General features: G+C 45.1%; 1 protein-coding gene across 5 annotated transcripts; it reads left to right on the top strand.

Moving 5' to 3' along the window:
- The first annotated feature begins 36,340 nt into the window (after window positions 1–36,340).
- Window positions 36,341–113,314, top strand: VRK1 (VRK serine/threonine kinase 1). 5 transcript variants are annotated; one of them, XM_086708848.1, is made up of 14 exons: window positions 36,341–36,475; window positions 70,758–70,922; window positions 76,023–76,078; window positions 83,602–83,671; window positions 84,787–84,874; window positions 88,707–88,815; window positions 88,932–89,024; window positions 91,052–91,184; window positions 91,990–92,110; window positions 92,399–92,457; window positions 96,444–96,622; window positions 107,971–108,055; window positions 109,501–109,569; window positions 112,860–113,314. In XM_086708848.1, the coding sequence occupies exons 2-14, from the start codon at window positions 70,763–70,765 to the stop codon at window positions 112,889–112,891; spliced, it is 1,254 nt and encodes a 417-aa protein (XP_086564974.1). In that variant the 5' UTR covers window positions 36,341–36,475; window positions 70,758–70,762; the 3' UTR covers window positions 112,892–113,314. The 5 variants fall into 5 exon arrangements, with proteins under 5 accessions (XP_086564974.1, XP_086564973.1, XP_086564975.1 ...); XM_086708847.1 differs by having other exon boundaries at window positions 107,968–108,055; XM_086708849.1 differs by lacking the exon at window positions 109,501–109,569.
- The last annotated feature ends 30,361 nt before the right edge of the window (window positions 113,315–143,675 follow it).

Genomic DNA, 143,675 nt, shown 5'->3' with positions numbered 1-143,675 from the left:
GCCACCCAGGTGCCTCTACAGAAACACCACCTTAAAACAATGCCTGTGCTTATCATTTCTTCATTCATCTATTTAACAATTATTTCCTGAGTCCCTCGTATGTGCCAGGTTCTATGCTACGCATTGGCGGTGTTGAGTTCTGTCTTCCACGTTCCAGATCTGGGCTGTCCAATATGGTAGCCATAAGCCACATGTGGCTACTGAGCACTTGAAACGTGGCTAGTCTGAACTGCGATTTGCTGGCCATGTCAAACTTCGAAGACTTAGCATGAGAGAGAACACAAAATGTTTTTAAAGCAATACATATTTTACATAGTATTTATTATGTATAGAATATTTAATACTACGATTTAAATAATTAATATTGGTCCCATGTTGAAATGATAGTATTTTGGATCTATCAGGTTAAAAAACATTCACTGTTAGAATTAATTTCACCTGCCTTTTTTTTTTTTTTTTTTGTACTTTTTCAATGCAGCTACTGGAAACATTTTAGATTACAAATGTGCTCACATTCTATTTCTATCTGACAGCACTGGTCTACAAGGTGTGTAGACATGTGATCAGTTAATTATAAAACAACAAAGGGAGTGCTATAGTTTTCTGCAGCTGACATGGGGAGGCCACCCCAGAGGCAGGAAGGGGAGGTCAGCAGAGTCTCCAGCTGCGTGTGGGGGCTTGAGGTGCTAACTGGGGTTGGGGTGAGGAGGTTAGAGTTGGAACCCAGGGCACCGAGAGTGAGCACGACCATACTGGGATCCAATGGTGGTTTGAGGGTGTACAAGTCAGCTTTTGCCGTGTAACAAACAGTCACAAAACCCCACAAAGATGTACGAGAATGTGCACTTGTTTCTGCAGATTGGCTGGGGTTCTGCTGATCTACGCTGGGCTTGGCTTTTCTCTGAGGATTGGATTCAGGTCTACTCCAGGAGTGTTCGTGTCAGGGCCCAGGCTGAAGGGGCAGCAACTAGCCAGGGGGAGCAGTCATGTGATGCACGGGGTGCAAGAGGCAATCCCAGTTGTGCAAGGGCTGTTCGACCCTCAGCTCAGTCACATCGGCTAACATCCCAGCAGCCACAGCAAGTCACATGGCTCGGGCCAGATTCCGCAGCAGGGAAGTGTTCTCTGCCCTTGTGCACCGTGAGGCCAGAGCAAGTCATAATGGCCAAGCCCTACATCTGTTGGACAGAGGGAAATACTCCTTCCTCAGAGGTGGGGGGGGCAGGGGAGGTGGGGAGGGAGTGCATTGGGTGGAACAATAATCGAATCTATCGATGTGGGGGCACGATTAGAGGTGGGGTGGGGCTCCCGATCCCAGCACAGATGGGCTTTGTTTTGCTGACATAGCGCTTCGTTTCGTTTTCTTTTCAAGGAGAAATTCGAATGGTCTTCAGAGAAGCACGTGTTCTCACGCTGAGCACGGGCCAGGCACTCACGTTGGTCTCCCGTGTCATCAGATCACCTGCCTGGCACGCAGGTGGCAGCTGTTGGGGAAGCAGCTGCAGCTTGCTTTCAGCGGCCACGCGGCGTGGGTGCCGCGCTGGGTCCCTGCGGCTGCTGGACCAATTACTGCACATTCGGTGGCTAGAACAACAGAAACTTCTTTTCTCACCGTTCTGGAGGCCAGAGGTTTGGAATCAAGGATGCCAGCAGGGCTGGTTTCTTTAAGGGCCCTGAGTGAGACTGTGTTCCCTGCCTGGCTCCCAGCTTCCGCGGGTGGCCAGTCATCCTTCGTGTGCCTTGGCTCATGGCTGCGTCCTCCCATCTCTGCCTACATCTTCATACGGCCTTCTCCCTGTGTCTTCCGGGATCCCTGTGTCAAGTTCGCCTCTCCGTTCTGTTCTAAGGACGCCAGTCCTAAATCCAGGAGGACCTCATCTTGACGTCGGGAATGTAATTGCATCTGCAAAGACCCTGTTCCCAAATACGGTCACACTCCCAGGTCCCAGGGGTTAGGAGTTGAACGTACCTTCTCGAGGGAGCACAATCCAACCCAGTACAGGTGGATTGCCAGGTGGGCCAAGGAGAGCAAAGCAGGGCGGTGGTGGAGATACTGTCCGCTCTCCTGGGGGTGGGGGCTGGGGCGAGCTCTGCGGGGAGAAGCCCTTGAGGTGGGGCTTGAAGACCGGATGGAGTTTGGGGGAGGGGAGAGAGGCCATGGCAGGAGAGGAATAACCAAACCACAGAAGTGCGAAAGAGCCTTGGGGGGCCCCCGGGGGGGGGGGTGTCCTGACTGGCTTGCTATGGCTGGAGCACAGGATGTGGAAGGGGGGCCAGGGAAAGGGCAGGTGACTAGGCAGGGCTTCAGATGTCGGATGACGGTGTTTCCCTTTTATCAGGAGCATGCAGAGGAAATGAATGCCTAACTATACGTTTTCGTGGCTTTATATGCAAGACCCTTGGTGGAAGGGGCAGAGCCTGGCTGGTTGCTCACCAGCTGAATCTCGTGTCCTCCTGGGCACACAGCGAACCACATGTCCCAGGCTCCCCTGCGGTTAGGTGACCGTGTGAATTCTGGCCGGGGGGGAAAGGGAAGCAACCTGTGCCACTTCTGGACCTGGCCACGGAAATCGGCCACGCCACCCTGCCTGCTCGCTCCTTTCCCTGACGTGCCCGCCAGCCGCAGATGGGATGGTGGGGGGCTCTGAGCCCACACAGAAGGGCCTGGGAGTGTCAATGAATGCACAGAGCCAAGTTCCCCGTGAACCTGTGTGGGGCTGCATCGTGTGGGAAGCCACGGAGATCTGGGAGTTTATAACTTCTAACGGTTGCCAGGGCAGGGTCCCCTACAGACAACCGAGGCCCGCGAGGCCAAGTCTGTGGGACTGAAGAACAGGGACCAGAGGGAGGGCTGGCCTGGTTAGTAGTGCAGCTTGGGTTAGGTGCACAGCGGGACCGTGAGAAGGTGTCGGGACTCAGTATGGGAGCCAACCCCATGGCCGCTTGCTGCTAGGTGAGGGCGGCTGTGTGGCGGGAAGTTGTGCGGGGAGTCCTAACGCAGGATTGAACTAGCGACAAGCCCTTCCGGAGGCAGCAGTTGTCTTCCATTCATTCATTCATTCACTCATTCATTCATTCATTCATTCAGCCAGGGGGAGCCTCTAACACTCCCGGCCCCGGCCTCCGAGCCATCGCCAGTGTGCGGACAGAGGGCGGCGATGGGAGTGGAGGAGTCTCTAGGCGACGTCTGTCCAGAACCCCGAGGCAAGGTGGTTCTGATCACAGCCCTGACGTGGACCCCTCCCTCGCCTCCAGAATGACTCAGAGGGCGCTCTCCAGCTGCAAAACTGTGCTCCACTGATTTACCGGTGACGGCCGCCTCTGTCCCTCTTCCTTGGGTAGGACCGTGTTGTGCTCTGGTCCCTTTGTGCTCAGGGGCCAGCAGGCTCTCGGTGGATGTGAAATGCAATAATACCCGATTATTTTAGCGGCGTCTGTGTTGGTGCCCACTGGTAGCTCGAGGACACACATATGCACGCACGCACACACACACACACGCACACACACACACACACAGCCCATGGGGTCTGGCAGATGCAATTAGCCTCTGGGTCCTTCAGAATTAGATGCAGGTGGCTAATTGTCCATGCCAGGAGGCAACTGTGGGCACATTAGTCACGTCTCTCCCCCCACTCGGGGCTAATAATGGGTGGGGAATCTGAGGTGGGGGAGGGAGAAAATCCGATGGGGCTCCGTCTCTCCCTTAGCCCTGGGCTCTGATGGGCAGCTTTGGTGGGAGTGCCTGTCCTCTGGGCCCGGGGAGGGTTTCCGGGGCAGGGGAGGGGGAGGGGGGCAGCTCTTCTGAGGATGCTCGGGCTCCTCTCCTCCCCTTCCCCGCCCCACCCCGCCCCGGGCACACTGGAGTCCCCGCGTCCCAGTCTACTAATGATGCCAACCCCCTGCTTTTGCGTAAGCAAAACCTTGTTAAGGTTCTCAAAGCCCCTTTGCTGACATCATTGCCTCCAATAGCCCCGCTGGGAGGGGCTGTGGTTCTCACACCTCACTTTCCAGATGAGGAAGTGAAGGTCCACCTGGCCATGAGCCCAGGCCTGAGTCCTTCGTCTCCTTTTTCCCCTTGCCATGGGAAGAGTGGCAGCCCTCCCCCCACCCCTCCCCGGCAGGGGCCAGAGAGAGCCGCTTAGAGCCAAGCAGGTTGGGGAAATTCCTGATGCAAAGTTTACCTCTGCAACTTTTCAACACTTATTTAATGAAGCATCAAAGGTCTTCCCTGTCCAAGACCTGTTCAAGGAGCCCTGGGAGTCCGGAGATGGAGTGGGTGCCATCCCGCCTTCTAAGGAGTTTACGGTCCGGTAGAGAGAATAAGACACGAACATAATATCCATCCTCCCAGCCAGAATGCCTCCCTCACGAGCCTCCTAAACTATGGGGTGACTTTGGTCATTTCTCCTTGTCTCTCTGGGCCTCAGTTTCCCGAGCTGCGAAAGTAGGGTGTTGAGCCTCACCACGTCTCCGGCTCTGACCAGTTCTTCCAACGGATTTCCAACAGTGCAACAGAACCAAGAAACATATAATTCCTATGACTGGGGAGGAGGAACCGAGGAAGGGGGTGTACCAGGAAGCTTTTCTGATTTGGTTTTGGCAGGTAGGATTTCAGCAGAGGAGAGGGCAGAGCAGGCCTGTATTCTCTAGGCTCTGCTCAAACTTGCTTTTGGTTGCAAACAGTGGAAACCTAACTCTGAGGGCGTCAAAAGGAATATACTGGCTAGCATATCGTGGTAGCCTATCTCTGAAAATGCGCTTCTTAGCGAATCAAGCCTCTCGGTACACATGCCTTGTATAGGCGCCTCCCCCTTGAATCTGAGTTGACCCAGAAGCTTGCTTGTAACCTGAAGTGGCAGAAATGATGCTTCCAGGCTTCTGAGACAGAAGTGTTGTAGACTCCACCTTCTCTTGGAACGACTCATCCCAAGGGAAGCCAGACATCGTATGAAGTTCAACTCTGCTGAGACCTCCAGGCTGTGAGGAAGTCCAAACGAGCCATGTGGAGAGGCAGCATAGAGAGAGATGCCTGGCCAGCCCCCAGGTGGTCCACCTACACTAACCTAGTCAACCAGACGCGTTAGGGAAGATGCCACTTTGCACATTGTTTGACATCTGAATACCACAACGTGAACAACCCCAAGTCGGAACCACCTAGCTGACTCCATGAACCCACGGAACCATGACAACAGTGATACGTTACTGTCTGAAGCCACTCAATTTTGAGATGGTTTGCTATATACAGCAATAGATGACCAGAACACGTATATGATGCAAAAGTCCAAGGAGGTCTAGAGGTGTGGCTGGATCCAGAAGCTCAAATAATATTGCCGGATCTTGTTTTTCTCTCTTTTTCATGTTTTGTTGTCTTCTGTACTGGCTTCTTCCTAAACCACCTCTCTCCACTGATATTCCCCAGAACTTCCAGACTTGTATCACCCCTGCTACCAGCAAGACAAGGAACACACCTGCTCCGTCTCAGTAGGTACACAAAATTCTCGAAATACGTTCCATTAGCCTAGTCACGTGATCTTCCTTCACGTTAAGGGTGCAGAAGGAGCGTTCTCCACCCCTAGAAGCAGGGCTAGGTATCAGTCCGAGCCAAACAATGGCTTCAGCGTGGGGTCTTTAAGGGGTCTATTACCAAAGGGGTTGGGGAAACGGACCCCGGAGAGGCACAAAATAGACGCTCATTCCGGTCACCTTGTGTGAGATAACATAACTTCCCTCAATCTTTGTTTCCTTCTGGTTTTAGCAAAATTCAGGAAATAACCGCTGTCCTGCCCAACCCATCGTGAGGCTCAGGGTTGAGAACCACAAGGTGGGGAGACTGTGGGAGCTGTCCGCGGAAGCCATCTGGAAGAGGCGATCATCAGCGCTCGTGGCAACGTAAGGATACCTTAAAGGCTGAATAAAGCAGGACAAGACGTGGCTCTCCCAAACCCAAATCCTATTTCCAGATCAGTAGGCAGAAGGTTGTGTCCCCAGACAAGCTGCTCTGTAGGAGTCCTTTCCCCCGCATTAATTGGGTCCTGCATTTCCATGCCCTAGCCGAGCCTGGGTGATCTAAGGATTTCCTGAAATTGAGATCCCAGCTGGAAGTAGGGGTGAGGTGAAGCACCATTTACTGGAAGGAGGAGTTCAGGTTTTCCCTGAATCTGCAGAGGCACCAGGGACACGGCACCGGAGGCCCCAATCCTGGATGATCCATTTTACTTGAGGGCATATATGTAATTTTCTCTTTGGCCATCGCTATCAAGAGGCCCCGAACGTATCTAAAGAAAAGGGACTTTTCCATTAGTCAAAGGCACAGGGCAAAAACACAAAGCAATATAAAAAATAAAAAAGACTCAATGCTGCAAGTAAGAAAACCAACACTTTTTCTATTGCGAAAGCAATTCAGTTCTTAAAATCTAGTGTGGCACTGACATAGTATCATTCATTCATCCGTTCACTTATTCATTCGCCTAGCCATCCACCCACCGACCTTTTCAGGTAGCTAACTGTGTACCTGGTCATACCCATCCATACCAGCCTGAGTCAGAGAAAAGGTCCAATGCCTGATAGAGACCTAGAGAGAAATTCTTAGAGCAGAGAAACAGTTAAAATAAATCAAAATAAAATCGGAGTTGGCTGTGATGCTTATTCTTAATGACACACAAGAAACTATAAACCAGCCAGGCTACATAATTGACCACTGAGGATTTTTTCGCTCTCAGTCAGTTTGAGATGTACCGAATCCAATATCATATCAGTGATTTGATTTGTTAATAATCAAATTGCAAATACCTTTTCATTTGGCTTCAAAAAGCAAACAGCCATTCGGAATAATTTTTATGGGTCTTGGAAAGCAATATAAACTTAAAATATTGTGTTTGCAAGTCCTATCGGCATGACCATATTATAATTTATATTGGCCTATTTTGATGTACAGTGGCATAATGAAACTTTAAAAAATATATTCTGCAAAGCTGCATCTAAGCCCACGCCGGCAGCACAGATTAATGTAAGAACATCATGGGGATTCTTTGCATATTTTCTGAAGGAGATTTCTAGAGCATGATTGTTCCACTCACCAAAACTTTAACTGAAGCAGGGCTTGCCAAGTCTTGCAGAGTTTTGCCTCCTGTCACCTTTGCAGACCCCCGGCCTGCCACCCCTCCTCCTGCTCCCACACACCCCCACCCCTGCCCTACTGCTTACGGTGTTCCAGACACCTTGCGTATGTTCGTTTCTGTATTCAGCGTCCTATTGCTTCTATGTGGAATGTCCATCTTCTCTTCCCTGCTTGGGGACTATCTCATAGACATTCTGCAGCTCCTGGCTAAAATGTCACCCCTGCTGGGAACTCTCTCTTGCACTCCCCGCACTTATTACTTCCCTTCTCCCACAGCAATTTGAAGGGGACTCTCTTACAGCACTTGTCACAGTGTGTTATTGTTATATGTTTACACACAGGAGTGTCTCGACCAAGATATGTTCAATTTGAAAGCCCCAATGCCTACCACTGTGGCACATAATACATGCTCAATGAGTGTTTGTGGAATGGACGGATGGGGGTGTGGATGGATGAATGGGTGGGTGGATGGATTGAAGGCACAGATCCTCCTAGAAGATAATATTTTCTTTGGTTTTGAGACCATTCAGGCACAGGCTGTAGAGAGCCTTCAGGAACTAGATAGGTTGTCAGACAAACTAATCTGTTGGATTTTTTCCAACCGGAGAGCCCCTGATTTCATTATACTCCTGTAGGGTTTTGTCTCAGCACAGAAATGCAGTGGAGACTGATTTTACTTTCAGAACTTTAGAAAAGAAATCTTTTGTCTCTTGTAATAGATAGACGTGTGAGGTTCCCAATTACAGATGAATGAGAAAGAAGGGAAGGAATAGTATTTACTGAATGCCTACTATATACCAAGCATGGAGTTAGGCATTTTCCAATCATTTTCTCATTTAATCTTCATGACAATCCTATGAAGAAGTGTTATTTTCATTTTGTAAACAAGGCTGCAGGTCCTCACCACTCCAGGGACTATCCAAAATGACCAAACGGAAGAATTCCCCTCAGAAGAATCTCCAGGAAATAACAACAGCTAACGAACTGATCATTTTGTAAACAAGGAACTGAGTCTCCAAATCTTTTGTATTTTAGCCACTTTATTGAAATCTCATACCATTTCTAGTAATTTTTAGCAGGAAAGCAGGTAATATTGCCTACACATGATGGAAATTTTAATTTTCCTTTCTAATATTTATTTTTACTTTATTTTTGAGAGAGCACGCACGCACAAGTTGGGGGGGAGGGGCAGGAGGAGAGAGAGGATCTTAAGCAGGTTCCACACTGTGCATAGACCCTGTTGGAGGGCCCAATCCCAAGACCCTGGGATCCATGACCGGAGCCAAAATCGAGAGTCAGATGCTCAACCAATTGGGCCACCCAGGCGGCCCTCTAATATTTATTATTTTATTTTCACCTAATTGCTAGGACATCCAGCAAAATGTTGAACAATAAAGAAGACTGCAGGTATCCTTTCCTTGTTTCTGATTTTGATGGGGAATGCTTTTATGATTCATGATTGGAAGTTATGTTTGTCACGATTTATGCATTCACATACTAGGTAGGGCATTGGATAAATGGTACAACAAAGAGAGTCTAGAATTCTGTGGCTTAAGTGAGATAGAAGCTAATTTCTCTCTCACATAAGAGTTCACAGCGATAGTCCAGGGCTGGTTTTGCCAGTCTCCTTAGGTTACTTCCACACTTCCGCCAGTCACTGCCATTTTCCATCCAGCTGGAAGGGGAAAGGAAAGTCAAAGGAAAACTGTTCTCTTTTTAGCAATTGTAGGTATCATTTCCACTCACATCCCATTGGCTCAAACTTTATCACCTGATCACACCCAACTGCAAGGAATGCTGGGAAATATAGTCTCTGGCTCAGGGGCCATATTGCCCTGCCAAAACTGGGGGTTGGGTACAACTGGGGGGGGGGGAGGGGAGAGAGAATGGATGATGGGGGACTAGCACAATCTTTGCCACCATACTCTTTTATCTACTTAAATAAATCCCCTTCTATTTCTAGCTAACAAGGGGTTTGTTTTATTTTTATTATTATTTTTAAATGTTTTATTTTATTTTTGAGACAGAGAGAGACAGAGCATGAACAGGGGAGGGTCGGAGAGAGAGGGAGACACAGAAGCCCAAGCAGGCTCCAGGCTCTGAGCCATCAGCACAGAGCCCGACGCAGGGCTCAAACTCACAGACCCTGCATGAGATCATGACCTGAGCCAAAGTTGGAAGCTCAACCGACTGAGCCACCCAGGCGCCCCTGTTTTATTTTTAAATCTAGGCTTAGATACTTGGTTTCACCAGATTATTTTTCAGTAACTTTTGAGGTGACCATATGATTTTCTCCTTTAATCTGTTAGTGTGGTAAACTTCCTAATGTTGAACCACATTTATATTTCTGGCATTTGAATCTACTCAATCGAGTTGCATCATTCTCTTAACAGACCATTGGGCATGTTTTATTAGGATTTGCTCCCATATTTATAAATGATATTGACCTATAGCGTTTATGTGTGCACTATTCTTGTTTTTAGTATCGGGACCATTCCAACTGGAAAGGATGAACAAGGAAATTTTCTGTCCTTTCCCATGCTCAATAACAGAGGATGTAATCTGAAACTCTCTATTTCTTGAAGATTTGGGATAATTTGTTCTTAAAACCACCCGGCATGGTGGGTTTTTTGTTTTTGTTTTCGTTTTTAGAGGTAGATCTACAGCTACTTAACACAGACTGCTGGCTGTCCACAATATCTGTTCTCTCATTTTTCAGTTTTTAGCTGGGTATAAATGCCTGGAATGAGACACCTTTCCCTAGCTTTTCTTGTGCCTGGATGTGACCAGGTACCAAAGTTCAGGTTATGCAAGATTTCAGAGTTCAGGTTGTAAAGGAAGTGATGCTTGTGTGTAACCCCTGGCACATGCCTTTATATGTGGGAGAGCTCCCCTTCCTCCTTCAATGTGATGTCTGGAAGAGACGCCTAGAGGTGAGTCCAGTGACAACAGGCTGACATCAATAAAGCAGAAGGAGCTTGAGTCGATACCTTCATGCTATGAGAAAGTTGACTTCTCTTTTTAAGCTACTTATTTTGAGGATTATTATTATTATTATTATTTTGCTACAACCACTGATCCCACATCTAATTAATATAAGCTACATTTTCAATAACTTATTTTTTTAAAACAACTCATCTATCTATACTTACGCCTCTTTATTGTGTATTTGTTCTCTTCCCTCCACTCTCCACCAGCACCTTTCTTGCCTCCTTTGCAAACCTACCAGGCATGCTCCTGCCTCAGGGTAATTGCACTCACCCTTCCCTCTGCCACAATACTCTTCTCCAGGTATCTGCATCCCCTTGATCTTCTCCCAAACATGCCTTCTCAGTGAGGTCCGACCATCGTCTTTATAACAGCAAACCTACCCAATCTCAGGCTCTGTATCTCTCTTCCATTCTTTTTTCCTCTCTAGAACACTCCTCCTCATCAGACGTTTTTAGATTCACTTGTTTATTAATTTATTGTCTCCTCACATCAACCAGAGTGCAGCTCCACAATGGCAGGGACCTTTGCTCTGTCCACTCCCTTTTCTAGGGTCTAGAACAGCACCTGGCCTGTCATACCTGCTCTGAAAATTTTCAGTGAGTCGCTGATGAAACCTACATGCCAAAAGAATGTCTGTTTCATCCGTCTCTCCAAGAGCATGTTTTTGTTTTTACGGGCTGTTTTTTTTTTTTCCCACCGGTTTCCTTTTTAATTTATTTCTGCTTTTGTGTTTATGAATTTCTTCCTTCTATCATCTTTAGGTTGATTTTCTTGTTCTTCTTACCTCTTCCATTTCCTGAGTTAAATGTTTAGTTCATTTATTTTCAATCTTTCTGCTTTTCAGATAGAAATTTGGGGCTATAAGTTTTCCTCTGAGCATTAAGTTGGCTGCAATCCATGGGTTTTCACATGGATTGCTCTCATTATTGCTCATGTTTGAACAGTTGTTAATTTTGGTTTGCTTTTCTCTTTCACTCAAGAGTTATTAAAAATGGCATTTTAACATTTTGACACAGGTTGACTCTATTTAGCTGCCTTTGTTGCTGTCATTAATTTCTAATATTATTGAATTGTGGTCAGAAATGTGTTTGAGTCATTTCTCCTCTTTTTTAAAAAAAAAGACTTTCTATATGGCCTACTGTATGATCAGGTTTTATGAGCATTCCTTGAAGAGAATATGGATTCTCTGCCTGTTGGATTCAAAATTCTGTTTCTCTTATATCAAGCTTGTTAATTGTGTTATTTAATTCTTCTACATGTTTCTTTCTTTGTTTGATCCCTTCATTTTTGAGAAATGTATGTTAAAGACAATACGATTTTATAGGAGTAAATTTCCTGCTCTGTTTCAGTCTCTTCTTTTATGCTTATTTATTTTTGAGAGACAGAGAGACAGAGCATGAGTGGGGGCAGAAAGAGAGGGAGACAGAGAATCCCAAGCAGGCTCCAGGCTCTGAGCTGTCAGCACAGAGACCGACATGGGGCTTGAACTCACAAACTGCAAGATCATGACCTGAGCTGAAGTCGGATGCTTAACCGACTGAGCCACCCAGGCACCCCTGTTTCTGATTTTTAAACTAAGATTTTAAAATAATGTTGTCAGGAACTAAAATGTCATAACTATTATATTTTCTTGTAAATTATACTTTTTATTAATATGAAATATTATTTCTGGCTTGTATTCAGTGCAGTCTTACATTAATGTTACCGCATGGCCTTCTTTTTTTGACTTGCTACTTAGCTCATGTCTTTATTTTATGTCTTTGTGTGTCATTTTTTAGTTGTGCCTCCTATTTTTTTAAAGAGAGAATCTTAATTTTTTTTAATGTTTATTTATTTTTGACAGAGAGAGAGAGAGACAGAACATGAGCAGGGGAGAGGCAGAGAGAGAGGGAGACACAGAATCCGAAACAGGCTCCAGGCTCTGAGCTGTCAGCACAGAGCCTGACGTGGGGCTCGAACTCATAGACTGCAAGATCATGACCTGAGCTGAAGTCGGGTGCTCAACGGACTGAGCCACCCAGGCGACCCAGTTGTGCCTCCTATTACTGATAGGTATTTGCATCAAAGCAACTCACTCTGATGGTGTGCCTGGGTGGCTCAGTGGGTTGGGCATCCGACTTTAGCTCAGGTCATGATCTCACTGCTCATGAGTTCGAACCCTGCATCGGGCTCTGTGCTAACAGCCCGGAGCCTGGAGTCTGCTTCAGATTCTGTCTCCATCTCTCCGCCCCTCCCCTGCTCGTGCCCTCTCTCTCTCTCTCTCTCAAATATAAAGAAAAAAAACCTTGAAAAAAGGAACTCACCCTGAGCTTCTGACTTTTAATGTAAGAATTTAATGCATTTACATTTTTTTCCACTGATAGGATTTTATGTTTTCGAATTACCATGCTCCCCTCCCCCTCTTTTCAGACTTTTACTGAAAAAAAATTGAGTTTTCTTTGCTCCATTGCTTTCTCTTTTCTAAGGATTTGGAAGTTACATGTCTCATTCATATTCATTAGCTGTTACCCTTTAATTATCAGCACGTATATTTTAGCATATAGTCCTAGAATCAACTAGAATGGATATTCCCCTGCATAAGATAAGAACTGCTATGGATTTGAGGTGTATCCCTGCAGAGTCTCTTCTGGGCATTTATACGCATGTGGATGTTCTACAAGGTAGAAGTCTAATTATGACAACTGAAGACCCATGCCCTGCATGCTCCCTCTGGAATGTGGATTAAACCCAATATGGTAAGCTATCACTCCCATGACTATGTTATCTTATATGACAAAGGGAGGTTATCAGGGTGGGGTCTAACTCCAGGCAAGGACCAGAGAGCAGCAGAAATGAGTTGGTGTTACCCCCAGTCCATAGACAATAAGGAAAGGGGGCCTTGGACTTATGATCACAAGGAACTGAATTCTGCCAATAACGGGAACAGCTTGGAAGAGGACCTGAGCTCCAGAGAAGCCAGCAGGCCAACACCTTCATTTCAGACACGTGAGACCCTGAGCAGAGAGCCCAGCCACACCATGTATGACATCTGACCTACAAAGCTAACTTCTTCCTTCCTTCCTTATTCCTTCCTTTCTTCCCTTCCTTCCTTCCTTCCTTCTCCTTCCCATCCCTCCTTCCCACCCTCCTTTTTCCCAGGTCACATTACATTGAGACACCATGCTAGACCCCAGGTTGCTATTAAAATGATCAGAGCTCAGGGAGGGAGGCCGCAGAAGGCACACTTAGGTGCCTGCATTGAATGGTACAAGACAACATCCTCCAACTTCAAAGCAGGCCGGCCTTGACCAACCAGGAATGGAGGGACAGTGGGGAATGAAGGTCCTGGTCAATTCAGTGACGGGCCTTCCTGGGTGTACCCATCTGGTATGGCTACCATAACAAAGTACCCCACGCTGGCGGCTTAAGCCACAGAAACGATGGCTTCCCAGCTCTGCAGGGCAGGAGTCCGAGATTAAGGTGTCATCACCAGGGAGGTCTGGGCTGCCCTGGCCTTGCTGACAGGGGGCTTTCCAGGGTGGGCATTCAATGCTGTGCAAAGCTGTCGCCTCAGTCACACTGCTGACCCATTTGAGCCTCTGTCCTGGACCCCCGGGGATTTACTTTGGAGCGACTTTTTGCCCCCTTCTGTTGATCAAACGCACCGAATGTTATGTTTTTGATAAAGATGCTTCTAGAGAAAAGGTTTGAGTAAGGACACATTCTCTTCAGATCTGAGCTTCCTCCTTTCCTCGTTAACCTCAGCTCTTCAAGTAGCTGGATAAAGGGGGTTCTTCTGCAAGAACAGAACTCTGCGTGGAAAAACAAGGTCACTCTTGGAACCATTGTTTGAGGATTTGCCTGGAGCTTCTAATACTCACCGTTGGGGACAAAGACAAAGCCCTGTCTTGACGTGAACAGCTAGGTGTGGGTGAGGGAGAGGGCGGTCACAGCCAGCCCACCTGGAAAAGTCAGAAGTCAAAATGTCACAGTTTTCTCAGACATGTGTTGTACTTTTGTGTTATACACGCACAAACTGATATACAGCAAGGGACTAATAAGGAAAATGAGGCAGATTAACATAAAAGCGCGATTCATAATAGGCCTCCATTTCACAATAATGTCTACGCACAAAGGCCCCAGGTTAGAGCATTCATTTTGAATTTGTTACTCAATAAGAATAACACGGACGAGGCTTGAATAATTGAAAATTCCCAATTACAGTTGCGACGAGTGGGGTTTTCCAGCCTCGCGTGAGTGATGTGTGAGACAGTCTCGCTAAACCCAGTCATAACGTGAGAGGGAGATGCTATCCGCCCTACCTTTCTTCCCCCGAACAAAAGCCGTGACGGCTTTGTCAGGCCCCATTTGGAAACACAATATCAATCTTGCCTTATCCATGTTATTGATGGGTTGTGGGTATTCTACTGTAATTATGTCAAAAATGAAATATTTCAAAATGTGATTGGCAGGCTGATTACAATAATGCGTGTGATTAAAGTCAGGGCTTGCTTGTGTAACCAAAGGGAGAATGTCAGTGACAATTAACTGTATTTTCTTTAAAGTTTGCCAAGATTTCTCTTGTTTTCCATTCCATAACCCACCGAGGCACCTGGCAGTAGGCGTCCTCGGTATTCTTCCTCAGAAGGGCCGATGGGATTGGAGGCAGGGAGAAAAGGACCCCTTAGCTCTTGTCTCTATCAGGCAAGCTTTGACAGCCTCAGGAAGGGGCTAGAACCAGGGACAAAGACCATTCACATTCTCTTTCCATCTCTCTCTCTCTCTCTCTTTCTCTAGGTCTTCATTTCTGTCTCAGGCTCTCTTGGTGTCCATCTGTCTCTTTTGTTGTCTCTTTTTCCCATCTCTTCAATTCAAAATCCTTGGAAAAGGTGCTTATTGGGTGGGTCAGATGCCCAAATGGCTGCCATTCCGTATGATGCCCCCCCCCACCTCTGACCCATTGCATCGGTCACAGATGGGTAAACTCGTTGAGTGGGTCCATTGCCAGATGGAAGGAGCAGGTGGTCACAGTGGTCTACATGAGCTGTGCAAACACTCCAAGGCCCCTTGAAGCCTGATGACCCCAGGAATAGGTTGGGCTGGAGTTCAGTTCTGCTCTCATTTCAGTTCAATGAACACCTTCAGAGAACCTACCAGGAGCTGGGCTCTGATCTGGATCCTGTCGGGTTTAGAGTCCATGCAATACAAATCTTCCCTGTTCCATGGAGCTCATAGGGAATTGTGAAGTCACTCACTGCCCTTCCCCATGTCTCCAGCTGCCTCTCTGCTAACAAGAACCCCTACATGGAGAAAGGATGCTTGTCTTGGCCACACCCGGCCGTTGGGGGTTTTATCTTTAGATAGAAAAGCCTGAGAGAAGGGCCAGAATCCTCCAGGTGAACCATGACAGCGGCACTCATCAAAAGGGTACCTGTTCCCCCAGCCTGAAATCTTAGATGTCCCTTCCTCTCAGAGCCTTCCCCAACTCTCTGGGCCGGGGTAGGTACATCTTCTCTGCACTTTTGCACCGCCATTGTTTTGAACTTAGCACATGGCTCTGGGGTGAGTTTTTCTCTTCGGAAGGCCCTTGAGTGCAGGGAAGGGTCGTGTCTTGGCCATCTCGGTCATGAGGCCATAGAAAAAGCTGGATGAACGCAACTTTGTTAAACAAATGATCCCTCGTATTCGTTTCCTATGGCTGCCATAACCAAGTACCATGCACTGAGCGGCAGACAACAGAAACTTGTTTTCACACTTCTGGAGGCTGGGAATCCGAGGTCAGGGTGCCTTCAGGGTCATGTTCCCTCTGAAGGCACTACAGAAAGGTGTGCTCCACGCCTCTCTCCTGGCTTCTAGTAGCTTCTTGGCTTCTGGCAGCTTAACTCCACTCTTTACACGGCACTCTCCGTATGTGTCTGTGTGTCCACATTTCCCCCTTCTGTAAGGACGCCAGTCACAATGGATCAGGGGCCCACCCTGCTCCAGTATGACCTGATCTTAACATAACCAATTACCTCTACAACAACCCTGTTTCCGAAAAAGATCACCTTTCTAGGTACTGGGAGTTAGGACTTTAATATACAAATTTTGGGAAGATGCATTCAACCCGTAACAACCCTTTAGAAAGCTGGTCTCAAGGCTCCTTCTCCGGGACGTAACAGACAGGTTACAAGTTTGCCTCCTCACTGTGTCCCCACAATACTCCCCAAAACAGATAAACAGCTGTTACATGACAGAGACTCCTGGATGCAGAACCAGAATCAGAGCACAGGTCTCTTAACGGCAGAGCAGGGCCAGGGCCTCCCTAGGAATGGTCTGGTGAGGATGCTCTCTGCAGGGTCCTCCCGGACCATGTTTCTCCCTCCTGCAGAGCGGCCTCCCCTCCCCAAGGTCTCCCTCAGCGCTTCCAGCCCAGAAAGCAAAGGGGAAGCTGAGTTTTGCCTTTGGCTATGCTAGGCAGACTTTGAGCCTTGGGAGGAGATGAATGGCCTGAAATTCCCCCAAATGCCTTCCTTGAAGGGAGGTTTTTGCTGGCTTTGCACTGAGGTCTTGGATTCGACCCAGAGACATAACAAATTGCTGCAGAGGTGATCTTGCCGTGGGAATGAAATGCCGACTGACACGGTGTTCTTGCTTCACTCCCGGAATTGCACTCAATTCTTAGCAACAAAACCCACCTGCTGATAATGCCCGCCATATTTACGTCGTGCTCTTTGTCAAATGGGCCACTGTCCTTCCACCTTCAGAATTGTGGCCACGAAGTGACTCAGGCTGGAGTAGAGGTCAGAGTGGGAATGCATTATGAAACAGGTGTGTCTGAGAAGCGTGAGAGTGTAGGCGTGCGTGTGTGCGTGCACGCACACGCTACTTCCTGTCTGTCCCCAGGATGTTTTGTACTAGATTTGATGCTTTGAGCTTGTCCAGGGTTCTGTTTATCTGTGGCTGCGCTCAAAGCACCCCAAAATGTAGGGGCATAAGACAAGAGCCATTTAATCCTATGCACAAATGTGTTAGGAATTGGGGCACAGAGGCCCGCAGGACAGCCAGGCTCTGCTCCTCCAGAGGCTTGGCCACAGCTCAGGCGGCTTGAGAAACTGGAGGCTGCTGGGCCGCTGGACTGGGGCTGCGGTGCTCAGCCTTGGTCCTGGCTGCTGGCTGGGTTCCTTTGATTCTTCACGTTGTGTTTGCTTGGGCTGGATTATCCAAGGGGGCATCTGTACCCGCGTGTCTGATGACTGGGCTGGGGCGACTGGAACAGCTGGGGTGGCCGGGCATCGTGCTCTCAATACCCAGCTCTCCATGTGGCTACCTTGGGCCTCCTTACGGCGTGGTGGTCCCAGGGGAACTGGACAGCCCATCTCTCGCCAGTGTGCGTGTTCCAACACGGCTGAGTGGAAATACCAAGGCTTCTAACGACCTGGACTTAGAATTCACACACTGGCCCTTCTTCCATATTCTGTTGGCCAGCAAGTCACTACGGGCAGTGGACAGTTCCCCCCCCCCCCCCCCCCCGCCGTCTTTAAGCTTCAAAGCACACCCTGCCTGCCGGCCGTCATCCGATGCTGCAGGTGTCTCTCCAAGCGCTTCTCCACCGGGTCTCAGAACTATCGTTCCTAACTGCAGAGCTAACCACGTTGTTCCCCTGCCCTCAGCCCTCACGTAGGCGCATGCGCGCACGCGCACGCTTGCGCACGCATGCGCGCACGCGCACACACGCTCAGAAACCTGCCGCTCTTTGGTTCCTCGGAAGGGTTCCGTGGCTCCCTGGCCCGCACAGCTCAGTAAATTCTCCCTGGCCTGCCCCCTCCTTACTTTTCTATTCCTCTCCCCTCGCCCCCTATTCTCCATCCTAATTTTATTACTTGTAATTCCTGAAATCTCTTTATCTTCCTTCTGGGCCTTTGCACGCGCTGCCTTTGCAGCATTTCTGCCTCCTTCGACTGTTTCCTCGGGCGGCAACTCATCTTTCAAACAAGCCTTTGCTGACACCCGCCCCACCCCCTCCCACCCCACAAGGTGCACATTTATCTTACGGGCCTTGTCGCTTTGCATGTAATTATCTGTTCAGGTGTCTGTCTTCCATTTTAGACAATGAGATCCTTGCAGCCAGGAGCTGTATTTTTTGAGGGGGGTGGCTTTGCCTAGGAGAGGGCTTGGGAAGCAGAGCACACACCCCGAGAATAGGGGACACACGCACGAATGAATGCCCTGGGAATAGGCAGATGGCGTGGCCCAAGGGATGGCTTCTTACTGGAATACCTGAATGAAAGCATATGAAGTGTTGGAGGGAAGATCACAGCTACGAAATAGCTGGAAAATTCCATTTCAGCTCCTGGAATCTCGGAGCCTGGCTCCTCAAGCGTACTCTGCCCTCTGTGAACGCTGTGGACCAGTGAGAGATGTTCTGTGGTGGAATTTGGAGAGCCCCAAGTTAAACAAAAGCATCCCCCCCCTTGACCTTAGAAGTTCAATATGCTTATGGGCGTGCAAACCTCACAGGAAGTATAGAATGCCATGTTTCCCAGGTTTCCGTCACCCTGGAGGTCTGGTGGGGCCACTGGACTGTGCTGCATTCTCTGGGAAATGTTCCATTGCTGCTCTGCCCTCAACCCCTTTCGGGGGATACTCCTGCCTTTAGCTGCTGACGGCCAGGGAGTGAACCACACACGTCCCTGGTGCTCAGCTATTGGCAAAAGGGTGGATCAATGACCAAGAGGTGCCGATTGTAATCCTCTTTTCCGTGGTAGGTGCCCGAGATGACGGGTCTCACAAAATCGGGGTTGGAAGTAACCACATGAGTCCATGCACAACATGAGTGATCATAACAGTTCTGTGACATATTCATTTTTTTGTATTAAATATAATTTATTGTCAAATTGGTTTCCATACAACACCCGGTGCTCTTCCCAACAAGTGCTCTCCTCCATGCCCGTCACCCACTTTCCCCTCCCTCCCACCCCCCATCCACCCTCAGTTTATTCTCAGTTTTTGAGAGTCTCTTATGGTTTGCCTCCCTCCCTCTCTGTAACTTTTTTTCTCGTTTCCCTCCCCCATGATCTTCTGTTAAGTTTCTCAAGGTCCACATTTGAGTGAAAACATATGGTATCTGTCTTTCTCTGCCTGACTTATTTCACTCAGCATAATACCCTCCAGTTCCATCTACGTTGCTGCAAATGGTGGGATTTCATGCTTGCTCATTGCCAAGTAGTATTCCACTGTATATATAAACCACATCTTCTTTATCCATTCGTCAGTTGATGGACGTTTAGGCTCTTTCCGTCATTTGGCTATTGTTGAAAGTGCCGCTATAAACACTGGGGTACAAGTGCCCCTCTGCATCAGCACTCCTCGATCCTTTGGGTAGATTCCTAGCAGTGCTATTCCTGGGTCATAGGGTAGATCTATTTTTAATTTTTTGAGGCACCTCCACACTGTGACATATTCAAATGCCCCTTTACAACGAGGCAGTGGAAGATTAGAGAAATGAGTCAGTCGGAGAAAGACAAATATCATATGATTTCACTCATATGTGGAATTTAAGAAACAAAACAGATGAATGTAGGGGAAGGGAAGGAAAAATAAGGTAAAAACAGAGAGGGAGACAAACCATAAGAGACTCTTAAATACAGAGAACAAACTGAGGGTTGCTGGAGGTGGTGGTGGGGGGTGGGCCAGATGGGGGATGGGCATTAAGAAGGACGCTTGCTGGACGAGCACTGGGTGTTGTATGTGAGTGATGACGCACTGAATTCTACTCCTGAAATCACTATTACACGATATGTTACCTAACTTGAATTTAAATAAAATTAAAAAAAAATTGATTAACTCAAAAAATAAATTATTAGTTCTAACAATGAAAACAAAGAAGGCAGTAGAGGCTTAGAGAAGTGAATGGCCTCTCCAGGGTAAAGCCAAGAGATCGGTGGGCTCTGGGCTCTGAGTGGGGGGTTCTTTCCACTACACCAGTGCTCTCAGTAGGACCCCAATTCCCCAGTTACTGCAGAATTGCATCCACCAGGGACAGGGACCCCGCATTCACAGATCACCTATATGTGATCACCTATAGTAACTCGTCACAAGAACACTGGGAGCTGGTATTCCTGAGCTTCTTTTGTAGATGAAGTGACCCAACGGACACACTGGGGGTTAAGGGGACGGGGACTTAAGCTCCATGGGCATTCTGCGTGGCCGGATGTTTTCGCCTGAGGAGGTGGTGCAGAATGCCTTCAGCGTCCGCAAATGGGTGCACGGCAAGCGGGTCTCACTCGTTAGCTGGTGTCCGGCCTCGCCATGGGATTTGCTTCCAGAGCAGTCTTCTGGGGGCAAAGGGATCAATGGCAAAATGGGTGGATCCAGCAAGGCTTTTGCAGTAAAAGCTCTTTATGCCTCTTGTTCAAAGCGTTTAAGTGCCTTTTAGATCACAGATTGAACCATCGGCATTATAAAGTGGAGCCTTTTAATACCAAAATACACTTCCAGAGTGAAATTCCATTATGGGAAAAAGCATTTCACGGCACCGGGCTAGATAATAATTCTCTCACGTGTAATAGGATGTATGAAATGTTTGATGATAAACAGAGTTTCTCAGCATTGTAATAAGACGACTCACACAGCCGTGTGTGTGTGTGTGCGTGCGCGTGTGTGCGCGCGCGTGTGTGTGTGTGTGTGTTGTATACACATAATAAGACACATCTCAGTCCGCATACCAGTTTCTTGGTCTGTAAACAGTGGGAATTGGGCTTGATGGGCTCTGAGGTGCTTCCTCCTGTCTGATCACATGGAAAAGCCACTTTTTCACTCTCAGTTTCCATTTCCTTGTCCTTAAAAGGAAGGCTTTTGTAACAAGAAGTGTAGTTGCAGTGGTGACTTAAAGTGGCTTAGGACAAACAGTGGGGCCTAGGTATTCTTTTAACTACAAACTTCGGAAGTGTTTCCGGTTCAGGCAAGCGTGCGAGGGTTATCTGGACTTGCTTTCCCTGTCTCAGCTCCTCAGACTGACCTTGTGTGCTGTCCCCCCACCCCGCCCTCCCCGGTCACCCCAGGGTCACATCCTCCCAGCAGGCAACACCAGCAGAGGGAGAACTTCTCTCTCCCAATATTTTCTTTCTTTCGTTCTTTCTTTCTTTCTTTCTTTCTTTCTTTCTTTCTTTCTTTCTCTTTCTTCCTTCCTTCTTCCTTCCTTTCTTTCTTTCTCTTTCTTCTTTCTTTCTTTCTTTCCTTCTTTCTCCTTTTCTTTCTTTCTCTTTCTTTCTTTCTTTCTCTTCTTTCTTTCTTTCTTTCTTTCTTTCTTTCTCCTTTTCTTTCTTTCTTTCTCTTTCTTTCTTTTCTCTTTCTTTCTTTCTTCTTTTCTTTCTTTCTTTCTCTTTCTTCTTTCTTTTTTTCTTTCTTCTTTCCTTTCTTCTTTTCTTTCTTTCTTTCTCTTTCTTTCTTCTTTCTTTCTTTTTCTTCCTTCCTTCCTTCCTTCCTTCCTTCCTTCCTTCCTTCTTTCTTTCCCTTCCTTCCTTCCCTCCTTTCTTCTTTCTTTCTTTCTTTCTTTCTCTCTTTCTTTCTTAACGCTTATTTATTTTTGAGACAGAGACTGTGGGGAGGGAAGGGCAGAGAGAGAGGGAGACAGAGGATCCAAAGTGGGCTCCGTGCTGACAGCAGAGAGCCCGATGAACTGTGAGAGATCCTGACCTGAGCCGAAGCTGGACGCTTAACCGACCGAACCACCCAGGTGCCCCTCTCCCAATATCTCCAATAAAAGCCCCAGGATTGGTTCTCGCTGGCTCAGATGGAACCATGCGTCTATCCCCGAACTAGTCACCATTTTCAGGGTGCTCACTGCCCTGACTGGCACTGCCCTGACTGGGTCACAGGCCCATTCCAGGGCAGAAGTGGGAATGGGGTCAGCCCCTCCCAACTATGAAGTAAACGTTCCAGAGGGTGGTTCCCCCTTGGAACAGAGAGAGGCCGCTCTCAGTGGGAGGGGGAAAGGACACCAGAGAAAGCAGACACCGGACACGCATTGGGGGGTGTGAATTGGATCCGGTTACCCCGGAGGCTTGTACAAGCTCTAGAAGCTGGTGCACAAGTACGTAGCACTAGAGGCAACGAGGAGATGATCCAATTCAATCTTTTTGCTTTAAGTTGAGGAGACTGGGGCTTGAGGGGAAGAAGTGACTTGCCCAAGGTCACTTGAGTTTTTAGCAGCAGGCCTACCACCAGAACTCGGGTCTCTAACCCTCAGCTCCCTGCTTGTTACTTCTCCTGTCTGAACTATGCAGGGAGGGGGGCCTCGTGGGAAGGGTTCACCCAACGGAGCCTCTTGGCAGAGTCCATCGAGGCCTTCGCTATTTCGATTCCATTCTGCCGACAGCAACCCTTTGGCATAGGCAGCAAAGGATATTTCGAAGTAGCTGACGCCTTCTGCGTCTCCTTGTGCAGAACCAGCACTCCCGGCTGTGATTTCTGGTTGTGCTGCTTCTTTGCTGTGTACTCTGGGTCAAGTCACCTGACGTCTCTGGGCCTCAGTTTCTCAATTTGCGAACTTACCCTCCTCCTTACTGCCTCTCTCCCCACATGTGTACCCATGGGATCTCTTGTGTTCTAGAAGAGGGTGGTCTAATACAGTCCGCTACAACCTGGGTTTCCATGAAGACTTGGGTAACCTCTCTCAGGAAGTGTTCGCATTTTAACAAAGGTGTTTAAAGAATACGGCGACTCTCTAACAATGGGAGTGTTTCTGGGAGAGTGGGATGGCCACATCGCTGGCTTTGGAGAAGACGCAGCTAAGATCAAACCTTGACGCCTCCATGTGTGTGAGCTTGAGCCGCTGATTTAACCCTTTTTTTGGCCTCTGTTCCTCTCTGGAGAGCAGGGACCTTGTAGAGTGGTGAAACTTGGGCCAGAGCAGCTCCAACCTGGGGAGGATACGTAGGAGCAGGAGACATGCCCAGCAGCACCTGGGGTCAGTGGGAAATTGTCAGCACAGTCTCTTCTCTTGATTTCCTGAAAGGGCACGATGGCAGTTACATTGGCCATAGCTGTCACGGTGGGTTCAGTAGCATCCTCCCCAAAGATATGTCCACGTCTCAAGCCCTGTACCTGTGAGTATGACCTTATTTGAAAATGGGGTCTTTGCGGGGCGCCTGGGTGGCGCAGTCGGTTAAGCGTCCGACTTCAGCCAGGTCACGATCTCGCGGTCCATGAGTTCGAGCCCCGCGTCAGGCTCTGGGCTGATGGCTCAGAGCCTGGAGCCTGCTTCCGATTCTGTGTCTCCCTCTCTCTCTGCCCCTCCCCCCTTCATGCTCTGTCTCTCTCTGTCCCAAAAATAAATAAACGTTGAAAAAAAAAAAAAAAAGAAAATGGGGTCTTTGCAAACGTAATCAAGTTAGAGATTTCGAGATCATCCTGGATTTAGGGTGGCCCTTGGTCCAATGACTGGTGTCCTCAAAACAGAAGGGAGAGCGAGATTTTATACACACAGAGAAGGTGGTCGTGAAGACAGAGGCAGAGACTGGGGTTATGCAGCCCACAAGCCAAGACATGTCTGGGGCACCAGGAGCTTGTAGAGAGAGGCAGGGAAGGATTCTCCTCTGAAGCCTCTGGAGGGAGCATGACCCTGCTGACACTTTGACTTTGGACTTCTGGCTATTAAGGCTGTGTGAGAATAAATGTCTCTTAAGTCGCCAAGTTTGTGGTCACTGTCGCAGCCACAGGAAACTAAAACAGCTCCCAATCTGTTCATGATAAAACAGGAACTTTATATAAGTTCTGTAGCGTTGGCTCAAACTGCTTTTCTGACTACAAAAAAATTTTCTTATCTCTGTCTTCCTCTTTCCCCCACCCCCCTCCCCCCAATCTCAGTCTCCCTCCAATCTCAGTCTCCCCCCCAGTCTCAGCATGCCCAATCTTTATGTTCAGTCTGATTACCCATGGAGATTTTCCCTACTGAGCTGATTAATCAAAATACTGAGTCATTCATATTAAGCTTAGAAATTCCTGATCATGCTTGAAAACAGTCAGCAACAGATATGTACAAATAAACCTGGCTACCAACCAGAGTGATTATTGGTGATTTAGTTCACTCCAGGATCATAAGGGGGTGTGTGAAATTATATGACAGGAAGGCATTTTTAATCATATGTCTTCACTAATAAAAAATATATTAAGACATTACACACACACAAGCTTTGGTGACTCGGCCATCCCCAACTACTCATTTATTCATTTAATAGATATTTATTGGACTGTTGTCAGTCATCGTGCAAGCCCTCTGCCCTTATGGACCTTCAGTCTAGTGCCAGAGACGAATAGCTCCGTGTGCAATGCCATCGGGTGTTGAATTTGGTGATGAGTGCTTTAGAGGAAGGATGTGGGGTGCCTGGGTTGAGGGTTGAGCATGTGGTTGAGGTTGAGGGCTTGAGTGCTACGGCTGGGCCCTCGGGTTTGAATCCCAGCCCTGCCTACACAAGCTACTGACATGGTGGGGCCTCCGATTCTTAGCTCCCAGGTCCTTGGACCTAGTTTTTCCTCTTAAGTCAGGGTCTTTGGTGGGTTTCGGCAGACATAGCCTGATACGTTCGTCAAGCTCCTCCAACTTGGTAGGGCTCGAGCTCCTGACTCAGCCTCCCTTGAGGTGGGCAGCAGCTGAAATTTCTGTCTGCTCTTTCAGCCTTCCAAACATTCCTCCCTTGGGCTTCTTGGAGTCTTGCTCATGGGGGCGCAGTTCATTAAAGAGCCAAAGATTTCACCGGGGGGGGGGGGGGTGGTAAACATTGATCTTCCTCTTCTTTCAAGGATCGAATCCCCTTCGGTTTCCACCCCCTTTCGGCTGCCATCCCACGGGAGGTTAGCGCGCTATAAACAATTCCACCATTACCAGCGGAACGGTCGGATTCCTTTTTTCAGTCTACACTCGCTCCTTCGGTTAGTTCCTCCATTCTCATATATAGCCCCTCCTCATTTCTAACAAGCCAACTATGTGCTGATGACCCCCCCCAAGGGATTATCTGCACCCTCTGAAATCTGTGTGGATTTGGACAGAGACAGAGAGAAAAAGGCGTTGAAGATTCAGAAGTTGGAGCCAGAGAAGTGCTAACAAAAGCACAGGGGAAAAAAAAGTTTTCAGAAAAGGAAACAGAAACTACGGCAGAGGTGTGTTGCAAGGTCCAAGAGGAGAAAGTGCCTTAAGAAGATGAGAAATGATGGCAGGGGGTGGGGGGGGCACCTGGATGGCTCAGTTGGTTAAGTGTCCCACTTTGGCTTGGGTCGTGATCTCCTGGTTTGTGAGATCAAAGCCCTGCGTGGGGCTCTGCACTGAAAAGGTGGAGCCTGCTTGGGATTCTCTCTCTCTCTCTCTCTCTCTCTCTCTCTGCCCCTTCCCACTCTCAAAATAAATAAATTAAAAAAAAAAGATGAGAGTGGTGAGAGTGTGTATTACTGTAAGGAGGCCCTGGGCAATGGCCATTGTAATTATTAACGTGTTCATTGGTGACCATCGTGACAATGCTTTTGGTAGCATGAAGGAGGCTGGAGGGGATCCGAGAGAGGGCCAGGCAGGAGCTGAAGGAACAAAGACATAGATGCAGAGAGAGGGCCACGGCCAAGGAAGGTGTAGTCCATGGAGTGTCACAAGACAAGTACCTTTTTGCAGTTTCTAAAAGCACCAAGCCTCTTTCATTCTTCCGGGCCTTTGCCTACACCTTTCCCTCTGCCAGGAATGCCCTTCCCATCCCTGTCTGTTTAATTCACATCCACGCTTCCTTCGGAACTTCACTCGAGGGCCCAGCCTCACCTACCGGTCCACTCCCCCTGCTAGAGTAGATATCGCTCCTCATTTATTCATTCATTCATTCCTTCGCTCATTCATTCATTCATTCATTTTTATTCTCCTTTATCTCCTCTTGCTTACCTCTGGTCACAGCTATTGGAGTTCAGGACTCCAATGAACTAACCCCCATCTCCTTTCCTCTGAAATAAATTGAAATGTAGACATAGAATCCGACGAGTATCAGAATGCCATCTCTACAAGTGGTAAAGCTTCACCGGAGAATGTGGCTTCACCTGTGGACTTGTGGACCTCCTTGAGACTCTGGCCCCTAATCTAAACCTTAGAGCACCCCTCCCCCCGCCCCAAGTCGAGCCATAAGCAGCCAGATGCAATGATATTCTCTGCCCCACGCCTGTGAGCCTCCACAGAGAGGCGTGTGCTTCCAGACCCAAGTCAGGAAGACAGAACCCGTAGGGACTCGAGCTTTCTTACCTCTTGGAGGCAGGAGCAGGCAGATCGGAGAGGAAGGCCCTCCGTGCCGTGCCTTAGTTCCCTCTCACAGGCTACCCATCTGACAAGTCACTTCTTATTTGGGGGGAGTGGAGAGGGATGAAATTCCTTTCTAATGCTGCTTTCCCTGGGTCGCAGGATGGAATTTTCCTCGCGAGAACTTGAGGGGGGGAACAGCAATCCCCTCTCATAATGTAGCCATCACTGTCCTGTGACTGTCGCTTTGTGTCCATCTGCCCCAGCAGAGCGTGGCCTCTTAGAGACAGCAATGTTGTCTCGTCTCCCCACCCACCCCCATCCTGAGAACAAGCACTGCGCCTGGGGCATCGTAGGTGCTCAGTAAACCTTTGTACAACCGTACACGTATAACGTGCGGGTTAAAGAGGTAGGTTTCTCAAAACATCCATTGCAAGTGGATGCAATGTGTCTCAAATCCTCTTAAAGCTGCTTGACAAAGTTTTAAAACACCTGAGGCCTGTTGCTCTGCCCACCTAAGACCAATGACTGTCGGGGGAAAGAAGGATCAAGTTCGCAAATTATCCTTTGGCGCGTATTTTAATTCCCAAAGCTAAATGCTGCCTGAGTTAAATCATGCCTTCTGCCTCTATTGCAGGTGTTAGCCTGTGAAAATCCTGGCTGAGCTCAGCTCCCCGGTGTGAAATGCAAATCCTGGGGACATTCAAACATACTGGTGAATTGCAGCCCGAGTTCCTTTTACCGACAGTCACGAATGGCGTGCGCTCAAGCCACATCCACAGAGGCAACACAGCAATTGGCTCGTTTGCTTGAAGGGAGTGTAATCCATCAGCTTGCTGGTTATTCATTCTGTCTCACGGCATTAGCCGGAGCCATTTATGCAGAAACAGAGAAGGAAGGACGTCCACTTATCTAGTTTTAGTGGGCAGTGTGGGGCTATCATAGCTCTGGGGTCAGACCGTCCTGAGCAGGAAGCCCCATTCTGTTACTAACTAGCCACAACCGCTGTCCAAGGTTCTGTTTCTCACGGGCTGGGGAATGTAATCGGACCTGCCCTTCCGGTTGGTTAAAAGGATTAAATAGGTCAATACCCTCTCGAAGCCTCCCCTAACACACGTGCAGCGTATGTCCGTTCGCATCCCCTTCTGCTGTGTTCCTGGCATCGTGGCAATCTAGCATCTAGCTTGCCTCAAAAGCGCACATCTGGCAGCTTCTCTCCATCAGTCCACACTTTTGGCCTCGCAGAAGTTTCCCTCCAAACAGGGTGACGGACAAAGAAAGGGCACCTGGCCTGGCGCACAGCCGGGTGGCCGCACCTGTGGGTGCCCGGTGGAGATGGCCCTCGGGAGCGGGCAGGGGGAGCGGACCAGCGGGGTGGGATGGCCCCACGTGCACAGCCGCGCAGGTCTGAAGCTCCAGGCTTTGGTCACATATGCCTGAGGGGCCCTAACAGAACACCGCAGACCGGCTGCAACAGAAGATGTGTATTTTCTCGCAAAGCCCAAAGGCAAAGTGGTGGCAAGACTGCTTTCTTCTGAGGCCTGTCTCCTGGGCTTGGAGGTGACCCGTTCTCCCCATGACCTCACGTGGTTGTCCCTCTGTGCTTGTCTGCCTCCTGATCTCCTCTTCTTATAAGGACACCAGTCATATTGGGTCAGGGCCCACCCATATGACCTCATTTTAACTTAATCACCTCTTTAAAGACCTATCTTTAATGTTTGTGATACAGAGGCATATTCTAAAATACAGAGACATATTCTGAGACACAGGGGTTAAGACTTGCACATATGAACTTTGGGGAGACACCAGTCTGCCCGTAGCACCGTGGAAGCAGTGGCCAAGGCCCAGGTAGCAGCCCAGAGTCTGGGAGACAAGGCAAGACCCTCTGCCCTGGGGCACAGCAGATGTGTCCCCCATGGGGTTCTAGCCCGCGTGGGGTTCTGTCTGGGATTGGTCTTGGAAGAGACAGGACACACACAGTGCGCTTCTCAGGGACACCTTGGCACCTCAGCCTTTCGCCTCCCTCTTCCTTCTCCCCTTCCTCCGCCCTTAGTGCTGCTCTGCTGAAACTTCCCTGTGCTCCGGCCTTACCTCCAAGGCCTTGACCTTGGACACTTAAGCCCAACCTTTTGAAACTCACAAATCTTCTCTGAATTATATCGCTTCTGCCAGGAATTTCAAAAGTATATTTTAAAATTATAAAGCTGAGAAGGCGCCTGGGTGGCTCAGTCAGTTAAGTGTCCAACTTCAGCTCAGGTCACGATCTCACGGTTCGTGTGTTCGAGCCCCGCATCGGGCTCTGTGCTGGCAGCTCAGAGCCTGGAGCCTGCTTCAGATTCTGTGTCTCCCTCTCTCTCTGCCCCTGCCCCACTCATGCTGTGGGTAACAAACATTAAAATGAATTTAAAAAATTAAATTAAAAGCTGAGAATTGCCATCTCTGTTCTCCGGGCTCTCTTCCTTGTGGCTTTCTTTCTCTGAGGCACAGGACTGGAGTGTCCTTATTGCCTGAGCTGGGGAGAAACCACAGGGTATAGAGAAATTGATGGGAGGAGAGGAGGATAAAGGAATTCATATAACAAAATGTAGCCCACTGCACTCTGTCTTCTCAAGGAGCCCTGGCCCACTCAGAGTTCTCCTGCAGCTGACCTTGACACTTATCTCGACGACCAGATCCCAGATTTCTGACAGTCAGGGGCTATCTGCCAGTCTACACTGTGAAATCCCACATTCCCTTTGACATACAGGAAGAGTATAATCATAGACATTGTACAGCTGAATTCAAACCTGCCTCCACCACTTACTGGCTGTGTGATTTTGGGCAAGTTGCCCAAGTTTTCCAAGACTCAATTTCCTTGCCTGTAAAGTAGGCTAATAATGGCACCTACCTCACAGAAGGTAGTCCTGGGAAGACCAAATGACATGTAGATATAATGTACTTAGGACCATGTCTGACACCCAGTAACTGCTAAGATATTTCAGTTATTATTATTGAAAAATGTTTGCCTATAGATTAATTGACAGGCTATGGGTTTGGTTAAAGCAAGGTGGTGGTGATGGCGATGATGTGTGGAAAAATGGGAAAAATGCCTTCTCCACGCTGTGATTATATTGGGCAACAAGTCTCTCCAATTCTCTTGTGATAGAATGGTTTTGTTTTGCTCAGAGCCCCTTTGAGTCTCATAACAATGCTCACATATAATGCTTTTCATCCCGGAATCTTGGACATAGTAAACACAATATGAGTTGGAGGGTTGAAAAGAAAACCAACAGTTTGCTTTTGTTTTGGAAGACCCCTCCTTCCTTTCCTAGTCTGCAGCCTGGCAACGGGATGTGAACATGTATATGTATTTGACCTGAGTCTATGGCTAGCCACTGGCAATCAATGATTGCAGCTGCTTGCAGCTGGGCTCCTGGAGGTGGAGCGATGTGAGAAGTGGACCTCATGATGTTTAGAGGGAAGGAAGTAAGAGAGGGATGAACAGAAGGAGGAAACCAACTTTTACTGAGTGGTCAAGGGGGCAAGAATTTTGTACACACTGTCTCACTTAACAACTACTAGCAGTTACAGGTGAGGGAAGAGGCTCAGTGAGGTTAATAATTTCTACAAGGTCACACAGCAATTAAGTGGCAGAGGGAGGTCCCAAACTCGGGTCTGTCTCATTCACAAAACCCATGCTGCTATCATATTACTACACCGTTCTCTCTTTCTCTAAGGACATTTGTCTCCACTTCCAGGAAGTGTGGAGTAGGACAAAGGAGGAATGCTCATGCCCCTGGGAACGTGGGAGTGTCAGATCCAGTGTGCCATGTGGGAAGTGCAGTGAATAGGAGAGATCATCTGGAGAGAAGTTCTAATGAAGCAAGTACCAGGTACCCTGGAATTTATTGAAATCCACCAATCGTAATGTACCCCATTATTTTCTGTGCTACTGATAAAGAAAGAATGAAATCACTGCCAATCACAATTGGCATTGATTGCAAGACATACCCTGGTTTTAGCGACATTAAAGTGTGAAAAGCTTGCATGTCAGAATCGATACAAGATGTCACTTATCAGAGCCAGCTCCTGCCCTGGATTAAAGTTTAACACAGGACACAATAACCATTCCAGGTATTTTAAGCACAAAGGGATTTAATACAGGGAGTTAGTGCATTATAAACTCGCTGAAGGGCGGGACTAGCAGTTCTAGCTGGAACTCTGCAGAACTGCCTTGCCAGAGAAGCTGTTTGCTCTGCCACAGTCAAAAAAGGGGAAGGATGAGGAGGCTGCCAGCTAGGACTTGTGAGTTAAGATAATGCTGTGACAGTTCTAGCCAATTGATGGTATACTCATGGGTAGGGGTTATTGCAGAGAAAGGATACAGATTAAAATTGCCAAGGGAACAAGCAGAGCCCAGGAGGATTCCAAATGTAGAGCTTCTGTGGTCCTCCTCCTGTAAGGTTTAGGACAGTGTTACTTCCCAGTATCCATGTGACAATACCGTCAGGATTCCCAACCAGACACCCAAGCCTCAGTGTCCAGAGTTCTTATTGGGGCTCTACCACAAAGGTGTGATTGATTGCCCACATGGCTGATCTCAGTCCCTCGTCCCTCTGGAGGCTGACTGATTCAGTGTGACCCAAAGCACCCACCAGAAATCGCATTGTTGGTTCTTCTGGCATGGCCAATCCCCACCCTAAATCTTATTGTTGGACCATCTGGTGACCCAAGGCTCCCAGGCAAATAGAGGCACTCCAATCAAGCATGACATTTCAAGATCTTAGAAATCAGCTCCCCCAAACCCAGGTGAAGGTCCTAATTCTTTATGGGCAAGGTTAGATTCTCTACTACACAAACTCACAACTGTACCTGCCACCCAGGGATCAGGAAGCTGCTTCTGCCACCAGATCGGCTGCCTTCTGACAGTTATGAAATAAGGCACATGGCATTGGAACACTGTGGCAAAAGATCCTAAGACTCCATGACTGTGTTGATGCCTCACTTCTGCTCTCCAAATTCCTTGAGGAATCTCACTGGTGGAGCCTCATTTACATGTAGAGTCCTCAGGGTGTTTGGGAAATGCAGGTTTTACATTTGCAGCCTCTGCAGTAGGAAGGGGGAGTGGAAGATGGTAGAAAAGTGAGCTGAGTGTCAGTAGATAATATCTGCCACTCATCTCAAGTAGGCAGAGAGCAACCTATCCACCAGCATCTCCGGCTGAGAGCATTTCACCAGCACGCTGCAAAACAATGCAGTCATTCTTGGAGGTGCACACATTAAATTTTATTGTACCATTAATCTCTCAAAACTCGGGGAAGACAAACAGCAATGGCATCTTGAAAACCAGCTCAGGGGATAGAAACACATGAAATGATGAACAGTTGGTGCACTGCATGGGGAGTGGTTAAACATTCCATCTTCTGAGTTGGTTGAAACCTTGGCTTACAGTCCAGCTGCATCACTTACTAGCTGTGTGACTTTGAGCCAGTTCCTTGCCTTCTGTGAGCTTTAGTTTCCTTGTCTCTGCAGTGGGGGAAAGGGTGTATAATACTAACCTAAAAGATTGTGAAGATTTCTTGAAGTTTTGTTTGTAAAGGATTAGCACAATTCCTGGAAAATGCTTAAAACAATGAAGGGAAGTTGTTGCCACCACCTCCATCATCACCACCACCACCATTGGCATCACCATCATCTTCATCATCATCATCTTCATCATTATCACCACCACCAGCATCTTCTTCATCATCATCACCATCATCATCTTCTTCATCATCTTCATCATTATCACCACCACCATCATCATCATCATCATCATCACCTTCATCATTATCACCACCATCATCTTCTTCTTCATCATCATCACCATCTTCTTCAACATCTTCATCATCATCACTATCATCATCATCTTCATCATCATCATCACCACCACCATCATCATCTTCATCATCATCACCATCATCTTCATCATCATCACCATCATCTTCATCATCTTCATCATCATCCTCACCATCTTCTTCATCATCTTCATCATCATCATCACCATCATCATCACCATCATCATCTTCATCATAATCAGCATCACCATCATCATCTTCACCATCATCATCACCATCATCTTCATCATCTTCATCATCACCATCATCTTCATCTTCATCACCATCACTATCATCATCATCACCATCATCTTCATCATCATCACCATCATCTTCATCTTCATCATCATTATCATCAATGTCATCATTTTCAAGATGAAGAAAAGAGGAAGGAGGAGACATTTTCCTAGGCCTTTAAAATTCCATCCACTTCTGACCTCAGAATAATCTATAATCATCAATCACTCTGTCATTACATCTAAAAGGACCTGTCTCTAGTATTTTGGGACTCACCAGATTAGTTCAGTAGAGTAACTAGATCAATGTCTGTCCCCTTGTCTATGAAGCCTGGCAGAGCAACTTGCTCTTCTTTCTGTATTCTCACTGCACAGAGTACCCCTGTGCCATCAGTCAGCCCTTACATTGTTACATCGTCCACTATGAGCTGCTGTAATTGATAGCAGGCTGAGTATGGAATCAAAGAGTTCTATTAGTCACCAGCAGTGACCTTGAACAAATCACTTCATTTCTCTGGGGCTTTGTCTCCTCACCTGGACACTGGGGATCATATTATTTACCTCTCAGGGTTAGTGGGGGTAATTTTCCCAGCACATAGTAAGTGCTCATAAAGATCATAGCTACTAGAATTTGTAGACATGTCTGGGTTCCCCACTAGATTATAAATTTAGTAAGGACACTGCCTGGCACATGGTAGATGCTCAAAAGTCCTTGCTAAAATGGAAACAATGGCTCTGGGCACCTGGGATGAAATAAGGCATCAAAACCAGGGGCAAGGTAGTCAGAAGACTGTTGTACACATTCTACTCTTCCCTACTCTCCCTCTTTCTTCCTCCCAGGAGGTAATATTTCCTTGGATTGTTGTTAGGTTGCCTACATTGAGTAATGACACCCTAGCAGCTTTGTTCTAGCTAGATCAAAGCCCTCTTAGACATTACCTTGTCTCCTTCCCAACAGCCTAAGAAGGCAGAGAACTGGTTGGTCCAGGGTGATTATTCCCATTCTGTGGATGAAAACAACAAGGACTAGGACTCATGAACTGACTGATGAGCAGAACCAGCGAGTGCTGGGCAGCCTGCCAGGGCAATGTTGCCTCTTGGTGATTATTATATTTGTTTGAACTTCACAGACCTTTTCCACCATGGTGTAGCCAATACCAACATTCTCTGTATTCCTCCAAGTGCCCTATTCTATTGTTACTGTGCCTTTGTGCTAGGGTTACCAGAGCTGGGGGGGGGGGGGCTCCTGGAAGTAAAAAAGGGCAATCTGGGGCCTGACTATCTGGCAAATCAATACTGATCCAATGCATAGATTTTTTGGCTGGTCTGCCCTTGCTAGAAAGTTGGAAAATTTTTATTCATTGAGCTGAACCCGCTCATGGGTCACCCTGCTTTATCTGTGATGTTCTTCTAGCCAGGAATCCCATTAGCTGACTATGATAGCCTCTTGTACTCTACTCCTGAACTGAAAATATTTCTTTATTAGAAGTTTCCTAATGTTCTGGGCCTATGCATAAAGGGGCAGTTAAAACAGTACTTAGTAGATTCAGGGGGCCTGGAATAAGTTAAACTCTTTGAGATATTTTTTTCCTCCTTAAGAATTGAAATAATGTACGTGAAAAAGCACAGTGCCTAATATGTGATAGAGGCTCCTTAAGCATTAATTAAACCAGAATCCCCAGAGTTCCCAGAGGTTAGCTTATTTATTCCCTGACTCAGAGTAAGTGCTCAGTAAACATTTGTTTGAACTGTAGGTGTTTTTGCATATATGGCAGGGCTATATTCATGGACCTTTCCTGTCTAGTTCAATTCTTTTTAAAATCTTTTTAAAAATATTTATTTATGTTTTGGGGAGAGCATAAGTGGGGGAGGAGGAGCAGACAGAGGGGGATAGAAGATCTGGAGTGGGACCTGTGCTGACAGGTGGACAGTAGCAAGCCCGATGTAGGGCTCAAACTCATGAACTGTGAAAACATGACCTGAGCTGAAGTCGGATGCTCAACAGACTGAGCCACCCAGGTGCCCTCTCTCTGCTTCAGTTCTTAAGTTTTAAAACCTGGCCATAGCAATTTCTCACTGGTCAACTTTCTACACATCCCTGATCTTTTTTTTTTTTAATTTTTATGTTTTATTTTATACTTGAGAGAGAGAGAGAGAGAGAGAGAGAGAAAGCACAAGCAGGGGAGGGGCAGAGAGACGGAGACAGAAACTGAAGCAGGCTCCAGACTCCAAGCTGTCAGCACAGAGCCTGACGCGGGGCTTGAACTCACGAACCACGAGATCATCACCTGAACCCAAGTCCGATGTTTAATTGGCTGAGCCACCCAGGCACCCCTGATCTTAATACCAAGCTATCAACTCATCAAATTCGTTGAGAGTCTCCTATGTCCCAGGGGTGTATTCCCATCTACAACATTTCACAGAGACATGCTGTCTCTGTGACGGCAGCATGGACTGGTCTCCTGCCATGCTCTCCATTGGTAGGACATCTCAGCATGTGTGGACGGTGTGGGAGGCTTGGCAACTGCCTTGGAACACAGCTACATTTAAGTAGCATTTAACAGTAAGCCACCCAACTGAGGGTGATGTAACCATGAGCTCAAGAATAAATATATTCCATTCTCACCTTGGAATCCTCCATGCACTGCTGCTGACTTAATTGTGCTTTAAGGCCAGCCGATTGTCAACCCAGTAGGGACAGTTCTTCCATACACATATAGTAAGGTTGGGGAAACACAGTCACCATGTGACAGTTAAATCCTGTTCCAAGTCCTCGTTGTGCACATGTGAGTGTGCGTGCCTGTGTGTGTGCAGAGTGTCTTTTTCTCAATGGATTCTGGACACGTTGTCTTGCTGGCGAATTCCACACCCATGAGACGTGTGAATCATGAGACCTCTTTGCTGACAAATGTTCATCGTGGTGTTATTATTTGCAGATCTGAGGCACAAAGGGAAGGAGCTATCTTTGCAAGTTGGAGGGGAGGGCCAGAGAGCAGTGACCTTCAGCTGAGGGACCCAGTTTACTGGAGGTGACCTTGCCAAGAAGAATCCAGGGGAATACCTATCTTCACCAACGACCCTCCTCACCAATACCCGTCTGCCTATGGCTTTGGTGATTTTGAGCTAGAACATTGTTTCAGTCGCAGTAAGCTTACAGCCCCAGGGGTGATGGAGGCTTAGACAATTTACTGTGAATACAAAGGAAACCATGGCCTAAGAGAATTATAGAGGAGACGCTACAGAGGTTGGGTAGACATTGAAGTAGGCTTTGAAAGATAGGATTTAGATGTATGACAATCAGTGGGCAGAATAATATTAATACTATCTACTATTTACTGAGCACCTACTGTGTGAAAAGCACTGTCTATGGATTATTTTATTTAATCCCGACAAACAGCTCGCAAGACTCACAGGGGTTATAACTTGCCTTAGGTCACAAATCTACAAAGTGAAAGAGCTAGGGTTTGCACTCCGGGCTGTTTGCTCTCAGACCCAGGCCAGAGTACACTGAACCACGCTGCCAGGGGACCAGTCTTCCTGGGTGGTGGCTCAGAAGGTGGCAGAAGGCAAGTGCCAGGAGGCAGAGGAGACCCACAGCTAACGGGACTACAGCGCTTCTTTTACATCCAACCCTTTGTCAACACACTTGTTTAATAAACAAGTTACTGCGAACAGTGCGAACAATATTTATTTCGGTTTCAACAACACCGAAGAGCACATCATCGGATCAGGACCGACTCGAACGCAGGAAACCACCCTTCCCGGAAGCCCAGGAGGGCAGAAGGACCCGGATCGCACAGTGCCTGGGAAAGACTTCATTTCCCAGCATGCAGCGGAAGGGCCGGCCCACAGCTCCCGGCATGCCTGGGGAGGCGGTGCGGGCCACCGCGGGCTCCGCCCTGCTCCGCGGCTGCCCCGCCTCTGCCGCTCGCCCCGAGCCAATGGGAAGGCTCCATACTGCAGGGTGTGACGGGGCCGGCGCCGCAGAGGAGTTGCAAGTCGGCGAAAGCGGCGGGAAGTTCGTACAGTGCAGAAGGCAACGCGTCTACGGCTCGGGGTAGGGAGGCCGCGGGCCGCGAGCGCCGGCGCCGAGTGGGGGGCCGCAGAGGGGCGGTCGGGGGCCGGGCCGGCGCGGGGCGGCCGGACAGCCGTGACCTCGGGCGGCGCCGCGCGGGCGTCCCTTCCTGCCTGCCTCCCTCAGGCCCAGCTGCCGCCGGGGTTTCCTGCACCTGCCAAGCCGGCACCCCAGGCCTAGCTGCACGTTCTCGCGCGGCCGGACGTGCCTCGCGTCCTGGGCGCTCCGGGCCCGGTGTCAGGGCCGGGGGTCGCGTGCTAGCAAGGACCGACGAGGTCCTTCTGGCATCGTGAAGTTCACATTCTGGAGAGGAAACACCGAATAAAAAGCAGACACTACAGTTTGCAGACCCTGAAAAGTTCCCTTGAAACGAGGACAGGCGATTGTAGTAGGCCAGAGTGATGGGGGTGAAGGAGGGCATCCAGAGGAGGTGACGTTTGACTTAGGAACTGAGAGTGGAAAAGGAGACTGCCCCCCCCCCCCCCCCAGGATAGCACTCCAGGCCCGGGAACCTTAGGGTGTGGGGCTGTCCCCTTACTAATCTGTCCGTGTCCGGGTGAGGCCCGGTAAAAGCTTGCCCTGGAGGGCATGGTGCAAGGCGGTGGACTCCCTGGGTCGTTTTGTAAGGGATTTTCGTATTCCTCTGACAGTTCCTTCTCTGTTCTCTGTCCCTGGGCGCCACAGTGACACCCTTTACTGATGCAACTTCATTCGAGGCAGCGAATAGTTTTTCCCAGCGCCGAAATAGTTTGTGGCTCTGGTCTCTAAACTCTTCGGTGATGTAGGTGATTCGAGGAACAGCTGCAGAGTCATTGGGTTGGGAGCCCGAGAGAGGGGGACGCTCGATTCCTGTTGAGACCATCCATGTTTCTAACTTCTTTTCTGTCGAGTCACTCGTTATTGTTTTTCTGCGTATCGACTCTTCCTTTCCCTCCCCCACCTCCCTTTCTTGGAACAATTTGGAAATACCACCCCAGTAGAGGTGGCAGTTTTTGGGAACTGTTTAAGAGCCTCATTAATGCTTTTTCTTTCCTCTCCCTCCCTCCCTTCTTCCTCTCCCTCCCTCCCTTCTTCCTCTCCCTCCTTCCCTGCTTCCTTCTCTGTCTCTTTCTTTCTAACTGGAATTGCCTATCTGTTGAGTCCGAATTCACAAGAGGGGGGAAAATGTCACCATTTATTTTTCGGAGATCAGAATCGAGACACCTTTTAATGACACGCTGAGCAGGTCTTTGGGGAGAATGTAGCCTACAATTTTGAAGCCATTTCAGAGGGAAGCAAGGGTTCTTTACACAATCATTTTAGATTATGCTGTTGAAAATGATATGTAGTAATTAGAATTAAATTTCTGGGTAGATAAGGTTATGTTCATTTACCCATAGAAGGGAATGTTACTTAAGTAGTCATTTAATAATAGCTTTCTCTGCTGAAACGATCCCAGATGGTATTCACTGTGCACCTACCTCAACATTGCTGATCTGATTGTGTTTTTATTGTTTAAAATTTTTTTTTAACATTTATTTATTTTTGAGACAGAGCATGAACGGGGGAGGGGCAGAGAGAGAGGGAGACACAGAATCAGAAGCAGGCTCCAGGCTCTGAGCCATCAGCCCAGAGCCCGACGCGGGGCTGGAACTCACGGACCGCGAGATGGTGACCTGAGCCGAAGTCGGACGCTCAACCGACTGAGCCACCCAGGCGCCCCCTGATTGTGTTTTTTAAACAGTAAAGCAACTTGAATTTAATAACAAAAAAAACTGGTATTAGGTATCACTGTAAATTTAGTACTAATATCGAGTACAGATGTTAGGTTTATAGCGTAATGGCTTCTTCTTATGTTTAGTACTGCAAAAATTATGAGAGGGTGTATGTTAAACAAATGCGGTAATGGAGTAGTGTGTCAAACATAGAATCTGGCATATAGTAAGCTAGTAAGTGCCCAGGAAGTGGTTCTATGGAAAGCTTAGGCTAAGTTTTGTTCCAGGATGCAAGTGTATATATAAGAAGAGCAGTGCATTCAAAATGTTGACAGACCCTAAAATTTGTTAAATATGTCCCCTTTTTTTTTTTTTTTGTAGTTGAGAACTAATGTGAGATAATGGTAAATATGTAAGTGAATGTCTTACATGTCTGGAAAAGAAAAAAATAAGATTCTTATTTTGACAACTATATATTTTTGCCTTGACGTTCTCCCAAATAAGATACAGTGTACAACGAATAGAATTTTGATTTGCAAGATAAAATTTTGAAAGGATTTTTGATTTGAAAAAGAAAACTTCCTGGAAATGAAGCAAAGCTTTAACATTTACCTTCTACCAAATGAAGGATGAGTCCTGAATTTATGCGGATGTGCAAATGCTGGTATCTCCATGGATCAGGCAGCCAACCTAAGGGAAATTAAGTGCTGCCTCTGTGTGTGTAGGCGAGGCTTTCATGAAGATTGGTCTTGATGGGTTATGAGAATGGGTTGGTAACTGAATAGGACTGGAGGACATTTTTCGGGCTGGTAGGCTATTTTCTGTGTTTGCCGAGGTTATTTTTCAGGGTGAACAGAAACGGACTCCTTTATTCACAGGATACTGTGCCTGACTTGTAGATGTCAGGAAGTGTGCTAGGTACAGTGTGTTCTTGCAGTTGTAGTGTTTGTAGATAAAATTTAGAAAAGATGGAATTTTTAATAAGGGCACAAGATTAATTTAGAAAGGTGATAGAATCCTGACAGAGCACCCGACAGAGTAGGTAGGATATGTTTGTAGTCTAGGATGCGTTTGGCCCCTTTGACCGAAATTCCTGAGAATATGTTCCTACTTGGCCTTGTAAGTGAAGAGGGCTGTGCTCTTTAATCTTTCCCCACTTTGGCTCCTGAATACCCTTAACTACCTGGCATTTTGAAGTTGCTGTTTTGGAGTCATTTCATGTGCTTTCCTAATTGCTCCTGCCCCGCCTCTCCCGGTGTTGTCTCACATCTCTGCCCTCAAACGACGCAGTCTGCTACTCTTGTCCTGGGTGACCTATGGGCAGCCCTTTCAGAAAGGAATGCTCTCTGGAGAGCCCAGAGAGGGCTTAGGTGTGCCCTTGCCTCCTACTAAGACTTCGATTTTTAATACTCATCAATAAATACTAATAGCAAGAAACTACCTTATAGTGGCATTCTCCAGTAGATTGACTAAGAATTTTATTAGCCACAGCATCTTGGTTAACTTGGAAAAACACAGTGTGAGTCATATTATTTCTTTAGTCTTCATGTAAATACCTGAATTTTGATGATTCTTTGCAATAACTGCTGTCTCTCTATGGGTTTCTGGCCCATTGGATGGGAACCAGTACTCTAGGATTTGAAAACTTGGATCCAGTACAAACTGACCGATACTTAGGATGAACATTAAACATGTACACACAGGAAGATGCTATTGTCAAAAAACTCATATACATTAAGAGGGATGTTGTAGTAGGTGGAGTCATATAATTGCACGGTTATTAGCTGGAGATTTAGGAGTGCTCTGTCATACACTTTTTAAACAAATAGCATACTTTATTGGAAGGACACATTTTCTTATGGACCTCACTATCCAGTTGGTCCCACGAGGGACTGAGGAACTGGAAAGTCATTAGGAACAAGGGCAGCACCCCTGTTCCCCACTCTTGGGGGTGTTCTGGTTCTTTCTGTGCATTTATTTCATGTCTTTGCAGACCGGCTGTCGTGCTGCTGTTTGCATGTGGATGCCTGGTCCACAGCTAACTCCTTGTTTCAAGAACCCAAAAGAGACTCCATTATCCATTTAATTGTCAGTTATACTTAAAATTTTTAAAAATCAGGAAGTTAGAAATCTTCTAGCCAAGATAACTACAGCTTTATTTCAGATTAATTGCTTTCTCCAGTTTTGCCAAGTAACAGCTGAACAAATGCCATTGTTTGATGATACTATGTATAAATGCACTGTGATCACATATCACAATACTGAGAGCTGGAAAGTGCTGTTAAACCTTTAGTTTCTATAAGCTATGTCTGGAATCCATAGAAACAGAAACTTATTGTTGGCATTATTGCATCTTTTCACTTCTTATTGCAGTTTACTATATAATAAGGCAACAGATATCAACAAAGAGATCATATCTAAGTATAAATTCTTTATTAGAGATAATAAGAAAAAGTCTTTGGGAATCCAGATAAACGTTTTAAAAACTAGTTTCTTAAAAACTAAGCTCAGGTTATAACATTTAAGAGGCTTAATCTTACTGGTTTTTCAGGCCTTCAGAGAACTTTTGTTTTAATTTTTTACAGTTTGTTTCTTTTGAGAGAAAGAGAGAGAGAGAGAGAGAGAGCATGCACATGAGTGAGTTGGGGACGGGCAGAGAGAGAGAGACTCCCAAGCAGGCTCTGCGGCATTGGTAGCGTGAAGCCTGATGCTGGGCTCGAACTCGAGAACTGTGAGGTCATGACCTGAGCCGAAGTCAGATGCCCAACAGACTGAGCCACCCACATGCCCCTGTTATTTTTATCTTAGGAGCACGAGCAGTGGAGAGGGGTAAGGGGAGAGAGATGCTCAGCACGGAGCCTGAGGTGGGGCTTAATCCCACAACCCAGGGATCATAACCTGAGCCAAACTGCTCAACCGACTGAGCCACCCAGGTACTCCTGTTTCGGCAGTTTCTTAAAGAGCTAAATGGATGCTTAACAGTTGTACTCTTGGGTATATATGAAAACGTATTCATACAAAGACCTGTACATGAATGTTTGTAACAGCCTTGTTTGTAATAGCCCCAGCCTGAAAACAACCCCATCCATCTTCAGTGGGTAAATATGGTTAAATAAAATGTGGTCTAGCCATATAATGGAACACCACTCATAATAAGGAGAAACAAGATTATCTGCATGTAACAATTTGGGTGGGGCTTATGGGCCTGGTACTGAGTGAAAAAAGCCAATCTCAAAGGTCTGTGTGAGGGTGTGAAGTTGTTTATATAGCATTCTTGAAATGATAAAATTGTAGAAATGGGGACCAGATCAGTGTCTGTGGGGTTAGGGCGGGGGCGGGGGTGGTGTAACTACAAAGGGGTAGGACAGAGGAGTTTCTATGTAGTGACCATTCTGTTTCCTGATGGTTGCACAAATCTTTACAAATGATAAGATGTTCTAGGACTGTGCGTACATGCGTAAAAAGGCTGTAAAAACTGAAATTTGAATAAGTAGCTTGATTACTAACATGGTATTGATGGTAAACCAATAATATGGCATTAACATGGTAAATTTCCTAGTTTTGATATAGTACTCTGCTTGTCTACCGTATGGGCTGGACCACATTTCATGTAACCATTAACCCAGTGAAGGACACGTGGATTGTTTCTAGTGTTTGTCTTTGACACACAAAGCTGCTAGGAACGTGCCTGTTCAGGTTTTCTTCTTTTCCTTGATTTGAGCATAGTTGACACACTTTCGTTTCAGGTGTATCAAGGTGTGTAGCTCCCATCTGCGGATACATCTCTGTTACATTATTGACTATATTCCTGACCCTGTGCCATTTATTCCTGTGACTTACTCTTTCCGTGGCCGGAAGCCTGTATTCACGTACAGGTTTTAGTGTGAATAGGAGTTTCTGTTCTTCTAGGATAAGTGCCCAGGAGTGTGAACGTTGGGTCATGTGGTAAGTGTATGTTTCCCTGAAGAAACTGCCAAGGGCCGGTTTTCCATCGCTGTTGTCACTGTGGGAGGTGCGGCTACGCCACCTTCCTGCCGGCGTTTGGCGTTGGCAGTAGTTCTTATGTTAGCCGCGACAGTAGGTGTGCAGGAGGTATCTCGTCATGGCTTCAGTTTGCAGCTCCCTGGTGGCGAGTGGTGAACATTCTTCTATCTTCTTTGGTGACTCGTCTGTTCCTACCTTTTGCCCATTTTGTGGCTGGATTGTGTATTTCCTTCTTGTTGAGTTCAGAGCGTCCTTTGTATATTCTGGATACAAGTGCTTTGCCAGATACGTGATTCGTAAACATATTCTCTCAGCCTGTGGCTTGTCTTTCTGTCTGTGACACTAGTGTCTTTGTGGCCCCAAGGTCTTTAATTTGAAGAAGTCCAACTTACTGACATATGGATTGTGTTTTTGGTGTCATGCATGTGTCAGAACTCTATCTACTCCTAGGTCAGAAGGATACTTATAATTTTATGCCTTACGTTTAGATCTGTGATCCATTTTGGGTTAATTTCGGCACAGGATATGAAGTTTAGGTCTTGTATCTTTTTCTTTTCCTTTTGCCTGTGGATTTCCAACTTTTCCAAAACCGTTTGTTGAAAAGACTACCCTTGCTCAGTTGAATCATATTTTAACTTCATAAAAAATCAATTGGCCACACTGTAAGTTGCATATCAAAATGAAGGTAGGAAGTGAGTGAGCAGTGAAGTGTGAAAATTAATATAGGTTTAGGAAAGTATGATATGGCTTGAGTCTTGAAAAAAGTATGTATGGGGCTCCTGGGTGGCTCAGTCGGTTAAGTGTCCGACTTTGGCTCAGGTCATGATCTCACGGTTTGTGGGCTCGAGCCCCATGTCGGGCTCTGTGCTGACAGCTCAGAGCCCGGAGCCTGCTTCGGATTCTGCGTCTCCCTCTCTCTCTGCCCCTCCCCTGCTTGTGCTCTGTCTCTCTCTGTCTCAAAAAAGAACAAAAACAAAACATTAAAAAATTAAAAAAAAAAGTATGTATAGATCTGAGAGGAAGTGGGCACATGTTTTAGAGAATGGCATAAGCAAAGGCAAGTCCTAGAAAATTAAGAACTGGCTGTTTTAGGGAGCAGGCGTGTGAAGGGGAGGAGGAGGATAAAGTAAGGCTAGTTGCTTCAGGAGTGTGGAAAGCTCTTGGCTAGATTATAGAGTTCATGAACAGTTTCATTTGCTGCTGCAGGTTCTTGAGCAGGAAAATTATATGATAGAAATGGCATTTGGAGAGGTTGTTGTAGGCCCTATGTAGCAGTGACAAGGTTTGCAGGATGAACAGGGTATAACCATGGCCCTAAACTTAGCGCTTCGTGTTACAGATGCCTACTGGAAAGCTCAAAAAATGGTGAAATGTCAGAATATTAAGTCCCTAGTATTTCCTAGAAGAATCATGGTAGATTTCAGACTTTTGCCGCTGTCTTCAGTGATGGGCACAGAGAACTCTGCCGGACTTCCAAACTCTTAATGCTACTTTTAGTACACTTTACATGTGGGACGAAGAGTAGTTTCTTTTCCTTTCTTTTCTTTTTTTAATGTTTGTTTATTTATTTTGAGAGAGAGAGTGGAGGGGGGAAGGCACAGAGAGAGGGAGAGAGAGAATCCCAAGCAGGCTCTGCATTGTCAGCATAGGGCCCAAAGCGGTGCTCGAACCCACAGACCGTGAGATCATGACGTGAGCGGAAATCAAGAGTCAGATATGTAACTGACCGAGCGACCCAGGCGCCCCAAGAGGAGTAGTTTCTGTTGACTCATTGTTGATGTTTCTTATCAAGCTTAACGGTCCAAGACATGAGCAACTGAAATGTGAATGCATAAGGAGTTAATAAATTGGTCCAATGAGGCAAGTTAATGGCATTGACTTTATCGTGGCACAGGAGAGACTCGGGTTTTTCGGTCAGTTGTCCTGATGCTTGTATGTGAAGAACTGTGCAGAGAAGGAGGGCCAGCTCTTGAAAATTACTGAGCACCAATGAGGAACAGTGATTCCCATTGCAGCATTAGGGGTTAGGCTTGGGCCAGAATCTGGAAGAACTTCCAGACAAGAAGAGCATTAGATGCTTCATGCAAGTGATCCAAACGATCTGTAAGGACGGAATAGGAACCTGCATGTGCTTTGGGAACATCTTGCTTTAGTCAGGGGAAGTGCCAGGGACGGGCCATGCGTCATAATTTATTAACTTGTGACCTAAATTACTCAGTTTTTGTCTTCTTAGCGCCCACTTCATTTCTTGATTTCTTTCTCTTAACAAATTCATACTCCCCCCCTCCCCCCCATCTGTGGGAATCTCTTGGTTTCTGCTTTCTTTTGGATATTTAAAAGATTATCGTGGCTACCGATTAGACTTATGTCATTTAAAAAATAATCACCTAACAAATAGAACTTCTTTCATGTCAGACAGACTGCTAAATATCAATGCATTTCTGCTTTCTTACTTAGAACATGGCAAAAGCATGCCATTCCATTTTTTAAAACAAGGAGGACTTCTTGAGCAAGGATTTTCTGCCTAAGAGATCACCATGACGTGTGTTAATCAAAGATTGGCAGCGTGAGAAGCTTTAGCCCAACTGTTTATTTGTCTTCAAAGTACCTTTCCTGTTTGATTGAATTTCTTTGGTCAGATTCTTTTCCACTAGTCTAGATCTTTTTCCCACTGAAATGTTGAGATTGACCAAGAATGTTTCATTTGTGATTGCAACCCTTCAGTATCATTACGGAGTGTTTTTTTTTTTTTTTTTTTTTTTTCCTTCTTCTTCTGCAGAAGAGCAGGCTCTTACAGTGCTATGCAAGCTGCCCATTTAAAACTATCATTGCTTGGCACCTATGCCCTAGTGACAGTTTGACCAACATGTGAGCAGGCACACTGCCATCCTGCCAGATGGGCGTGAGTGTAGGCAGCCAAGAAACCATGTATCTGCATCTAGTGTATTTGTTAAGGGCAGGATTCCCAGTCGGGGATGTTCAAACGTCTGTCCATCCTGAGCTTTCACGCCTATGGATAAAGGGATGTCATCATTAATTTCAGCTTCTGACTGAGATTCCATGGGTATATAAGAGCTTCTTGGCTCTTACAGAAGTAGGCAATTGGGGACAATCAGGATAATTGTTCTCTCCTTCATCACAGGCCTACTTCAGATAATCCTTTCCTCTTTCTTCTAGGCAGCTAGGTTTGCAGTGAGTACAGACCTGATCAGATATTGTCCCAATTCTAGAATATGTGCTTATCCATTTGTTTTGTGGAGTACAAAAGCTTTGAAAGCCGTTTAATGTTTGTACTTTGGACCACGATGTATGTAATAGAAGTCAGGTAGAGAGATCTGAGTTCAAATATGAACCGCTGTGTGACATTAGGGCAGCCTAATTTTGCCATCACATCAAGTTAAATAATACCTATCTCAGGGTGGCTGTGAGAATGAACTGTGAGATGTGGATCTGAATTACTCAGTATAGTGTCTGGCCCACAGTAAGTGCTCAGTAAACATTTATCATCATCACTGCCATCATTGTTGCTTTAATATGCTTGAGGGTATTTTTCTCTGGAGAATTATTGGAAACAGGACATCTTTTTTCAGCTCATCTCCCACCACTTTTGAAAGTCATGTATTGGGGGGCGCCTGGGTGGCTCAGTCGGTTAAGTGTCTGACTTCAGCTCAGGTCATGATCTCACAGTCTGTGAGTTTGAGCCCCCCTGTTGGACTCTGCTGACAGCTCAGAGCCTGGAGCCTGTTTCAGATTCTGTGTCTCCCTCTCTCTCTGACCCTCCCCCGTTCATGCTCTGTCTCTCTCTGTCTCAAAAATAAAATAAACGTTAAAACAAAAAAAGAAAGAAAGTCATGTATTGGATATTAGCATATTGTCTGGTCTATAATAGAATGCTTCCAGTGACTGGGAACTCACCACCGCCTGAGCAGGTGGGACTAGTGACATTTTAGAGGGGTCATTCTTGGTTGGGAGAGGGGGTTCTCTGAATTGTAGGATGTTCAGCAGCATCCCTGGCTATGAGGACAAAAATCATCCCAGGTTGAGAATCACTGCTCTAGAGACAGCCTATCCTGTTTTTAATAAAGTTTTGACTGTTAGCAAGTTTTTTCTTATATTGAATGGAAGTCGTCTTTATTATTTCTACTACCCCATTTTCTGTCTTTTGGAGACACTTAGAACAAGCTGAATCTCTCTTCTATATAATGTCCTCTGGAATACTCAAAGATGGTCCTCAGTCTTCTTGACTTCATTAGCTATTCCTTATAAGGCATGATTTCATGTCCTTTTACCATATTGGTGGCTTTCCTTTGATTTAATTCCATTTTCAAGCTGTAGTGTTTAGGATTGAATTAGGATTGTAGTGCTTTGGATATAGCATTTTTCTTCCATAAGTATAGGGAAGAATAGTGCCTTTCTTCTTCTACATACTGTATTCTTATTATCAGCTCTAATAGCTTTGCTGATTACATCATACACTACTGTATCTAAGCTTGTTGTGTCTAAGTTTTATCTTTTTCAAACTCAGGCATTAGTTTTGCGGTCCAACATGGGAGCTTGGGCTTATCCTGTTAAATTTCTTTTCATGGGATTTAGCTAACTGCAGTCTTAATTTGTGGTTGACTCTGACCTTTCCGTTAGAACAAGTAGGTGATGATGCCATCAACTGAGATTGAAGATACAGGAGAAATGGCTGTGTGTGTGCATGTGTGTGTGCATGTGTGCAAATGCAGATTGAAAAGAGGATTGAAGATGGAAGCCCGGGGAACCCCAACATTAAGAGGCATCTGGGAGATGGGAAGGAAAAAAGGAGACCAAGGGAGGGGTGGGCAGAAGGCAGGATGGAAATGAGAGGAGAGTCTTGGAAGCTGGAGTGACTGTGAGAAGTACTGAGGTAGATCCTTGGACGTGAACTGAGTAGGACACGGTCTGCTTTCCCTGCTCATGTGTGTTTGCCCCATCATTTTACTGTTCAGTTAATGGGACTACCTGGTCACTTATGCCTGAAAAACGGTGTCATCTTTCATGTGTCCTTCACATTTTTGTGTCTATTTGAGTTACCAACTTCTACTAATTAAAAAAAAAAAAGTTGTTTTTTTTCTGAAGTATAATACACATACTGAAAAAGAGCACAAATATTAAGGATCTAGCTCATTGATTTTTTTTTTTTTTTTAACAAAGTGAACACACTAAAATTACCATCACCAAGAGCAAGACAGTCGCTCTTCCAGCGTTCTAGATGCCCCTCTTGTGCCCCTTTCCAGTAATTACTCCCACCCAGGGTAACCACTATTCTGACTTCTATAACTATAGCTTAGTTTTGCCTGGTAAATGAAATTATACCCTATATATTATGCCTTATACATTAGTCCTTTTTACCAAGCTTTCTAAATTTAGCACTGTGTCTGAGGTTCATCAAGATTGTTGCATATAGTTTGTTTTTTTAATAGGTCTGTTGTTCTGCTTATCTGTTACTGCGTAACACATTAGTTTTGGTTATTAATTACTGTATAACACACTACTCCAGCCTTAGTGGGGTAAAACAGCAACCATTTTATTGGCTCATGGGTTTTGTGGGTTAGGAATTTGGTGGGCATAGCTTGTCCCTGTTCTACAGTGGCTGGGGTTTAGAATCATTTAGAGGATCCTTCACTCACATATATGGTGCCTCGACTGGGATGTCTTAAAGACAATCATCTGGGATTATGGACCACAGCAGGGGACCTAAGTGTAGGATTCTCCACTAGGTCTTGGGTTTTCACAGCATGTTGGCTGGGTTCCCAGAAGATGCTTCCAGAGAATGACTTATCCTTGAAAGTCACATAATGTCACTTCTGCTATACTGTTGGTTGAAATAGATACGAGCCTGCCTGAATTCAAGAGTAGGGAACATTGACCTCACGTCTTTCTGGAGAGGTGTCAAAATTTGTGACCATTTCTAAAAACCATCACAAATTGTATACCACAATTTTATTGTAAATGGATTTGAGTAGTGTCTACTTGGGAGCAGTTACGACTAATGCTGTTGTAATCATTCTTGTTCATATCTTTTGGTTCACATATATATTCATTTTAGTTGAGCATACATATGAGAGCAGAATTGTTGGTCAGAGTGTGTGTGTCGGCAGCTTTGATAGATAGATGGTGCCAGTTTTCCAAAGTGGTTGTACCATTTTATACCCTCAGCTAACAAGGTGTGTGAGATCTAGTTGCTCTGCAGTCTTGCCTCTACTTGGACTGTCAGTTAAACATTTAGAATTTTGAGGGGGCACCTGGATGGCTTAGTTGGTTGAGTGTCCAACTTTGGCTCAGGTCATGATCTCACGGCTCATGAGTGTGAGCCCTGCATCGGGCTCTGTGCTGACGGCTTAGAGCCTGGAGTCTGCTTCATATTCTGTGTCTCCCTCTCTTTGCCGCTCCCCTGCTTGCACGCTGTCTCTCTTTCTCAAACGTAAATGACCATTAAAAAAAAAAAATTAAAAGAAAAAACCATTTGGAATTTTCTTTAACCATTCTGTGGTTGTGTACAAGTTATCAGTGTGATTTTAATTGGCATTTCCTTGATAAATGATTTAAACATCTTTTCATACACTTGTTACTTATTTGATTATCCCATGTAGCAGAGTGCCTGTTCAAGTCTTTTGCCCATTTTTGACAAATTGGGTTGTTTTCTTCTTATTGGAATATTGGAGTCTGTATATATTCTGGATATGAATCCTGTGTGCAGTATATGAATTGTAAAAATCTCTTCTTGTCCTGTGACTTGCCGTTTCACTCTTGTAATGTGTCTTTTGATGAACTGAAATTCTAAATTTTAATTACATCTTACCAATATTTTCATTTATGATTAGTGTCTTTTGTGACCTGTTTAAGAAGCTTTTGCTACTCCACGGTCATGAAGATTGTTTTTTATGTTGTCTTCTACTGGCTTTATTATTTTACCTTTCATATTTAGGTCTGAGTCTCCAGGAATTGATTTTTGTGTGCTGTGAGGTAGAGAGGTCAAGATTCTGCTTCTGTATATGGTTATCCATACGGAATACGGGATATGGTTATCCATATCCACCCCCATATATGGTTATCCATACAAGTAGTAGAGGATAGCATTGGGTGAGGTGAACACAAGCTGGGAGTTAGGGTTCCTGTATATCCAGCCTTAACCTATTTTTCATGAACCTTCTGAACTTGGGCTTGTTATTAAACCCTCTGGCCTCAGCTTCATCTGTAAAAGGAAGGACTTGAATGAACTGTGTTTTGATTTTCAGTCTGACTGTGGTTTGTTAGATCATTCTATCTAGTGTTACAGTTTTATTTAGGCTTGTTAGACTCTTCTTAGATCTGGATTCTAAAGTAGTCATTATATGTCTCAGCTTTATGCTCTCACCAGTTATGATGAGCATGCTATTTAGATCTTCATCTAAGCTACTGATGAAAGGTAGATTTTTTTTTTTTTTATCACATTGGCAAGTCACTGCCCCAACTTGGTCTTCTGATCTTCTTGGTATGCTTTGTCCCCTGCCAGGAACTCATTATTGTTTTAGTAAGCCATGGTTCAGGACACCAGTTCCATTTTTGAAAGCCATTTGCATATATTATTCCTTGCGTTTGTCCCTTACTGCGGTTGCCTACTTGAACTTCTGAGTCACAGATACAGTGTAGAGTTTCATGAATCAGCAGAAGTTGTTCATGACCAGTGAGTTCTAATCTCGACAGAGTCTCCTCCCATCTTGCAGATGTGCTCCAGGAAAGTGGTATACCTTTGAATATCAGGTTTACGCACCTATAATTGTGCCCTAAGTAGAGTCGTCAGGAACCACCCAGATGACATAACAGGAAATCTGTCGTTTGCTGGTTCCTTTGTGTTCTTAGAGGCCTGCTTTAGGGTGACCTCTAGCCTTCTTTCAGAAGGTATAGTTTTGTTTCCACGGAACACTGTAACTCTCGTATAGCTATTCCTTCCTTTATTATCCTTGATCCCACATTTTTCTTCTCACTGACATTTTTTTTTATTAACTTTTTTTTGAGTTTATTTATTTATTTCGAGAGAGACAGAGAGCGTGCGTGCACGTGCATGCTCTCAGGGGAGGAGCAGAGAGAGGGGGAGAGAATCCCAAGCAGTCTCTGCCGCCAGTGCAGAGCCCGATGCTGGGCTCGAACTCACGAACCGCGAGATCACGACCTGAGCCGAAATCAAGAGTCGGACGCTTAACCTCCCCCTTGTGGTTAACTTTTTAAGACGCCTTTATTGAGATCTGGTTCAAATATCGGATTCACTCATTTCAGGAGCATTGTTCAGTGGTTTTTAGCATCTCCACAGGATTGCAGCTGTCACCATAATCTGACTGTACAATGTTTTCATCGGCCTTAAAGCAAACCTCCCGCCCATGAGCAGTCGCTGTCTTTTCTCTCTTCACCCCCCACAGCCCTAAGAAACCTCTAGTCTGCTTTTGTCTCTATAAATTGACGTATTCTGGAAATCTTACACAATGGGGATTGTAAAATATGGGCTCTTTTGTAACAGGCTTCTTTCACCTGGTACGGTGTGTTCGAGGTCCATCCATGTTGTAGCAGGCATCGGTGTTTTCTTTCTTCCTGTTGCTGAATGATATCCTGTTGTATGGATAGCCCACATTTGTGTATCCATTCATCTGTCGAAGGACATCGGAGTTGTTTCCATTTTTTGACTATTGTGAATACTGCTGTGAACATTTATGTACGAGTTTTTGTGTGAACGTATGCTTTTATTGCTCTTAAGTATGTACCTATGAGTAGAATTGCTGTGTCGTAAGGTAACTTGACGTTTAACTTTTTGAAGAACTGCCCAATTATTTTCCAGAGTTGGATGCGCCATTTTACATTTTCACTAGCGTTGGATGAGAGTTCACAGTCTCCAGATCCTCACCAGTACTCGCTGTTGTTTTTTTTTGTTTGTTTGTCCCTTAGGGACTGTGAAGTGGTGTCGCATTGTACTTTTGATTTTTATTTCCCTAATGACTAATGAGGTCAAGCACTTTCTTGTGCTGTTGGCCATTTCTCCATCGGTTTTGGTGAAAGGTCTTCCTAAATCCTTTGCCCATTTTTAAATTGGGTTGTCTTTTTATTATTTAGAGTTCATTAGCCTCTTAACGTTCAGTTTCATTTATTTTCAAGCAGAAACATTTTTGGCCCTGGTCTTCTCTCCTTTGTTTTTCTTTCATTTTTGTTTGGGGACCATTCATCCTTTCTTGTAGTTAGGCGAAGGGGTTAAGAGGGTTTTCAGGCCTTTTGCGTTCTCTTGGCAACAGCTTCCCTTGGCAACCTACGTATGGAATACCTTAGGCTGGAAAATGCACATCTCCTGATCATTGGAATAGATCCTTTATAGTTCATACTGGTTCTAAAATGAGGCAGGCTTCTTTCCCTAGAAATCAGTAGGTAAAACACCTGCCTGAGATTTTAATCCCAGTCATTTTACAGGTGAGGAAAAAAGACCTGGATAAGTTGGAGCATGTCCACGTTCACAGCAGGTAGACCTGGTTCATGGCTTTAAATCAGCCCGTTCTAAGAAAAATCTGTTGGTTTCTCATCAAGTGACAGATTCATGTTAGACCTGGGATACCAGGGTTAGACAGGGTCGCTAAGTTCCAGATTCTCACAAAATATGTCAAAAGAGAGTGACATATATGCAATTAATGGTAATATAGTGTCACAGTGCTGTGAAATGTGGGCAAAGTTGTAGAGTCTAGTGCTGTTAACACCACTCAGTGTTGAAACTTTCACTTGACTTTCCTTTGCATTGTAGGCAAAATTAGATTTCGGAGTAGTTGATTTTGTCTAGACCATTTTAGTAAGGAATGGTAACACTGCCGTCATTCACATGCTGAGATTGCAGAAGAAACTAACTTCAGAATGTTTGGGGTTTTATACGGCACCTGAAGATAGTCTCATCAAGTACACGGTTTTTATATGTAATTATTAACTATTTTTTCAAATATCCTGCAGTGGCTTATTGTATCATTTTCCCCTAAATTTGTATCAATATTTTACACTAGAAAAGACAGCTAAAACCTTCTTTATGGAGATCTTTACATCAGTGACTTATTTCTTTTTTTGTCCTTTTGGTCTTTGGAAGTCATTCTTTTTATTCGACAGTTAGGCTGTGTATTTATAGTAACATGTGAATATATTTCTGTTTTATCTTTAATGCTGTTTTTTAAAAATGTTTATTTATTTTGAGAGACAGAGCTTGTGTGAGCGCGTGTGTTCACGCGAGTGATGGAGGGACAGAGAGAGAGGGAGACGGAGAATCCCACACAGGCTCCATGAGTATCAGTGCAGAGCCTGACATGGGGACCTGAGTCGAAATCAAGAGTCAGATGCGTAACCAACTGAGCCACCCAGGTGTCCCTTTAATACTGTTTTAATGGCATTTGTGATAGTATTATATTGCAGTATTAAAACAAATATTTTACCACCTTAAGACTTCTTGTTTCACAAATGATTGGTTATGCAGTATGTGCTCTCTTTTAATGCTTGTAGTAAATAACAAAAAGGCATTTATTTTTGCAGAAACTGTATTTTCCATACATGTCTTTTGAATCTTGGTCCTGCTAACTTAACTGGTTACGAAAGCCATGGACAAATGGTTCAACTTCTCTTATTCCTGGTTGTGTTATATGAAGTCAATATGATGCCACCTAGGTTTTATGGTTATTCTTAGAGTTAGAGATAATGTGTTTAAATTAGCCAACATAGAGCCTGCCATATAGGTGCTTAATAGTGAGGGTAGCTGTTGTTATATGTTAGTTCATTCATGTGTAAGAGCTGTTACTAATGCTTGATTTATTCTTCCTGGTATGGATTCAGTCGCATACATTTGTACTCATTTAGGATTATTTGGGCAAAAATAAGTGATTACATTCATGTTAAGAAGTTCATGTCAATATTTGCTTTCATTTAATAGTCTTTCAGACTGTATTGCTCTTTAAAGACTGACCCAGTCTTTACAGCAAAACGTAAAGGTACGGTCTTGTCTGCAGAGGTGGGCATTCAGAGTTCCTTTTCTTCATAGTCCACTGCTGTGTTTTTAACATGAGGCGATTGCTTGGGTGGATCCTTCTGTTAAAGGAAAGGAGCGCAGGTGGATTCCAAAGTAACAACACTGGAAAGAGCTACTTGGTATTTTATCTAATACAAGCTCTTTTATTATTTATGAAGAATTCTTTAAAAATGTTTTAACTGAAAAATAACATGCACACAATAAGAAATCTAGACAACATAAGAGGATAAAGGATGGAAACTAAACCTCCTATCACAAAGGTAACTTTTGCTACTAATTGATTGTATACTGTACCAGTGATATGCTATATATACACATGGTACTTTGTTGCACAACTCCCCGGGGGTGCTAATCATATTTATTCAAGCATACGTAGCATACGTTTTTCACTTAACTATATTTTGGAGACTGTTCCATAGTGATGTATATGGGTTTATCTCTTTTTTTAAATTGCATGTGACTTCATTCTATGGATATGCTGTCATTACATCCCTTCTGATAAGTTCCCTTCTGATGTAAATTAGGCATGTCTCTAGTCTTTTGTTATTGTATTTTGTGGCAGTGAATATCCATGTACAAGTCAACCTTAAAACAAGTTATTCTACTAGCAAAAATGGATTCATTCAGGAATTACGGCATTGTAATTTGGGACAAGCGAACTGTGGCAAAACCAGAGGCTAGTCCAACAAACAAAGGAGAGGAACGTTATTTTACGAAGAAAGAGGAAGTTGGGAGAGATTGTTTGAGAAAGTCCGTTGGAGAGAAGCAAGAGTTGAGGGTGATGAGGTTTATCACCGACTGAGCTGCAGGGGTGATCTATTTCTTGTGGGAGATGCAGTGTATTTCTTTCCCTCTTGGAGCCTGTAATTGATGATCCTTTTCTGTTGGCCCTTCTTCTGCCGGGTCTGTCATTGACACCTGTTCCTGTGATTGATGTTGGGTGGTATGGCTCCTCCTTCTGTCCCCCTACTCCACTTTAGTGAGGTTTTCTCTCGGTTGATTGTCACCTACATTTGACAGGATGTGAGTATACCTGTAGGACAAATTGCTAGAAGTGGACTTACTCAGCCGTAGGGCGTGTGCCTTTACAATTTTGGTAGCTAATGCTAAACTGATGGGCCTTTTTTTTTTCGTATTCCTACCAACCCAGTGCATTTTCTAACTCTTTGAGTTTGGATAATCTGATAGCTTAAAAATGCGATTTTCATTATACATAAAGTGTCACTGTAATTTTACTTTGTATTTTGTTGATAAATGAAGCTGGGCCTATATGCTGTGATCTGCAGGATGTAGTGTCAGTGAAAGAAATCATGGCGAAGAACAGGGTATATAATCTTTTACCTATTAACCTCAGAAGCCAGTGATGTAGATAAATGTATTTTATTTGTTTACAAGAGAAAAAAGGAGGGGAAAACTAAAAACTAACAAAAGCAACCACACAGAGGGAAAGGCGTGGAAGGGGCAGAGATGGAAGGTAGACTTCTGAGCACGCCCCGTGTGGTTTGGTTTTGGGGTGCGGATGTTTTACAAAACCGTGAACACTCAGAAGAGAAGAAATGTGTGTCAGTTAAACACTCAGGTTAGTGTCTGGAACTAAGAATTTTAACACACGAGAATAGAGACAAACAAAGTCAAAGAAGTTAAGCAAAAAACCATGTAATTCCCAAATGTGGACAGGAAATATCAGTATAAACCTGTGATGCGTTTTCTCTGTCAAAAGAATTCTAGCTTTGTTCACTCAGAGGACCTGGAAATAATGACAACCAGGGGCCAGTCAATATTCTAGAGCTCAGATTTTGGTTCCTGATCCATTCCCACTGAAAGGAGACAGGCTCTCTGCAGAAGTGATTGATTTTAGGTTTGGGGCAAGAAAATTTGCATGAGGACCCCGGAGCATCTTGTGTTAGAAAGCAGGGAAAATATCCCAGACTGTTGGGGTTGTTTCAGAAGGGCACACAACTCGAAGGGCTTCCAGGGTTTAGCACGGGGTTTAGCACAGGCCCCGGCTTCAGAAGCTGGCCTGACGTTCACAGGCCATGTTGTTCTCCAGTTAAATGTGAGCAGTTTTACAGAATACCTCAGACGGGGTTTCATGCAGGTTATGATAAAACGGAACCAAGCACAAAGCCAAGGTCTCTGTGCCATCCACAAAATACTAACCAGAAGGAGTGATGGCCACTTATTCACCAGTTACAGCCTCATCTTCATTCTAAGCCTCCTCTCCCTGAGATAAGATTTATTGAAATACCCATGCATAGAATGACGTCCAGTTTAGGGAAACTCCTGCTTCCTGAGACCCTCCCCCAAATTACCCAATCAAAGCCGAAATCCCATAGTAGATTGTTTTTAACATTCTTAGAGACACCCTAGTGCTCCGTGTGGAATGTGCTCTCCTGGCTGGTTTAACTGTAGATGTGTTTCTGGGGTTCTTTCACTGAGGGGCACTGACACCAGATGGTAGAACAATTTGTGCAACAACAGTAACAAAAAATACAGGAAACACATTCAGTGATACTGAAGGGCCCCAATCAGCAAAATTCACAAAATGGGAAATTTTACAAGACAAACGACTAGGGAAGTAAAAGAGAGAGGTGGCATTTGTCCTTTAAAAGATTCAAAGACACACCAGCCAGAGGCAGCAGCTAAAAAATCAGCTGTAAGGTGATATTTCTTTTTTTTTTTTTTTTTAATGTTTGTTTATTTTGAGAGAGAGTGTGAGCAGGGGAGGGGCAGAGAGAGAGAGGGAAAGAGAGAATCCCAAGCAGGCTCCGTGCTGACAGCACGGAGCCCGATGTGAGGCTCGAACTCACAAACCCCAAGATCATGACCTGAGCAGAAACCGAGTCAGGCGCTTAACTGACTGAGCCACCCAGGCACCCCATAAGGAGATATTTCTCAAGACAGTTGGGGAGTTTTGAACAGTTCTTACTAGAAGATATTAAGGGATGGTTATTAATTTTGTTAGATGTGATGATGGTATTTAAGTGACTGTATTTTTAAAAGTACCTGTTAGAAGAATTTGCACATGAAATGATCTGATGTGTGGGGTTTGCTTTAAAACCGTCTAGAGGGGCGAGTGGATGGGGGATACAGAAGAAGCAGGTTGGCTGTGTGTTGATAATTGTTGAACAGAGTGACATGGACGTGGGAGTTCATTATACCACTTTTCTACTTTGTACATATCTGGAAATTTCCCTAATATAAGAAGAGTGTTTCTGAAAGCCTTTTGTCTTTCTTTCCTGTGAATTTCTGTCTCCAGAAATTCGCAATGTGTCCATTTTTCTGTTGGGCTTTTGTGTTTTTTTTTTGTTTTTTTTTTTTTCTTAGAAAGGAATCTTTAAATACTAAGAAAATTAGCCTCTTGTCATGTTTTGTAGATGGTTTTCATTTGTCTTTTGGGTTTGTTTATGTTCTCTTTAACCTGTGGAGAGTTTTAAATTTTGTCAAATGTATCAGTTTTCTTTATGGCTTGACTTTTCTTTTGTTGTCTAGGAAAACCTGGTCTCCGAGCTTTAAAAAGAATTTTTCTCTTATGTTTCCATGAAGAATTTTTTTAATGACTGTAGTACACTTCTGCTATACTTCGGTCATCCTAAATTCCTTTCGGTGTATTTAGAGATTTTTCTCCCCTTGAGCCCTGCCGCAAGAATACATAAGGAAGAATGTTGTTCAGTTGCTAGCCTGTGTAGATTTAAACCTGAACACGCAGGCAATTAACTGTAAACAAAGCCTGGTAGTTAATTTTGCCCCCCAGTAGAATTATTGGGAAATCTATCCAAAATTGCCAAAATATGCTAAATGTTGTATAAACATATTAACAGTATAGTTCAACATTCCCAATTTTAGAACAGTTTTAGTGTGTGCTTTACATAGAGAAGCATTCCTTTTGGCTCCTTTCGGAGGGTGACCTCCCTTTGAAGTTAGCATCTCCAGGCTTTTCCCCTCTTAGATGCTGTACCTGCAGAGCAGGAAGTTTCCAGTGTGTGCTGTCTGTAGGACGAATGAATGTTACTGTAATGTCTTCACGGTTGGTTCCTGGAGACCTGTTAGGACTCCAGGGATGGATCTTCTAACCATCACAACTAAAGTCAGAAAGAGAGGTGCCCCGCGAGACCTCACAGGATCTTTCCTCTTTGTGGGGAAGTGGTTGCGGTGAGGCGTCCTGGTTTTATGTTTGAGATCGGACCATACTGTGTATTCTCAGTTGAAACATTAATTCCGCAGTCAGTGCTTCTCCTTTAGAACTTTTAGAAATCCTTTCAAGGAACCAAAAATCGAGGAAGTGCACTTGATACTGTATTTTAAACACTTTATTCACTCTACCAAAAAATGTCACAGTGGAACATTAATCAGTTTCCCAGTACAAGTAAAAAACATTCTGACCTGGAAGAAATTGTTTTCTTCTCTGAAGATACCCACTTTCTTTTTCAGACTTGGAAGCGTGAGTCTTCACCTAGTTCTTTCCAGCGTAGGTGTGAAAACCTGACTCGCGTGACAATTGCTTCCAGAGATTGTGTCGCAGCTGAGTTTAGCTTAATGTTCTTCAGGAACAATCCTGTGATTTTATAGGGTCATTATCTCTGGGAGTTTACTTCGTGTATGCTCATGGATTGTTGTGCTATCCTTGACTTGTTTTGTCGATGTCACTACAGATACCATACAGGTGTGAATGTTTTCCCTACTTTTATTCATATGCCTGGTTCTCAGAGTGAGACCAGGGGACTAATTGATTGGGTGTCCCTAATAGGAACTCACAGTTAAGCTTCCTGTGTCACAGGTTTTTACATTAAATGGTATTGGTAGTAAGTATATTTTTATTCTGCGGATATCCTTACAGTTAAGTCTAACAATAGGATTTGCGGGGACGGAAGAAGTACGTATATGAAGACCCTTGGTATTATCGGGAAGAGGCTCTATAAATTCAACATGCTGTATTTTATTTTTCAGATGATCTCTTAGCAGTAATCAAATGCATTAATCAACTTGTGATTAGCTGGCTCATTTGTAAGAGAATTGTCTTTAAATATATTGCTTTCAGATTGTTCCTGATGTAATTTAGCAAAAGAGGTGATGAAGTTCTTTGTTGACCGATTATCTCTTGTTTGATTTTATTCTTTGACTTACTGTAGTTTGGCAGGAAGCCATTTACACCAAAACATGTAATTACTTTTTAATCCCAAATAAGTTTGAAATGTAAATGAGAGATTTTCATCTGGGATACAATGGGATGGGAAAAGGATGTTTTCTCGGGAGGGGGACTCTTCTTGAATCATTCATTCACTAATTCATATTAAAAATTTTTAAATGTTTATTTATTTTTGAAAGAGAGAGAGAGAGACAGAGTGTGAGCGGGGGAGGGGTACAGGGAGCAGGAGACAGAATCCGAAGCAGGCTCCAGGCTCTGAGCTGTCAGCACAGAGCCTGACGTGGGGCTTGAACCCACAAACCGTGAGATCATGACCTGAGCCGAAGTCGGACGCTCAACCGACTGAGCCACCCAGGCGCCCTCACTAGTTTATATTTTTACCCAACTTCTGAAACGAATGAGCGGGAGCTTTTATTGAAATCCTCTAATACAATAGAGTTGTATGTAACAGAGCCAGTCCGTTGGAAATGAATGACTTAGTGAAGAAGGGGAGGTTGTGCCAGCACATCTGGATCGGTGGTCCAGTCTGGGCATCCTCTGCTCTGTGCGACCTTTCTACGTGCAGACGCCGGGGCTCTTGTGGAGGAGGGCCTTTCTGGTTTCAGAGTTCCGCTGGTAATAACCACGTGTAGCCAGGACTGAGAACGACCGCCTCTGACGATGGGTGCTTACGCAGTTGAGTTTGTAATTTCGCTCTGAACTGCAGTACTCCTCGAAGAGAAGAGAAACAGGAATTTCAGGAATTTCAGACTCTTAAATGTCTTTAAAACTACCTCCGGAAGAGGCGCTTTTTCCTTACCCAGCTACTGAGTTTGATTCTGTAGATGTCTACAACTGCTCACTGTCTGTAATAAATAGTTTTATCAGGGGATTCAGAAACAGCCTTTACCTGGAGGATTTTTTATTGATCCTCGTTTGAAGCTGATGATATAAAAATCCTGAGTGTCCGATGGTGCTTCTCTGTGAAGCGAAGTGCAGCCGCTTGAGGCCCGAGGTTGCCATTTAATCCATGTGCATTTCCAGCCCCGAGCACTGTTGCTGGCACAAGTCTTGGAGGTGTTTTATAAATGCCTGTGGAATAAAGGAGCTCAAATATTTAATATTCTGGTGAACTAAATTGTTGTAAAGATAGAGCTTAGAAAAATCTAGAGTAAGAGATGATTAGCATGTTTCCTAGACCATCTGTCACTCATATCGATTGTTTCTGCTTGGCACTGAAGACTTGTTTTGGGGGGGGTGGGGGGGGAGGGTGGCTTGTGTAAAGTTGAAAAAAATCTAAAAAGGATCCTAGGTCATTCTGCACCCCTGTGTTTGGTGGCTGAAAGTCAGTGTGGGGTTTAACAGATCGACATTCGTATTATTGAGTAAGGAGTAATGCAGTCATCGGTTCTTCCCATAACACCATTGCAATACGCGGTAGTTCTGCCTCCCCCCCTGCAGTCTGTCTCATGCATTAACCAGAGTGATCCTTTGAAGACGTAAGTCAGAGCATGCCACTTCTCTGCGCGGAACCTTCCCAGAATTTCCCATCTCACTGAGAGTTAAAGTAGGTGTCCTGACAGTGGCCTGTGTGTTGGGTGAGATCACCACCCCAGGCCCTTTCACGTCTCTGACATCAGCTAGTGCTCTCCCCCAGCTGATTCTTCTCCAGCTGCCCTCACCTCCTCGCTGCTCTGAGAGCAAGCTGGACATATTCTTGGCCCTAGGGCCTTTGCACTTGCTGCCCCCTCAGGGTGGGGTGCTCTTCCTCGAGATGACTGCGTGGCCAGCCGCCCTCCCTGTAGGGCAGGTTCAGCTCTAGACCTCTGCAACCAAGTGAATATTACGATAAAGGAAGTCAAGCGAATGTTTTGGTTTCCTAGTGCAAATATAAAAGTTATGTTTACGCTCTTCTGTAGTCTGTTCAACGTGCAATATAGCGTTACATCTGAGAGAACAGTCTGTATACCTTAGTTAAAAAATTTTTTATTGCTAAAAACGCTAACAATCGTCTGAGCTTTCAGTGAGTCGTAACCACTGATCACAGATAACCATAATAAATCTAATAATGATGGAAAAAGCTTGAAACAGTGTGAAAATCTCCAAAACTATAGAGACACAAAGTGAGCAAATGCCGTTGGAAAAATGGCACCGGCAGATTTGTGCTGCAGAAACTTGCCACAAACCTTGAGTTTGGTAAAACAACACAGTATCTGTGAAGCGCAATAAAGCAACGCACAATAGAAGGAGATGGGCCTGTAATTAGCATCTATAAGAGGACCTTTGCAATAATCCCACTTGTAATGCTTTTCCAGTTGTGTGTGTGTGTGTGTGTGTGTGTGTGTGTCCATAATCACCAAGAGTATGTTAGTATTATACTGTCTGTTTTACCTGTTGGGTCCATACACTCTCTTCATTCTTTTTTTAATCGTGTGTGTGTGTGTGTGTGTGGGAGTAACAACATAAAATGGCAAAATATACCACCCCAGCCATTTTTTAGTATACAGTTCATTAGCTTTCGGTATTTGCGTTGTGGTGTAACCAGTCTCCAGAACTCTTTATCTTGCAGGTTTGAAACTATACCCGTTAGACAGCAGCTCCGCTCTCCTGCTCCCCTCAGCCCTGGCAACCATTCTGTTTTCTGTTTCTGTGAATTTGACTGCTATAGATACCTCATGTAGCGGATACATATTTGTGGATACATACAACATTTGTCTTTCTGTGACTAGCTTGTTTCACTCAGCATGTCTTCAAGATTCATCCATACTGTAGCATGTCAGAATTCTCTTTCTCTTTTTTTTTATAAATTAAAAATGTTTGTTTATTTTTAAGAGAGAGAGATAGAGAGACAGCAGGGGAGGGGCAGAGACAGAGAGGGAGACAGAGAATCCCAAGCAGGCTCCGCAGCTGTCAGCGCAGAGCCCGACGTGGGGCTCGAACTCACAAACCTCGAGACTGTGACCTGAGCCAAAACCAAGAGTCAGACGCTTAGCCGGCGGAGCCCCCCAGCGTCCCAGAGTTTCCTCTCCTTGTAAGGCTGAGTCCTACTGCATTGTCTCTACACGCCACCTCTTGTTCATCCACTCCTCTGCCCAGGGACCCTTGGGTTGCTTCCGCCTCTTGACTGTTGTCCACAGTGTTGCCGTGAACCTGGCGTGCGACTGTCTGTCTGAGACCGCACACTCTTCTCTTGAGATCCGTAGGCCGACGGGAAAAGCATAGCGATCAGTTCTGGTTTTGTGTACGCCTCCAACTTAATTTCAGAGCTCTTAATTTTATTTCTAAGATCTTAATTTTATTTAGCAGCATGTTTTTATTTTATGTAATTTACTCGCACTTTGTAAAATTTGTATTTTGGCGTAAGCTGGGGAAGCGTAGGCGGGCCCCTTTTTTAACATGGTTCACTCCTGGAAAACTGTACGTCAAAAAGCAGAACAGACTCCTTGAGAAAACAAGCCGTGACTCCTCACGGTTACATTTCCCAAATTATCTAGAGAGCGAACGGCCTAAACTGTGGCAGGAACATCAGGATGGTGTTGCATTGCGGCAGCAAAGGAAGAGAATGTTTCCAGAAGGAAGGAATGAACACCAGTGTCGCGCTCTCCCGAGCAGGCCGATGAGAGGGTGCGCGTCATCTGGACTCAGTGCCCTTAGCAAGAGTGGTGGGAGGTGGCTCCTGAAGGTGGCGTGTGGACGGGGCGGGAAGCAGGTGTGGCGCCAGCGAGGAGAAAGGAGAGGTCAGTACGCGCTCACGGTCACTGAGACATTTTGAGACATTTGCGTGAAAGGAAGAAGAAAGTTAGATTAATGGTGGAAGGGGACTAATTCATAGTGAAAGTCCTAAGAAGGCTGGAGGGGATGGGCCCCAGGCCGGGCCGAAGGACCCACTGTTGGGTAGGGGAGGAGAGCTTCCCTGACTTGTGATAGGAGGGATGGAGGGATGGGAAGGCTGGGTGGATGCAGAGGTGGGCGTGACGTCCCTGCGGGCGGTTCCTAGGTTTGGGTCTTAGAAGGATAAGAGAATTCCCACTGGAAGCTTCAGTTTCCTCTCTGGACTAGGGGCGGAGGTCATCTGTGGAGACGTACTCGTTAAGCAGGGGAATTACGGTTCCCGGGAGTATAAACAGGTTCGACCTTGTCATTGTGGAGATGGGGAAGAGACTCGAGTTGCCGGGCTTTTAGAAGGAGGGCAGTGTCCACTGCATCTGAGTGATGTGTATTAAGACAAAGTTAGACATCAGATACTCGAGGGGGGAAGAAACCCTTTTTGATGTTTATAGGTACACATTCCTTGAATTCCTACCTAAGTGGTATGTTGTAAGACAGTTCTTGCACCCAGGGAGCTTATCAACGTACGGAACATTTATTACATAAAATAAGAGGTGAGGACAGTCCTGAAACCTCAGAGACCAGATCTGACTGAAGAAGAGAGAGATCTTTGGGTTCGAGAAAGATTTCAGTGCTTGTCCACGGGGGAGGGCTTGAAAAAGCTGTACATGGCAAAGAGCGGAGATAAGAATCCTCAGGTACCATGTTAATGGGATGGTGAACAGTCCAGTTTGCTCAGAATTCACTGTGAGTCACTGTGCCTCCATGCCGTTTAAAAACACACCAGGGAAGGGGCGCCTGGGTGGCTCAGTCGGTTGAGCGTCCGACTCTGGCTCAGGTCCTGATCTCGCAGTCTGTGAGTTCGAGTCCTGCATCGGGCTCTGTGCTGACAGCTGGGAGCCTGGAGCCTGCTTCGGATTCTGTGTCTCCCTCTCTCTGCCCCTTCCCCGCTCATGCTCTCTCTCTGTCTCTCAAAAATGAATAAACGTTAAAAAAAAATGTTTTTTAAACATACCAGAGAAGCGCAGGATTTAAAGACAATTTCCTAAAAATATGTGACCCCCCCCCCCAGAGGAACTTACATGCATAATGTCTATTTTAGGGAAAATTTATGACTAGCCGTCCAGTATATAACAGGGTTTATTACTGCACTGTAATTTCCCAGTTTGGGTATGATGAATTTGTAGAGCTCATTAAGTATAAGTGGTGTCTCTCGATCCATTCAAGCTTTTTTCTGTCTTCAGCAGGAGACTGGAAAAAAACGATTCCAAATTTGAATCCAGGACTTGAAAAGTATCAGTGGTCTAAATACAGTACCATATTGTGATAAATATAGCTGTTGAAATTAAAAAAATCTCTTCGCAAAACTTTGTTTTAATATTCACAGCAGAACTTTTTTGGGAATGTTATCTGAGAAACAGGACCATTTTCTTATCAGAGCTGACTATTAATTAGGGTATTGTTTCAGATATAAAAGTTGATCTGCCACTGAAATTCTATTTGAATATGTATAGTTCCAAGCTTGCTTTGTGTATTTAATAACTTTAGTACCATAATTACTCTGTTTACAATTAAATTTTGGTGAATATGCTAATACGGACTGTGGCAGTGAGTGATTTCAGCAAAGGGCAGTGCTGATTTGCATCTTGATGTGCTTTTCCACTCGCATCTGTATCGCATTTACTATCACTGGGGAAAGAGATGTTCAGATTATGTAACGGGTTATATGACGGCAAAGTTTTCCTTTTCTTTGCCTCTTCCCCATAAGCTACCATAGTAGTGGATTCGCCGTGCTCCTGGTGGGCAGAAGCGACGTAGGAAGGTTTAATTTGGTGGAAGTTCGCGCCTTCCAGTGTATTCTTTAATAGAAACCTGATGTAGGTATTGGTTTCATTATTGGAAGAAACCTATAATGTATTAAAGCGATTGTTGAACTGAAATTAGTGTTTTAAGTTCTTTAGGAAAAGTCACTGAGTTACCGAGGCAAATGTTTATGGGTGTAACACTTCGTTTTTGAGCAGGGCCTTCTGGTTTTCAATAGTTCTCCTCTCTTCTTTTGAGAAATCACTTAAAAAGGAACAAGGAGATTGACCAACGCCCATCTCCTACTGTCTGAAACCAGGAGACTTCTGTAACCCTGACCCAGAAAGTAAGGGGGGCGGCCAGATGCCGTCAAGATCAAACGGCTGTGCTGGGACGTGGAAAGGGGACACTCCGGGAGCCGAGACACAGATCTTAGACCACACCGGCAGAGTAGTGTTCTCCAGAGTGGGGGCCACAGCCGGTAAGCCTTTGTTTGGGGGAACAGGAATGGGTGACGACAGCAACTTCGTGTGGAACAGAACAACTTCATGTGAACTTTTGTTGTCCTTCGTTGACCCCGGCTGTGTGGTGGGTTTACGTTCCTCGAACCCTGCGGATCTCCGTAATGTGCATGAGGGACCGAGGAGAAGAAGCTGGATAACCATTTGGAAACTTCCAGAATTCTTAACCTCTGATTGTATCTTATACCAGTGTAAGTGTAGACAAAGCAAAGTTGTATCAGCAAATGACGAAGCCGTAAAATAACTAAAAGAAGGCCTGGGAGATGTTTGACAAGAGTCACTCACTGGAAGGGGTCTTTCCAAGGGTTCCATCAAGTCCAAAAGCTAAAAATACACAATATCAAAGGGCAAATGGGGAAGATTATTTGCAGTTTCAAGAGTTTATTTCTCTACTAGAGAATGTATAACAAGTGCCTGTAAATAAAAAAGCAAAAGGCAACTGATAGCTCACAGGAAACCAGGTGCAGATTTGACTTAGGAGTGCATGGGTGTGTGTGTGTGTCTGATGGGACAAGCTCATAGAGTGTGAAAAGATTGTCAGTGTCAGTCTCTTGGTGATTGTTAACTACAGGAACAGTAATTTTTTTAGTGCTTAAAAACAAAATAGTTCACAATACGGAAGACCTTATTAAGCAGACAGATACAGACTCCATGAATTCTAAGGTACTGTTAGAACCACCCCCGACGTCATAAATTAGAACCCCCGGCCCCATCCTCACCACAACTTTCTTATGCTTCCAAAAGTAACTTCTGTCTTTTGTGGCGATCATTTCCTTTTCTTTATAGTTTTATCACGCACATGTGCATCCCTAAACACTGCAGTTTAGATTGGCCTGATTTTGTTTTGTTTCAGGTACTATGTTGTTTCACGTCTCTTTGCATCCGGTTCTCCTCTCCCCCATCTCCTTTTTCTACCCTTACCAGTTGCAGAAATGGGATTATATGGACCTTAGGGTTTCCCACCCTTGGGATTTTGCTGATTGCAATCCTGTGCTATAGCTTATCATGTTCTTCTGTTCTTTTCATATCCTGTGAATTGGTGGGCTTGATCAGATTCAGGGTCTATTTTTTCTTTTTCTTTTTTGGCAAGATTACTTCATGGGTATGAGCATGTTCTTTTATCAGGAGGAGTATAATATGTCTGGACATCTCTCATATTTTGATGTTAGTAGCTATCAGGGCTCAGTGTCTGGATCCATTAATTCATTAGAAGGTGGAAAGGGTGCTAACCTAAAACCATTCTTATTCATTTATTAGCTGAAAATTTTCCATAAGGAGAAATTTCTCTTCATTTAATATTTGGTTACCCTGTGGTACAATTCATGTAAGTAAGAAAAGATAAATACTTGATTCTTTTCATTCATTCATTCCTTTCTTTCTTTTTTTTTTTTTTTTTAATTTTTGGAACCACCTTTCAAAATTATGTGGTTTCCTATTATTCTCTAGAGGTGACCACTTAGGTTTTCTTACTATTATAAACTCTTGGACTTACCCATTTTATTTGTTTTAATCCATAGCGGTTATTATCTTTATTGACTCAAACTGGCCCATCTTTAGTCAGTGGGAGCATCTCAGTTGGCTCCTTAGACATATCTGACATAACCCCAGTCATCTTTGAGAGATTCCTTGACACCTACAAATGACAAGGTGTCCCAAGTGCGCCTTGTACACTTGTAGCTTCAGACCCGGAACCAGCCATTTCCTCAAGGGACCTGGTTTCTTTTAGATGGAACAGTATTTCAAGAATACAATTTATGCACTAGAGATAATCACTACTACTGGTTTGGTTATTTTTTTCGAAGCTTTTTTTGCGAATAAGGCTAGCAAACACAAAAGGGTGTGTGTGTGTGTGTGTGTGTGTGTGTGTGTGTTTGCAGAAGATAAAATAACTTCTGAATTACAAATATTTCCCAGTAAAGCATTTTAAACCTTACCTCTTCTTTCATCTGCATCCCCTTTCTTTCAATTTGAATCTTGATTTTTAAGGATACAAGGGGATGACCATTAAAATATCACGTAATTACTCATTTACATTATGCCACAGCTGTATACAGTAACCTTAGTTAACAAAACCAAGTAGCACTTGCGTAATGGTTTCTGGAAAGTTGCTTTCTTTTTTGCGTATGTTCTCCCATTTTTTTTTTTTTTTTACAGTTGTGCCCTACCTACTTTGTCAGGACACGTGCCCATTATATACTCTGTGCTGTCCTGATTGCCCTTGGTGACTCGGTTCTACAAATAAATATATGTAAATACATAAATAAATACCCACTTCCCGCTCGCCATGTTTCTTCATGCATTTTGGATATCTAAGGCTTGTTCTGCCGTGGGTTCTGACTCCCTTTTTCCATGTGGAGAACACTTTGGTCTTTGTACTTGAAATTTAACTGAGCATAAAATCTTCCGTTTGTGTTGTCTTTGTCTTAAGTTTGTTACTTTCTCTTTTTTCCCTGGCACAAGTGTTGCTGTCAAAGTGAGGACAGCCTGATTTATTTTCCTTACAAAAGATCTGTTTTCGGCCTGGATGCTCAAGGAGTATTTGCTCTCACCACGGAGTTTGGTAATTTTTTACTAGGCTGTGTCTGGGCGTGGGTCATGCTGAGCTGATTTCTCCTGTGGACCATGTGTGCTGAAACCTTTTTTTTTTTTTTTTTTTGTAGATTCACATTTTTTTTTTAAGTTCAGTGAACTCTTCTTTTTTTTTTTTTTTAAATTTTTTTTTTTTCAACGTTTATTTATTTTTGGGACAGAGAGAGAGAGAGAGAGAGAGAGAGAGAGAGAGAGAGCATGAACGGGGGAGGGGCAGAGAGAGAGGGAGACACAGAATCGGAAACAGGCTCCAGGCTCCGAGCCATCAGCCCAGAACCCGACGCGGGGCTCGAACTCACGGACCGCGAGATCGTGACCTGGCTGAAGTCGGACGCTTAACCGACTGCGCCACCCAGGCGCCCCCAGTGAACTCTTCTTAAAGTGTCTTTAGTATTCTATTCCTTTGCTTTGATTCTCTTTGTGGTATGTTCGTTGTCTTTTTCTGTGTTCTGAATTTATGATTTTCTCCTGAAATGTTTCTCTTTTTCACGCTTTTTTATTTTTATTTATTTTTTATTTTTTTTAAAGTTCATTTTGAGAGAGAGAGAGAGAGACAGAGACAGAGACAGCAAGTGAGCACACGTGCACGTGGGGAGGGGTAGAAAGTCAGGGAGGGAGTCCCAAGCAGGTCCCACGCTCAGTGTGGATCCTGACACCGGGCTGGATCCCACGGCCACGAGATGACGTCCTGAGCAGGTGTCAGGAGTTGGGGACTTAACCGGCTGAACCACCCAGGTGCCCCCACCCTTTGCGATTTTTAAAGTTTGTTCCTTTTCACTGGCCTATTTCTGTTAAGTCACTGTGTTTAAATTGCATTCAGTTTGATGTTCCTTCTAGTTTAGTTTTCATTTTGGAAATGATGGTGACTTTTTAGTTTCCTTCTATCTCTTGGTTTCTGAGTTTTTCTAGTTCTGATCTTAGTCTTTATATATATATAAATGTTTAAGCTTCTTTTGAAATATTGGTTCGTAGCTCTCAAGTTTTTGGCAGGCACGCTTTCTGTATTTTTCTGAAGGGATTTTTTTTTTTTTTTTTTTTAAATTTTTGAGTTTGCATGGGACTGGGCCTTGATCCTCTTTTTGGTTGCTGAGTTTCATAAGCAATTTTTCTTTTTCAACGTTTTTTATTTATTTTTGGGACAGAGAGAGACAGAGCATGAACGGGGGAGGGGCAGAGAGAGAGGGAGACACAGAATCGGAAACAGGCTCCAGGCTCTGAGCCATCAGCCCAGAGCCTGACGCGGGGCTCGAACTCACGGACCGCGAGATCGTGACCTGGCTGAAGTCGGACGCTTAACCGACTGCGCCACCCAGGCGCCCCTAAGCAATTTTTCTTTTATGTGCAATTAGTTCTAGATGGTGTAAATCGGGTCGACTTCCTGTTATCCTTTACAGCCTCCTTTTCTTTTTTGTTTTTCATTTTGTTTCGGTTTTTTTTTTTTTTTGGTGTCACGTTCCGAACCATGGAGGCGAACTTACACATCTACTTTGATTTGAACCTTCTTTCCCCTTTCTCTGTATTATCTTCGCGATGCTCAGTTTGGATTCCATTGCTACCAGTTTTTTACCTGAGGGAGAGTTCTGGCTGGTTGGTCCTTGGAGCCTTGGAGGCCGGCCCGCCCCAGCCCTCCCGGGGAGCCCCCCACCGCTCGCCCGCTGCTGGAGTGTGCACAGCCCTTCCGGGCGGGCCGTGGCTGCTGTTCCCGCGTTGTCTCCGTGCTTCTGAGAAGTACCTGCTGGTAACCTGGGGATTCTCAGATTCGTCAGACACACCGCCGCACTTCTGCCGCTTCCCTGCCAGCTGCTGGTGGCACGTGGGCCATCCTGCTGTCTGCGGCCTCTTCACCCACTCCCATTCGGGGTTTGTGGAGGTGGGGGATGTTGTCACCAGCTCTTGTTGGAGATGCTGTCCCTGGGGTTTGAGGCTTGCTCTCCAGTTGTCCTGGTTGGGTTTTCTGGGGAAATTTCGGGAGATGAGACCGGTGAGCTGGCGGTCCCACCCCCTTCAGTAGCAGTGAACCTTTGGACGTGGCGGTTTGTACAGACGTCAAGAGGCCGGCCGTGACGGCCTCCGCTCTGTGCGACGGCTTTTTGGGAGGAAGGAAAAGTCAGTCTAGACTGTGCTAATGATCACATTTAGGCTGTGGGAATAAAACTGAGAGTAAAAGCTAACCACATACTTTGGAGGAAAAACGCTTTTTGTTGACCACCGTTTCTGTTGAGTAGAAGGTGAGCTAGAATATTTCATTTGAAATATGGTCACTTTTGGAAAGGAATTCCAGCAAGACACAAAAGATAGTCTAGTTACTGTCTTGAGTTCCAGAAAGAGGAAAAGATTTTTTTTTTAACTCATTTTCAACTGTCTTGACTCCTCTAAGGACATCGTCAAATAGGAGATTATGCTGATGATTTGATACAGTTGGGTAAATTTAGAAGGCATCCCCCGTAGTGTTTGCTCGAACTGTCTGTCGTGGTTGTTCCTTGTACTCAGCTCCAACCATAGCTGTAAAAGTCACCTTGTGTATTGAGTCTGGCTGTCAGGGTTTACACTGAAACTCATTCAGGGAGATTTTACAATGATTAAAAATATGCATCAAGAGAACTGCTTGAGAGGAAGACATAATTGCCACCTTCATTTATTCTGAAGATATTTTGTTAACTTAGAGAAGATTCAGACGATGAAGAAGGGTTGGTGTTCTATAGGAAGAATTTTAAAAATCCCCCATAAGTTCATAAAGAGTATTTGCATCTATGGAGTTTATGCCTGTGGAGGGATAGTGGGTGGATATTTGCTAAAATATCCCCGTCTGATGTCGTGTGTATGGATTTGGACTGCCTGGGCTCCAGACCGAGCCACCTTTTGCGAATTGTCCTGTCTTAACAGACTTCGTTCACGTGAACAGCCGTTTCAGGTGCTGCGGACCACCCCATAAACTCTTACTGCCCTCTTTGTGGTCTCTGATAGTTTCAAGGAACTATAGCCTCCTAAAGAGTATTCGTTTTACGTCTTTTTCAATTCGTACTTGTAGAGCTGAGAATTTGGCCCCCCGCCCCCCGCCCCTTCCCCACCTGGGTTCTTTCTCTCAGTGAGGTAAGCTGCATGTGAGGGCACTTAAAGCCCAGAGAGAGGTGACTTGATCACGGTCACCCATCCCGCTGGTGTCATAGCTACACTGGAATCTGGGCCTTTTGATCCCAGCCCTGGGCCGTTTTCACAGTAACAGCGTGTCCGTGAGTGAGAAGGGTGAATCGAGGGTCACCGCCAGGAGGGACAGTGGTGACAAGGGAAGCATGCAATGCTGGCTGTCACCAAACAGCCCCAGTCCCCTGGTCACTCCTTCACTGCTGGTTTTGTACTTGGGGGCCGTGCTGCTGAGGCTTTGGGGCCCCGTCGGTCCTCAGGGCAGATTTCTGCTGCTCTCCCACTTCCTAGGTCTCCAGCCTTGGATGCGCTGCCACACTTGGCCGAGCTTCGTTTCCTCGTCTGTGAAGTGGGGACAAGAACGTAAGGCTCACAGCGTTGAGTGAGGCTGGCTGGGGGCCCACGTGTAAAGCGTCGCCTGTCGTGTCGTAAATGCGCTTCCTCATTTGAAAAGCACCTGTGGAGCCCAGAGCTTTTCTTCGTGGAAAATGTTTCAGCACTTCTAGGATTATGACTCTGAACGTCGCTTTCTTTTATATTGTAGTGAAGATGCCTCGAGTAAAAGTGGCTCAGGCTGGAAGACAGGGCCCCACAAAGAGACAACTTGCCGAACACTTTGCAGCTGGGGAGATCATCACTGACATGACCAAGAAGGAGTGGAAACTAGGATCCCCCATCGGCCAGGGCGGCTTCGGTTGTATATATCTTGGTGAGTGTACGACTGCTGCTGAATGTTTATTTTTGAGAGACGGAGTGCAAGTCGGGGGGGGCGGGGGGGAGAGGGGCAGAGAGAGAGGGGCCGAGGATGTGAAGCCGGCTCTGCGCTGACAGCCGCGGGCCCGACGTGGGGCTCGAACTCACGAACCACAAGGTCATGGCCTGAGCCGAAGTCGGACGCTCAGCCGACCGAGCCCCCCCAGGCGCCCCGGTGTAGGACTACTTCTAATTGCCCGTCCAAAGATTTACATGCTTTCTTATTGAAGGAGTTTCTAAGTTAGGAGCTTTTCACAGGTTGTTCCTAACGATTTCTAGATTCAACTTAAGACGGTATGGTTAGGCAACTGCATCTCTGACACAGGAGTGGAAAGGAAGGTTGATTTAATCACAGTAGAAAAAGAGGGTAGCGTATCTGTAATATTGTGCTTTAGCTTTTTAAGATATTTTCTATAGTCTCAATCTCTTCCGATACCCGGAGAAAGCCCTGGCCACCTTCCTTCCTGTACCTCCATTCAGTTAGGATCGATTCCCTTTATTTTGGCTTAATTTGGAGATTTTTAGATCTTTAACAGGTGTGGATTTGGTTTTTCTTTCTATGCAACTCTAGTAGGCATCCTAATGGAATTGGGAGAATGTGTTATTAATGAGCAAACTTACTCTGAAATTTGGGGAGACCCATGTGGAACCCTGAGATTCTACAGGTGAACTAAATTGTTGATATAAAAAAATATTTTACCTGATTGCTTCTAGAGCTGACTGCTTCACCTAGAATATTAGTGGTGATACAGTTAGAGTTCATGTTTCTTTTGGTACTTCTTTCTAACTTTTCCGTGATATGTTCTCACTCCACCTCTACTCTCCATTTAGTTAACTATTTACTTAATTATATAGTTTCTGCCACGAGGTTTATAACATTTTATTTTCAGTAGAGGAACCCTTTCTTCTTTCAAGCAGCATCTTACTCAAGATACTATAGGTTCGTATTAGTCATGGAAACTTGTTGGCACTGAGATTCTCAGGTCCCACCCCTGGCCTAGGAATCCGAATCAGACACTGTAGGGAGAGGGCCCAGCGGTGCGACCGAACAAGTGCCCTGGGGGATTCAGATGCATGCTGACATTTGAGAGCCCCTTGGCAGGGATCAAGAGCTCTTGCTCAGGAGGGTCCGACTCCGACTCCTTCAGGACCAGTGGGGGTGTCGGATTAGCTGCCGCCTCTTAGAGGTGTGTTCGTGACACAGCTTGAAACCCAGTGCTCTACTGTGCGTGTAAATACGATTCCTCTAGGTCAGCAGCGCCTCAGACAGGTGCCGATTCTTTCGTTTTGTTCAGAGCCAGAGCCCGTCCCGGTAAACTAGGCTGTCTGTTCAGGTGAGAACCCTCATAAACCGTGCAACGTTAGTAGCCATGCTGGCCGGGTATGTAGGTTTTGACCTTGTGGTTTAGAGGTGGCACATGGTACGAGCCGTCTATACCGCAGACCGCGGGCACCCAGGACAGCTCACGTGAGGAGTGGCAGCTGGAAGCAAGGAGGCTCTTCGTTCTGCCTTAGTTAACTTGCTTTGTAACCTTTGGCACATTTGCAGCTTGGGTTGCATTTGTGCTGTTTTATTTGTATTTGTATTTATCGTTGGAAAGTGCCATCTGATAGTGAGTAGTTTTAATAGCCAGTGATTTCTGCAATAAAACTGTGCTTTTGTAAAGCTGAGCTGATCAATGTGGATTTGCTTTAATATCGCTGCCTCCAGTTTCTCTCTCTGGGCCCACTGATACACAGAAGCAGCCGTGTTCAGGATCCGCAGCAATTTCTGCTAATGAATTCAAAAGATTGCTTTTGGATTTTCTTGGGTATTTTCTGTGGCATTTGCTCGTGTCTGCCTTTCCTTCTCACAGAGATGGTTTCCGTTGTGTTTCACGGTGACGCTTCCCTCGTGGTGTCCTTGCTGCCTCTTCGGAGGTGCTTGGTCGTTCTTGGAAGACTTCTGTGCTCCCCAGCTTTCCTTTCTTGGCTCACTTGCCATTTTGTGTGTTCTCTCTGAGTGATCTCTTCCATTTCACGGCTGCCGTTATTGTCTTTTCACTGTCAATGTCCACATCTTTTGTCTGGAGCCTAGGACTCGATCCCCCAAGTGCAGGCCCACAGCCGGTGGCCTTCAGGGCTCTCTCCTTGGACGTCGCACAGGCTCTCTCGTGACTAGGAGAGGATTAGCTCATGCCAGGCACTGGGAAGGCCTTCTCAAGTGTTCCTTCACCACTGTCCCTGGTACTTCATCTAGTCCTGTTGCTTTACCTGTGGGGCTTTCTCTCTCCATGTTTGCCGACCCTGCCTTAGTGCAGGTCATTTTCAGGTCTTGTTTGGATTCTTGCCACGGCAGTGACTTTTCTCTGTTCAGTCTTGCCCCCTGCATCCCATTGTTCACATCGTGGCTTGAACGATGTAAACTAGTTAAATTCTGTAATGGCTCCCCCTGGCCCTGGGGACAAAGTGCCAGATTTTTGAGAATGGCATACAAGATCCTTCCTATAGTCTGGTCCCTGTGTAACGTTTATCTTCGTCCCTTTTATTTTCTCAGAATCTGTGCCTTGGCCATCATGCTGCCCTTTGCCCCTTGATCTCTGTACGTGATGCTTCTTTTTCTTCATTTTTCCAAAGCTGGGTTTAGAGCAGGTGTATATTGCTGTGTATATTTGCTTTGCGTTAACCTTTTTTCTTTTTCCATTTTAATTTTTTGTTTTTGAGAGAGAGAGCCGGGAGGGGCAGAGAGAGAGGGAGACAGAGAATCCCAAGCAGGCTCTGCACTATCAGCACGGAGCCCGACGTGGGGTTCGAACCACGAACTGTGAGATCATGACCTGAGCTGAAATCAAGAGTCGGATGCTTCACTGACTGGGCCACCCAGGCGCCCCAACCCTTTCTTACTTCTTTCCATGCTGTGTGGAAACCACTTTTCTTTCTCGGCAACGGGAGATCTCTTCTTACCGTGCTCTTTGTGCGTGGCATATTTTGTAGCACGTGATGTTCACATGAGTTGTTGAGCTGCCTTTTCCCCCTTTCCTCATTTGAATTGTGCAGTATGACTGGGATACTATCCTTATTTTAATATTTTGTATACTGCATGCTTATTTAAGAAAAAAACAACAACCTGATTTCTATCACTGACTCAGTATCTGAGTGATGTATCTTGGAGCTCCCACTTTCCGTCCGCCCACGTTAGCCGTTCTTGTGACTCAGTGTTCCTTCTTCAGTGTGAAGCACCTTAGCTGCAGCTTCTTCAAAATACTGCCGTTTCCCAGCTGATTGGCAGTTTCTTGATTTCCTTTTCCTTCCCTCCTTCATCTCATCACCTTCTAACGTGAGAATGCCTTAGGGCTCAGTCCTGGGGTCTCCTCCTTTTTCTGTCCTCACTCATTCCCTAGGGGTCTTCTGGGCTCCTGGTTTTAAGTGAGTGGTATTTCCATGTTGACGACTCTCAAATTCATTTCTCGAACTTGGACCTTTCTTGTGAACTCAAGACTTGTAGATCAACTGCCTATTTAACAATTGAACTTGGATGTCTCGTGAACATCTGAGACTTCAGGCAGCCTGGAGCACCAGCTCTTCCTGTGGTTTTCTCTGTCTTAGTAAGGAGCAACTTCGTCTTTGCAGTTACTCAGGCTCAAAACTTGGAGGCCTCCTTACCTTCTTTCCCGCCCTTGTCCTCTCTATCCAGTTCACCAACAGATCCGGTCGGCTCTTCTCTGAAAACGCCCACAGTCAGACCACTTCGCGGTGCTTGGTCGGCTGCCACCCTGGCTCAGGCCTCTGCCTTCTCTCGCCTGGAGCGTCGTAACAGCCCGGCTGACCTCCCTGCCTCTGCCCTTGCCCTGTGCACGCCGTTGTCCGCCAGGCAGCCTGAAGAATTCTTAAGGGATCAAAGTCTGATCTTGCCATCCTCTTCCCGGCACCTTCCAGCGGCTCTCCAGCTCAATCGCAGTGACAGCTTTATGTCACCTGTCATGCTGGTGTTTGTTCCCTGCTGCGTTTCTGATCGGTCCCCTGTTCCTTTCTACCTCACTTAATTTTTTCCAGCTACTTTGGCCTCCTTGCTTTCCTCAGACTCGTCGGAGACTTTCCACGTCAGGGCCTTTGTGCTGGTTTGCCTGGAATGTCCTTCCCCAGATATTTGCGTGGCTTATTCCCTCACTGCCTCAGACCACTGCTCCAGTGACACCCTGTCAGGGAGGTTTCTCCTGGTACCTTGCAACATTTGTCTGCCTTCTGTTCCTGCCTCATTTTCCCTCTGTAGCACTTACACCATCAAGCGTACTTGGTATTTTAATAGTTGTTGGTGTCCTACCACTGAAACGTCAGCTTCACAAGAGGAGCAATTACTTCCTTCTGTTCATTACCGAATCGCTTTCCTAGACACTGGCATATAGGAGGTCCTTGGTAGAAATATCTGTTTAATGAATGTGGGCAGCCTAACACTCCTGATGCAGTATTCCAGGGCACCTGTGCTGCTCTATTTGCAGGAAATGAAATGGCAGCCACATTAAGATTATTACGGATGGCAGCTCAGAGTTCTAGTGCCAACATCCTGGCTGTTGGTTTAGAGGAGTTTTGTTTTGTTTTTTTTTTCCCCCAAAACGAGTGGTTTTTGGAATTTTAGCTCCTCTCTTTTCTTCCTTTTTTTTCTTTTTTAATGCCCCTTCTTAAAAGGATTCCCTGGTTTGTATATTTAAGAAATTTTATCAGTTACCGTCCTCTTGGGAATTCACAGCCTACATTAGCATATCAAAGGCCATGAGTACTTTCGAATTAAAGAAATCTTTAACTCAGAGTTTTCCATACTTAATTGATGATCATTTTGAAGATACCAGCAATTATAAGAGGCATTTCAATTTCAGACATGTTAACTCATGAAAAAAAAGTCTTCAAATTGATGAGATATACTGTAATGATAATCCGGAGACACATATTTGGGAACTGAAATGTATTCTATCAAGGAGTTTTAGATATCCAGACCTAAATATTAACAAAGGGTTAGTTAACAGGCTAATTAAAATGATGCTACTTCTTGTTCTGATATTACATATGTCACTTTTTCAAACAGCTGATCTGAATTCTTCGAAATCTGTGGGCAGTGATGCACCCTGTGTTGTAAAAGTGGTAAGAAAAGATTTTAGCTGCTTTTCTTCTTTGTTGAATGGGTATAGTATTTACTTTGTAAAACATCCTTTTTGATAACTAGAATTAATTGAACCGTAAGGTACTGTATTTTTAACAGTGCTTAATAAATATTTAATAAGACACAAAAGTAGCTTTATAATTTGCAATAATTTGCATTCAAACGTCTGTTTCCTCTCTTTGGAATTAGAGTGATACTGGTATTTGGTGGAAAATGAATGGAAGCATGGAGGTATACAGACATGGAATAAAAATACGCAGCTCATTCTGTTTATTTCAGCTATGTTTGCAATAGTTGAGATGCTTTATTTATATCATATAAGACTGTACTAGTTTAATGAAATTTTACTGTATTTTATCTTGCATTTGCTTGTCAGCTTCCACTTGGTCAGTTTTTGCTTTTCCCAGGTTTCTCCCCTTCCCCTTCCATTTTTGTAAATTATATTATTTATATAATTGTGATCACTTGGGACTTTGTTTTTGCCAAACTGGTGTTGAAATTAGTTTGTAACGAGGAGAGGTTGACGGCATCTTATCTGGTATAAGCATACTTTGCGTGGCCAGGTCCACTTATATATTGGTGCGCTAAAGAGCATTTTAGCTACTGTTTGTTATTAGGAATATATTATGCATCTTTCTGCGTAAAAGTTACAGTTGTAACTCCTCTTAGAGTTTTTTAATCCGTGTGAAGAACATGTCTTTGTTAAATAATGGAAGAGATAACAGGGTCTGTTATTTAGGCAAATCACCCACATAAGTTCCCCACCCCTACTTTTTTTCTAGAGGCTATAGAACTCAGAATTATCCTGAAGATTTGTGTTTGGTGTGTTTTATTTTACTTTCTTTTCAGTGAAGAGTAGATTTGATCTCTTGTGAATTAACTCTTTTGGACCTGAATCGTTTTAATGATTGTTTTTAACACTTTTTTATTCAGGCGTAGTTTTACAAGGAAAGCCATAGATACTAAATAATTTGAATACTTTTGACAAGTGCATATACCTGTGTAACTCTCACCCCTCTCAAAATAATACAATATTTCCATCACCCCAAAAAGATTTCTCGTGTCCTTTTCTGGTCAAACCCCTACTTCCTGTACCCTTTGAGGTAACCGCTTATCTGAGATTTTGGTTGTGTGTGTGTGGGTTTGTTTTTGTTTTTTTTTTTTTTTACTTTTTTTACTTTTGCTGTGGATAAGTTATTATTGTCTGAAAGGTCACAGAAATGATACTGTACTCTATATACTGTTTTGTTTCTGACTTATTATTCTCAGCATAATGTTTAATATTGCTTATTCATGTTGTTGGTAGTTCCTTGTTCAGTCTTACTGCTCAGAATATTATATTATGTGGACATATTACAGCTTTTTTTTTTTCCTTTCCGTTTCCTGTTGATAGACATTTGGATTGTTTCCAGTTTTAGGCCATTATGAATAAAGCTTCTCTGAAGATTTTTGTACAAGGTTTTTTATTTCTCTTGGATAAATACCTAGAAGGAGAATCGCTGGTTTACAGGGAAGGTGCATATTCACATTTATAAGACGGATTTTCCAAAGTGGTTCTGCCATCTGACACGTCCACCAGCCACGAGTGAGAGTTCCGGTCGCTCCCACGTCCTCCTCCGTGTGTGTGCTTGTCGGGTCGGTGGGTTTGCAGCCGTGATACGTGTCTTTGAGTTTTACTAGGTGGCAGATTTTGATCACTTTTTCTAAGTAATTGTGTTTCCTGGGCATTCGGAGTGCCTCTTCGGTCTTTCTTTTTTTTTTTTTTTTTTTTTTTTTTTTTAATATCTAGGTTGTTTTGCGTTTTGTGATTGAGCAGTAAGAGAGTTGTTCTGGGCACAAGTCTCCTTCCAGATGTATGTGTTGTAAATATTTTCTCCCGGGTTGTAGTTTGCCTGTTTATTTTGTGAATGCTTTCTCTGCATCGGCTGAGATGGATCCCAGGCTTTTTCTCCCTCGTTCTGTTAATGTGGCAGTGATATCGATTGGTCGTTTGAGCGTAGGACTATTATTCTTAACATACACTCCACTTAGTTATGACATGTCACGCTTTTTACATAATGCCGGAATCGATTTGCTGATATTTTGTGAAGGGTTTTTATGTCTGTGTTCATGAGGGATGTTGGTCTTTGATTTTGTTCTAATATTTCTAGATTTTAAAAACGTCCAATCTCCTGGTTTGGTTTTGGCGGTGGGGTCATCGGCCTCCTGGCCCCTCAGAACCCCGAGTTGCCCCCTTTTTACTCTGGTGCCTCCGTGAGGAAAGCTGGGGCTGCCTGGGGCTCGTTCTGTTTGTTTCCCATCTTTTACAGGTACTACCCGTTCTGCCTAATGTCTGAAAATAGTAACTCCCTCTTCTGTCCAGTGTGTTAGTGATACTTGTTGACCGGGGGCAGCTAACTGGGTCCCGGTTACTCGGTCCTGCCCAGAGTGCAGGTAAGGTCGACAGCTTCAAGTGTGTGTCCTGCCATTTCCCTTTTCTGCAAGCCCTTTCATTTTGGATTTTTCTCCTGCTTTCGTGCATTCACGTTCCTTTTGAAATACTCAGTGTGCTGCTGTAGCAGAGGAGCGAACGTTCTTATTTTTAAATCGGGTTGTTTGTGTGGAGGCGCAGAATATTATCTGCATTTGTCTCCGACACGACAGGTTAAAATTAAAATCTGTGGGGAAGACTAGTTTCTTCTTAGGATCTTTACAGAGTTAACATTGTGCGAAGGGGGCAAGTCCACTTAGGACTTCTCCTGATCTTGAAGTTCCGACGCCGTGGTTCCCTGTGACCACTCTGCCGTGGGCCAACGTGCACACAGTGCTCCCCACCTCGTGCAGGGCGGCTGCCGGGGCCGCGTCCTGGGGGTGGGATGGGTGTGTAGACAGGTCTCTCTTCCGTGTAGCCCGACAGCCCTTAGGCTGCGGTTTATTTTAGAATTAGGCTGTTCTGCTTTCTTATGGGCAATTCCAAGCACTTTTAGTTGGTATTCAGTGTAACTTCACTTTCACCACGTGTTTTACTCACAGAGTTATGGCAAAAATGGGTAGGAGCAACATTTCCTAGCTGCTTAATAAGGTGGTAAATTGCTCCTTATTTCTAAGTTTAAAGCCTTTTGTTATCAAACCTAGTTCAGCGTTCTGCATCTCCTATCTCCTAATTTAGTTCTGTTCCCATTAGCCCGTATTACTCCTTCTCTTTGTAATTAGGACAGTGATAAATATTCAGCTGATTTCTCTTTTGCATGTAATATCTCCGTAACATGTTCGGTGTGGTAGTTTGGCTGTGATCCTGGAAGAACGCCACAAACAAAGCGGTGTTAGTGACTTCCCCTTTCCTCTCTCAGGGAGAGAGAGGGCTTGCTGGTTTCCTCCTGGATACTCATCTTCTCTGAGCTCCTTCAAACTCTAGAGGCACTCATTCTGTTTCCCTGTAGTTTGCGGTTTCATAAGCTCACATCCTTCTCATGCCGCCAGTTGGTTTTCACTTTTGTAGGTTTCTCTCTCTGGCTGGATTTTAAGTTGTCTGATGATAAGGACCTCGTTGCAAACTTGTTTTCTTGGTGTCGTTTTTAAATGCCCGTTTCATTCTCTTGAAAACTTTGTAGCTGTAACTTCCCACCACCTTTTAATTTCTAGATGCCACCCGTCCCTCGTCTGTTTCTTTCTGAGCAGGCCTCTTCACGATTTGCCTTCGCCTGGCGACGTGCTGGGCCGTAGCTCTGTCCACTACTGTTCTGCAACTCTTTTGTTCTCAGAGCTGTGCAACATTAAAAATTGAGATGGTTCATCAAACAGAAGCATATAAAATAAGTACCAGATCTTTCCAGTATGAAAATCACCTGTTTATGAACATTCGCCACTTAAAAACATTAGGGGCTGTTAAAAATCATGTTTTCAAAGAACAAGTACTACTCTTTGGGGGAAATTTCATAATTAAGTATTAAAAAAAAAGATACAATACTACGTGTAGTGTGGAGGCAGTTTTATAAAATGGTCATATATATGCGAAGAAAATATATCAAAGTATTTCCACATTTTCTAAAATAAGCACATATGTTATCTTTGGGAAAAAAAACCCTCAGCAAATTGTTATTTAAGAAATAATCGGAGGCAAATTGATTTTTAATGTGAAATTAGACGTCATAACGTAATGGCATATCAAGTCAAACAGTGGTTCTCCGCTCTGGTTGTACGGTGTAATCAGAACCTCTGGGTGCAGGGCCTGGTTATTGGTATTTTTAGCAAAGCTCCCCGGGGGATTCTTTTGCGCGTTAAGGTTGAGAACCGTCGGTAGAGTCTGGCACACAGCACACCTTAATTATATTCAGTGGCATCCTGTGTGCATACCCCCGTTGACCTTTGTGGATCCGTTTATGCAGGAGAGGCGGCAGGTACCCTGCGCTTCTGGGAGGGCCTCTGCCTCCGAGCGGAGGACTTGTCAGAAAATGTGGTCCCTGCTAATACGCGGGTCTGCTGTGTGAAAGAGCTTCAAATGGTTAACCCACAGATGTCTTAATTACACATGGTCTTGAAATGCAGTTAAGACACACATATTCAAGATAGGTGTTCAGGTACATTTTAAATATATTCCCTCTCCTACCCAATGGCCGTTCTGGTTCTGTTTAGGGCCTAATTCCTTACTGACTTACGAGCGCAGCCTTGGAGTTGGGGTGCCGGGTCACCAGCGACGGTGAACTTGTATCCTCTGCCTCTAGATAACCGAGAGACACTGTATTTTATCTCAGGAAAGACGATGTGCAGCGATGAATGGTAAACTGGTAAGACGGTGGGTAGCAAGGAGGAAGAGTTCTCTTTTGTGTTTTCTTATTAACAGACTTTAATAATGAATTCGTTTTCTTTTCCACACCCCCTTCCCGTCGTGTCCAGGAGCTGATGGCAGAACTGAGCGGGAGGCCGGACTTTTGGGTCTTGTATCCTAACAGTTCTTTATAGCATAGTCACTTTCCAGGGTGAACTGACATAAAAGCTGTATTTTCGAAGTTCCCTGGCAAGAAGTTTACAGACTGATGTTTCGTTTCCCTCACCGACTGTATGAGAAGTGACCTGAATTTTCAGTTCTTATACCATAATTTTTTGGTAGGAAGGGGAAACTTTATACAGCTTCATTTTTAAATGGCAGCCAGTTGCTTTTAGATGGTGCCATTGAAATATATCACATTTTAAGTTTTTTTCTGTTGTCTTCTTCATTTTGACACTTAGAAGTCTTAAAGAAACGTTCAGTGATATTCTAGTTAAAATGTCAGTCCCAATTTCTTTTCTAAATCTTGGCTATTACAGAGTTGGCAAAGTATTTTAGATTTGAAATATGTTAATAAAATTTTAGTTATGAGTTAAGTAAGGTATTTTCTTCAACAGAAATAGCTAGCTTTGGCTGCAGAGTGCAATGCCAAGAAAGTAGCTCCTTTATTTTGTTATAATGGACTCTTATTGGATTAGAAAAAGTATGAAATGAGCTCAAAGAGCCTTCGTTGTAGTGGGGCTTTCCTTATAATAGTCTGATTTATATGGGTTGATTCTTATTATTATAAGTTTAATAAATTATTGCCTGAAGGGAAGCTTGAAAATTAAACTTGATATGCCATAGGTTGAAACTGAATAACTCAGAATTTTATACTGATGGTAATAAGCCAGGATTTGTCTTAGGAAAACCCCTTTCAAACCTGAATTATATTAATAAGCTGTTCTACAAGTTAGCCTTTGGAGAGGAACTTTACCAGAATTTCTTCTCTCGAATTTCCATTTCTCCCTTCGTTTCTTGCACTGAGTTTGCTGCTCCTGCTGAAGGCCCGTTCTTGGCCGTAGGCTATACGCGTGCACAGGCGTCTGTCCAGCAAGCGCTGAGGCCGAGACACGAGCCACAGGTCACGGCGAAACTTGAGATACTGAGTCCAAAAGTTCGGGATCTGGACTCGTACCTTGTATGTTGGTTAGTTTCCCCTTCGTAAAAGGTGGCGAGATGCCACATCCTTGTGCACCACTCTGTTCCAAGGCTGGCCCGAAGAGTCTACTTACCTGGAACAAGGCAAGTTTATTTTCAGTGTCTGAGCCAGGTGTTAGTTATATGCTGCCTGTTTGCTGTTGAGCGCTCGCTCATTCTTTTTTTTTTTTTTTTTAATTTTTTTTTTTCAACGTTTATTTATTTTTGGGACAGAGAGAGACAGAGCATGAACGGGGGAGGGGCAGAGAGAGAGGGAGACACAGAATCGGAAACAGGCTCCAGGCTCCGAGCCATCAGCCCAGAGCCCGACGCGGGGCTCGAACTCGCGGACCGCGAGATCGTGACCTGGCTGAAGTCGGACGCTTAACCGACTGTGCCACCCAGGCGCCCCGAGCGCTCGCTCATTCTTAACTGGGCCTGGCCTCTCTGCACGTTGGCTAGTCTTCCTATAGGGGCTTGAACTGGGGATTCCTGAAAGGCTTGGGCCTCATCGTCGTTTCTTCTAATGTTCTGCTGACCCTTGAACTCCAGCTATACGGGTGTTCTGTCCAAAATAAGTTTCTTCCCATATTTCCTAAAAGAAAAGCGACCCTAAAATTAATTTGGAAAAGTTAGCTTCCTCCTGTGACATTTTCACTGCTTTAAAAAATTGTTCTCAGATTCTCGATAAACAAGATAATCCCAACAGAAATGATGAAACGTGAAATACTAACCAGTTTTGATTCAGACATAATTTACTATTTAAAAAGTCCACAAAATTGTAAGACCGTTTTTACCCTTCTAAAGCTGTTTCACAAGGCAAAACTCTCAACAGGCTGATATTTCTTGTTTGTCCATACTTGTGTGTGTGTATACCCCTTTACAAATAATTTTCACGGTTAATATTCCTTAAAATGTAAAATGAATGTAGTCCAGTGTAGTTGGTGGAACACGATTTACTGAGCCCCGTTTTCCTCTTGACTTTGAATTATCACGGGGGAAGTAAATTGTAGGGTTCCTTAGTTTGAAAAACACGGGAATCGGTGTCAGAAAGGAAGGGATGCAGCTAAATGGCCTGTGCTTGCTCGCTCTGGAGTTCCAGAAGATTCTCATTGTGACAAGGTCACAACTAGATACAACTGTGTGAGAAACAGGGAAAAGAGTAGGATTTTGCCCGATTGGTTAAGTCGGGTATTGAAATTTTATTAGATCTCAGAGGCATCTGGTAGCCCCTTGGTGAAACAGTTCACATGGTTGCTGATCATTGCTTTAAGAGAAAGCTTAATAAAGATGAAAATGAGTTTAAAGATTTTTCATAAACTTCTGCAAAGACTGAGCTGTGTATCTGATTTTGAGCGTTTTATCACTGACAAAAGTGTAGCTTGAGAGAAATAGAAGACTCATGGCCTCTTAGAATATCTAGAACATTTCGAAGGAGTTTGACTTAAACGTAGTTATTACAACCTTAAGTTCACAATTACGTTGGAAAGAAAAATTGGTGTTAGTCCTTTTTGAAGTTTCTTTGAAAATAACTCCCTGATGTTAACAACTGTTAGCGTCAATTACCCGTTCTGTTTTAAGGAGCCCAGTGACAACGGACCCCTCTTTACTGAACTGAAGTTCTACCAGCGAGCTGCCAAACCAGAGCAAAGTAAGGAGTACAGCACACATCTACTTACACTCTTAAAATGACCCCTGGTTGTTGTTTTAGGTCAAAACCAGGGCACTGGATCTTATATTTTGATGCCTTGTAATTTTTATTTTTTACTTCATGAATCAATTTCATTTTAATGAGATTTGTAGGAGAGAATTCTGATTTCTTCCTGGGTTTGTTATGATAAGATTTCACCTAAATTGATATGTAGAATAAAGTTAATAAATGATATGATTTAGGAAATATTGTTAAAAATTGAGATATAATCCTAATTCACGTATATCACTCAAGGATCTCTCAATCTTTTTGAGTATTTTTTCTAAACTGCAGACAACATAACCTGGGAGGGAGGCAGGATGCTATAATTGTTGAACTTGAAGAGACTGTTAAGGAAGAGAGGGGGACCTCTTCAAGCCTCCCCTCCCCTCCCCTCCCCTCCCCTCCCCTCCCCTCCCCTCCCCTCCCCTCCCCTCCCCTCCCCTCTCCTCTCCTCCCCTCCCCCTCCTCCCCTCCAGCTTGGTATCCCGGTTGAAGACTTTTAGAATGAGGTGAACAACTTCTAGATTGGTTAAAATGTTAGTCTTTCTGGAGCAGAGAGTAAACATTTACATAATTAGAGTTGGTGACCACAACTGCAGTGCTGTGGTTTGATTTTCTTTCTTTAAATGCCTCCCGCAGATTTTCAGTTTTTTTCCCCGTGAAAGACAGCGTGCATGCAGGTGTGCGTGCCTGCGCGACCGGGGAGGGGCAGAGGGAGAGAGACGGTTTTAAGCAGGCGCGCAGGCTGGAGCCCGTCGTGGGGGTTAATCTCATGATCATGAGATTATGATCTGAGCTGAAATCAAGTCAGGTGCTTAACCGACTGGGCCAGCCAGGTGCCCCAGATTTTTCATTTTAAAGATGATGTTTAGAGCAGGATGACAAAATTTGGTGGGTTAATAAAAATGCTTTGATTGTAAGGTACTTGTTATTTGCTGATCATAATGTTCACCTTTTTTTATGGAAAAAGGTGCAATCTTAATGCATGTGTGAGTACGTTCTCTTAATGATTTAAAAAAATACATAAAACAAGTGAAATCACAAGCTTTTTTTTTTTTTTTTCTAACTTGTAGTTCAGAAGTGGATTCGTACCCATAAACTGAAGTACCTGGGTGTTCCTAAGTACTGGGGGTCTGGTCTACATGATAAAAATGGAAAGAGGTAAACATATGCATGTTCTGTTTTTCTTCCCTCTGTTCTAAGCACTTGCTGTTCACTGTTTAGCGAGCACGTGCAGGTACCGCTGGGCCTTCGTCTGGGCCGTGTGGCACACACTTGGCAGAGAGGAACACGGCGTCACCTCTGGTCTGGAGGGTTTGTGCGGAGCTCTAGCAAGTGCCCGGAACCCGGCCGATGAGTGGGAACCGGGCAGATGAACCCCGTGCGTTTTCTCCCCTGACATGTAAACAAGCAAGCAAGCAAAAAACTCCGTGCCATTGATGTGACAACAGGGAGCCTTCAGGTTCCGGTTCGGTATTTCGTACTAGATGTCCGGTCTGCTCGCAGCAGCGTCCTCCTCTTTATGAAATTTCAGCCTAGCCGGTGAGAAAAACAAACTTGTGTGAAGCAATTATAGCAGCCGTGTGCTAAACCGTGTGACTCTGATTTGTTCGTGTCTCAGGAGTTCCAAGAAGGGAGAGGATGTTGTCAGCACAGCTGAGTTGGAGAAAACCTCCAATTGGGTGCATAATTGACATTTCAGAAATATTTGAATGAGTGAATGGAACCTCAGAGAGTAAGGTTGGCAGCTTACTGTGGACCTGGGGGTAGGTTGGTAATGGTGCTTTCAGCTACACGCAAAGGGAAGCTTTGACTCCGCTCCCTTCAGTGATCATCAGGAGCCCAGCTGCCTTTATCTTGCACTTGGGCCCGAAGGGGAAGCCCTTGAACTTGTTCTGTATTAATGCTCCATTGTGTGGTCTCAGGGTGGCTGCCCCATTTCTAGGCATCGCATGCAGACACAGCCGCCAAGAGCAGAAGGAGGTATTGCTTGTTGTGTGTTTCGCTTTCATGGCGGGGGAATCTCCCTTTCTCTCATGTTCTCTTGGTCAGGGTTATATCAGTGCCCATTCTTTTATGTTTTTATGATTTTTTAAATGTTTATTTTTGAGAGAGAGAGAGGCGGGGAGGGGCAGAGAGAGAGGGAGACACAGAATCCCAAGCAGGCTCCAGGCTGTGAGCTGTCAGCACAGAGCCCGACGCGGGGCTCGAACCCACAAACCGCAAGATCGTGACCTGGGCTGAAGTTGGGCGCTTAACCGACTGAGCCACCCAGGTGTCCCCTATCAGTGCTCATTCTTAAGCGGGTCACTGGCAAGGGCAGAGTGATTGCCATGATTGGCAGGGTGAAGCACGTGGCCACGTGGAAGAGGATGGAATGCCTGGACCAAATGGGTGCTCTGCTGGGAAGGATGGGGAGGAGAGGTAGTTGTTGGGTGGGCGGCCAGTGCTGAGTTTTACTTGGAAGTTCTTATCCTGGGATCCACGTATCTCTTAGGGAGTGTGCGAACTTCCTGAAATGATAGCGTTTTGTTGTATACGGTGTTGCTGGGACAGGTCTCTAGAGTTTTTGTGAAAATTTCTGTAGAAATAGCACGTATAGAGCAAGGATTCTGGAGCTAGTCTGTTGGGTTTCCAAATCTGTGTTTTGCTCCTTAAAATGTGTGTGACTGGTAAGTTATTCCTTCTGGCCTCCATTTCCTCCCCTGTGAAATTGAATAACGGCTACCCACTTAATAAGGGTAACGTAAAGCAGTTAGAATATATGTTAAAATACTGTGTTAGCTTTTACTCTCAGAGGGGTCTTCATTCCCTTAAACGTTAAGAACTGCTGATGTAGAAAACCGTCGGAGAGCAGGCTAGTGTCTCCAGCAGGAGAGTAACATGAATGGGGTCGAGGGTGGTTTCCGGCCTGCTCTGTGGCACGTGGTGGCCATGGATGTCTAACAAGGAGCAGGGCGAGCATGCGCAAGAGAGAAAGAGCCTCACCCCGGTAATGAAAACCCGGGTGAGGAGGGAGGAGGAGCGTGGCAGCCTGGGAACCTTCGCCACCTTCTGCAAGGTTGCGTCTACCCCTGAGGAGTCACATGAGCGTAGTTTCTAAGTAACTTGTGCAAGGTGAAACCATCAACGTGCACTTCCCTGGGGACTCGGATAAGATGACACGGTCGATGGGAATGTCCGTTGACGTGTGTAATTTAGAAATAGTGAGGCGGTGAGGGGGGGTTGTTGACGGTGGTCGTGGTGTGGCCTGTGACTAGAGACAGAGATATGCTCAGAGTGGTGTCTTCATGGGTCTCCTGTGGAATGAAGTTGTATTTTAGCCCTCGTTTAGACGGTCTGCAGAGGTGTGTTGCCCACGTGCTATACTAATTAGTAATTCTATACTAATTACATCACTTACCGTAAAAATGAATGTGTGTGTGTCCCGGTCCCATTCCTCAACTTTCCGAACCCGTGGACAGAGGAAACCAGGAAGTCCCATTACTGTTCCTTCTTTACTAAGTTAGAGGTCACATTGTCCTGGAAAATCTTGCACGAATGAATACATTTTGCCTCTGACTAATCACATGACTTCGGACAAATCACTTTACCTCTGTAGACGTTAATGTATTTATCAAAAGATGCTTAGACAAGATGATCTCCAATTCTCTTCCACTTCAAAAGTGGATAGAATCCCGATTTTTTTTTTTTTTTTTTTTGTAATTTTGGCCTGTTGTCTTTTAATGTTAGCTTTCCTTCTCTGTTGAACTGGACATGTGGTATACATCATAGGCTTCTCAGCTAAAAATAAGTGGGATTTTTGGGTACCACTGACATTTATTTATTTGGATATGTTTCACGTAGAGGTCAAAGCGTGGCTCCCCCCTTTCCTGGAGGACAGATTACCAGGCATCAGTTTTCTCCTGCTGTAAAATGGGGCGAATAGGAGCCCGTGCCTCACAAGGGTGACGTTAGGTTGGCACGCACTGGTCCATCTGAAGTACTTAGAATAGTGCCTTGCTCAGACCAGGCTTCCGTGAGCGCCGGCCGTCGTTGGGATGGTCATCGTTCATCTTATTCCCATTGGAAGGTACGTTGTGAGTGTGGTCTTGGTTTGTATTGATTTAACCGGACGAGGCAGAATCGGGAGACTTCATGAAGGTAAAAGCTGACCCTTAGAGCACAAGCTGCACTGTGTTACTGGAGCAGGGTGTTGCACCCACAGTGGGCACACACGAAGTGTCACTGGAGGCTGTTGAATGTTAGAATTCGAGTGCCAGAAAAGACCTTGGGAAGCCTGAGGCCCCACTCTCGTTTGACGCCGTGGGAATCGGGGCTTGGAGAGGTCGTGTGGCCTGGCCAGGGTGACACGGTGGGGTTTGTGGCAAAGCCAGAAATCTTCTCATTTCCCCCGGGCGGTGGTTCTTCCCTGAGTCTCGTCCTTTGGATATTTAACGTACAGCCCTTTAACGCCATTTATGCCGTTTTATTGAATTTAGCCATTGTTATGGTGTCTCCTGATAGTCTTGATTTTAGTAGGAAGTTAGTTGCTAAAATGTGCCCTGAAAATAGAGAAAAACACGATAGTCACAGGCAAGAAGCTGTTATCTAGAAGTATAAGGTAACTTTAGTAGGAGAAAAATCAGTGATCTTACTGAGTCTTACTCAGATTGTTTTATCTTCACTGTGAATGAGTCTGCTGGACTCTGTCTGTGGGCTATAGACACTATTGCAGGGAATAGTGTCTTCGGGAAGCTTACTGGCTGAGACAGGAGGAGGCCTTCAAGGTGAAAGGCAGACGGCGAAGCACTCCCCACTCCGGAGATTTCTAGTTGGAAGAAATTGTTTCAAATGTTTTTCTTTCTTTCCTTCTTTTTCCTCTCTTCCCTCTTCATTCTGCTTCCTTACCGAACGTTGCCTTGAAGAAATTACTCTGAAAGGAGGGGAGTCATTGTAAGATAGGTTTTCTGGAGTTCCGTTTCGTTCATTGACTTTCCCTGTTTGTCTTTAGTTACAGGTTTATGATAATGGATCGCTTTGGGAGTGACCTTCAGAAAATATACGAAGCAAATGCCAAAAGGTTTTCTCGGAAAACTGTCTTGCAGCTGAGCTTGAGAATTGTATGTGAGCTACACTCCTTGTTTTAATCCCGTAAAGGCTAGTTGTGTTGAAGCTCGGTCCTCTGCTGGTCGGTGTTGGGTACTGCACTAACTTATTCTATATGGTGCTTTCTTAGCTGGATATTCTGGAGTACATTCACGAGCACGAGTATGTACACGGAGACATCAAGGCCTCAAACCTTCTTCTGAGCTACAAGAATCCTGACCAGGTAGCTTTATTAACTTTAATTTCTACTATTTAAAAGCTGTTGTTTGAAAACAGATACGGTTGCTTTGAACTTTTGAACCTGTGCAGAAGTTTTACTTTTTGAAGTAGATATGGTAATAATATTTCTTCTTGACACTTTTATCTAGTTAACATTCTACATTTTTGATGCGATTTGTTGGCACTTTATCAAGTTGGCTATTTTGTCCTAAATAGTATTCAGAAGAAGCGCTTGTGATACAAAATGAATTTCAAATAGCTATTTGGGGGTGGAAGCTTAAAATTATATAGTGCACCGATGAATTATGTTTGCCTGTCTGCTTTGTCATTTTTTTTATTTCCTTTGTTCAAGAAATCCATCAAATGTAAGTGTTCTGTTACTTGGAAAATTTGGTCTTTAACATGTTGATTATTCAAATCAATTGGTTTACAGAAATATCTTAGCTGTCTAAATTTGTATGCCCTTAGTGTTTGGAATTCAAATGTGCATTTTTTTAGTTTCTTATAATTCACTTTGTAATTTTTACTTTTTAAGGAAAAGAGAAAAGCTAATGTTATTGTACCTTTATTTGGATCAGTTTGGCTGCAGTAGAGGGCTTTACGTGGTTTTCCCGAAGCCGTTGCCACGATTTCGGTTAAAGTGAGGTTTAGTTGGCACGACATCGTTGGGCCACTGCACATCATCTGTCCCGTGTGTGTTCTCGCGTCTTCCCGATAGCGTGTGAGCAAGGACTAGATATTTTCCGTGTGTGTATGTTGATACTCCACTGTATTCTTTTTCTCGGACCTGTCTTTAACTTCCCCTTGCTTAATTTTTCCGTTTTCCTTGGCCTTCCCTTTATTTTCTACCGTCTCAGGTATTTGATCCCGTCCCCCGTCTCCGTGACGGTGGCGGTCAGGGATCTCTACATGTATAACAGAGGGAAGTCGCCACGCCGTAGCATGCTGTTGGGGAACTCTTCTGGGCGATCACAGGATTCCCAGACGTCTTGTGTTAGATGTTTTAAAAAGGTTTAAAGCAAGCAAGCAAACAAAACATCGCTGAGAACCTGAACCATAAGGGTTCCATTAATTGAAGTGAACTGGATTTGTACAGTGTAATAAATAAAAGTGCGGCTTATTTCAGTTTGCAGTTAACTAAAATATGCTGCCTTTTGTTTATAGGAAAATATTTTTGCACTTCTGTTATCCTTCGGGCATATGCTTTGGATGGGATTCTTTTTCTGGTGTTAGATGTATGTGCTAGATCCGTCCCCATATTTTTACTTCAGTTTCCTCTTGTGATCAAATGCCTACGTTTGGGAGCCACTTACCCACAATTAGAGATATGATATGTGGCTGTGGAGTAGCAGAGAGCCGAATGTACTGGCTTTGTATGCTCATCAGATCCACGTGTACGTGCCCACAGAGAGGTGCACTGTAATATTAAAATTCGGTTTTAATTGTGAAACTTGACTTTAATATGTAATATTTAAATGCAGATAAGAGCCTCATCTAAAAGTTCTTCAGGTCATTATTGTACTCTGAAATGTTTTTATGAAATGAATTGATATTTGATTATTTTGTAATTGAAGGAGCAGAGATATAGAAGATCGTTACCGCACCGAGTGTCATCTAAGTCAGTCTTAGACCTGGTGTGGGGCAGTTGTATTGCAGCAAAAGGTTCGATGGTTTCCTCTGTGCTCAGTTCTGTGTTAGACCAAGTGTAAGAAAAGGTGTAAAATGTATAAGCTTTGCTCACGTCAAGGAGACAGGATTAATCAAGGATAACATACTTCTCCAAAAGTGTGTATAACATGGGCTCCTGTTCTCTGGACTATAATGACACGGTCATTTCATGTTTTTCTTGAAGTAAAAAGTCCCTCAGAATTAGGTATTTGCTGATGTTAGCCTATTGGCTCGTGCTTGTTTGGGGCGCAGTGGTGTGGCCTTGTGGATGAATCCAGTGACAGAATTTTGTCTCTGGGCCACAAAGGAGTGTGTGTGCAATCATTTTGGCTTTGACTTTTCTTGGTGCTCGGACGTTTATAGGTGTACTTGGTAGATTATGGCCTTGCTTACCGGTATTGCCCGGAAGGAATTCACAAAGAATACAAAGAAGACCCCAAAAGATGTCACGATGGCACGATCGAATTCACCAGCATCGATGCGCACAACGGCGTGGGTATGTCGGCAGCGCTTGACCAAGAAATACACCGCCAGCATTTTGGTTGAACTCCTGCGTGGTTCTTAATTTTGCATAAATAAGTAGATAAAATAAATAAGACCCCAAGGGGCAAGGTGGGGTGGGGGAAGACCCGGGAGGAGGCTGGTCTCCTGCAGTTGTGTAACTGGGCCACCCGTGTCTTCCCCCGTTTTCCTTCTGTCCTTCAAAAACACCTCAGCTTTAGCAGTGAAGGTGGTTCCGTCAGCTCGGTGACGGTTTCTTTTTGGTTTTATTTAGCTTAGTCGAATGTGGGGTGTTCCCCCCCGCCCCCCGCTGCCTAAACATCTGTAAGTTCCTCGTGCAGCCACAACTTTGTAGCAGGCAAGCTTTACTTTGTCACTTACGAAGTTGGCCTGTTTCTACAGCGGGCATTTCTTCTTTCCGCGCCCAGCACTGGGGAGGAGCTGAAACTTCCCCGGTTCTCTGGGCCCCTTCATATACAGCAGTTTTAAGATCTTCAAGTTTTCCAAGGGCAGTATTAGATGTGTCACCGCTTTATAATTTATTTCCTAGACTAGCAGTCTCAGTTTGAAATTCTAGAGTTTGCCGGTTTGGATTTCAAAGTAAATTGCTAGCTGGAGGTAAATTATTTCTCTCATACTGCCCGATAGTTATTTAGTATTTTATTAAATGCAGTGATAAGTTTTGATGAAAAACAAGACTGTACAATTGACTGTTTTACCTTACTGCTTTATATATATTTGAAATCATACATTAAAGTTATTTTGGTATACTTAACCTGCTGCTTCTTTTGTATTCGTAGCCCCATCAAGACGTGGTGATTTGGAAATACTGGGTTATTGCATGATCCAGTGGCTTAGTGGCCATCTTCCTTGGGAGGATAATTTGAAAGATCCTAACTATGTTAGAGATTCCAAAATTAGGTAAAGGAAAACTTATTTTGGGTAAAATCATGATAAGGTAGATGTATTTAAGTCAGGATTTCTCAATGGAAACTATAGTTTTAACTGATACTAATATGGAAATAAGAAAGTACTTGCTAAATATTAAGGGTCTTTGGTGTTTTGTTCAGTTTGTTTTAGAAGAATGTCTGTAAGCATATTTAGGATGTAACACAGTGCTGCTTAATGTGCTATTTACTGTTATTAAATATTAATAAGTTTCCATGGCATACAGCTTCCAACAATGACTCATTCTTTAATTTTTAACAGATACCGAGAAAATATTGCAGGTTTGATGGACAAATGTTTTCCTGAGAAAAATAAGCCAGGTAGGAAAAGACTTCTTAAATGTTCATGGGGGTTTTGTTTTCTGGGAGGAAGAGCCGTGATGTCCACGGAAGATGCTGTGATGTAAAAGCTTAGGCGTTTCTGAGTGTAGCCATTGTGCTGGGGCCTCTTGTCATCCCGGACACGGCAGTTCCCTTTCCAAAGGTGGGCTGAGTGGGTACCTGAGCTTGCTTACATTATTATTCAGTGCTTTCAGGAAAGGAGCCAAATTTCATTCATGAATTCAACTGGTTGTTTTTTTTTTTGTTTTTTGTTTTTTTTAATTGAGGCCTTAGTGTATGCCGGGGACCATTCTAGGCACTAGGGATATACCAGTGAACAAAATAACTAAAAATTCCTGTCTTCATGAAGCTAATGCTGTAGTTGGGAGAGAGAGACAGTAAACACAAGAGTGTATTTTACAGTAGATCATATGGTTAGTACTATGGGGGAAGAGAGAAAGCAGGGAATAGAATTGGTAGGTGTGGGGACAGGGTGGGGAATCGAGTTGGGGAGGAGGGTTGAAATTTTAAATGCAGTGGTCAGAGTGGCCTTACGAAGCAGGTGACATCTGAGCAGTCTGAGATGGGGAGGTTGCTAGAGGAAGCCCAGGGAAGGGTTGTAGGCAGAAGGAACAGCAGTACCTGGTGTACTTGAGGAATGCATTCTTTTAGGCCATCAGAAGGGCTTTGCCTTTCAGTGTGAGCAAGAGTGTAGGGTTTAGAGTAGAAGAATGACATCAGTGTCTGTCTTTACGGGAAATCTGTCTAGCTCCTGTTCTGAGCATAGACAGCTAAGGGGGCAAGGCAGGGCTCGGCTGGAGCAGGCTGAGGCTGGGTGATTGCCACAGGAATCCAAGCAGGGGAAGGGGCAGTGGGAGAGAGGCGGTCACTTTGCACATACTTAGATGTCTTTAGATGTCTTTTCAAGTCTTCACTCAGTTGTCTCCTTTCCAGGGAAGTCTACCCTGACCTCAGGCCATTTAAAATTGCAGTCTTACCAGCCACACAAGAAATGGAATGTTGTAGGCTTCTCGGAGTCCCTCCTTGTGCCTCCTACCGGTCGCGAGCCCCTCTCTGGCCTAATAAATAACTAGCCTAACTTCCAACCCCAAAGATTTATTTTCGAGCTGTATAAAAATGGAGTCATAGAGCGAACAGCATAGGTAAAAATCCCTGCCCTCATGAAATTAACTTGTATCTCTGGTAGAGTCGTTTCTTTGACTCAGTATTGTATTTGTGAAATCCGCTCCCATTGTTGCACGGGTTTTTTTTCTTTTAATGTTTTTACTTACTTACTTTTTAACTTTATTGACAAATATAATTGTATACATTTAAAGTGTACAGTGTGGTGATTTGATATACATTTATATTGTAGAATGATTAACAAGATCAAAGATAATTACCACTTCCATCACCTCAGTTAACTGTGTGTGTGTCTCTGGGTGTGTGTCTGTGTGTGTGGTGAGACTGCTCAAGATCTACGCTCAGCCACTTTCCAGTCTATGGTACCAATTCTTATTTTTTTTAAGTGTTTTTTATTTCATTTTATTTTATTTTTTGAGAGAGAGAGAGAGAGAGAGAGAGAGAGAGAGAATGAGAGAGGGAGGGAGACAGAGCATGATCGGGGGAGGGACAAGAGAGAGAGGGAGACACAGACTCTGAAGCAGGCTCCAGGCTCTGAGCCGTCAGCACAGAGCCCGATGCGTGGCTCAGACTCATGAACCGTGAGATCGTGACCTGAGCCGAAGTCGGACGCCCAACCGACTGAGCCACCCAGGCGCCCCTGTGGTATCGGTTGTTAACTACGGTCACCGTGCTGTGCATTAGACCCTCCCGGGGCCCCGTTGTCGCACGGGAAACAGTGATGTGTTCATTCTCATCTCTAACAGAATTGTTGTATTTATATGCCACCACTTATCTGTTCTAATGTTGGATTATTTCCAGTTTTTTGGCAGTTAGAGATTGCCAGTTACACATAAAGTTATATATTCCATCTGTAATTGATTATTGTGCATTATATGAGGAGAGGCCAGGTTTCTTCCCCACCCTGTGTTTGTAAACAGTTGACCCAGTAGCTTTTCTTGATAAAACCACTCTTACCCTATGGTGCTGCCTTTGTCTTAAATCAACTGTGGATCTGTGGATGTTTCTGGACTCCTTTTCTTTTTATTAGTCTTTGGTCTATTCTTGGGCCATACTGTCATAATTACTCTATCTGGCCTTGAGTCTTGATTATCTGGTGGTTTAAGTCCTCCAGCACTACTGTTCTTTAAACTTGACTCTGGTGTTTTGCTATCCTTGACCTTTTGTCGTACATTTTAGAATCACCTTGTCAATTCCACACACATCCCCTCCCTTTCCAGTTTGCTGGAATTTTGAGTGGTATGGCATTGACTCTACAGATTAACTGACATCTTTTTACTATTGGATCTTCCGGTCCACAGATGTGGTATATCCTCCACTTAATTTTGTCCGACTTAATTTATCTCACTGTTTTATAATTTTCTCTGCAAAAATCTCACTCACCTTCACTGTATATGTTGCTAGGTATTTGACAGCTTTTGATGCCGTTGTAAGTGATCAGTTTTTTTAAAATCTTATTTTTCCAATTGTTCGTTGCTAGTATATAGAAATCGATTTTTTAAATATTTACCTTGTATCCTGTGACCCTGATAAATTTACCTACTAGTGCCACTAGGTTTTTTTTTATAGATTCCTTAGGATTTTCTGCATATGCTGTTGTGTTTGTGAATAAACCATTCCACTCTTTATGCCTGTTTCTTTTCTTGCCTTCGTGTCCTGACTGAAAGCATACATGGCTATTATACTGAACAGGAGTCGTGAACATGCTTCACATTTTCCCCTCGGAAGGAAAGATTTCCCTGTGTGACCATGCCCAGTGAGGTTTGCCGTAGGTTTGCCAGAGACCCCCTTTGTCAGATTAAGAAAGTTGAAGGGAGGGATTTTCACTTCGGTTTTCCTCACGTATCCCGAGTATCTAGAATTGTGCCTGCCCCATAGTGAATGCCGGTCAATACTCAGATGAATGAAGGTGTGTGTGTGTATGTGTGTAGCACTGTCAAGATCTCTTGGTTTTCTGGGTGTGGGGTGTGGGGAGAGGTTTTTGTCCTGAGGAGCTGGAAGGATGGCATTCTCAGTAACGGGGGTGGGGGGGTGGGGGACGGCGGCAGAGCAGGCTTAGCGGCAGATCAGGAGTTTGGGTTTGGATCTGTTGGGATTGGAGAGGACAGGTAGGGGTCTAAGAGCCAGCGTGTGAGGCAGCGGGCGCACAAGCTTCCTGGAGGGCGCTGGAAGGGAGAGGCTGGGGAGCATCGAGTCCGTCGCCTCAGGATGAATTTCTGGTGCCGAGAAGTGTTGATCCTGACTAGTAAGATTTCTTTCTGGGGGTGCGCTTCTCCCTCAGTGTACAGGAAGCCTTTCGTTGTTCAGAAGCTGATTTTTCTCTTTTATGGGAAAACGAGGCCTTGCTTCCCTCTCCTTTCTTCAGCTTGTTCTTGGTACGTTTGATTTCTCACGTACGCAGACAAAGCATGCAGCTATCTTCTGTGGGACTGATGGCTTCCACGGCAAAAGATATTGGCCGTGATATTCCTGATCTTTAGGTACATGTGACTTCATAATCTGTTCAAGGCCCTTTCCTGTTCTGTTTTTGTAGCTTTAAGACGACGGCGGTTGTTTCCGTGCATGTTTAGATTTTAGTATGTCTTTTATCTTTCGTCCCTTACGATGACAAAAATGTGTTTCACATTACATCCCAAAATAAGTTTTTTATTTGACTCGCCTGACGATTCCTGACTTCGAAAGCGTACTTTCCATTGAAGAAATGATTGTAAAAAACGTATTTTAACCAGATACCGATATATGGTCTAATTTTACTGTAACCGTGAGTTATTTTCTTAGAAGTGAGAGCTAAGTACGTCGTATTTTGATTGAAAGATTACAGAATAATCGTGTCATTCTTTTAGATGAAATTGCTAAATACATGGAAACAGTGAAATTACTGGACTACGCCGAGAAACCTCTTTATCAGAACTTGCGAGACACTCTTCTGCAAGGACTGAGAGCCATAGGCAGCAAGGACGATGGCAAGCTGGACCTCAGCCTTGTGGAGAACGGAGGCCTGAGAGCAAAAACAGTAACAAAGGTGAATTTTGTTATAAGTGATCCTTTGGCTTCCTGTGATGATAATTGCAGCAAATACTAATTTTCGGAAAGTAAATGAGTAAAGAAAATTGTAACAGACTGCTCGGCAATTAAATATTTATCACCATCATATAAGGTGATATAAGACAGAAAAATATGTAGAGGGTTGTAGAAAAACGAACGGATGTTTCTTTATCCCGTGGCAAGTTCGTAAATTCCTAGCAAGATTCTGATTTGGGATACTGATGTCTGGCAGAGGGATTTGAATGGGGCACTCAGCCCGTGGTTTGGGGGGGTTTTGACCTCCCAGGCCACCTGGCAGGGTTGCTCTGGGCTCTTAGCTCTTCCTCGTTTGTTGGTGTGGTCACAGCGCACCATTTGAAAGTCGGGGTTCGAAAATTACTATTTGAAAAGTAGTGTTTGAAAGTTTCCTGGTTTGCTGGTGGGGAGTGTTCACCATTTGTTTTGTTTTTTGTGTTTTTTTAAAATAATTTTTTCATGTTTATTTATTTTTGAAAGAGAGAGAGAGAGAGAGAGAGCAGGGGAGGGGCAGAGAGAGAGGGAGACAACAGAATCCGAAGCAGGCTCCAGGTTCCGAGCCGTCAGCACGGAGCCCGACGCAGGGCTCGAACTCGTGAACCGTGAGATCATGACCTGAGCCAAAGTCAGCCGCTTAACTGACTGAGCCACCCAGGTGCCCCCACCATTTGAACATTATTTTGTTGTTTACAGAAATGTCATCATATAAAGCGATGTATCTTCATATAAGGAGGTTTAATTTTTCGGAGAGCAATATTAACAATGGGCTTGATGGGTGAACTTTTGCGCTGGCCTGTAAATCACTCCTGGTATCACTTTAAAATTTTAGATTTGACAGGTATACGTCAACTTCTGGGTTATTTTTAATAATTAAATTATTGACTAATTTAGTGATTTCCCTTACAGTCTGAAATTATTGAATAAAATGCGTTAGCTGCTTTTCAATAGAAAAGGGAAAGTACTTTTAGCAGAAAAATATTTTTTTGTAGCGTTGCCTGTTTTTACTGTCGTTGACTGTAAATTCCAGTACATTCCTTTCTTATTCCAAACTGTGAGAAAAAGGGTTTAAATAAGGAACATCATCTTAAAAGATTTTTGTAATTCTTTTTAACTTCTAAAGGAGATAAGAATTTTGAAATTGTATCCTGAATTTGACGCTTTTGTCAAACATTAGGTCTCTTTGTAGTCTCACCACAGGATCCCAAATTATGCGCTGCATCTACGTACACATGTCTTTTCCTTTTGGAAGTTTTGTCTTAATGGCATCTCCCCATTTTTGTGGTCAGCCAGTGTGCGGAAAGCCACGTCCGGCTTTGCAGTGCAGGGGATAAAATGGCGGCCCGAGTGGAATTGTTCAGTAAGGCGGCAGATTTGGACTCTGCACGTGCCTGCCAAGGCCAGACTTTCTGTGCGGCAATATTCGTAGCCAGCGTCTGTGGTGTTTTCTTCTAAATTTTTGCCGATTGGGAACTTAAAGATCGATTGTGGTGAGACCTAGTCCAGTGCCACAGCCCCTTACTCTGCAGGGCGCCATTGCCGGGACTTCCGTGCTGGAGAAAATGTGGTTTCTGCAGCTTGGCTGACTTCATAGCTCTGCAGAACCAGGGTCTGTGACGTCACAGTCCTCATGTGTCCTTGGGTAGTTCAGAAGGCTGGAGATTTCCCTCTGGGCCAACCCCTATCTGCAGAAAGAAAGCTTCGTTTAGAGGGCAAAAATGAGTATCAAGTGAGTTACTAGATTTCCCACTCTATTAGTTTCCTGCTTTTTCCTCCTTCCCTCATAGCTGACTGACACAGGGCTTATTCTTTGTGTTAAAAAGAAGTTATTAACAGTTAAGATTAGGTGAGATCATGAAACACTTTGATAGCCATGTTACTGTAGGTGAGTTGTTAACTTTGTTGGCCTTTTGTCTTTTTTTGTAACGCGGAAGAGTTGGTCCAGACTGGTTTTTTTGTTTTTTTTTTTTTTTAAGCCTGAGAACGTTTTCTTCAAATAAATTGTAAATAGCCCACATCTAGAGCAGATAAGGGCAGAGCTGCACTGACTGGCAAGTTTTCCTTTGACAAATTAATGGTCCATCTCTTTTTTAGCAAAGGGTATATAATCAAGATGTCATTATTTTGCTCCGGCTACTAGGAAGCTCAGAGCTAATTATGATGCTCAATCATAGAAATTATGTTTAACCTTGTAATTAGTATATATTTTTTTCCTTTCCCTTTGTCATAATCTCTTAAAACTTTTTTTAAAGTATATGTTCTTTGTATTTTTGACACTCAAGTCTCTTTTGGAAAGGGAAAGGTTTAATCAATTCAGTGTATATTTCTCTGTTCCCAAGAGTTGTCCATTATGGCAGAAACCTACGAGAATTGATCTGCAGCAGAATGAAGCAAGGTCTCTATCCTTTTTTTTTATAATCGTGCTTGGTTGTGGTGCAGCACATTTGGAAACTAGAGTGAAGTATGAATTTACCCACTTGAAAATGTTTTCAGCCTCAGTAGCCAGAGAGTTTTGTTTAAAGCACAGGATTTGGGGATAACCTACAGCCGAAGCTGAAAAAAACTAAGTACCGCTCTACCTTTAGAAGTACACAGCCAAAGATTTTCCTTGTTGATTAGAACTGAACACTTGAGAACCGGGCAGTAGTTCCAGCAGTTACTGGATTCATTGTGTTCTCTTAAACCAACATTCAGCGATATAAAAGTCTAATTTATGCGCCTGGTCTAGGCTAGGTCCCTGGGGCTATAAAGACCAATAGCATGTGGTTCCATCCTTAAAGAATTCCTCCTGTCCCATCTGGGTTCAGAACAGCTTAATTTACTGGAAGGAACTCAGCAAGTTAAAAGGAAGGTAATGCCTTCACTAGCTGTTTTCTTGCACGGCCTTGATTAAGTTGCTTGCCCAAGCCAACAACAGGGCTGCTCGTCAGAATTTCTTGAGTCTCATCCCTGGAGATTCAGTGAGTAGGCCTAGCATGTGGCCCTGCAATTTGCAGACAGTATATACTCTTGTTTCCTGTGAATGACGTGTACGTAGCCTTCTTTCCACTCCCATATATTCTAGTTTTTTTTTTTTAAGTTATATTATGCTAGTTGGCCTTTCTAGAGTTTCTCTGAAAAACCATTAACCATGGTGAAATGAATCCCTGCTGGCACTCAGCCTGGAACATGGTGCAAAGAGTTGAGTAAGGGTAAAGGCTTTCCGCTCTGGTGGCCACCTTCCTGTCTCTTGAGGTGACTGCCCCCCACGTAGTATTAAATTTATACCACATAGCCCGTAGTTTCAGTCAGATCGCCCCAGATAAACCCTCTGAATTTGGTGAACGTCTGTCTAGCTGGTTGAGCATGCTACGTAGTAGAAAGTGTATTTTCTTTACATAAATTTAGGTTGTTGAAGTTGATACATTTCTTTGTGTTTCACATGGTGGTTTAGCCACAGTTCTCTAGGTCAGCGGATTCGGTGTTGACTAATGATTCTTTTCCTTAGCTGCTTGAGCTCTGTAGTTTATTTTTTAAAAAAAAATTTTTTTTCAACGTTTATTTATTTTTGGGACAGAGAGAGACAGAGCATGAACAGGGGAGGGGCAGAGAGAGAGGGAGACACAGAATCGGAAGCAGGCTCCAGGCTCCGAGCCATCAGCCCAGAGCCTGACGCGGGGCTCGAACTCCCGGACCGCGAGATCGTGACCTGGCTGAAGTCGGACGCTTAACCGACTGTGCCACCCAGGCGCCCCGCTGAGCTCTGTAGTTTAATCTTGTCTTACTTGTCTGGGTTTTGTCTGGGTTCTATATTTTTAAGTGAGATCATGATGTATGTACAGAAAAATGGCACAAATAAGTGTGGAATTTGAACTTTACAAAGTGAACATATACATTTAAACATCCCCCAGATCGAGGTCTGGATCATTACTTGAACCCCAGAAACCTCTCTCATGCCTTCCTCTCAGCCATTATTCCTTCATTAAGAGTAACCAGGGGGCACCTGGGTGGCTCATTCGGTTGAGCGGCCGACTTCAGCTCAGGTCACGATCTCACAGTTCATGAGTTCGAGCCCCGCGTCAGGCTCTGTCTGTGCTGACAGCTCGGAGCCTGGAGCCTGTTTTGGATTCTGTGTCTCCCCCTCTTTCTGTTCCTCCCCCACTCGCACTCTGTCTCTCTCTCAAAAATAAATACAGATTAACAAATTAAAAAAAAAAAAAGTAACCAGTATTTTGACTTACAACACCATACATTGCTTTTGCCCTTTAAGGAAAATTCGCAGTAACGGCACCATACGACATGTACCCTTTTGTGTCGATCATATCATTGTATGTCTGAATTTCCATGCTGTTGCATGCAACCGGAGTCGTTTATTTTTCGTTACTGTGTACTGAGCGCTGCATTATATGACTGCATCATAATTCACTTATCCCTTCTAGTGATGGACGCGTGCACTGTTTCCGGTTTTTGGCACTTGCAAGAATGCCGGTTAAGAACATTCTTTTAGCTTCTTTTGGGAAGGCAATACATTGATTTCCGGCGGGGTATATACATAGTGGAGTTACGGGGTAGAGGGCTTACTTAACGTGTAGCTTCAGTGCTGATGCCATGCAGTTTCCCACAGCAGCTGTCCACTTGATGCTCCCCACCAGCAGCCTGTGAGAGGCTGCTCACCAGCACTCACCAACACTATTTGTTGCCTTGTATTTAATTTTATCTATTTTGGTAGATGTGTGCTGGTATTTCTCTGTGGTTTTAATTTAATCTCCTTGAGAGTATGGATTTGGAACACCTTTTCCTATGCCCGTCAGTCTCCATTGTCCTTTTGCTGTGAGGTGCATTTCAAATCTTTTGTCCATGAAAAAGTGGCGGGGGGGGGAGGGGAGGTGATTGTCAGCTTTCTTTTGATTTGCCAGACCTGCCTACTTCGTATATATGCAGTCTGTGTATTACACATTTTTTGTTTGTTCGTTTGTTTGTTTTTTACAATTGGTAGTTTATCTTTTCATTCTGTCACTATGGTATCTCTTGATGGCCGAAGTCCTTCATTTTAATGAAGCCTAATTTATCAGTCTTTTTGTTTATGGTTAGTACTTTTTGTATTCTGTTTTGGGAACATTTTGTCTACCAAGATCATGAAGATATTCAGTCATTGTCAAGAAATTTTATCTTTTGCATTTAGGTCTACGATTTACCAGCAGCTGATTTTGTGCGTGGTATGAGTCCATGTTTATTTACCTCCTGTGGATTATTCGTTGATTTGAACCATTTATTGAAGACTATAATGTCCCCACAGCATGTAGCAGGCTTTCAAACCATATGTGTTTGGGTCTGCACATCTGTGTTTTGATCCTGTTCTATACCATTGGCCTACTTATCTTTGCCTGGCCACACTGTTTGAACTACTGGCTTCGTAATGGTATCTGATGGTGTAAGCCCTGCAACTTTGTTCTTCTCTTTGTCTTAGCTATTCTTGGTGCCTTCGCTTTACATAAATTTTATAATCCATTTAGTAATTTCTACAAAAATGCTTCTGGGATTTTGATTGAGAATGCGTTGACCATATCACTTTGGGAACAATTGACATCTTCACAATATTCCTTTCTGTTCCATGAATATGGTATACCCTGTATTGTAAAGGGACTTTCTCTGCCTGCAGCTCATACTTGGGGGGGACCTGGAGAGCCGAGCTTAGCTGGTACAGTGGGCCAGATCATCTGTCCTCAGTAGTTGTTCCATTCTCTTCCTAGCCAGAAGAGGCAAACATTTGGTAAAATCTAAATTCACAGTGAGAGAAGCCTCATTGGGGGTTCTTCTCCATGGCTTTTGCTCTCATTTACTTGTTTTCTCTTTAGTCATCTATTTTGGTAAATCATGTTTATTGTTGAAAATAATTAGTCCTGAATGACTGTGCTTGTTCTGCCCTCTTTCTCCAGGCTTCTTCTCAGCCAGGGGAGAAACAGACTTGCGTGTCCAGCTTTTGATGAGGCACTGTGGGAGTAGGGAAGGTCTCTTTCGGGGGCTGTTCGAGTCTTCCTTTCCAGGCTTCCTATTTATATTTTGTAAATTGGACGTCAGTGTCAAAAGATTCCTGAATGGTGTTCTCTCATGATCTTTCTCCAGTGTGGTTCAGCGTTGGGTAGGAGCCTCATGTTGCTTTCTAGAAGTGTCTGACTGTTCTTGGCCACCACTTCCCAAAGGTTATGGTGTGAGGCACTGTCACTGTCCACTGCTGAAATAGTTCTTAACTGTCCTTTGTGTTCATTTCTTTAGAGTTTGGGTGGAAGGAGGTTGAAATATTGTCCGTCAAATATCCCTCCCCCCCTTATTTTTAAACACTTATGTGTTTAAAACATCTATTTTTAACGTGTGTGTGTGTGTGTGTGTGTGTGTGTGTGTGTGTGTGAACGTTTCAAGATAACCCGAATCTGTGTCCTCCCCCCACAAGAGTAAACCAAGCGTGTTTCGCTCTCAGCTCCTTGCAGACCGTCTCCCATGTTATGGTCACAGGAGATTTTAGTTTTTGGTTTTTTGTTTGTTTCTGTACACTGTGTGCCATTAGTTCATTTTCAGCTGATAACAGGGAATCCTTCATTCCTCATGGGAAATCCTATATTGAAACATTTTCTTTTGTTAAACCCAGTCCCCCAGATCTATTAAAATCAGCAAAATTTGCTGGAGTTGTACTTCCTCTTCCTGCGTCCAGAGTAGATAACTAAACATGGAGACGGGACACGTAAATGGAAGCAAATAACAACAACGAATAAAATGAAGTCATGTTGTGGTAGGGCCCCTTCCCTAAGGAGAGGGGGAAAAAAACCCCGAAAACAAAAACCTCAAGGCATCCTGGCTATACGCGTACGTGACAACATCCCTCACGACCTTGTAACGTGAGACCGCCCCATCAGACTGCATGTTTGTGTGTTGCTGTGTGTGAGAGACAAAAAAGTGGAAGTGTGTGAAAATCTACACCTCGTGGCGCTCGGGGCTCAGTTCTTCAGGTACGAACCCACCCGAGCGGGGCCAGCACAAGTAAAGTTGCTTCCTGGAAAGCATCGCCGCGGTGTCACGACTCTCTGTGTGAGGATCCTGCTGCAGTGCACGTGTCCCATTTATGTACGGATTGCTCCTTCATAGAATGGCATTCCGCGCGCGGGGGGTCACGTTGGACTTGAGACAACTTACAGACCTACAGTGATTTGATAGGTCATCCATACGTACGGTTTTAGAAATTTCACTTGCGTGTGCTTAATGGTTTTCTAAAAGCCGAAATTAGTCTTTTGCTTTCATCTGTTTGTTAGCATGTCTTCTTCAACCTGAGAGCGAAGCCTGTTAACAGTTGCGGGCACACAGTAGGTGCTCAGTCGATGTGTGGTGGGTTCTCCGCCCCCAGGAACACGGAGGCCGGAGTTACTGCAGAAGGAAATGGTGACGTTCGCGATTCTTGTGACAGCCTTCATCACTGGAACTCTTTTAAAACAATAAATCACTTTAATGCATTCTAGCAGAATAGCTTTAGATTATTCTTCAAATGAATCTGCCCCTCTTTTTAAGTCCCTTACTCGCTTCCTGACCCACTTCTTTTCTTTTCATTTCTTCTTTTTCCAATTACGTCTGACCTTTTCCTACTTTTCCTCAAAATACATCTGTACTTGCTTGATGTCCACTTCAACGTGACACAGTTTGCAAAGGGTTTGGAGTACGATAGGAAGTCAGCTCTTTATCGTCACAGCGCTAGGTGGTCGGTTGCCGGACAGGTGCAGACCCGCACATCTGTCCACGTACAGTGCCACGCGGGGCTCACCGAGAGCGCGCAGGTGAAGAGCGCTGGGCTTCGCCAGGCGCACCGCTCCGTGGGCTTGACCCCTTTAGGAAGGGACACGTCAGTGTGGAGGCAAAGCAACCGGGAGTTGCCGCCTCCCAGGGTGAGCGGGGCGGCACAGCTCCGAGATGGAAACCCTGTAAAAACAAAGAGCTCCGAGTTCTGGTCTTTCCCCATCCCCAGCTGGGAAACACCCCACAGTTCCCTTGGCCTTGTGCCCTCCCCAGCCTCAGTGTTTTGTCTGCATCGTGAATTTTAACTGAAGCCCCCAGTCGCGTCTGCTTCACCTTCGCAGAAGATCCATTCGATCTTTTTTAGTTACTGTTGAGTAACAGCCTGTTTTTCTGGTTGCTGTTAACGTATGGAGGAGTAATTTATAAACTGTGTCTATCCGCATGGTGACTTTAGGTGGCCTTAACCAAATGAACAAAGTAAGATGGACTGATTAGTACAGTCACCTGTTTGTATTTAGAATTCTTTGTTCATTGACACATGCACGGTTCCAAAGGCTGTATATGCTAAGTCTCTATAATAAACATGTGTGATTTTTGTAATGAGGAGGAAAAACCAGCCACAGGCCTGGCACCTCCTCTCCTTTGCCATAGCCAGACATCTGATTGGCTTTTCCCAGAGGCTGTTGAAAGGGTCTAGAGGTGATCTTTTGGTCTCTGACCTGGGAAGCAGAGAATGAACAGGTCTTTGGTTTTTGCCTCAGAAGATTTTAATTCTTTGCCCCGTTAAAACAGCTTTAAGTCTCTGACTGGTCTCTAGTCAGTGTTTAGACTATTAGTAAATTATCAGTCCAAATGCATCTAGCTGATTTGTCTCCCTGTTTCTAAGCTGGAAGTGAGAAGCTGCTAATTAACTAAATTTTAGCCTAGCATATCTGAACACTTCAAAAATACAATGTGTAACACATACGCTAATGCCCTTTGAAATAAACCTAATTTTCTGCAGATATTTTAGCTGTGCTGAATTAAAAGAAAACTCTGTTCTGAGTTTATAAGTTATTCTTGTGTGTCGTACAATATTTTGATTTCGTTTATAAATGCAAAGGCACTTTGTGGGACCTGGTGTGGAATATGACAGAATCAGAGATTAGTGTGGTGCCTTTGTGAAGCCGTTTTCTGTTCAAAGAGAACCAAAATACACACTATCTGAAGCCCAGGATGTTGACAAATAATGAAATGAAGCATTTGGAGACAGTCGGGAGAAAGAAGCTGCCAGCGAATTGTTTGGAATTTTACTCGTTGTCTTGTAGAAATAACACACTAACTTACATGCTATTAAACTGGAAGGGTTTTTGTTTGTTTGTTTGTGTTTTGTTTTTTTAAATTGGTCTTTTCCTGTAGACCATTGGCCCTTTCTGTCAAAACTAAATACGTTCTCAGGAAAGTTGGGCTGGAGATACGCACTGGAGATTCAGTGTTCTACCTACTGCATGATGCTTACAACACGGGTGGTTTGTTTTTGCTTGAATACTGGCTGATTTTCATTCCTGTGTCATTTACCTGCATGGAGATTAAGGAAGCTCTTTTTTTTTTTTTTTTTATTAAATAAGCTTGAAAACAAGATGAACACACTAGGTTCTTTAGAATGTATTGGATAGCCCCCTTTGTAATGAGCATTTAAAAAACTGCCCCCTCAAGATCGGAAAATGCGTTCTTTCCCATATGGAAAGCAATATAGTAGTGAAATATTCCTCCTTAATTTTGGTCCGAACGAACAAAAGTGTCTGTGTTTATTCCTGCCTAATGCATCACAAATCTGCTGACATGCTAACCTTGGAGTCTTGGCTGGCGTTAATCAGGCCTGTGCACCGGCAGGAAAGATGTACCTAATGCACTCCATCAGTGCAGTTTGCATATGGAAGTTCTCACAGGGGAGCTGCCCTGTGCCAGCTGAGGGTTACCTGCCCACTGCAGTTATTGTATGTAATTATCGAACCAATCTGTTCAGCCCAGCAGGGTTTAGATGGTAATCATGAAGCAACACTTTGGAAAAGAAAGATGTAAGGCACTCTCCCCTTCTCTCATCAGTTACATGAAGTTACAGCCACTCTCACAGCTATTTTTGAGAGGCAGTACCTCCCTATACAGATCTGCTAAATGAACGCCTTTTCAAGTTTCTTAAGGTGCCGTCAAGTTCTTTTTGTGCACGTGAAGCGTTTGCTTTAGGAACGTGGTGGGTATATGTGAGTCCCGATCTTTCCACGGCCGCCTTAAGAATATTTTGAGACAGTGGGATTGTTCGTAATACGTGCGTAATAACAGTTCTGACCATTCGGGGGTTTTAAGATAATGTAGTTTGAGTCGAGTCGAGCTTTTCCCGTGTCGTTCTCTGTGGAACGGAACCCGCGGTTGCCATCAGGCGAGAGAGCAGAGTGCAGAATGGCCTGCGGCAAGGGAAATGCTCAGGTGAAGTTTAACTTCACGTGAATTGTTACAAAAGACAAGCCAGGACGTTCCGACGCGTTGTGAATCTGAAATCGGGGACAAATGAGAGGATTTCCTAAATGAAATCCAGGCAACCGAGGGAAGCTTTGAGTAGTCATTTGGATTTTAACACATTTAAACTGGGATAAAGGTACACGAGAAATACAAAGTTGTAAAGTTATTACTAAGGTCTTCCATTTGTAGACGTGTTGAGTAATTTAAAAACTTCACACAGGACTGAACTAGTTAGAAAAGTGATCGAAAATAATAAAAAGAAATTGAATGAACACTTGGGAAGACGGGCCGGTGGCAGAATACGAGCCTTAACTTTTAAGTAACCCTCAACTAGAAAAATAAATAGAAAGTTGGAAAGGCCCGAGGGAAGGGTAGAAAAGCCAACCTGCTTTTGAGGTTTTAGGAGAGCCGTGTACTTCCTCTTCAGACTCCTCCTTTACAGGTAGGTTTATGCCCTCCTAACCTTTTAATAAAAAGTGTGCCAAAAGAATACATTTACTGGAAGTTTGTCATTAAAGTAGACTTTTACCACCGATTTGTAGGATATAACCAGTGATCCATACTATATGGACAAGGTGTGGGTTTTCCCGCTGATCAGGTAGAGAGATTACCCCCTGCTCCCCCACCGCAGACACAACACACACTGTGAAACGGGGAGAATAAGTATCGTTGGCCCGAGTGGTGATACCCGTTTTGTTAAACGCTTTGCTTTAGGAGAGAGTTTCTGTATAATCGATCCCGATGGTGGGGCTTTCAGTGGTAAATGATTCTGAAGAAGCATAAAAAATTAGAGGTGGCGGTAACAAATCAGCTCACATTTAGACTAAGTGTATCCTTGAAGATTGTCTTCATCCCACTGGCTGCCATCCCCAGCCCCTTCCCTTAGGGGCGGCCACCACCTTGACATTGTGAACGGTCTTCTGCTTGTTTTGATACGCCCACACCTGGATAGATTCGCATATATGGTGGTTTTATGGTAGGTTCGTGTGTTTACTTCTTTGACCGTCAGACCACATCTCTCTTTCTCTCTCTCTCTCTTAAAAAATCTTTACACGTAAGAAGCGAAAGAAAGGAATCGAGAGCACAGAATCCAGTGTTGAAGATATGGAATGCTCAGATACACAGACAGAAGAGGCCACACAAACCCGTAAGTTGAACAGTCTTGCCTGTTAGCTTTCTCCTTATGTAAACACAGATTTCATTTCCTTCCACTCAATAAGAGGTTCACTTACGGTCGTAACATTTTGGTTGTCTAATAAAATACTGTGCAAGAAGAGCTCGTGTTTGTAGAGTGTGGTCACAGTGTCCTCTGTACATACACCGTATTATTTGCTGTCCATCGTGATCATGAAGTTGGGGCGGGAGGTGCTCTCATTTTGCATCTAGGGAGCCCACGACACGGAGCATTCAAGTGCCGGAGCCAGAACTCTCTCTTCCATTTCCGCACATTGATCTGCGGAACGGGGTGAGCGGACTGTCCGGACCGGGCGAGGAGTTCCTGGGCTTACTGCAGCTGCCAAGCCCCACTTGCCTGAGCCGCCCGAGTGCTCCCAGCAAAGTGTGCCAACTCCTCGTTTCTCTGGACAAGTTGGGACGCAAGGAGTTAGAGCCTCGGGTCGTCACCTTTCAAAGCTCTTGAAGCAAAAAGCAAAGTCTGCAATCATTTCCGAGGGGGCTTGTAGGCTGGTGCCGAAGGCTCCCGCAGTGCGGGGCGGTGCCAGCGCTGGCGTTAGGAAGGTGGCGCCTGCGAAGGGCGCAGCGAGGGTGGGCTGCGGTGCAGTCGGCTTCAAAAACGGCGCACCTGTGGGTGGCTCAGGAAAAGGGCACCTGGTCCAGGTTTCACAAGAGGGGATTTGTTGGACTCGGTGAAGAAATTCAGAGCTGGAGTGGTACCATTTTTTTCTTTTTCCAGACTTCTATCTCTCTGCCTTTTGTTGGTCCTGAAACAACGTTTCTGGATTTCTAATAAAGGCTTTTTTTTTTTTTTTTTGGTGAAAGTTGTGTTAAAGCACACGTGGCCTATTGAGTCCAGCCAGGGATGTGTCCTACCTTTCCTTTGAGAGTGTCACCTTTGTATGTTCGTGGACGGCAAACACTCGACCTTCAAAGAGAATCCTTTTCGCTCCAGTTCTGTTAACATAGTCTTTATTATGTAGTATTTATTGAGCGCACGTCCTTAGGTTTATCTGAATTTACCCCAGAGAATACTGGGGGCATCCAGAGAGGGAGGACAGAACCTCACCCTGGAGGCTAAAGGTTTTGAAGAAGTTCCTCTCTCTTTTCTGCAGCCACTTCCATTTCCTCATTTCCACCCTTCCCACCTCCCGTCTTGTCCGTGTTTTTTGTTTTTTTTTTTAATTTTTTTTTTTTTAATGTTTATTTATTTTTGAGACAGAGAGAGACAGAGTGTGAATAGGGGAGGGGCAGAGAGAGAGGGAGACACAGAATCCGAAACAGGCTCCAGGCTCTGAGCTGTCAGCACAGAGCCCGACGCGGGGCTCGAACTCACGGACCACGAGATCATGACCCGAGCCGAAATCGGACGCTTAACCGACTGAGCCACCCAGGAGCCCCTTGTCCGTGTTTTATTAGGAGGTGAGGAGCCCCGAGGAGCCGTGCGTGGAAGCCTGTCTCAGCCAGAGACTAGCAGCAGCCATGACAGTGAGTGGGGGGGAGATTGAGCAGCATTTATAAAGATAGAACAATATTCTTATACAAAAATCCCTTAAATTTCAAAACGGGCAATATGAGCTGAGCAAAGGGCCTACGCTGTCACAGTAAGGTTGGTGCCCGTTTAGACCAAAGCGGACTCAGTTGTGCGTGGAGAAGACTCGGGCCCCTCTTGACTGCCTGCGGGTTGTTCGTGACCTGAACGTGGCTTAATGAGATACAGAAGTGATTTTAAATTCGCCTGTACCCGGGAACAATGTTTTTTATACCTAAAATTTTTGATTTAAAGTCCTTAGAAGAGTGTGGACCCCATTGCAAATTTAAGGAGAACAATCCAGATTTTTTTGTTTTGATTTAAAAAAAAAAAGAGATAAAGAATAATCAGATTCTCCTTTATTCCTATAAACTCTGCATTGCTTAATGCTTAAGCTTAATGCTTAAATGCTCTTTCGCTTCTCATTGCAATTCATCTTTTCCCCGAAAGTATAGGGGTAGGTAAGGTATTTTACTGTCTAAATATTCACAAATGAGAGAAATATTACCTGAGATGGTAAAATGTTATTGCTTCTGGCAAAAAAAAAAAAAAAAAAAGCCAAGCGTTCATGAAAATATATATTTATATTTCATCATTTTAAAGTAACTTGAAGAAGGAGGCACATTATTATGTTTGGATTTTGTTTTAAAGAAATACATAATGCAATTCGGTGACTTCTGTGTTTTAGAGCTTTTAAGATTTTGTGTCATAAATGTGTTTCAAGAATGGTTACCTCAAACAGCAGCTTTAGAAATGTCAGTTTCTTCATTAACAATTTTATTTTCAAACACAATTTATGGTTTACAATATGGTAAGAGATTTCTCTCACTGTGCGATCTTCCAGGATGCTGTGCCTGGCAGAGTGGGAGCAACTTTCCTTTAATATCTATTTAGACCGTTTTAAAAACGTGTATAATTTTCTTGATACACCTAAACTCATTTTGACTAGTTGGGGGTCTATTGTGTAAGAACACATTCTGAAAGCTTTCAAAATGTGTATTGTGTGGGTTTTCTCAAAGAAAGAGAGGGGGTGATGGGGTGGTTTTCAAGAAGAACAGAGGCCTCTAATCCTTTTATTTTTATGCAAGGCATAATTTTTACCAATTGAGAAAATTTGGTTATTTGCTGCAAGTAATTTTTCCCCCCACAAAATGATAAGCCTTAAAAAGCCATGCATATTCTGGCATTTCAAAACCATGCCAGTATTTCAGAATTGTACTAAAAATTAGTTAATGTAGCCATGATATTTATGGCTGCTGTGCTTTGTCCCTCCCGTTCATGAAAGGACAGTACTCCACAGTCTCTTCTCTTGTTAGTAGTATTTGTGAAGTGCCTCGAGTCTTAGTCCATTCTTGACGAAGCCGAGGCAAGCAGGATTTATGTTTACCTCTCGAGTATCTGTGATAGAGTTAAAAAAAAAGGGGGGGGATATTTTAAGGCAAAGAAGCCCCCCACTTGTTTCTTACTTCTGCATTAATAAAATCATAGAAGAGTACCCAAACTTGTATTTTTTCATTTTCCACATATTAAATTTTATGCATTAGTCTTACAGCTGGACCTTTTACCAGTGGGAATATATTATGAAAATGGGTATATTTTTAAAAGAGATGAGGAGAGGAAAAATACTGTTTCTGCCACAATCAGAATTGACTGTTAGGGAAAATACTGAATTGATACATGCAGCAAAGACGCCATGTTGCAGAATCCTGATTATGTAACAAATTCCAGGTGGTGGTAGTGTTTCTAGTTGCAGTGGAAAATTTTAAATCTACATTGAAGGGAATCAGCAGCAGTGGTATTTAAGAGTCAGGTGACAAATTAGGATGTTAATGAGAATAATACTCCTTGAACATCGTAATAACTATTGTTAAGTGTCCTCTGTAACATGACGATAGATTCCAAAATTTATTGAAAAGTAGATGTACTACAGTACTGGTTATTGACCTTGCCTTTGCGATGTCCCATTATGCCAGCGTCTCCCTGTCACAACAGTCTTCGTTTCTGTGCAAAATTAATCTCAAAATTCTTGAATAAAAAATGAAAAATCTACCGTGGGATAGTTTTTATATACCAGAAAAGTTGAAGAAAAAGCTTACAAGTTTAAGCCAGCCATATAGTCTAAGTATTAACAGTGGCAGGAAAAAAAAAAGATACTCGCGTAAATTTGAAGTTTGCTCTAATTGAAGTGTGTGGCGATTAAATAAAAACTGGCACTTGGAAAAGTGAAAAAACACTGATCTTTAAACGGATCTTCCGCATAAGTAACTGAACAAAAAACCTTTAGAAATTGTTTAATAGAAGACGTGTGGTAAATACCTTGTCCTCGATTCAAAGGGTGTTTTGTACGTTTCAGAAAAGAAGTTATTGATCTGTTGCTGACTGCATTCATTGATTAATTATGGGCGACCCGCCGCCCCTCAGCCGGTGCCGCTGCTTGTTTCCTGGCAGAGGGAGGCGCGAGCCAGTGGGAAGGCACTTGGTTTGCCGGGCACTAGGCAGCCGGGATCAGGTTTAGACGCATCCTTCCCACTGCTGTGCTCTCCTTGGAGCTGGAGTGGGGGTGCTAGGTGGGAACCGAGTCTCCTCAGTGAGGTGGATTGCCGCAAAGAATTCTGCCTCCGGTAAAGAATCACCGATTTATCCCAGCTCAGGAGTAGATGGGTAGGAACTGTCATGAGGTACTTAGACCGGTGTCAGGCCTGAGGCTTCTTTAGAAGGCTGCTCAGTTGGGATCGATTTCATTCCTGGTGGAAAAGCCTTCGGGTTTTGGAATGGCCCAGGCCTCTCCTGCCCACAGAGTATGTAGGTAGCAGGCTTTACAGGGCAACACATTTTATCGTTTTACACTTTGCTTTTCACAATATGCGTTAGTTCATCGTTGCCAAGAAATGAATGCCTGTCTTGTTGCTTATAGCTTACATTAGCAGTTACTGTATTTTAAATTGCACAATAAAAATTTGGGGGAGAAATATTTCAGGGCCCTTGTAGATTGGATATGTTTTACCAGTGGGAGAGTTCTAATGTACTGGAAGATGTCGGCGTATCTTTTCAAGTATTAAAAAATGGACACAATTTCCTAAGATTTTCAGGCTACTAACCAGTACCTTTGTGTGTGACTTTCATCTCCACAAATCATCATAGTCAATTAGGTTTTTAAATATGGAAAAGTATATAAAAATGCATGTATTTCTGATGTTTAGGTTTGGTAAGTTAATGATTTGAATTTCTTTGTTTTTTTGTCTTCAAGGTTCGAAAGCCAGGAAGAGAGTCCAGAAGTAAATCAAATGCTGTCAGCTGATTTTTCTTTTCTTCCTTTCGTTTGGCTTTCTCCTCTTTTTCTATTTTCAACGTTTCATTTTCATGGGAGTCTTTTAGGGTAGGGCTAACCATGAAGTACCTATGTCTTTGAAAAATATGAAGTTTTTTATTAAATACTTTGTACAATTTATTAAAGGCCAATTTATAAAATTTAAAATCTTTAGGTTATACTCTTGGAGCTATCCCAGGCTGTGTGTGTTTGAGGTTCTGGAGTAGAGAGGAGAAAAACTACCGTGCTGTGTACTTTTCCAATCAGTGTACGTTGCCCAGAGTGTGTAAGTGTGTAAGTGTGCTTAGACAAAGTCCTTGCCTTGAAGGAAGTAACAGCCTTAAAATAAAAGTCTCTTTGCGTGATAACAAATACACCGTTTGTCGTGGCCATAAGATTTGGATTGTATTGATTTTGTTCAGTTCCGCGGGCATTTATTGAGCACCTGCTGTATGAAACAAGAGGACCAAAGAAGGGAAAGGGTTATGAAAGCAAAGGTGGGGTAGTAAGTAGGCCTGTGAGATAAAACACAAACATTTGAAAGTTAGATTCCATGACAACCAAGTCAGCACGCAAGGTGCACGAGAAGAAAACAGGTGACAAATTGGCAGGCTGGGGGCATGATCAGATTTGTCGCCTGGCTTCTTTTAAGGAAATCCTGTGAAACAAACAGACAAACAGACAAAGCAAGCTTATTCATTCACAGGAGACCATCTTTCTTGTAAGTGTCTTTTTTGTGGCAAATAATGTCTGTGCAGTAAACCAAGCGTTGAGAGTTGCGGTGATCAGAAATTTTAAGATTTGGACCTTTTGTAGTTGCCTTGGCAATAAAAGCTTGGGACTTAAACATTTATGAACAATTTCAGAGTTTGCTTTGTTGCAGAACTTGGAATTAGACTGTACTTTCTAAAGAGTGGTACACCTCACCACTTAATGGTGCATCCAGTATTTTTAGATGCTGTATACACATAACTTTTATTTAAATATTTAAGCATTAAACATTTATTTTACTGTGTATTCAGAACGTAAGTATAGCACATTAAACTGGTGATTTCTCTATTGCTTAGGACAAACCAGCCTAAAGTAGGTATTTTTGTTTTTAAAAAAGTGAGTTGATTTGAAGAAAATACTAAATAAATAATAGTACAGGTGGAACGCAGACAGATCCAAATTGTCAGACAGCCCTGAGCAGCTCTGAACCAGCACTGAGATTTGAAAACTTTGGCTCCCTGATGTGGGTGTTCAGTTGTGGCGAGAAGCGTTTATGACTGTAGTGGTCAGATGTTGAGAAACGCAGAACAGATCTGCAGACTTTCCCTTGCAAGCTAATCTTTTAAATACCTCCTGAGGTTCCCGAGCTGTGTGTCTTTGCAGAATAGAGAGCTCGATTTTGGGCAGAGCCTCCTCCTGTTTGCTGTGGAATGTCAGATTATAGTGCTCATCAGTGTTACGGTCCCAAGTTTATTTGTAACACCTAAATCAACTCTCAAGTTCTGTTTCAAACACATTGATGCTTAAAATAGGATCAAATGTGTGTGGTGTGTTTTTGTGTATATGCCTTAGCCTTTTTTTTCTTTTCCAGAACACAAAAACATAGCAAAACCTGTTGGTTAAATATTAAGAAAACAAATATTTCTTCACATATTGTTTTTAGCAAGTGCTGGCATTTTCTCGAATGTTACTCTGTTGGCAGGGCTTCAGGAATTAAAAACTAGTAGCCATAGTAGCCAGTTGGACCCATCGGCCGCATCTCCTATTCTGCTTTCTTCTTTCCTGCCTGACTTTGGTTTTTCTTATGCTCCCTTTATTTGGAAGAAAAAAAAAAAAAGAATAACCTTGTTGTTCTGAGTTTTACTTTTTTTTTTCTTCTTGCCTCTCTCAATTCTATATTTACCCTTTTTATCTTGTCTCATTTTTCTTTCCTTTCCAACACGTGTTTTGGTGGACTTCACCAGCCTTGGTTCCTTCATAACCCAGTGTCCGTGTTGCGAAAGGTGTTCCCAGCACTGCGTGGCCCTGCCTTTTCTGCCATTTTCCTAGGTTGTTAGTGAGCTGAGAGTTCGACACCTGTGCCAAGCTCTTGTCCCTCACACAGTGGAGGTAGTGTGTGTGCCACGTGTTCTAGAAAGCGACCGATAAATCTTCGATAACCAACTAAGCCCTGAAGTAAAATAGCTTCTAGGTCTTCTTCAGTAGTGATCTCTTTTTTTTTTTTTTAATTTTTTTTTAATGTTTATTTATTTTTGAGACAGAGACAGAGCATGAACGGGGGAAGGTCAGAGAGAGAGGGAGACACAGAATCGGAAGCAGGCTCCAGGCTCTGAGCTGTCAGCACAGAGCCCGACACGGGGCTCGAGCTCACGGACCGTGAGATCGTGACCTGAGCCAAAGTCGGACGCTTAACTGACGGAGCCACCCAGGCGCCCCAGTAGTGATCTCTTAAGACAAATAAAATGCTAATAGTTCAGAGCTATAAATCCCAACTATTTTTTTGAATTACTAAATTAAATGTGCATATAAAGGCCTGTGTTGCGAAGCAATAAATCAGTGGTAGAAATATAAATAAATAATGTTTTTTATGTGTGTGTGTTTATATGTAGTTGAGCGGTATGTGCTTGATTATCCCTTAAAATTCTGTTTTGTTGGCGCTATTCTTGTGATTATGAAAATTTATTAATGATACCTGGTCACTGTAGAAAATTTAGAACACACGGACAAATATTAAACGACAAACCAGCCGTACGACTCCCACCCACAGGCAACCACTGTGAATGTCTGGACACATTTTCTTCTAGTCTTTTCTATGCATTTTTATCTTCAATAAGTATTGTGCTTTATATAAAACTTCACATATTGCTTTTTAAAGCTCGAATTAAATACTTGCCATGTCATTTCAGATACTTCATGAATATAATTTTTATGTTTCTATAATATTTTTTCTTGTGGATTTATGACACTTTCCTGATCATTTCCCTAATATTGGACATTTAAGTTGTTTTTAGTATTGAGATATTTAAGTAATATTCTTGACCAGATTGGGCAGAAACCTTTGTCCACATCCCGAATATTTCCTTTGACTTTCGGGAGGGCACCACTGAGTCGAAGACCATGAAAATGGAAGGTCACCGACGCATGTTACCAAGTTGCTTTGCAAAAATCCACCAGCCCGTGCTTTGCCCACTAAATCAGGGCGCACGACTTAGATTTGTCCTCCTTCAGTATTACTAATTTTTATATTTTGATGAGGTGAATTTTTTTTTTTTTTTAATTGCTGGTGAACCTGAGAAATTTTGCTTTTGTAAACTGATCACTCCATTTTCTCCCTGGTGTATTTGTTCGTACTGTTTTTATAGCGACAATCTTAAACCCTTCGTTATATTTGTTGCTGACTTTTTCCCGTTTGTTTTTGTTGGGTGGCATTTTTTATTTTTATGAAATTTAACATTTATGGCTTTGCTCTTTTGATCCTTTTCATTGTAATTTCTGCCACTGTTTTAAAATATTTCCCATCCTGAATCAGAAATATTTATCATGGATTTTTCTAGGCTTTTTGTTTTAATGCTTCTATATTTTTCAACCTATTGGAATTAATTTTGGTGTTTGCATGCCAGGAGCTAAGGATCACAATGTAATTTCTTTCCAAATAGCTAACCAGTAGCTCCAGCACCTTCGTCAGATAAACTCTCTTCCCCAGCCTCTCATGCCCTGGTTCATGATGCCTGTTTTATTATATATTACGTTATTACACCAGGGTCTGTTTCTGGACTGTTGGATTTCATTGATCTGTCCATCTGTCCTTAGGCCGGCACCACACTGATTTAATTAATGCAGTTTTACTTCTTAATTGTTATTTGTTGCCCAAACCACATCAACTGAAATCAGAGTGAAGGAAAAAATTCACACTACAAACATCAAACTCTTGTTCTTTGACTACATTATTTTTTAAGTGCTGTTATCATGCCTACATAATTTTTCATAATTATAACGGTGGCATAGCTAAGGTTTTGTGGGTTTTGGTTTCTTTTGAAGTCCCACAGGTGTTGTGTTCCTCATTTGTTAGGCTCCAATGGTATAAGGAAGACCAGGCACGCTGAAGAATCGGTCCTGGAAAAGGGTCTTTGGATGAATACCGCCTCACACACCGTATCGGTGATTCTGTGCAGGATACCGCTGACCAGGTGGTTTAGGCAACTCTGTTCCTTGGGTGTTATTTTGCAAATAAAATGCATACCATTTCCACTGTACTAATAAGCAGGTGTTATTCATAGAGTGGTGAGTGTTCTTGTATTACGGCAGTAGGGTTTTGCGATTTGTGAGTCGTATTCCTGAGTTTTTTTAGTTTTGGCTCAAGATCAACCTGTAGAATTTCTGCACTGAGCAAATTACGGTCTTATTTGCAAGCCACCATAAATGATCTTTGAAAAACTCTTGACCTCTTTTTCACTTAAAGTGCAGCACTCATTAGAAATCTGAAGTATCAAAAGGATGAATGGAGATGATCTATAGGATAACTTTTGTGCCTGGTCTGCGGAGGCGGGAAGGAGTCCTAAATGCGAGTCCAGAGTTTGGAGGGGGAAGAGAGGGGTCAGTAGTCTGAACCTGTTCTTGCTTTTCTCTAGGTTGTCTTTTCTGCTTCTGATATCTTTCCGAAGCGAGTGAAAAGTGATCACAGTTATGCAAACAAAAACCTGGTAACAGCGAGGCCACTGTTTGTTTAAAAACTGAAAAAAAACTGCCGCATCCAGTGTTCTTTCTTTCTGACCTTGACACAAAAATCTTAGTATAGAAATTCGTGCTGATCCTTTTTGGTATACTTCTCAGATGGGAGTGATGCCCCTACATGCTTTCCCGAACTTTCTTCCTAAGAGTCCAGTATGTGTTAGTACTTAAATGTCAGAGTAAAGCAGCTGACGCATCTGCCATCTGAACACTGGAAAGTTCCAGGGTGGTACATCACAGGGAAAGTTTCCGTTGGGGTTGCCTGGTGAAGAGAGAAGGGAGTAACAGTTCTTGAACTTTTCTAGATAGAGAAATGTGCTTCAAGATCCTTAAGAAGACCTCACCCTCATCCCCGAAGTGGGGGGAAAAAAGCTGTGTTCTTTTGTCTTCATTTATTTCATGAACTCTTCCAGAACATTCTGGTGCTAATGCTTGAGTCCATTGGACTGGAGAAGTATTGTGCATATCCTGATGTAACACTGTAGTTGCAAAGGTATGTGGTCTGGTCCCTGTGCAGTAGCCACCCACCCACCCCAGCCCTTCAGGTTTCTAGCCCGGAAATCCTTGGCGGAGATTTCAAAGCTTACGGCAAAGATCTGTAATTTGCCCTACCCTTTGTAATTTAAGGAAGGATCATTTAGACATTTCTTAAGATGCACGTGTAGTCGCAGTGATTTGCGTTTTCCGTTTTTTCAGATTCCTAACCAGGTTTCGGAAAGAAGTCATCTGTATATTCCAGGTGCCGTAGCCCCCAATAGGTCTTTGATAGGCCATGCAAAGTGTTCGGAAAGCAAAGGTGGCTGAAATTACAGGAAAATGGTTTCCAAGGCCCTGCCTGTTCCTGTAGAGGTCAGAGAAACCACGGCCTGCCAAAACACAATTCCAGGTCAAGAATCCAAAACACCTGCTGTTCCCAATGAACTGTATGATGCACGTAGAAACGTCTGGAAGCGAGGGTCGAGCTAAGTGAACAGTCGTGATAATACCTGGTTGGTCTTTTAGCAGCAGAATTGGGGGGAAATATGAAACTTCTAAAAACGGTGGTTTATTTTTTTTTTATTTTTTTTATTTTGGTGTTATTGTTGATATCCCTATTTGAATGTAAAGTCCCTAACAAAAGAAGCAGGCTGCCTTTAGACTGCATTTACTGCTCTTGATGACTCCAGTTGTGTGTAAATATTAGAAAACAGCAGGGTCCTACATTCCAAGAATCACTTGAGCAGTGCCACGAAGACAAGTGTCCTTACTGGTATTGTAGTCATACTCCCAAGCTCTCCCGCTGTTTCTAATCTGTGCGCACAGCCGTGAAAAAACTGGACTGACATTTACAGGCACAGCAGGGAGACACTTGACTAGGGAATGTTAAAGACTCCAGTACCTCCGATTCAAAGTGGCCACCACACATGATAAATCTTCACAGGAGAGCCAGTCTGCACTTCAACTGATGTCATAATGAGGGTATCTGTAATGAAGCAAAGAAGTAGAACATTTTTTTCCCCTCAGCTCAACTTTTTAGCGGTCAGATATTTATTGTTGTCTTTTTCAGACCTACGTCTGCATCTCCTTCTGTGTAGGTGAAGGATCTTTTCCTTTCGAGCCGTGCTTTTTGGGAGGGCCTCTTTCCCTCTCCGTCCCCTGGCCTCCGTGCCTGCTCGGTTGTAGACAGGAGCGTTCCTCGGCGCAATAGCACTTGCCCATCAACTGTGAATAAAAATAAAATTTCCCGGGATCTGCTGTAACGGGGCCGTAAAAGAGGGTCAGTTGCTTTCTGACTCGAGTTTGACAGACTTTACTCCGTGTTCTGTCCCAGTGAGCTGCCAGATTTGTGTGCCATAATACCAGTAATGCAATTAGGTTTGCTGCACATTGTCTGGTTGACTTCTCAGTTAAGAGTTTCTTTCCCTATGGGAATAAGACTAGACAGACTGTCATTTGCTATTACTAATTCTGCTTAGCATTATCACTGGAGCTTTTTTTTGTAATTAGCTATCTTAGTTGGCTCTTAAATTTTAATAGCCAATTGAAGCTACGTTTTAGCCAAGTTCCATATCTAAATTGCATTCAGTCCATTAACAAAGTTGGTTAAAAGGCTATTAAAACAGAAGCCAATGTATGGCGGTTCGCACTCCTGTCTTTGTGGCCCCGGCAACGCCAGCCTCCCCCGAGTTCTCCAAAGGAACTCACTCTCCTTGAGCGAAGTTACACGCAAGCTGGACCGAACTTCCAGGTGACTGAGAAATTAACGCTGACAAGATTTTTGTTACATTAACGTATTCAGAAATGTCACCGCTTACACCCGGTTCCCTTTTCTGAGGGTTCTTCTGGGGTTGGGATTTATTTGGTTGGTAGCGGCAGAGAGGGGGGAAGAAAGGGGCATCTAGTATATTCCAACTTAAAATTGACGGTTTTTGAAAGCGAATAATTGAAGTGATGTTTTTCTCCATTTCAGCTGATCAAAATTATTAGCAAAACCATCTGAGGCACCTTCTGGTAGAATTGTAGTCTTGCTGGGTTTAGTTTGTAAAACATTCTGCCAGGCATTAAAAAAAAAAAAAAAAGAAAGAAAGAAAAAATGTAGGCGAGCCAGCACATAGGCTCCCGGCGCCCGGTGCCTAATTGACAGTCCCCATTGTTATTATTTTTAAGTTCGGAAGACCATTTCTAACACTAACACCCCCGCCCTTTGCAAATTAGTTTACCACGATTTTTGTTTCTCCATTGATTCTTCCTCCTTCCAGATTGGGGCAGTGGGTCTATTTTCTATGTTCAAAGATCCTTAATTTCAGAAATCTGTATAATTTGTGAAGCAGGCTGTCAAAAGGAATTGGACTGGTACAGGGCGTGTTCAGTTGACATTTCATCTCTGAATCCCGAAGATGTGGGGAGAAACCAGCAGGCCCATGAGGCTGTCACCTTGACTCAGCCAAGTGCGGAGGAAACGCTTCCCCGCCCCCACACCGCCCGTGCGGCCACTGTCCTGTTTTGAAACGAACAGGTCGTTTTTCTGCTTCAAAAGCACTTATTAAAAAAAAACAAAACCCCAAAGAGTGGCTCTGTTTCCCTATTCAGAAGATGTTGGGAATTGCGGTTTAACCTTAGAACTTTAAAGCAGTGAGTGGGTTGGAATACTTCTCATTTCCCCGCATCTGGCCACTCTCATTGGCTTTCTCCGACACCCTCAGAACTGCTGTCAACCTTCAGCTCTGATGGTGCTGTCGTCCCTACCGAAGGCCACCTGGCAGACTGATTCTAGTGAAGCCCAGCCGCTCCTCAGACTTGCGTTTCCGTGTGAAGTGTGTCTGGTAGCCCACGCTCGCTTAAGGCCTTTTGTCCTGATGTGCTTTTTCAGCCTTTGGCTCTGGGGCTGAGGCACCGTCAGTGAAAGTGCCCTCATTGACAAAGAGGTGAAAAGCTTCACTTGTCTTAGCAAAGGACCAGAAATGCTGGGAGGCCCTCTCTGGTGATTTTGTTCTCTCTCAGAAACTGATGGAAGAGGGCAAGAGAGGCCATTTTATCCAGCGTTCAATTATAGGAAGTTAGCATACTGTTAAAAATGTACATGGAACTCATTGGCCTTTAATAAAAATGGAACTGGCTTTGAAGATGAGGTCACCAACTCTCCAAAAGGTCAGAGTCTGCTGGCCTCTTCCATAGAAGACTGAAGGCAGGGCCAGCTCTCCCGTGGCTTTTCAGGGAGCCCTCTCGCTATTGATGGGTGAACTCTGTGGGCTTTAAGTGAATGTCTGCAGTGTATGTTAGACCTCACCCGCCTGAACATCATTTTAAGCTAATTGTTAGCAAATACTCGCTTTTTGAACAGGTAATGCGTGTACGTGGCACATGATACAGAAACCAATAGGGATAAAGTAAAAAGGTGAAGTCTTAAATTGATGATCACGGGCCTCCAGGGGATCTAGATAGAAAATAATCCCGTTTAGGGCCCCTGGGGCGCTCGGTTGGTTAAGCATCCGACTTCCGCTCAGGTGGTGATCGTTCTGTGAGCTAGAGCCCCACATCGGGCTCTGTGCTGACAGCTGGGAGCCTGGAGCCTGCTTCGGATTCTGTGTCTCCCTCTCTCTCTGCCCCTCCCCTGTTCACCCTCTGTCTCTCAAAAATGAACATTAAAAAAATTTTTAAAGAAAAGAATTCTGTTTTATTTGTTGCATTAAAAGCTGTGAAGCTGTGAAAGAGGGTTGTCTGGGTGGCTCTGTTAAGTGTCTGACTTGATTTCGGCTAGGTCATGATGTCACAGTCGTGAGAGCCAGCCCTGCTTTGGTCTCCACAGTGGAGCCTGCTTGAGATTCTCTCTCCCTCTCTGCTGCTCCCCCACTCGTGTGTGTGCACATGCACATCTGCTCTCTCAAATTAAAAAAAATTAACAATCTATAACAGAAAAATTAAGACCCTTTCTTTCCCCCTAGTGCCAGTTTCCCTTCCCCAGAAATAATAGCTGTTATGGGTTTGGATAGCTTTCCAAAGCCACAGTCTGCATATCTGTGTGTGTTTGGCGGGGAGGGGGCGTCGAGAGAGGTGAGGTTGGGGAGATGGAAAGTTCTAACATTTTCTGCGTTGCAGTTCATTGGATAAAACCTCTAGTCAAAGTATGGGGCCAAATGCCAGATTCAAAAAAAATTTTTTTTTATTTGTTTTGAGAGCGCCAGCTTGAGGCAGGGAGGGGCAGAGAGAGGGGGAGAGAAAATCCCAAGCATCGTGCTTGTAGCATCGGCCGTGATGTAGAGTTCAAACTCACAAACCATGAGATCATGACCTGAGAAATCCAGAGTCAGACAAACATAACCCACTCAGTCACCCAGGCGCCCGCAATGCCAGATTTTAACGTAACTACTCGTGATGTGAGGGGATCTCTCGTCTCATTCAGTCTGAGTTTTACATCGTTACTTTTGAAGATCTCTCAATGATCCATCAACAGAAGTGACCGGCTTTGCTTGTTCACGCTGGAGACCTGTAGCTCTGGCTCTGGAGCCCGGCATGGTCCTCGGGCACAGGTCTGCACAGCCCCATCTGTACACACGATGGCCTTCCTGGTCCCCTTCTCCCCCACCCTGGGGCTTCCTCTCTGCATCTCCTGTGTGGGGTCACCCCTTTCCTGGTCCAGTGTAATCCTCTTGCTTGCTGGTGGAGTACATCCTCCATTAGTTGCTTGAGAAAGAAGATGTGTGGGAGGTAATTGTTTTGAAATAAATGTCTTTGTTCTACCCTTCCTCTCGCATAGTTTGACTCATACAGAATTACAGCTTGGAAATAATTTTCTTTCAATATGTTGAAGGCATCACTCTGATGACTTCTAGGTTCCAAGATTGCTGTTGAGCACACTTGTCTGCCCTCTGTTTCTGGAACTTCTGTTATTCAGATGTTGGGACTCACGGGCTGATCTCAGTCCTTTTTCCTTCTCCCGTGCCCCCCCCCCCCCCACTTTGTCTGTTTTGTCTTTTTTCCCCTCTACTTCCTGGGAGATTTCTTCAATATTTTCTTCTATGCTTCTGGTTTTTAAATTTTTCTGCTATCATGTTTTTAATTTCCAGGAGCTCTTTGTTCTCCTCATGTCTTATATTTGAAGTGTCATCCTGGTCTTAGTTCGTGGATGTGGGCTCTTCTGTGTCTGAGGATTTTAATTAAAATATTTGGAAACTTTCTTGTCCCTACATAGTCTCTCTTTCTCCAAGTTACATTGTCTTTCATTTGAGATGTTTTCCCTAAATGTCTGGTGTTTCTTGGTTAGCTGTTCATACATAAGCCACTAAAAGGTGATTGGGAGTTCTGGGTCTGTGTGATGGGGAGAGGTTTGGAGCGGCCATTTTTTGGCTTCCCTGTAGCACGGGCCGTTTTTAAAAGAATCCCATCTCTTAACCTGGGATCTTCAGAAAGCTGAGCTGGAGATAAAGGCTTGCATGCAGGTGGTTTATTTGTAAATGTCCTGGGGAGAGGAGTGGGAAAGGAGGGAGCACAGTTACAGGGATGCATCATCAAGTTGGCTGCGAACTAAGGGCGACTGGCACCTAAATCTTGCAGGACCTTCTGAATAACCAGGGAAATGCATCTCACAGCCTTTCCGTGGGTCCTCACTTTCCCACAATTCTGAGTTGCATATGTGGAATGCCCACTGTTCCTGGCAGACTTTCCACGCAAATCCCAGAGATGGAAATAAGGGGGTCTGTCAGGTTACACTCGGAGCTGGTGGAAGCCTGTGCAGAGTCTGTCACTGCAGCTTGGTCTGGAACGAGTGGGTTTGAAGTGACGCCCAAGAGGTAACCCCACACGCTGCTGTGTCAGTATTTTAGTCTTTCCTCTCGGACTGGTCAGTTTCCCTAGAGAAGATGCGTCCTGTCCCTTGCCCAGAGGGTTGAATTGTGAAGAGAGCCCGATTGTCCTGTCTCAGGCTGCTGTCACAAAAACCCAGTAGACTTGAGTGGCCTATGAACAATAGAAATTTACTTCTCATAGTTCTGGAGGCTGGAAGTCCAAGATCAGAGTGCTAGCGCAGTCAGGTTCTGTTGAGGACCCTCTTCTGGGTTGTAGACTGCTGGCTTCTTGTATACTCACATAGTGGAGAGCAGGGTGGGGGTGGGGTGGTTAATAAGCTCTGTCCTGACTCTTCCACTAATCCAGTTCATGAGGGCCCACCCTTGACTTCATTTAGCCCTGATTTCCTCCCACGAGCCCCACCTCCTAGCACCATCACATTGGGTGTTGTGTGATGCATTTCACTGGGTTAATTAGAAGGTCCTGCAACATTTGTATACCAGGTAGGGTTCCACATGGATATGGGGGGACACAAATACTCCGTCCTTAACACCTTTCTGATGTATTGATTTTTGCCTTGTATGGATTGTGCTGTTGGTGTTAAGCCTAAGAACTAGGCCCTAGATCGAAAAGATGGTCTATTTTTCCTAAGAGTTTTATGGTTTCGTGTTTTGTGTGTTCATCTGTCATCCATTTTGTTAATTTTTGTATAAGGCCTGACTTTTACACTTGATCTTAGCCAAACAGCTAAGCGATGATAAGGCCTGACTTTTTTTTTTTTTTTAATTTTTTTTTTTCAACGTTTATTTATTTTTGGGACAGAGAGAGACAGAGCATGAACGGGGGAGGGGCAGAGAGAGAGGGAGACACAGAATCGGAAACAGGCTCCAGGCTCTGAGCCATCAGCCCAGAGCCTGACGCGGGGCTCGAACTCACGGACCGCGAGATCGTGACCTGGCTGAAGTCGGACGCTTAACTGACTGCGCCACCCAGGTGCCCCAAGGCCTGACTTTTAAGTCAAGGTTCAATTTTTTTTTTTCTTTTCTTTTTTTTTTTTCCCTAGAGACGTCCAGTTGTTCCAGGACAAGTTTGTAAAATGGCTATCTTTTTTTCCATTGAGTTGCTTTTGCACTTTTGTCAAAGATTAGTTGGACGTATTTATAGGTGCATCCGTTTCTGGATCTTCTGTTCAGTTGATCTGTACGTCCATCCTTTTGCAGAAGCATGCTGTTGATTTCTTGCAGCTGTATATATGCCTTCATGTTAGTTAGAGTGATTCTTCCCACCTTGGCCTTTAAAAAGTTTTATAATTTTGAGAAAGAGAGCGAGTCGGGGAGGGCAGAGAGAGAGAGAGAGAGAGAGAGAGAGAGAATCCCAAGGAGGCTCTGTGCTGTCAGCATATAGCCCAATGTGGGGCTTGAGCCCACACACTGAGATCGTGACCTGAGCAGAAACCAAGAGTCAGACGCTTAACCAGCTGAGCCACCGAGGCACTCCATGTCCTTCTTTTTTTGAAGACTGTTTTAGTTATAGAACTTTTGCCTTTCTATATAAATTCTAGAATAAACTCATTTCTATCCTCAAAAATAACTTGGTGGAATTTTGATAGAAATCACAGTAAAACTACAGATCAACTTGGGAGAATTGCCATCTTTGGCATATCCAGTCTTCTGATCTATGAACATAGTATGTCTCTCCGTTTACTTAGGTCTTCTTTGATTTTTTTCGTCAGTATTTTGTAAGCTCCAGAATGCAGATCCTCTGCTTATTTTGTTAAGTGTATAACTATTTTTCCTTCTTGAAGCAATTGTAAATGGTGTTTTGTTTTTAATTTTGGTTTCCACATGTTCATGGTTAGTATAAAAAAATGCAATTAAATGTATGTGTTGATCTTGAATCTTGGGGCATTGATGAACTCCCTATCAATTTTAACACTCAAGTACTGAGTTCCTGTTATGATGGATGAAATCCTCATTCTTTTCTCTCTTGCATCTTCTCAATACAACTACATATTTTTACATAAATTGGTATTCAGTGTTTACATTATTTTGACCAGGTAGGTATTGTTTATTTCAATATACTGTGGTACTTCCTTTTCTTGTAAAACTTTGTTTCTCCTGGAATTAAAAGGGACCTCACTGATTTTGTTTTATTATTTTAAGACTTTTCTACATAGTTCTGATTCTTTATAGTTATTCCATCGGATCCATTATAATACCTATCACTAGCTTTTTTCTTTTCTATGCTCAGTCATATCAGAAAATCTATCAATTTTCCTTTTTTAAATTGGAGACTCTCTACTGAATGTCGGTGAGTCCTGGGCTCCCAGAGCTCCCCTCACCATACCACTGGGTCCTCTTTACCACTTTGCTGTACTTTGTCTCCTGTTCTTATTTCTGTAGCTGCTTTTCTTGATTTTTTCTCTTGCTTCCCACTAATATATCCTCCAGAAGCTTTCTTAAAAACATACATGGGAGGTTATTAACTTTTTAATCCTTGCATTTCTGAAAATGTCATCTTTTTTTTTTTTTTTTAAGCTTATTTATTTTGAGAGAGAGAGCAATCATGGGAGGGGGCAGAGAGAGAGAATCCCAAGCAGGCACCACAGTGCCAGCATGGAGCCCTACATGAATCTCGAACCCACAAGCTGTGAGGTCATGACCTGAGCTGAAATCAAGAGTCAGACGCTTAACTGACTGAGCCATCCAGGTGCCCCTGAAAATGTCTACCTTCCCATCTGATAGATAGTTTGGCTAGGTATAGAAACCTAGGTTGAAAATTCTTTACCTTCAGATTTTTGTAGTGTTGCACCACAGTCTTCTAGCATTTAATGTTGATGAGGGGAAGTCTCATGCATTCTGATTACCTTGGCTCTCTGAAGCTCTTAGGATCTTCTCTTTATCCTTACCTTGGCGAGGCTTCTTGTCACTTGTACTGGGAACTCAATTATTTGTCAGATACCGAACACTTCCTTAGTCCCAGGCACTGTCCTAAACCCTGGAGATTCTGTAGTGAATAAGATAGACAAGATTTTCACCTTTATGGAGCTTATAATCCAGTGTGTGTGTGTGTGGGGGGGGGGGTGGTGGGAAGATAAGAAATAGGAAAATAACCCAATAATTTCAGATAATGACAAATACAATGAAGAATACACAACAGAAAAATGACTTTGGAGGATGTCTGGCCCAGGGAAGAATCTCTGTGAAGAGGCAGTGTTGGAGCTGAGGCCTGGAGGGCAAGGAGGAACCCACGAGGGGAAGAGATTTCCAGGTGGAGGTGTAAACAAGCGTAGAGGTCCTGCGCTCAGCAGGTTTGAGGAGCAGGGAGTGGAGTGTGGCTGGAGAAAGGTGGACAGAGGAAGCAGGGGTGGCGGGGGCGGGGGGCAGTGAAGTCCTAGAATTCCGCAGAAGCCGTATTTTGCATTCAGGGCTGGGGAAGGGAGGTAGGGTTCCATCCTGTTTGCAGTGAGAAGCCCTAGGAAAGTTACAAGCAGAGAAGTAACAGGCTCCACTTTTCCCTGTTTAAGACCACCCCAGCTGCTCTGGGAGGACGGGCCAGAGAGGAACAAGCGTGGAAGCAGGTGGCCACTGAAGAGGCTTGGACTTTGATGTGGCTCAGTGGCCCTTTCAGACCAGAGGACTTTATTTCTCATTCTGGGGAAATGTTCTTGCCTTGTATCTTTGTTTCCTCCTTTCTGATTACTCTGTTTCTGAACCTCTTAGCAGTTATTTTCTTAGGCCTCTGTTTTATTTTTCTAGTTTTTGTTCTGTTTTTTTTTTTTTTTTTTTTTTTTTGAGAAGTTTCCTTTGTTTTAGCCTTCAGCATGCTGAGAGATGTTTTTAAATTTTTTAGGGCTGCTAGGCTGTGCTGAGTGGGAAGGAAAAGTAGGGTCCCCATGAGCACCCTTGCTTCTAGCCCTGCCCCTCTTTCCACCGCCCCCCCCCCCCCCCAGGAATCTGGGGTCAAGCCCTCTGCTCCCCTAGGTCAGTTCCCACCCTCCATCCTCTCTTCAAGTTCACTTACTTAACAATTGCTTATTAGGTACTCGCATATCTTTTCCAATGAAAGGGTGAGCGGAACTATTTATGTGTTAATTTGTTTCAGTTTTCCCAGTGGAGGAAAATTTTTCTTAAGGGATGCTCTGAGCTGAAGAGAAGTATGGAGCTGGAAGGAATACCCTTCAGATGAATCCAGGTGCCCACTGACCTGTTGCCCCCACAGCGAGCAGTTAGAATGTACATGATGTTCGGTGGCAGAAACTGTTGGTGATCTTTTGAGTAATGGAGAAAGTGAAAAACGTCGGAGACCTGGGATGGGCAGATCTTCAAATGTCAACGTCCTACCGTATTCTGGATTTAGCCATTCAAATTGATGATGCTAACGTAGTCTTTGTCTTTTCTTGTTTTAGAGTTTTCTTTGCCTTTTGTCCCTCCTTCCCTCTCTTCCTTCTATATTTACTTTGCTAGCATTTAGGAGGGATAAAAAATACAAAACTTTGGGGCGCCTGGGTGGCGCAGTCGGTTAAGCGTCCGACTTCAGCCAGGTCACGATCTCGCGGTCCGTGAGTTCGAGCCCTGCGTCAGGCTCTGGGCTGATGGCTCGGAGCCTGGAGCCTGTTTCTGATTCTGTGTCTCCCTCTCTCTCTGCCCCTCCCCCGTTCATGCTCTGTCTCTCTCTGTCCCAAAAATAAATAAAAACGTTGAAAAAAAAATTAAAAAAAAATACAAAACTTTATTTTAGCAAGGAAGAGGGAGGGTGCTAGAAAAAGCACGGAACTATAGACGCTGTTTTGTCAGAGTTGTAGCTGGCTGAGGGAGCTCACCTAGAGGAGCCCCCACTGCCCTGCTATGTTCTCAGTCCTTCCCTCCACACGTTACTTGTTTTATGTAAAGACGAAAATCTGCTTATCATGTTTACAGACGAAATAATGTACTAGGACTAGCAGTTTCCACTTTGGATGATACCAAGAGTCAGAAGAGTCTGCCCCGTCGTTTTGATGACTGATTAGCCTCCCTCAGCTGCCTGTGAGCATCTTGTGTTGGTCTTTGTAGCCGCAATACTAAGCACGGCGTCTGGCACCTGGTTGATGTGGGCTAGGCATTTGTCGAATGAATGGTTAGAAGACAGGAGAATTGGGAAGTGAAATTAATTTGCCAAGCATTTATATGAAGGGAAAAAATATCACTTACCCAAGAACAGGATGAAGGAGACAAGGCCCAGGAGCAGACCCTGGGGAAGGGCGAGGGGCTTGGGTTGCAGGGCTGGGCTAGGTCAGCAGAAGGGGGATGGCCGCGTGGAGGCCGCCGTATGACTCACTACTCTGCACGCAGTAGAGCACATCCTGGTGCCCCCCTTCTGCCTGGACCTGGACAAATCGAGGGGCTTCCAGGTGAGGGTGAGAGGGATGGACAGTGGTTAAGGAGCCACGTCACATGAAGAAACACTTGAAAAACTGGGACCATTTAGTCTGGAGAAGAAGACAGAAGTGGTCATTGGAGTGTGGTGGAGAAGGTCTGTGTCTGCAAATACTTGAAAATCTGTCCTATGGAAGAAGAGTAAGACTTGCTGAGTCACCAGAGAAGCAGAACCAGCCCTAAAGAGGCGGAAGTTAAAGGGAGCTGGCCCAAGGCAGAGGTGACTGAGAGCTACGTAGATCCACGTAGAGCCAACAACCCTAGGAGGCTTCCATTTAAGACTGCTAAATCTACTGTTGTGAGGATTCTTCTTATTAGACCCTCTACCCTGAAATTGTAAATATAAGAACATACTAATATTAACTCACTTTTATTGAGTGTTTACTACGTCCTAGGCGTCGTGCTCTATGTATATGCATTATCCCATTTAATCTTCGTAATGATCCTGTCACCAGGGTGCTATGATTTTCCTTCCGGGAATCTGATGCTTAGAGAGGTCAAGGGATGCCCAAAGTCACAGTTACGAGACGTACAATGTGATATGAGCTAAACTTTGTCCGGGTCCAGAGAGCCACGCTGTTTGCTGCTATCTGCTGTGGCCGCAGTCTCTGTGAGTAACCTGATACTCAGCCATTGCAACCTGGCCCTGCACCCCTGAGTGTTTGCAGTCCTGCTTCTGTCAGTGTGGGATAGGCCATCCTAGAATCCCAGGGGCTTAAAAAATCACAGCGATTTGTCCTTCCCCAGGTTTTAGGACCCAGGCTGCCCTGGAAAAAAGTGGAAATACTTGGTGACCAACAGAGGCTTTCACGTAGGACAACAGCAAGTTAAAAATGGCAATGAATTATTGCCATGACCTAAAGGGCATGAATGTTCAGTAACGAGACTTCCCTTGTAGCTTATGGAGGGCGATCTTCTAGTTTTATTGTTACAAATGGGCTGTGAGGACTTTTTCACTCAGCAGCTCCCTGGGTGCAAGCCTTGGGGGCCGAAGCGTAGGCCATGAGAGCGGAAATGTAGAAACTTGTATCTGTACCCACCCCCCCACCCCCCCTTTCTTCTGCCATTCGGTCCAGAAACACAGGAGGAAACCAGGCATTCTTCATCTACAGCCATCAGCAAGTCTTGTCCTGCTCAGTTTCCGATTTCTGTCGCTCTCCCTCCCCCTTCCTTCCCCACCTCACCTTCTCAGGTAAGGCATTGTCCTGTGCTCTTGGTTGGACACTAAGGCACCTCATTCCAGCAATAAACCAACTTGTGAAAGGGCAGAGGTTCGAATCTTGACTCAGGTTCCGCGCCCCCCCCCACCCCGTCCGTGCCCTTCTCAGAAGAGTGCGGAGAAGGTGGGCACTGGCAGGAAGTACTCATGGGGCAGTAACTGAGGTCAGTGAGGGGACATTCCACGTGGCCCAAGCTGCATTCAATGCATGTGGTCTGTGAGGGTGGGGGGACTTTTTCCTCTGTCTTTTCCCCACTGCTCAGCGAGTCCTCCAAAATCGAGGATGTTTCAAAGCTGGGAAGTTCAATTTCAAGTCCTTAGAGTGTTGCCGTACTCCGGTCTCCTCTCACGCACGGGCCTCGTCCGGCAGCTACAGGGATTCAGACTGTGCGGGGATCGGATTGGTCAGGGAAGACAGCTGACCATGATGCACATCTGTGACACAAAATAACACTGGCTGACACTGCTTTTGAGTGGAGTCTCAGATTTCTCTTACTCTTTGGAATTTCTGAAAGTTTGCTAAGATTCGGGTTGCTAGGTAAATCACAGTTCAAATGTGAATTTCGGATAAACAACAAATAATTCTGTAGTATAAATATGCCCAAATATTGCCTGGGACGTGCTTATCCTAAAAAAAAATATATATATATATTATTTATCTGAAATCCAAATGTAATCGGGTGTCCTGTTCCTGATCGCTAAACCCCTTGCCCCAAAACGCAAGTGCTGCTGAGTTTTAAATAATAAGGGACGGACGGCTCAGGAAAGCACATCGCCAACACGCTCCGCGGAAGCAGCGTCTCCAGTGCCCTCACGAACGGTGATTAGGGAATTGGGAAGGCGCACGACAGAATGCAAAAGACAAATGGCTTTCATCTGCTTCCAAGAAGGCATGGTTCCGTGGCTTGGGTTACTGGAAATCCTGACGCCCCTTCATGAGGAGAGAGCTGGGGTAGCAAATGCCCGAAGCGGGATGAAGGTAGATGGGCCAGAGCAAATCTTTGTTGTTTTCTTTTAAAGGATATACATTGTTTTCAATGTTTATTTATTTTTGACAGACAGAGAAAGAGCATGAGCAGGGGAGGGGCAGAGAGAGAGATAAGGGGACACAGCATCTGAAGCAGGCTCCAGGCTCCGAGCTGTCAGCACAGATCCCGACACGGGGCTCGAACCCACAAACCATGAGATCGTGACCTGAGCCAAAGTCGGACACTTAATTGACTGAGCCACCCAGGCACCCCAGAACGAATCTCTTATGCAGCCAGAGCGTGACATCAAAACCCAAGGCAGACCCTTCCAGGTGTGCTAACCAGCAGCCTAGCGGGTCTAAAGATGCGGTTTAATTTAGCTCAGAATTCTCCACTGTGTTCCGTTTCGGGCAGCATCAGAGGAGAATAACGTGAGCGGACGCCTTACGTGTGGATGGTTCCCGTGCTGTGTGCTCTGTGCTGACAGCAGGCCCCGGATGCTTCATCCAGTCACCTGACGCAGTTTTGAGCCACCAGGTTCCGGGTGAGTAACGAACCCTGCTCCCGTGGGGACACGGTCCGGGAGCCCTGCACTCATTTGCAAAGAGACTGTCCCAGGCTGGGCACCGGCTTTTGTCCACTGGCCTCATGTATTCCTTCTGACAACCTGGGACTTGTCCCCATTTTATAGATGAGGACCCTAGGGCTGAGGTCTCGGGCCTTGCTGGGACGGGATACCTTTTCCGTGACCTCACACACACCCTGAGTGCCTACTGTAACACAGTCCCAGACTCACAGATGTAGGCCAAGCCTCTCACTTGAGGTACAGAAACTAAGGCTTGGTGAGATTAGATGAAATACCTCACGTCCCAGGGGTGGAGGCAGGGCCGGCCTGGGGAGGGGCCCCACCTAAGGTCAGCTAGTGCCTTAAATCGGGTCCCCAAGACACAGACCCTGAGATGGAGAGGAATCTTGAGTTAGGATGTTTGCCGAAGCATGCCTGGGCCAGCAGCACGTTGCTCAACGTTTCATCACAGTTTCCTGGTGGGGAAGAGTCCTGACTTGTGGTTTGCCAACGTCCATGGTGTAAATTCTCCCACCGGGGCTGACCTGCCCCGACAGCCGAGTTGGGGAGAGGCTGCTGCAAGCTGGTGGCCGCAGGTTCCAGGCCTGGGGGGCAGTGAGGCTGACCGGCGGGGTTGGGGGGAGCCGGTCAGCTGCGGTGGAGGCATCACAGAGGGAGGACCTGCCCCGCAGGGCCGTCCCACACTCAGGTGAAGGGCTGAGCCTGCTCCCACATTAGCCTGCTGCTAGGTTCGGGCTGTGCAGGGGGCTCTGAGGGCGAGGCCGGGTGTGCTTCTTCCTCCACAAGCCCATGGCACCGTACGTGCGGCCCTCGCAAGCTGCAAGCCCAGGCGGCAGTCACGTCTGACTCTCTTCTTGCCCTTTGTTGTCAGGAGACACCTGGCTTCTGGTTCACGCCTGTTTCCCCCACGTTTTTAGGCACGTGGAAGGTGCTTGGCAAACACTGGGCGATAGATAGATGGAGGAACCTGTGATCGAGTGAACGTTCAGTAAGGGTCTGGCAGCTAAATCTCCCGGTCAGCCCGGGTTGCAGGCTCTTGGCTGTGTTCTGTTCTGTGCTGTCGTCTCCTATGTGAAATGTTGTTTCCCCACCGGGGACTGTGAGCCCCTCGCACTGGACCTTGAGCCCTCAGCTTCTTCTGTGATCCACGGAGCAGCCGGCCTCACTCTCGCTCACCATTAGAAGAGATTGATTGAGTGGCAGAAATAGTGCTTTGGCGTGATCAATGCATTTGATAAGGAGTTTCCCTTGGGTGAATTGACTTTAGGAAAGAGTTCTGGTTGTACATTTCCCTTTGGAAAAAGATGGGGAAGTCAAGAAATTAAGAAAACAGTTAAAAGTTACTGCAAGGTTACGGAATTCGAGTGAATGGAAAGCCCTGGAAGGTATTTGCGTCGTATGTTATGTAGGTGGGCATCACAGAGAAGCAGCGTTTGTGGAGGACCTCAGGAGGTCAAGGTCATCTCCTCCCCCGTAGCCATAGACACTCTCTTTACTGAGTGGACGTGTGGGATACCCTTGATTCTGTGGCTGGGGGTTCCTGGGCTGCATACGACTTGGTCTCTGCTGTGCAATTATTCCTTTCGGACCGAGTTGCCCTTATTGCTGGGTTTGCTTTTCCCCAGGCCATGCAATCACTGTTGCTGGTCTGGTCAACCTTCTGCCTGAATAAATGACCAAGAGCCATCCCAGATGACCTCTGGTTTTGTGTATGCGTGTGTGTGTGTGTGTGTGTGTGTGTGTGTGTGTGTGCCTGTGCATGCATACGGGGAGGTAGGAGTGCAGAAGCTACCACTTTTGCACACGTGGGCTTCGTGTCTGCCGTTTCCTCTGTGATGGTCAGAGTCGCTTCCTGTGGCCCGTGACTCTGCATTTCTTCAGGACTTCCTCCGAGAGCCTCACTGTCCTCAGGTGTCTATTCCCATCCATCTCTCTAGAAATCTCGGTTACCCTGGCTTATGTATCCTCTCTACTACTGGCTGGCTTCTAAAGAAGTATAGACTTACGGCACCGATTCACGGTCATCCCCTGAGGGAGAAAAGAAGGAAGATTCAGTCAGGAAGGTGCTCTAGTTATTGTGCAGAAAAACTAATTAGAAGTAAAGGGCTTGCCACTCTGGTTCCTGCGGATGCAGTGACTCTTAAAGGAACAGCATGCAGGTCTTGGGATGAGCTGCTCTGTTGAGCCCCGTGTCTTTGCACCCAGAACTGCCTCTGCTCCAAAAGCCTTTTGTCCTCTTTTCCCCTTAACTGATTCCTGTTAATCCTTTAAGAGTCTGGTTTTGTTTCCTCCAGGAAGCCTTCCCTGATCCCACCAACCTGGCTTAAAGATCCCTCCTGTTTGAGCTCTATTAAACAGCTATTTTTATTAAAAAAATTTTTTTTTAATGTTTATTTTTGAGAGAGAGAGAGAGAGAGAGCGCATGCACGTGCGTGCACATGAGTCGGGGAGGGGCAGAGAGAGAGGGAGACACAGAATCCGAGGCAGGCTCCAGGCTCCAAGCTGTCAGCACAGTGCCCGACACGGGGCTCGAACTCATGGGCTGCGAGATCATGACCTGAGCCGAAGTTGGATGCTTAACCGACTGAGCCACCCAGGTGCCCCTAAACAGCTATTTTTAGAATTAAATACCTATAGATTGTCTTTCTTCTTAAAAGCGTACAGAAATACTGGAACAATAATTGTCTGCTGACTTAATCCTTAATGCCTAGAACATCAGGGACACCCAACAGGTTAATTTCTAGTGGGATAAATGAATTATGAAGTTATTTTAGGGGAATCGTAATCACATTGCTTCCAAAGGCATTTGAACCTTAAATAATACAGAGCCCGTATTTGCAGAGTTTGGGGCACAGAGAGATTGGATACCAAGCAGTGTGGGAGGACACGATGGCAGATGTGACGTTCACCCATCTTATTTCAAAACCTGATTGAAATAGACAGAAGTCAACAAAATTTAATTCATTCAAATAACATACTATGTATGTATGCTTCCAAACCTAATGGGTGAAATTTATACCTTTTGAATTTTCATAATGAAATTCAAGGACAAAGAGTAAAAAAACAATGATTGGTCACATTACTTAAGTATGAAAGGAATACAAAAGATTCTAATACAAGTGACGTTTTCATGCTATTTGTACCGAGATTGCTTTGTATGTAGTAATGTGGCGGGGGTGGGAGCTTAAAGAATTTTGCTATTTTCCGTGCAGCTGGAGGAAACCAAGGTCTGATGGGTCTCCCCAGCTCTGAGGTTTGCTCCCCCTCGTGCACAGCCCTGGGGGTTAGCTGCTCAGAGTAATGTATGCTCTTCCATATCTTCCCTGTAATTAGGCAATTTTTATGTACGAGGTGGTTTATAACACGCACACCTACATCATTCTGACCTTTCTTCCGTTTAACTGCAGCGTGTGGTATTTTGGGAAGTGAACTTTTCTCGGTGAGTGACGGCGTCACATTGCTCACCAGCTCCCGTGGAAAGCGGGCAGCCAACTGCCCCGGTCGCCCTCAGGAGCAGGAACCACAGACCCCACCAAGTCGCCTCGATCTGTAATCCCCAGCCCAGAAATGCCAGTCCTTCTGTAGGACGCGGGGTTTTGTTTTCAATAGTTCACAGCATGTAATTCCGAGAGCCTACGTGGGTGTCATAGGACCGCCGGTCCTCCTTGAGGTGATGGATCTGGGCCGGGGGTTCACACAGCAGCCTGGGGGGAGGCGCCCCTGTGCATGGAGACAGGCACATGAAGCTCTGAAGGAGGAGAACCTTGCGACTAGCAGGCTGGTCTGGAAATGCGCGCTTGGTTCCCATCATCGGTCGGATTCAGAGTCCTGCTCCCTCGGAAAGGCTTTTGCCAGCATTTTTAACGGAAAACGCTTTGCTACCCTCCCTAGCATTGACTGCCTACGAGGTGTGGCTTTTGATTAGTCATCAGAAGTTTTGAAAGAAACATTCCACATTGTTTGTGTCTTAATGAGTATGTTGTCTATCAAAACAAGTGGAGGCTTCTGTATTCCAGATCTTGGGGTTCATGGTGGGATTGGGGACGGGCCCAAATAGAAGACAGAAGACAGGTGCTGCCTGTGGATACTCAAGTCCTTGGCCTCCGGGCCCCAGCTCCCCTGCCCAGAGTAGCCAGGCCCCTGTCCTGGCAGCTGGCTGGTCAGACGGAGGTTCCTTCCCCCGGCAGGGGTGAAGAGAGCGGCACACGAGGTGCCCTTATCTATAGGAGTGGGTTTCTTGGAACATGCTCAGTGCAGCGACCATCACCAACCCTTGAGGCCAGATTGGATGTTTGGAGATGGTTCCGGTGCTCTGGAGGCAGACCTAGCAATGGGACGGGCAGTCGCGCTGAGGGGTCACAGCGCTGGGAAACCAAAAACAATGTATGGCTATAAAAACAAAGGCATTTTATGACTTACAAATGGGCTCTGGTGGCAATTCCAAAATAAGAATCCAAATGAGGTTGGAGCAGTGACAGTCCCAATCAAATGAGTGTGTGGCTTCCCCAGGGGACATCATAAAAGGTCCTATGCAGGCACAGAGGGGGAGGTATTGCCAAGTGGTTAGGTATCCCACAAGTACAAAAATGATGGATGTTGAGTCAAGGCCAGGGGCTTGCAGTCAGGCTGTACTCTGCCCTGCCCTCGGCATGGGGTCCTGGAGAGTGTCCTCCTTCCCTGCGACAGGCGCTGTTTGCTGCTCAAACTGGGGTGCCTTAGCCCCCTGTCCACCAGGCCGGCTCCTAGACATTCTTTTTTTTTTTTTTTTTTTTTTAATTTTTTTTTCAACGTTTTTTTATTTATTTTTGGGACAGAGAGAGAGACAGAGCATGAACGGGGGAGGGGCAGAGAGAGAGGAAGACACAGAATCGGAAACAGGCTCCAGGCTCCGAGCCATCAGCCCAGAGCCCGACGCGGGGCTCGAACTCCCGGACCGCGAGATCGTGACCTGGCTGAAGTCGGACGCCCAACCGACTGCGCCACCCAGGCGCCCCTAGACATTCTTCAAGATTCACCTTGACCGTCTCCTCCTCAATCCCCACACAGTTACTCCCGTCAGTGCCTCATTTCACATTTATGGAAAGGTCTATTATGTAGACTTTCCCGCTGCACGATTACAGTTTGTTTGCTTTTTGCCTCCCTGCACCCCCACACCGTGAACATCTTAAAGACAAGAGTTGCCATATTTGCGTCTGTATTTCCAATGCTTGGCATATAGTGGATGTGCACTAAAACCTTTGTGGACGACCTCGCCACAACTTTGACGAGCCTGTTTCCTCACTCACCACGTGCCCTTCGAAACCCAAAGGATCTTGCCAAATGAAGAGAAAAGATGTGGGGATTCTGTAATCCTGTGTATGATGGCCATATGCACACGTTCACGACACCGTGATTTCTCGACACTGATAATCGTGTCAGCGTATCTCACGGGCTTGTGTTTCTCGAGCACTGATGTGTGGCAGGCACTGTGGGGGGTGCCCTAGATCTGTAGAGCTGGTTCCTCTAATGAAATCCACCTCTAGATCTGACGTGCAACTCGACCCTGCCAGAAATACTCCCATTTAAGTGCGATATGTAACAAGGAGTATTTGAAAGTCAATTACCAAAAGGATACCACTGCAGAATAAAAAAGAACTAACCGTGGAAAATTAGAAAGCTATGCAGAACAGTCTTTAGTCTCAATTAGCCACATTTCCCCGTCTTCCAGCAGCTGAACTTGGAGTATCATTTGAGCAGAAGCTTGGGCCTGGCGGCCCGCGGCACTCTGTTGCTTCTGATGTCCCCAATTATGCAATAATGGTAATCACTGATCGAGGGCTCGGTTGAGAAATGTCTGTTTCCCCGTGTCTAGAGCTCAGTAATCATGGGGGAGGAGTGCATCTGAGCAGAATTCGTTGATTTCAAATTATTGCTTGAGAAGGCAGCAAGTGCGATCAGGCTTTTCCCGCCAGGATTCTGGCGGCGAAGGGGTGGGGACCGCCACCCTCAGAAGGGTGCCTCGGGGAGAGAGCTCTGACCACCCCCTAAACGGTGCCTGCTCTACGCCTGGCCCTCATCCGCATCGTCAAAAGTTCAAGGGCCATTTGAGATGGCATTTCTGGCATTAGCTCACTTACCACCGAGAATAACTGGCTTTCATCACAGGGGGGCCGGAAGTAGGATGAAGGGATGGGACAGGCTGGTTTCCCATTTCTCGTACCCAGGAGGGCTTCCGGTCTCCCATCAGATCTGGCCGTTGGCAGAGGCTTTCTACATTCTCTTCAGAGGTCTTTAGCGCCTCTGAAAACACAAGAGCAGCAGTAGGTGACAAAAATAGGTACAAATTCTTCTCGCATCAAGAGGTGGGGTTGATTTCTGTGCTCCTTGAAGCTGGGTTGGCAGAGTGGGAGGTTGTGGCCAGTAGGATATCAGCAAACTGCTGGGGACAGAAACGTGGCAAGCACTCGCACGCCGGGGCTTCCTTTCTCTTTCTGCTTTTGGGGGTCACTGCGACAACCACCAAATGCAAACAGGTCTGCGCTGGCCTGCTGGAAGAGGGGGGACACGCGGCCCAGCTACGCCTGTGACCCCAGCTACATCCTCCTAACTACCTGCCGCGTGAGTGAGGTCATTGCCTGCCAGCACGTGCAAGAGTGAGCCCGGCCGCGACCAGAAGAACCTTGTGGCAGAGGTCAGCCCAAACTGCCAGATGATAGAATCACGAATCGGATAAGTGATTGCCATTTTTAAAAAAAAAAAAACAAATGTTTATTTTCGAGAGAGCGAGAGAGAGCGAGCGAGCCTGTGTGAGTGGGGGAGGGGCAGAGAGGAGACAGAAGATCCGAAGCAGGCTCTGCGCTGACCACAGAGAGCCCGTTGTGGGGCTGGGAACTCCTGAACCCGTGAGATCATGACCTTATCCAGAGTCGGATGCTTAACTAACTGGCTGAGCCAGTTGGGCGCCCCTAAATGGTCGTCGTTCTAAGTCACTGATTTTTGTGGGTTTGTTACACAGCGCAAACTAGCTGATACATGCCTAACACTGACGTTGCGAAGGGCACATGCCGGGCACTGTTGTGAGACACCCCATGCGTGAACTCCTTCCCTCCTGACAAAACCTTATGAAGGAGATCCTATTGTCACCCCATTTTGCACAGGAGGGGGCTGAGGTTAAGTGGCTCTTGCACAGGGTTACACAGCCAGCCTGTTGCAGAGACGGGAGCCATACCCTGGTGGCCTGGCTCGAGTCTTGGCTCCTAACTGTCATGCCCCCCGGTGCTCCCCTGCGGTCGGAGCACATGGCAGCCGTGCTCAGAGTCTCCAGGGGCCGCTCTAGCGCCTCGGGAGGGAAGCCATTTCAATCCTTGGTGCGGGTCTTGATTTCGCTCATTCAGCAAAGCTTTTACTGGGGCCTGTGCTCTGCAAACGTCCTTCTGGGTGCTGGGGGTGCAGCAGAGAATAAAGCAGGCCGACACCCCACCCTCGTGGAGGCTACAGTCTGCCAGGGGCAGAACAAGAAGTATGTCGGAGGGAGAGAAATGCCAAGGGCGAGTCAAGCTGCCTGACCACCCTGTAGTTTCGTGGCGGGAGTTGGGACCTCGCCCCCTCACTGGCTGCGAGAGTCTCGTGGGGGAGCGCCAGGAGAGGAGGTGGGCCGCACTTCCTGTGGGGTGGGCAGGGGGCCTCGTCAGAGCCTTGAACCCAACCCCTGCCCACCGCGGCCTCCCCTCTGCCCTGCGAGCTCTCGTCAGAGGGAGGATTGAGGTTCTCCCAGCCTGTTTCGCTTCTGGACAGCCCGTTTTACCCAGGCAGGAATTCGGCCTTGACTTTCTGTAGGGTGTTGTGACAAAGCAGCGAGGGCGGGGGGTTTTAGACTCAGGCCCACCCAGTGAGTTGGAGTCTCTGGGTCTCTGGGACTGGGATCTGGCATCAGGAGAGCTCAGGCAGAGCCGGCTGCGGGGTGGAATGAGATATGCGAGGCAGGCGCTGGAGGGCACAGCACTTTCGCCTTTGCCCTGTGCCCTCCACTACGGAAGTGCTCCTCTCCGCCTTGGTGAGCCGCAGCCCTTCCCCTGACCCGCTCAAAGGTCACTTCCGAGAAGCCTCTCTGACTTCCAACCTGTGTGTAATTTAACACTAACCCCAGTGTGTCACAACCATCCCTTGGGGCATCCATCACTCCCCCCCAGCCCCCGGCCCCGGGCTCACAAGTGTGCCTAGGTGGCCACAAGGAAGGACGGCCAGGGGCTCAGGCACGGATGCTCCGAGCCTCGCCTGGAGGTCCAGGCAGAGAAGAATGTGGCAAAGGCACTTGTGTCGGTCTGTCCACCGAGCCTGCCCGTGTGGCCGCAGCCCTCCTCGGCCATTCCCCTCTACCCCTGGCGATCGATGCCATGCGACAGCCCTGGGGTTGCAAGGTGTGAGGAGGGATTTGCCTCCTTCTCTGCCAAGTGCACCCCTTACCCTCTCCTTGCCCATGTGCAGCCTTGGGCTCCAAGTCCTTGGAATCTCTTCTGCCTCCCTCTCCTGGCCTGAGCCTTTTGTGGGTGCCCAGGGAAATAGGCAAATTGGGGAAAGACTAAGTTCCAGAGTCTCAGCCTGGTCCTTCCGAGCTGTGTGTCCCCCGGCGAGAGCGCTCCCTCTCTGAGCCTCAGCGTCTTCATCTGTAAAGCAAGGGCAGTCACGCCTGCCTTGGCAGGTGGTTACGAGGTTGAGTGGGTACCGGATGCATGACAGGTACCCAGTAAATGGGAATTCTCCCTCTCCTGGACCCCGCGCTCCATCCCGCTTTCTCAGAGCCTCCTGGGGGTGCTCAGAGCTGAACATGTAATTACATGAGCTAAACAGGTGGCCTCTCTGTTTTGAAGACCCCTGTCGCTTTTTCACTCTTAATTCGTGTTACGTATGTAGCGAGTGCTGCTCCACTTCCTCCCCACTCCTCTCTCTCTTTGTCCTTCCCTCCGCGTCGACACCCATTCCCGTAAGTTTAACGAGCATCGTTGCTTTGGGTTACAGAAGCGATCACATATACACACCGTGTCCGATGCTTCTAGGCATGTAGCTGCCCATGGTGTCTGCACCTCGTTTTTCCCGTCGTTCCCAGATGGGGACGCCTCAGGGATCCCAACATTGCACGTCTTTGGTTACTTTAACATCTTGTTTTTTCAAATTTTTTTGAAAGGTTTTTTAAAATGTTTATTTTCGAGAGACGGTCATTGAATGGAGGAGGGGCAGAGAGAGAGAGAGAGAGGGAGAGAGCATCCCAAGCAGGCTCCACGCTCAGCATATACCTCGACGCGGGGCTCGATCCCACAAACTGAGATCACGGCCTGAGTGGAAATCAAGAGTCGGACGTTTCACTGACTGAGCCACCCGGGCGCCCCTGGTTACTTTCACATCTTGAAGTTGGCTGGCTCTTTGTGCCTGCTGTTGTCGTTTGTGACACGTTGCCACTGCCTGCCCCTCCCCCTGCCCCCCCCACAGATATCGCAGCAGGGGCACTGGAACCCGTGCAGGGCGACTGTAGCTGATGGGGGCTGATGGCCGTGCGTTGTTTTAAGAACCGCTCACGGTGAATGCCGTGGAGCGACGTGGTTTGGAGAAAGTGGGCACCATCAACAGCAAGTCCAAAGCTGGTGCGTAATTGCCGGGCCCGGGCAGGAAGGAGAGCTAAGACGACCCTACTCAGTTTGTTTCACTTATGTTTCCCCTGTTCCATGAGCCTAAGAGTGGAAGATGATTTTGAAAGAAGAGCTGTGGGGGCGCCTGGGTGGCTCAGTCGGTTAAGCGTCCGACTTCAGCTCAGGTCACGATCTCGCGGTCCGTGAGTTCGAGCCCCGCATCGGGCTCTGGGCTGATGGCTCAGAGCCTGGAGCCTGTTTCTGATTCTGTGTCTCCCTCTCTCTCTGCTCCTCCCCCGTTCATGCTCTGTCTCTCTCTGTCCCAAAAATAAATAAACGTTGAAAAAAAAAAAAAATTTAAAAGAAAAAAGAGCTGTGGCTAAGCAAGTCTGAAAGAGCCCTTTCAATGAGCACAAAAATCCTAAGTGAGAAGGGAGCATTTTGCCATTTGACGAATTGGCTGCGATTTTCCCTTTCTTAGAAGGATGCAGAAAACAGGTGCTTCTCACAGTGGAGTGAGGCTTGGCTTCGGGGAGATGCGGTCTGGCTATGCCCTCATGGGTCCTCCTGGGCCAGCGGGAGAATTCCTTGGGGCTCCAGACCCAGAAGGAGGATTGTTGAGTCGTGGGGCATGTAATCTGACCGAGTGGTGTCGCAGCCCACATGCCGACACGTGGCATGACTCGGCTTTCTGATTTTTGCCCATCTAATACGTGTAACGCACTGTCTCTGTTTTGAATAACATTTGTCTGATGACCAGGGCGTTCCAGAATCTCTTCACAAAGGTGTTGGTCCTTTTGGTTTCTTCCTCTGTCGGTTGCCTGTTCTTTCCTTTTGCCCGATTTTCTATGATTAGGTCGGCTCTCTTTCTTATTGATCTCTAGGAGTTTCTTGCACCGTCTAGCTATTAACCCCTTGCAGGCTTAGACATGTCAAATATAGTTTTCCTTTCTGTCCCCAGAGCTCTTTGGAAATGGCAGCACGCCTGGTTAATTATGGGTTCTCACTGTGAGGTGGAAATGATGACATTCAGCTTTCCAAAGGACCATTTGGCCATGACCTGGCCCTTCAGGGCACCTCACCTTCCTCTAAATCAGTTCTCCCAGGACCTGTGTTTTGAGGGGGTGCTCATACCATGCTCACGAGACCCCTTGCAGGTGCAGAGACTAATGCTACTTTGCAGTTACCTCTGTCTGTACCCCTGGGTGTCTCCATTAAGTCAGTCGTATTTTCTGAGCATCTTTGAGTAGAAATTAGGCTCTGGACTTCCAGGCACAAAGAGGGGAGCTTGGGCATGACAGAGGCATGCAGATCCACGGATAATGATGTGAGAGACTCTGCTCACCACCTGCTCCCAGGGCACAGAGCGGGGTGGAAGGACCAGGAAGGCTTCCTGGAGTAGGCAGAATCGGGATGGTACCTTGAGGATAGGAGGTATTTCTTGCCTTTCTTCCTACCCAAACTGTAAAGTCCCGGAAACAGTGACCACGTTGGACGATTCTGCTTCTTCTGAACAGCTGTGACTCTCATGTAGAAAGAGTGCACTGTCAGGGCGCCTGGGTGGCTCAGTCGGTTAAGCGTCCGACTTCGGCTCAGGTCATGATCTTGCGGTTCATGAGTTTGCACCCTGCACTGGGCTCTGTGCTAACAGCTCAGAGCCTGGAGCCCGCTTCTGATTCTGCGTCTCCCTCTCTCTCTGCCCCCCTACCCCTTACGCACACACTCTCTCTCTCAAAAATAAATAAACACTAAAAAATTAAAAAAAAAAAAAAAGAGAGTGCTGTCCTTCAGAGGTGGCCAAACACAAGGACAGGAGAGATGGAAAGCCACACACAGCCCTGGGAGAGGACACTGACTCTGCAGAGACAGCACTGAGGCTCACCGGGGCTCTCTGGGGATCAGTGATTTTCCTAGGGTCACTCAGAAAATGACCCTCTGCACCCAACCCCAGACTCTCCCGCGTGCCGAGCCCACCACCCCTGCTGTAACC

This window comes from Puma concolor, chromosome B3, assembly GCF_028749965.1.
Source record: "Puma concolor isolate L17-30 chromosome B3, mPumCon1.1.hap2, whole genome shotgun sequence".
Taxonomy (NCBI): domain Eukaryota; kingdom Metazoa; phylum Chordata; class Mammalia; order Carnivora; family Felidae; genus Puma; species Puma concolor.
This window is presented reverse-complemented; position numbering and strand designations above follow the sequence as displayed.

What these genes read in the sequence shown, in the direction of transcription:
- VRK1 (XM_086708847.1), top strand. Translation starts at nt 70,763, where the DNA reads ATGCCTCGAGTAAAAGTGGCTCAGGCTGGAAGACAGGGCCCCACAAAG. An exon ending in CACCCTGTGTTGTAAAAGTG is followed by an intron (nt 76,079 to 83,601) that starts GTAAGAAAAGAT and finishes TTCTGTTTTAAG; the next exon opens with GAGCCCAGTGACAACGGACC. An exon ending in GAGCAAAAACAGTAACAAAG is followed by an intron (nt 96,623 to 107,967) that starts GTGAATTTTGTT and finishes TTTACACGTAAG; the next exon opens with AAGCGAAAGAAAGGAATCGA.